Source organism: Electrona antarctica (genome assembly GCF_951216825.1).
Source record: "Electrona antarctica genome assembly, chromosome: 3".
Lineage (NCBI taxonomy): Eukaryota > Metazoa > Chordata > Actinopteri > Myctophiformes > Myctophidae > Electrona > Electrona antarctica.
Genome location: NC_136808.1, coordinates 12,365,598 through 12,509,776, shown reverse-complemented (window position 1 = coordinate 12,509,776; position 144,179 = coordinate 12,365,598). Strand labels below are relative to the sequence as shown.

Sequence of the window (144,179 nt, the reverse complement as noted above, 5' to 3'; positions counted from 1 at the left end):
AAAAAAGCAGGGGTGAGATGTCTTCACGTTTAGGGGTGAGTTGTCTGGACAACTCACCAAAAGTGAGTTTAGGGGTGAGTTGTCTTGTTACCTAGGTAGGTAGGTAGGTAGATAGATATTGATCCAACAGGGGAAATCCAGTTGTCAAGGCAGTACTGCAGTATATGAAACACAGGACAGATACCCTGAAAATGGGATATCTTTCCAGCATGGAGTCAGTTTCCCCCTTTACTTCTTCTTCTTGTTTTGTTGTTGTTGCTCTGCCTGCTGTTGGTTCTGTGTGAGTTGTTTTGTTGTTGTTGCTCTGCCTGCTGTTGGTTCTGTGTGAGTTGTTTTGTTGTTGTTGCTCTGCCTGCTGTTGGTTCTGTGTGAGTTGTTTTGTTGTTGTTGCTCTGCCTGCTGCTGGTTCTGTGTGAGTTGTTTTGTTGTTGTTGCTCTGCCTGCTGTTGGTTCTGTGTGAGTTGTTTTGTTGTTGTTGCTCTGCCTGCTGTTGGTTCTGTGTGAGTTGTTTTGTTGTTGTTGCTCTGCCTGCTGCTGGTTCTGTGTGAGTTGTGTTGTTGTTGTTGCTCTGCCTGCTGCTGGTTCTGTGTGAGTTGTTTTGTTGTTGTTGCTCTGCCTGCTGTTGGTTCTGTGTGAGTTGTGTTGTTGCTCTGCCTGCTGTTGGTTCTGTGTGAGTTGTTGCTCTGCCTGCTGCTGGTTCTGTGTGAGTTGTTTTGTTGTTGTTGCTCTGCCTGCTGTTGGTTCTGTGTGAGTTGTTGCTCTGCCTGCTGTTGGTTCTGTGTGAGTTGTTTTGTTGTTGTTGCTCTGCCTGCTGTTGGTTCTGTGTGAGTTGCGACTCAGTGGTGTGAAAAAGTCCAGGGCCCCGAGTTTCACAGATCTATTAAAGCCTTCATGTTTGGAGAGGGAAGTGATCTGATGGCCTCATGTTGTACGCTCACTTACACAGCCTGTTTGTATGGGGGCCGTCATGTACGCTAGCTTCATCTCTCTCTCTCTCTCTCTCTCCATGCACACACGCCTGTGTGTGTGTGTGTGTGTGTGTGTGTGTGTGTGTGTGTGTGTGTGTGTGTGTGTGTGTGTGTGTGTGTGTTTGTGTTTGTGGAGCATGCATTTAAGCCTTACAATGTATATTATCCATGCATTCCACTGTGGTGTGACACTCGAACTGTATGTATGTATGTATTTGGTTAAAATGGGTAAGGTTTTAAAAAAGGCAAGAGCATGCTCTGTTGCACTGGCCTAAAAGTGGGTCCTTTAAATGTATGTATGTATGTATGTATGTATGTATGTATGTATGTATGTATGTATGTATGTATGTATGTATGTATGTATGTATGTATGTATGTATGTATGTATGTATGTATGTATGTATGTATGTATGTATGTATGTATGTATGTATGTATGTATGTACATACCGCATGCCTCTGTCTATACTTTGAGGTGTGACGGTTTGCCTTTGCTGGATGGGTCAGATTGGATGGGAGAATTTCAGCTCTACTCTCTGCATCAGAAATCAAAGGCTTCAAGTCGGAGTCTCTGATCTCGTCAGAAATAGCCTGATTTTCTTGACAACAGAAAGAGATTCCGTGGAACGTCCTTGCACAGTTGCATGCAGATTCTCAAAGGACGCTGAAAGTTAAACAGCTTCCTTTGATGCGCACCCTTAAAATCACTCTCATATTCAGTAGCCATCGCCTGAGCTTTCCCCGTCTACAAAAAAAAACTCATGCCAAGAGAGGACGGGAGATGTAATGTACAAAGTTATAATTAAATCAGTAAAGTGAATTTTGTGCACCCTTCCAATAGATTGTGTGTGTGTGTGTGTGTGTGTGTGTGTGTGTGTGTGTGTGTGTGTGTGTGTGTGTGTGTGTGTGTGTGTGTGTGTGTGTGTGTGTGTGTGTGTGTGTGTGTGTGTGTGTGTGTGTGTGTGTGTGTGTGTGTGTGTGTGTGTGTGTGTGTGTGTGTGTGTGTGCGCGTGTGCGTGTGCGTGCGTGCGTGCGTGCGCGCGCGCGTGCGTGAGGCTGCATGTGCATGCCATTAGATAGCTTTGGCTTGTAAGGCGTGTGTGTGCGCGTGCGTGCGTGCACTGTGCAGGGAGGTGAAAAGCAGGTTTGCGTGCTCAGATGGGCGAGGAGGAGTAGAGCACAAAAGCATGTGTAGTGGTGAATATTAGAGCAGCCCAGTGTTAGCAAGGTCTCTGTGTACAGAAGTGCTTTCCCTTCTACAACGCTCTCTCTACCTCTCTGTTGTCTCTTCATCGGTCATCGGTCTTCATCGGTCTGCCCTCTCCTTTAATGTCTTCCAAATCCTGACAGTTTTCTGAAAAACCTTTCTGTTTCTATGTCAGTCGTTCTCAAACTATTTCATGTCAAGGAGCCCAAAGAATTGTATGTATTTGGCCGCCGAACCTCCATCTGAAAATATGTAGTTCCGGGGAGGGACCCCCCAGAAGTAAAGATTTGAGTTAGAAACGTTCACTCTGAAAGAATATATATTCAAAAATGTGCGGCACATTTTCAGGATTTTTCAAAAATAGCATTTGAACTAACTTTAGCTATTGAAAAATAGAAGATCTTCTAAGTATAACATAATGCTTAAAACACCAAAAGGGGTTCCCGTCCTGAATGGATTAAAGATGGAGTGCAGTGATTTTTGTACTTTTTTCTGTTTTATGTGTCTATGGAGTTATAATAATAGACCCCCAGGTGTGGTTAGAATATATAATATGTCTTCCCTGTCTATTTTTGGTTCCTTCGTGAAAGCTGAAAGCCTTTGTGTCAAAAGGCCCAATTGAAAATACACCAATTTTGTGACATCATAACCCTAACCCCTCCCCCATTATCATACAACACACAGCTGTGGGCGAGGCTTAAGTTCAGGTGGGTGGTGCTAAGGTGAAAACCAGGTATAGAGGGTATGCGCGTGACATCATCATCATACCAGGAAGTTATGCGGGAATGCCTACTGAGTGGCAAAAAACTACTTTCTGGCCTTGACAGCCCATTCATCCAAACAGAAAAGTCCTATTTCATTGCATGAAATGACTTTAAACAACATTAAATTCACTTTGTCACTCACTTTGCCACTCGATTTTCCACTCGATCTGCCATTCACTATATGCATGAGCATACCCTCTATACTTAATGAACTGGTGGGTTTGGCCACATAAAAACAATATTTTAACACTTTCTGTACACTTACTGACAAAAATCTTCCTGGTATAATCATGATGATCATGTTTTTTTACGGGGGGGGGGGATCACGGCACCCCATCTTTAAGACCATTCTCGATGCTCTTATTCCAACTTTATAGTATTCACATTAAAGGGCCACTTCACCTCTTTTGCAACCAGATCTTATGTTAATGATGTTTGGGAGACAAGAAAAACTTTCCTGGGGTTTTTATGTGGGTAATTTGTGTTTTTAGATATTTGAGTATTTCAAAGTGTCCATGGGCTCCATGATGTCATGTACACTGGGCTCACTTCCTGGACTACATGTTGTCTCAGTAAGACAGCCCTCCACCTATCCACAAGGAGGAGCAGTGCACCAAAGCATTATGGAAATTGTAGTCCAGGAAAGAAGTGAGCCCAGTGTCCATGACATCATGGAGCCCATGCACACTTTGAAACAAACTCGGCCTGGCATTTCATATGCCAGCGCCTGTTGTGTTCTGATTATATGAGATATAGAAAAGCAGTTCCTGCAGAAACTGTGTGGGCAGTGTATATGTATTTGATGTACAGTAGAAAATGTATTACTTACAGCTGAAGAAAAAGTTTAAAAACCAAGGCTATTTGGCCGTGATGATGGCTGGTGACGTATTCACTTTAGAGCTTTGAACACGTTGTTATAGCAACCATAGCACCTCTGTGTGAACCTGGAGAGCTCTGACTCTTCCTCATGCAAAAACCTTTACAAAATAAACAAAAATTTGTAGAAATAAAAATACAAGCATAAATAACTGCATAGAGCTGAACATGTTGACGTTTGAACTATACTATATTTCTAGCATAAAGTATGTGGAAGTATAGTTAGATCAGAGGCCAAATGGCTGTAGAGAACTAGTGTGCTCAGTGGAGCGAGCCCACAATTATGGTCACGGACGTGCAGAGACTGTCAGAGAGGCACGGGCTTAAATCCCGTAAGAGAGCAATAGTGAAAATAGCAGATCTACAAGCTCTCAACGCGTCGCGCTGCGACGCGTTGAGAGCTTGTAGATCTGCTATTTTGGGGCACAACCCAGCACTCTTTATCTACTGGAAAATGTGGTGTACTGTACGACATGGATTCCGAAACAAAATTAGTTCAATGCAAAATGCTGCGTTCCAAGTTCAGGAGACTTAAGAAAAAGGCAATCCTCTTGAATGCTGCCCTAAAAGGGCATTTGCATTTATTTCACGGTATATAGTAAATGCTGCATTCGTGGTCTGACTCTGGAGAGGGCAGTTGTTTTACAGATGGGTAAAATGAGCAGGGCCCTGAAGCCCCCTTCGATGTCTATGTGTGAACGTGCCTGATTATGGTAAAAAAACTCAACAGCTGAACCTCACGTGCCCCCCTACGAAAAGATAAGAGATCTTATTTGGCCAGCAGCTAGACGCTGGCTGGCTGGCTGGCTAAAGGGGAGAAGGGGTTAGGCAGTGCCGTGCCGTGCCGTTGGTTGTGGGAATCAATCTCTGAGGTTAGAATATGTCAGACTCGTGTGCCAAAGGGGGGTGTGTTGTGTTGTGTTGTGTTGCAGCTCCCTTGCCTGGCACCCTCTCTCCCTACCGGCGCCCTGCAGGCTCCAACGCTCAACCGCAGCCACGCCCCGCATATCATCACGCCATGGGCCGGTTCACGGGGCTATAGAGGGCACATACCCTAAACATGCTATAGAGCTCCCCATCGTTGTAAGCATGTCAGTTGTTGTCCCCCTCATCTCCCCCCCACCCCCTCCTACATCTTACTTTTCTGTTGTGCAGCGTGCGAGTAGTGCATGTATGGCCACTTTCAGCTTCTAATGGCAGAACCTACATATCAGCGAGGAGGAGGAGGCCCTGGGCTGCTGTAATCGGACTGTCTTAATTATAGGCAGTATCCAGTAATAGTCTCCCCCCACAGATATCGGCCATTAGAGCTGTGTCGCTGACGGGAGTGGTGGTCCGATTGGCCCGCGAAACGAAGAAGAAGGTGATAAAGAAGCCATGCCTCATTTACCTCCGTCTCTTTGTTCACACATCTCTGTATTAAAGTCAAGCGTGAAGATGGCAAAAGGGACTGTGTTAAACAGATTTATGCGTGCCGCTCTGTTGCGGCGGCTAATCTGCTCCTCCTGACTGCATTGTCAGCAATCTGAATGCCGTACAAGGAACGGATTCAATGAATTGAAGTTGTGTTTTTGGTGAGAGTAAAAGTTTGAATTCTTGAAGTTTTATGTGTGTGTGTGTGGGGGGGGGGGGTGCTCCTTTTTTTTTTCTTTCTCCGAATAGACCATTTTCAGAACTCATTAAAATCATATGCACAATGCGCCATGACTTGTGCTCAGTTTGTCGGGTGCTCTGAACTTGTGTAAAAAGACATGTTGGAGGGCGAGTGGCCTTAGGCTTTTCTCTGCGGTTTCAGAGTTCATTTCCAAACCTCAAACCAGCCACTCTTGTCTGCTAATTTAACTAAACCACAACAGTGTCGTCTTTAAATAGACTTCTGGAGTAGGATAAGGCTTTAAAATGCTTTTACACTTCACTTCATGTCTTCTCACGACAACCATCCACAGAAACATCTCACCTCGCTGTGTTACACCGACGCGATGCTTTCCTAAAAGGACATTTTGGGATGCTACATCACTTGATATCACAGCTTAGTTAGAATGTTTCTGATATATTCGCCGTGATCTCTGCACTTAGTCTTCATTAGTGGCAGAACAGCATGGGATCCGACGACATGATATGTTTGAGTAATACCGTAGACGGCTCTGCCATCCATTTGAAATGCCATAAAAACAAAATCAAACCATTATAGATGATACACCCATTATTAGTATGGAAATTAGGCCCGGGGACGCCACGGAACTGATGAAAGCTTGTCATTGAGTGACAGTCAGAGACACTCGTGGTTCACCGCACTGTATTTAAGATATGTTTGATGTTTTTCAAACTCCATATTTGGCACATTATGCTCGGGTGGCGGCGCACACACCTTGGGTTGGTATTTAACCCATTTTGGGCGGGAACCCCTTTTTGGTGTTTTAAGCATTATGTTATGCTTTAGCTATTGACAAAATAGCAGATCTACAAGTTCATAGCGCGGCACCAAGTGTCGCGCGGCACCGAGTGTCGCGCTATGAACTTGAAGGTCTGCTATTTTTGAAAAATCGTGAAAATGTGCCTGAAAGCATTGAATATATATTCTTTCAGAGCGAGTTTTTAACTAAAATCTTTGCTACTGTGAGGGTCCCTGGAACAACATATTTTCAGATGGGGGTCGGTGGACAACGTCATATATATTTGGGGTCCTTGACCTGAATATGTTTGAGAACGACTGACATAGAAACATGTTTTTCATGTTCAAGACATTTTTTTTAAAATTCCGACGTCAGGTCTAAATGGGTTAAGACAGATTTGGTTGGATATTACCGGATGGCACCGGTTGGTCGGGGCGGCTGGATTGGGGGCGTGCAGCAGCGCTGCCGCCGCCCGTAGAACTGAGGAGGTGTCGTCAGGCTGACGGATCACTGTCTGGATGAGAGAGCACAGCGGCATCCCACCTCATTACCGCCCAAACACCGCTAACCGAGGGACCGGCGCACGGCTCACCGTGATTAATCCATTTAGGACTGAGCAAAGATTTGAGTTAAAAACGTTCGCCCTGAAAGAATATATATTCAAACATTTGCGCCACATTTTCACGATTTTTCAAAAATAGCAGATCTACAAGCTCGTAGCGCGCCACTCGGTGGCGCGCTATGAGCTTGTAGATCTGCTATTTTTCAATAGCTAAAGTATAACAGAATGCTTGAAACACCAAAAGGGGTTCCCGCCCAAAATGGGTTAATCCATTTAGGACTGAGGCCCGTTCTGAAGAAAAAAAATTTTCTTCTGAATCTGAATCCTAAAAGCTTTCTGGAAAAACCTGTTGTTTCTATGTCAATGGTGCTCAACCATTTTCACGTCAAGGATCCCCAGAATTTTCCGGACCCCCCATCTGAAAATATGTTGTTCCAGGGACCTCCCCAAATGCAAAGATTTGAGTTAAAAAAAAAAAAAAAGTTCGCTCAGAAAGAATATATATTCAAAGATTTGCACCACATTTTCAAGATTTTTCCACCGCTAAAGCATAACATAATGCTTAAAACACCAAAAGGGGTCCCCCGTCCTGAATGGGTTAAGATGTAAATTTCCTCTAATTGGAATGTAAATTCATACATTTATATGAAGACGTCAGCTGTCAGATTGCAATATTGTGTCCCTTTTTTCCCCTCACTCCTCCCTAGTTCCCCAGGCAAGGGAATCTGTATCGTTCTCCTGCAGCCCATCCTGGGATTTGCCGTTTGTTTAATGGCGAGCCCATTGTCCTGTGCGGCCCCTCATTGTAATAACCCCCCATTCATGTTTTCTGTGTTTTTGTTGGGCTCTGATTTGCTCCTGGCTACCTGTGTTTGTTCCTCCATGCGTGGCTAAGTTGTCGGGCCTTGGGGATGGTGGGGGGGGGGGGACTCTGAGACGGGGGGCCGGGGTCATTGTTTGGGTGGCCGTATTTTGCGTGTGCATCGATTACTTCTGCCGAATGTTCCTCAATGCAAATAAGTCTGCTTTGAGAGGAAGCACATGTATCCGAAGTAATTAATTTTACCCTTGAATGCCAGCTGTGGTGTTGGAGTGACGTTTTCCAAAATGAGCCTTCTCACCAAAAAGGTGTTAATTTAGGGATTTGGCAGAGGAAGTTACACTGTTTGCCAACATACATGACTGCGTCAGGCTTTGATTTAGGGACCCGAGATCATGCAATAGTGTGGGATCGTTTGTTTATTTAGGATATTCACATTCAGTTGTGATGTGTCCACATACTATTATTTATCTTGGCCAACAGAGCAGCGTCTATTTAATAAGTTGTAAGTGTGTGTGTGCGTGTGCGTGTGCGTGCGTGTGCGCGTGTGCGTGTGTGTGTGCGTTAGCCCGCAACACAAACTGGGTGGCCCAATAGACACACTTGTCACGTTACATTGGCACAGGTTCCCCTTTGCTAATGTAACTGTGTTTGAATCAAGTTGTCTGTTATGGATGTCGTTTTCATTCAAAGTTCTTAAAAGCGGCCTGGGCCATGGCTCAGCGGTCCAGGCACCTTGGCTGGTAATCCAGTCTGGCAGTGTGCCGCGGGTTCGACTCCAGATCCCGACGGCCTTCACTTCATGTCATCCCCCCATCTCTCTCCCCATTTCCTGTAAGCCTACTGTCTATCCCTCCATAAAAAATATAAAATAAAGGCGAAAGACAAAAAAAACATTCAAATAAAAGTTCTTAAAAGCACAAAACACTGTATTGGTGACATGAGTAAGTAGGCCTGGGCCGTGGCTCAGCGGTCCAGGCACCTTGGCTGGTAATCCAGTCTGGCAGTGTGCCGCGGGTTCGACTCCCGATCCCGACAGCCTTTACTGCATTTCACCCCCCCATCTCTCTCCCCATTTCCTGTCAGCCTACTGTCTGTCCCTCCATAAAAAAATATAAAATAAAGGCGAAAGCCAAAAAAAAAAAACATAAAAAAATAAATAAAAAAAAACATTTAAGTAACAGGAACATGCTGAGACCACTATAAACAAGAAACAAAATCCTGGGTAAAAGATTGTGTACCTAATGATGAACAACAGAACTGCAATTTCCATTGTTTATTTCTAGACCACTCTAGCAGGCTTGATAGCTGATTTGATGTACAGTATGCTGCGGTCAAAATGGTGGCAGATAAGGAAGTAGCGATTGTGCAGTGTGTTGTACCTGCTATACCAGATAGTTAACTACGGTTAACTGGTGGCCACAGATGTTCAGCTGTTTGTTTTCAAAGTCATATAACTTCAAAGAATGGTGGGTCAGAGTTGATACCGTAAATCATTCCATCCTACTGGATAAACTGAGGGCGACTGGTTTTGATAGTACATCTTTAGGGTGGATGAAGTCCTACCTTGAGGGAAGAGAACAAATGGTTGACATAAACGGAACCATGTCCTCCTCACCCCTCCCAGTGAGCTGTGGGGTCCCTCAAGGAAGCATACTAGGGCCGTTACTGTTTCTACTATACATTACACGACATGAGTGTCGCCTGTATTTGCAAATTGTCCCTGTTTGCCGACGACTCAGCACTCCTGATACCGGGAGAAGACAAAAAGCAGGTTGAAGAGGCTCTCGGTACAGAACTCACCAAAATCAGAACTTGGCTTACCGGATAACAAACTCTCATTGCATCTTGGTAAAACGGAATCCATTCTTTTCGGGTCCAACCGTTCCCTTAGTAGGATAAATGTACATGATTTTAAGGTCCAAGTTGACAACATAGTAATCTCTAGCAATACATATCTAAGCTGTATCCTTGACAATAAGCTGACAGGTGAAAGCATGGCAACAAGGGCGATCAAAGGACAAGATTCCTGGGCAGAATGTCCTCTTTTGTTAACAAAAGGGCTCTCAGGACATTAGCTGGAGCCCTCATACTGCCCATTTTTTACTATGCTTGCACATCCTGGTTCTCTAACATCTCAATGGCACAGAAAAATAAGCTCCAAATCTCCCAAAACAAACTAATTTGACTTCTTCTAGGCCTGGGACCAATGACCCACCTATATGAGAGCATCTGGATAGCATTGGCTGGCTCCGGGTAGAAGACAGAGTCAAACAATTGAAAATGGGTCTGACATTCAAAATTGTACATGCAGCCATGCCCTCAGTGCCCATTTACTTGACTGATTACTTAAAAAAAGTGAGCGACACCCACAGCCACAAAACTAGAGGTAGCGTAAACAATGATCTGGTGCCTGCACCCACTTACAAAACAAATATGGGTAAATTCACCTTCTGCAGCACTGCTATTCAGGTGTGGAATGCCCTGCCCCCTTCCCTTAAAACAAGCAAATCACTGGCCTCCTTTAAAACTAGCCTACATTTCACCTGCCAGCAGGTCAGAGGGAGAGGAGGTGACTAATTGCTGTTTTAGATTCTTGTTCATGATGTTTTTCAAAAACGTTTACAGAAAGTATTAAAATTATGTTTTTTTTTGTGTGATGGTGATCCACCTGAACTGAAGCCGCACCCACAGCTGTTGTTGTATAATAAAGGGGGAGGGGTTAGGGGAGGGGATGATATTGTGATGTCACTATATCACTGTCATTTCGATGGGGCCTTTTGACCTGGGCCTCGATTGGGCCTTTTGAGAAACCAAAAATGCACAGGGAAGACGTTTATTTTAATATTCTAACCACACCTGGGGATCTATTACGCCGGGGCTCCACCGGACGCGTGCATGCGTCAAAAAACGAACCGGGGCATTTTTAAAGCAGTCACGCAACCCAACGCAGGCAGTGGAGCCACCCTTCATTGATTAAAAAGGGAACATTCCCTGACGGTGACGGAGACGCAACGCGCCCGGTGGAGCCCCGGTGTTAGAGTAATGTTAACTCCATAGACACATACAAAACAGAAAAGGAAAAAAAACACAGCACTCCTAAAGATGGAGTACCGTGACTTTTAATAATAAAATATGTATAAAATATAATTTTGTCCAATCTGTATGATAGTTAATACAACGTCACTTATACAATTTGGTCGTAGTATTTTGTCTCCCTGCTCTTCTATTGAGACATTTAGATTGTGTCAAAGGTCATGTCTCACCTATAGACACAGGATCTGACACGAATTTTGACTATTAGCTCAATGGTAAAAAAAGAAAAATCAGGACTTGTGCAGGAAACCGGGTTCAAATCCGAGTAGAAGAGGAAAGTTACAACAGCTTTAAGATAAATAAAGAAAAGAAAAGTGGGGCCTTTCTGGAGATAAATAGACATATTTTTGCTCTTCACCGGGCAGGGTTCGACAAGAATTCGATTTTCCGACTGACATCAAGGAAGACAACATCCACAGCATATCCCTATTGAGCTTTCCTTTGCCAGACCACCATGTAAGAGTGAAGCTTGATCCATTTTGACCTGAGATCAGATTCTAAAAATGTCTTCTACATCCTGACAGTTTTCTGAAAAAGCTATGTTTCTATGTCAGTCGTTCTTCGATTTAAAAAAAATAGCAGACCTACAAGCTCGTAGCGCACCACTCGGTGGCACGCTATGAGCTTGTAGATCTGCTATTTTTCAATAGCTAAAGCATAACATAATGCTAACACCAAAAGGGGTGGCTTTGCCAGGCTACCCAGGTTCGGTGTGAACACTGATCGACGCCATAGAAGCGGATGTTGAACATTTCTGGGGTTTGTTTGTTTTTGAGGTGCAGCATAGTACAGTTCCAGCTGTGGGGTGTGTGTGCATTTTTTACAAATCACTTGTACATTCCTGTCAGGCTTATAGATCCTCTTTGGAAACATTCTGGGTCACGCAAACCTTTTACCACACAGTAGCTTAAAATGCCAGAGTACATAGTTAACATGTTTAACGGCGCATTTGACATTTCTCATTTTTCACATACTTTATGAATATCTAAACTAATTGTGTATTTGGGGTGTGTGTATGTGTGTGCGCGCGCGTGCGTGCGTGCGTGTGCGACTTCATTGCACGGCACCTCATGTCGAGTGCCTTCCTTGTGTGTACAGGTGAGGATTCCCATGAGGGTTGGGCTGTTCAGCAACCAGGAATTCCGACTATGCTGTCATGGCATGTCAGTGCCTCTCCACCCACCTGTGGCACCAGATCTGCCCAGGGTGCCCTCTCCCAATTAGCCCTCTAACGCAGGAAGGAATTCTAATTAACCTGCTTCCCTTCACGCCCGCTCCATCCATCAACTCAGAGTTGATACCCGTATCTGACAGCGTGGAAAAGGAGAGACGGTTCACAGCCGTTCTGTTTCTGGCTGAAAACAATATGCAGGCTCAGGCAACATGGGCATGTTGATCGTCATGATGTCCTGGTGACTAGAGGGCTGCCTATCAGGAGTGATAACCCCCCCCACACACACACACACACACTCCTTGACCGCCCAGGTGTCGGAAAAGGAAGTGAATCATCCTCCACCCTTGCCGTTGGGTTCCATGGTAGACGCGGTGCCAGCCACTGTACAAGTTGTGCCATGATGATGATTATGATGTAATCAAGGCACTTGATTACATCATAACTTCTTCATTTTTATTTTGTCATTTTTAATGAAAAAAGCCTGCATGAACACCTTTTTTATTATTATGGTGTTATTATGGTACTGAAATGTTGCCGTGTTCCTTTACCTTGGTGCTCAAACAAAGCCTCTGAAACAACCAAACCTGGCTATGATCTAGTCATAACTCCAGCCTTGTCTCTTCACCACTTGAGAAGAAACGGTAGGAGGGATTTGGGCCAACAGAGAGAGAAGAAGGAAAGAATGGGAGAGAGACTGAGTATGTGTGCGCGCGCACGAGAGAGAGAGAGACTCAGTGAGTGAGATAGGTGGTTTGTCCCCAGGTATGACAGAGTTACTCGTGCAGAAAGATCCCACATGGAGGGGGGGTTGGTTGTGAGGCATCAAGGAGGGAGAGACCTGGACCTCTCTTGGCTTCCATTCTGTGTGATACCCTGCTTCCCAGAGCACACATCTGTCTTCCATCCCACCCCACGTTCACTTACTCTCTCTCCCCTTTCAGATGCATCGCTGTTCCATCTCCAATACACGGATGAGGTCTTATTTAGATAACAGTAGATATGCTGTTTGCTTGTTCTCTCATGTTTTATAGATGGTATGCTATTTAGACAGATGCGAGGTCCGATGTGTCCACCCGCTGTCATAGTTACCGTTGTGGCATTTTAATTGTTTTTTTGCCACTATTAACTTGACCACTTAGTCTACCCCGTTTTTTTTGCGACTAGGGTTCATGCCATGATTTACTCTCGATCTTCTTTGGTGCTGATGAATGGGGCTTCTATGATGTATGGGAAGAAAATAACTTCTTCATCACATTTCACGCCAAATGGTCAGATATGGCAGTTCTTCTTGGGATCAAGCTTTTCGCACATGCTAAGTGAGGGTTCATTCTCTGTCTGACAGTGTGGCTTAGCTCATTTAGACCCGAGGACGCACCTGTGTCACCTTTATAGCTTTTAACCACTTTAACCATTATTTTAAACTTTAGCTGTTGAAAAATAGCAGATGTACAAGCTAGTGGCGTGGAAAATCTGCTATTTTTGAATAGTGAAATCGTGTGCAAATTTTTCAATATATATTTTTTATATAACGTTTTTTTAACTCAAATATTTGCTTCTGGGGGGGGTCCCTGGAACAACATATTTTCTGATGCGGGGGGGGTCCATTACATAAAATAGCTTGAGAACCACTGATATAAGAATCATAGGGTTTTAAGAAAACTGTCATTTTGTAGAATCTGGTCTCAGGTCTCAATGGCTTATAGCTGACATTTCGGAGAGTCTTCTTTGGCTCGTGACCACGCTGCTGTTGCCGTCACCCCGAGCGGTCCGTCTTACATGCAAATATGTGTCGGCTCTACAACGATCAGCCCTTTCAGTCCCGCAGCAGAGCCATCTCATGGTTGCATGCATTAACCCCTTTTGGGCGGGAACCCCTTTTGGTGTTAGCATTATGTTATGCTTTAGCTATTGAAAAATAGCAGATCTACAAGCTCATAGCGCGCCACCGAGTGGCGCGCTACGAGCTTGTAGGTCTGCTATTTTTGAAAAATCGAAGAACGACTGACATAGAAACAGCTTTTTCAGAAAACTGTCAGGATGTAAGAAGACATTTTTAGAATCTGATCTCAGGTCAAAATGGGTTAAAACAATTAAGCCCCCCCCCCACCCCACCCGCACAACAACAATCACTTTCGGATGTATCGGGTGAAATTTAGCAAGAAATTATCATTTTCTGAATCACTTCACTCGCCTGGTGTTTGTTTCTTTTTTCTTTTTTTCCCCCTCTCTCACTCTCTCTCCCGTTTTCGTCTTTTGAGTTCTTTCTAAAGCGGACAAGCCCCCCTGCATGTTCTTCCATTCTCTGTCCTCTCTTTTTCATCATCATCGTCCAACCCCGGACTTCTCTGTTGCGTGCAAATGCTCAGTGAACGGCGTCCTTTCTTCCCTTTCAGGCTGGATGTCATTGTTGCTGCCTGTGGGGCTGGGTGTATTTATTTAGGGGTAATTGGTGTGTGGATGAGTGAGGTAATGAGGTGCATCCACACTTGGCTGCTCCCCTCTCCCCGTGAGCTCCGGGACGGAGAGACAGAGACAGACGCAGCCCTAGCTGGGGCTCCGAGGGCTGCATGAAGCCGTAGAGCCACACTGCTGTCTTCCTCTCCTCTCCGCCTGCACCACACAGGCCAGAATGGCTCTTTCATACCCAGGTGGACAAACACAATCACTGCTGCTTGATACCTCAATGAGGCGTCGGCAGTTTGAAGTGTGTGCGCGTGTGTGCGTGTGTGTGTGTGTGTGCGTGTGCGTGTGCGTGTGCGTGTGTGTGTGTGTGTGTGTGTGTGTGTGTGCGCGTGCATGCATGTGCACTGCGTGCGTGCATGCATTGTGTGCATATGTGTTCGAGTTGAGTTTGTGTGCACATTCGCCGCTGTGCATGAATGTGCGCGCGCGTGTGCAACGTTGTGCGTGTGTGTGTGTGTGGGGGGGGGAAGCAGCGTGCAATTGTTTGTGTGCACGTGCACCGCCGAGTCCTTATTTGTCTCGGAGCTTGTTGTGTTTGTGTAAGTGATGTTCTGTGTGTGTGCGTGTGTGTGTGTGCGTGTGTGTGTTTGTAAGTGCATGTATATCAGGCTGAGTGGGTGTTCAATGGAGCTCGAGAAGGACCTTTTGGCTCTGGGAGCTCCCCTGCCAGCCTCAGACTGGCCCTGGAAGCCCTGCAGAGTTACCTAATGATTTCACTTACACCTCCCTTATCTGCCTGGCCCGTGGAGCAGCAGCAGCCGTCCAACGCTGCAGCCTTTACATGCCATTTGCTGCCTCATATCCTGTGAAATTCAATTGCACAGCCCCGACTGTAGCCAGAGTAAGGGATCTCTCTCTCTCTCACACACACACACACACACACACACACACACACACACACACACACACACACCTACCTCGCTCCCGCTAAATACAAACAGATAAACACATACAGTATTACTTCCTGTGTAGTTCACACCCTCTGTTGATACATTTTCTGTGATGTTTTGCAAGAAGTAGTTTTTTTAATATATATAATTTATGCATGAGCATAATATTGCAGCGTTTAGTGTTTCAGTGAGAGATGAGTTGTGTGTGTGAGATGATTAAGTTTCATTCCACAGCGCTTGGACGTAGCGGGCTGCCCACAGGTGTTTGGCCGATAATAATATGCATAGAATGCTTTGTTGTTATCAGGGTAATTGGTGTAGGCCTGCCAGCCTTTGATAGACACACAATTACTGTATGCGATGCATAAGTGGACTCATTTTAGGGCAGGATTTTGAGTTGCTAATGGTGCATTATCCCATTTTGACCTGAGATCAGATTCTAAAAATGTCTTCTACATCCTGACAGTTTTCTGAAAAAGCTATGTTTCTATGTCAGTCGTTCTTCGAGTTTTCAAAAATAGCAGACCTACAAGCTCATAGCGCGCCACTCGGTGGCGCGCTATGAGCTTGTAGATCTGCTATTTTTCAATAGCTAAAGCATAACATAATGCAGACACCAAAAGGGGTTCCCACTTCCCGCCCAAAATGGGTTATTCAGCTTTTGGTCTGTCCCCAAAAGTGCTGGGCCAAATCAAACAAGCCGCTCTGGGGTAATTGAGGCCCACTCTACACCCCCTGCAGAGAGCAAGGCAGAACCGTAATCCCCTGACAACTCTGACTTGGCCCCAATCTGGCAGGCTGCCCATTTCCCAGCAAAATGCCTAACTCGGCATCAGGGAAAATGAAGAAGCTGACAGTCACATTTGGAATGCCTCCCAGTGCTATTCAGCGCCATAATCTCCTGTATTTTGTGTCTGCATTTGTCTTTGATTTTATTTGTCTTTTTTCATGGTGGACTATAATAGTGTAATGTTTTGGTTTTTTTAATGGAATCAATCATAGATTTCGGGGGACATTAATTGTTCTCCAAGTTGTACCGTTTTACCAATATCCTTCTTCGATGCGAGAGTGATACCAACTCGGGACTCCTGGATCGCTGCGCTCCACACTCTCCTCCTATATCTAACATCAGGTTCTTGAGCTCTACGGCCGCAGTGCATCTCTGTAGGTGGTGCATGTGCCTCTTGCCCCTCCCATAGAGTCCATTTACTTGGTGTTGCCTCAAGTTCTGGGTCTTGACACACTGTCCTTCTCTCTCTGACTTTGTCTGTGACCCGTGGTAGGTGCCCATAGACATCCACATTTCTGATGCAGTCCTTCCACCTAGTGCCCTTTGTAGCATTCTTGTGTAGACTCCTTGTGTTTGAGTGAGTCTCTCAGTAGAGGATCATCCTGTTAGCTGTCTTGGCGACTTGTGAGCTCAGGCTCGGCAGTTGTCCGTCTTGGTGAGGTCGCCTGACTTTTGGTACTGGAACGATGATCATTGTGTGCCATAGCTCCGGCCGGCTGCTCTCCAGACAGGTGTGCTTGTTTGATGAAAACACCACCTCGTCACCAATATCCTACTGTACTTAAGCTGATGGCATACGTAGGCTTCACTTACCATGAATCAGTGTTCATTAGTTGATTCTCAGACAATGGCTGCTTTCAATATAGAATACCATATTGGACCTGCAGTATATTCTTTTCTTTTCTTTTTTTTCTTGGCTAGGCGGCACCGGCCAGGACCTACAGTATATTCAAAGGACACATTGCCCGAATCAACTTTTGGCTGATTCGGGCGAAACCAAAAGTTGTCTAACTCAAATCTATATTTCTCCAAAAACTCTAGCACATTGGTCAGCATAATTACAGGAATTCCAGCAAAAATATTGCACAGCTAGTTCTAAGACAGGAAAAGACTTGGCCCCAGGCAAGTCTATAGACTTTTAATGTTTGTGTCTGTGTCTTTAAACAGCACCCCACTTGTGACATCATGTGGCAGCCACAGTGGGCACCCCTCACTTTATTTTACTTCAATAGTTTTGTAGTTACATGCGTACCTTTTGTAAGGATGGTATTATTTGTCTCTTCACTTTTCATGGGATATATCTTTGGAGTTCTGCAAGTTAACACTTTGACTACTATTCATGATTTGACCGAGTTAATTATAGAACACTTTCGCTGCGATTCGCGAGTTGCCCGAGTTATGTTTTCCATTGTTTAATTCACGTTTTAATCAGTTTTAAGTCATACGGGCAATCCACCGGACAGAAAGGGATATGAGACGCGTTTTGATGACGTCATCGCAAAAAGGTCAGTCGCGCCGAAGTGCAAAGGGTTATGGGAAATTGAGTCCCCGTTCTTTAAAATGGGAAAGTCCTGCCCCGTCCTGCCTGTTGTTGTGGTCGGCACTTTGGAATATTTTTCAACACTACAACAAGCGATTACACCGTTTTAAAGTGGATTTTCATGACAAGCAACTCAGCGATCGGTGCACTGGCTGTTCAAAGGTAACTTTAAACATAGCCTGAAAGATGATCGTTTAATCCTGGCATTAAAACTGTTAACACTACTCGCTTTTTCTGACGCATTTTTGCCATATATTCACATAGCTGTCAGCCAACTTTTGGCAATCACGGACAGTTGGGAAAATAATTGTGCGCAAATAACCAGAACAGAGAAGCCAACAGGAACGACTAATGAATCAATTAGAGCTACTGTGGCACACAAGTGGCACAACTTGTGTGCTGTAATTTATACAAATCCTATACAAGCTTCACTTTATTTGTGGAAATGTGTTGTGTATTACTACTAGTGGCAAAATGGATTAAAATTCGTAGTAATGCCTTTCGACTATGTTTAGCTTAGTTATATATTTTTGCCAAACGGGGGGGGGGGGGGGGGGGAACAAAACGTCCTGAATTGTTATATTGTGTACGCACATTGGATTAACCCATTCTGGACGGGTACCCCTTTTGGTGTTTTAACTAAGCATTATGTTATACTTTAGCTATTGAAAAATAGCAGATCTACAAGCTCATAGCGCGCCACCGAGTGGCGCGCTACGAGCTTGTAGGTCTGCTATTTTTGAAAAATCGTGAAAATGCGGCACAAATCTTTGAATATATATTCTTTCAGAAGACTTTTTTTAAATTTCGACGTCAGGCCTGAATGGCTTAAAACGATTAAAACAAGCCTCTGTATTGCCAGCTCTCCTAGGTGTCACTTACAGGGAGGGGAGCACATGTTTTAGTGCTGTCTGTCTGAATTGTATCTTTGGTCAGCATTCCCCCCATGGCTCTGGCTCAGTGTTTTAATAGCCCATACTAATGTTTCACAATTAACACTCAGTGTTGCTTAGCTGTAGGTTAGATAGTGGCTGCTTGTGTTTCAGGCAAAACCACACAAAATGAGAACCAACCACCATGGTATACTTTTAAGTTCCTAGGGGTTATTATGGGGAAACGGGGAAGGTGGGGGATTTTTTGACAGAGCAACCAAGGTGATGTCTCATTGCCTTTGACATCTTAAACACCCTAAAGGTGGCCGTGTCCGCCATCTAACCCAGGATGCACCTCACCTAAGCTGCGGCTAAATTTACACATGAGCACCATGCAGCCCACAGGGACAGTGCTTAGCCAGGGGAGGAGAGATGGAGGAAAGGGGCCGCGTGGTGGCATGCATTGAAATAGAGAGGGTGTGGGTGGTGGGGGTCGCGAGAGTCAAATTATAAGTGTTAATTTTGAACGGGAAACGCACTGTGAAGCGATGGAAATGGACCAGGAAACGGGTATGACCTTACAGCCACTGAAAAACCGACCATTCAGTTATCCCATAGAGATTTACAAAAATATTATTTTGAGCCTACAATCAAGCCATCCAGGAGGCTGGTGATTCATGACCATAACATATTTTATTCTGTGAAAAATATATATTTTTATATACATGTATATGATATACTACATTCAATGAATATCCTTTGTTTAGTCGTTTTTATTTATTTTTTTAAATCACAAAATCATAGGTTTTATCTGCGTGATTCACCAGGATCCTTAATGGCTTGATTCTAGTCTTAAAATAATTGATATAAATATAATTGTAAATCTCTAAGGGGAAAATGAATGGCACATTTTTCAGTGGAACCAGAAAACCGCACCCACTGCAATGCCCTATAATATAGTCAGTTGACTGACTGAGTTGGTTCTCATGTCTGCATCGTTACTACAAAGAGCTTTACTACAACAGAGCGAATACTTACTTTAAAGAGCATTACCCAAAGTGTGAATAAATACTGCTCATTTGTTTTCATCTGTGGTAAATGGCAGTGGAATAAGTGGGATTATCAGCTACGAACCATTCTGTTATCCAAGGATAATGAAAGACGTAAGACTGATCTCTCTTTAGAATCGTTGGTATTCTAAACGGGATGCATGATGAAGTCAGGAATTAGGACAGAACGTCGGCGTTATGATCAGTCTGCGCGGAGGCGGCGTAGATTCAGAGTAAATAAGTGTAATTCAGAGTAAATAAGGAAGTTTGTCGGCCCGTTAACCAGGAAGTGAATGGCTGCGCGCGCAACAAAACGGGTCCGGCAGAGCTGAGCAAGACGTTGCCTATAGCAACGTCGGCTGTCCAAAAGGAGATTTTAGCGCTCCTGTTTTATATTGATGAAAAAGTCCTTAAAGGACCACTTCACCACTTCATATAATTGGTCCTCACTAATGTTCATGATAAAACACCACCATTTTTTTCCTACTCAGTCTGTGTCTCATAGGGCTTTCTCACTGGTGGACGGGTTTCTGAACTGCCCACAGCCTTCCTATGAAACACTGACTGAGTAGGAAAAAATGGTGGTATTTTATCATGAACATCAGTTAGGACCAATTATAGGAAGAGAAGTTGAAAAGTGGTGAAGTGGTCCTTTAACACAATTTTTGCTAAGGATGTCTTTTATATCAAAACCATGGGGTGCTAAGTACGTTTTCATTGATATAAAAAAACGATTCTCCTAATCTAGGGAACTCTCCATGGTTTTGACCGGATGGGAAATGTTCTGTCTTCATTTCTGACTTCAACAAGCCTCTCGTTTGGAATAATAACGCTTCTAGAGAGACTTTAGCGTGATCATCGTGAGGTAAGAACGGAACATTATGCCTCCTGGTTTTGGGGGGGAAACGGAAGGTGGGGCTTTTCAGAATAAAATCTGCCATATCTGCTGGCACTCTAGCGCCTATATTTTGAAATATGCTGACGCATCCGTTGTGTTAAGACGTGTCCACACGTCCTGAGGCACCCAGCGGTTTTATTTGATAGGACGTGTGTGGACGTCCTAGGCATCATAGGTGTTTATTACAAATAGCAGTTGGTTGTTTACTTGTTTGCTTGTTTTTGCCCTGATGGAGAAAGACGCAAGTCAAAACGTTGGAAGTAGTCTTAAATATTGTTTTGCATCGAGTGTTCAGCTATTTTATTTTAATTTGTTTGTGTTTCACTACCTCAACTTTTATACTTATTGGATTGGCCGTTTAGTCTTAGATGATACTGAATCATCTCGCATTATCTTTCATATCGCGTTGCCACATCTCAACATCGTATTCAGATCATATTCAAAGTTTACCCTGTAAAACCGAAGATTCACTTCTCCCCCCCCCCCCATTTTCTTCTTTTCCTAAGAAAGAAGCTGCATAGATTCAAGCTGTCAAGAGACAGACAGTCGAATAGGGACGGTAACAATTCCTGATGCTTCCCCCAGTGGCAGAGTTCAGGCTGTTGGCCTGTGGGCCGACTGGCCCCGTGAATGGCCTTAGAGGCTCTAGGCTGGTCTATGTGTGGCCCGGCTGGTCCAAGTCAGCAGTAATGACTGGCTTTGGCCGGCATGCCTGTTAGTGTGAATGGGGTTACTCCGGGCAACACCTTTTCAGCTGGGGTCCTATGAAGTCCCCAGTATGGTGGTCTTTGTCCGCACAAGGGCTGTCCTCTCAGCAAAAAGGGCTCCTTTTTTGTGAGGACTATCAGCTAGTGATGGATTATACCCAGCCCCTTTTATTCATTTGGGCCATCAAACGGACGCGAACGCATACGCGCCCGCTCGTGCGCGCGCACACACACACACACTTTCACACACACACACACACACACACACACACACACACACACACACACACACACACACACACACACACACTTTCACACACACACACACACACACACACACACACACACACACACACACACACACAGAGACACTTACAAACACACTGGACCTAATGTCATAAACAATTAAGATGCACACACATGCCTCTCTTTGGCAAACACACTAAATATCATCTGCTGTTGGGAAGAAACCACCTAACTCCGAAATGTTCATTCTTCCAGAAAAAATAAAAAATCCCGGAAATGTAGAAAACCTAATATTTTTAAAACAAAGCAATATTGCCTCATCAAAGTTGGTGTTGTGACTTTATATCTTGTCAATTACTTGCATGAGAGGGGCTTAGATAGTATTTTATGTAGACACTCTATAGTGTATATGCATTGACAGCAACGATATTCATTATCACACACTTTTGACCCACGGTCCCACTGTCATCACTCCAACTCGGTGTAGATGGTCTCTGAAGAATCTGTATTGTCCTCCTCTGTTCAACTCCACATCAAACCACCCTCTCTGTCCATCTCTTTTACCTCCCACTTCTCTCCCATTTAGCCTCATCCCTTTTACTCGTCTAGCTCTGAACCCTCATCTTGTCTCCTGCAATAAGGCCTGATTTCCTTTCCTTGGTTGCGTGCTGGTATCGCACACCTAAAACAGCAGAACTACAAACTTAACCTTAACCCATTCTGGGCGGGAACCCCTTTTGGTGTTTTAACCCATTTACCGCTACCATTATTTAATCCCTCCGTCGCGTCTTGCCAGGGTTTTATCGCGCGTGACACTTACTTTGAAGAGCCAAATATCCGTAATCGCATTTTACTATGAAACCATTCCGTGTGTGTTGACGAAGCTGGTGCTTGTTCTCTCGGTCGGTGGTGGAAAAAGTGGACCGCGAGTATCACAGCGCCTGCTACAGGCCGTTGAAAACGCTTGTCTGGGACAAAGCGTCCTCTGCAATGTCGCTTCTGTGAGATAAAGCCGTCTGAAAACAGAGCCGGCAATGTAAGTGGATGCGCGCGCATTTTCAAAATGGCCGCGCCCATTGGGTCAGAAGCATAACAAAGCTAACGGACGGTAGATTTAGATACGATCGTATTAAAACATGCATTAATGAATACATCGCTGTTAAAACGGCTTTTCCGTTTGTGGCAGGTTACAAGATTCTACGTGTTAATATTCCTATGTTCCTGGCGGGCAAACGATTAACTAAGCATTATGTTATACTTTAGCTATTGAAAAATAGCAGATCTACAAGCTCATAGCGCGCCACCGAGTGGCGCGCTACGAGCTTGTAGCTCTGCTATTTTTAAAAAATCCTAAAAATGCGGCACAAATCTTTGAATATATATTCTTTGTGAGCTTGTGGATTGCCCACTGTATTTTAGGTGTGCGACACAATGTGCAAGTAACTACGTTTAAATTAGGCTTACACACAATCTTGGAAAACCACCCAAGAAGTCTAAGCCAGGCTGATATCAGATGTATATCTAAGCCAGGCTGCGCTCACGCTGATCACAGGTCTAATTTGACGTTGTTCTGGCTCTTCCCTCTGATTCCAAGATACATTTTTCACTAATATGCACTGTTTTACTTGTCCCAGGACCAGTACACTGGGCCGTGGCAAAGCGTTTCGCCTTGCATTGGCGTTGAGAAAGGCTGACCCATGCACCCTACCTCTTCTCCTATGCTTTCCTTTCCTCCTCTGCTATTGTGTAAAGAGATTAAATGCCTGCTGCCCTGCTGGGTTCCACCTCGTGGCACTGGGGCGGACAGAAAGACAGACAGCTATACTTTGATCTCTCTTCATCACCGGGGCGAAGCGCGGGAGAGAAAGTCGCACCACAGAGTACATTAGCAGTCAGCAGGTGTGTGTGTGTGTGGGTGGGTGGGGGAGGTGGGGTAATGAGGGGGGGGGGAGTCTGATGTCTGGGTGGTGACAGCACTATGTGATAACATCGTCTAATAAAAGCAACTAAATATTTCAAATGACAGATAATGTCCTTCCCCTCGACCCTCGTTCTCCCATTCTCTCCAGTTATGGGTCTCTTACAATGACAGACAATAACAGATAGCCCCCCCCCCCCTCCATCACCACCACACTCCCAAGGGGTCAGCCCCTTACCCATGGCTGACACAGTAACCTCCAGACGACCTTTTTTTTTTTCGCTTTTGCCGAATGCTTGTGCCTGTAAAAACTGCGTGAACACAGTCAGTCAGAGAAGGAAAAGTGAGGGGGATGAGTGAAATGGAAAGGGTTAAAAGGAAGGGGAGGGCTACACTTTTAGGGAGGCAAGCTTCTGTGTGTGCGCGTGCGTGTGTGTGTGTGTGTGTGCACGTGCGTTTGTGGTGGGCATTTATCAGAGTGAATACAATGGGGGAAAGTGTAATGATAAAATATCATTGCTCTTTTTCTCTATGATGAGTCCTGATGATGACCGATGCTGCACAGTAAGAGTTAAATATCATACTGTGTATGAGGAGACAGTTAGTGGAGAATCCTGTCTTGACATTGTCCAAGGAGCTATACGGTTAAATACTACTTTTTAAAAGTCAAATGTTTGTGTCCGTGTGGCTGTGCTTTTTATTTTGTATTTTAGGCCATAACAAAGTTACGGTTTAACGGAGATTATTCTCACACCAGACTGTCTCTCTGTGATGAGTGCAACAGGGCATCTATGTTGCGCTTAGAAAAATGTGCTCTTACCAGAAGTGTCAGGGGTGTTTTAACCCTGGGAATATTCTATCCCGAGTCATGGTTTGAGGGGTGGAATGTGTGTTGTTGGAGGGGTGGGAGGGCACTGAGAGGTGCCCCAGATAGATACTCTGTCATAACCCATGCAGCCGCGCTGGTTGCAGAGACCCTATCGGTAGTGAAGGCAACACTTATGCATGTTTGTACTCTACCATGCCCTCTACGCCTCCCCCTCTCACTCCCCAGGCACCGTGATGTCACTCCAGGGACTGGACCAGCACTCTCTGGCTGTGCCCGAGTCCACAACACCAACTAACCCCCACCCCCCCCAGCATACACACACACACACACACACATACATACATACTGTGGTCATAATGCTCTCACCCCCCTCACCCAACAATGCCCGTGGTCCAAACCAACACCAACAGTGCCCTCCAAAAAGAAACAAAACCAAAATGAAAAGAGGGCCCTGCACCGTCCCCCCAGCACCCCCCCACCCCTGTCAAAGCTCTTGACAGTGCTGAGCAGAAGCCCTCAGCGGAAGGTTTACTTGAAGATGACGATAATAAGCCCAGCTGTGTACAGTCAGAAGTCCGTTGGTTTAAGCCCGATTTATGCTTTGCCGTACGATGGCGGCGCGCACCGAAAATAGCCGATCTGTAACCTCGCAACACATTGCGGATGCGATGCGTCGTGAGCTTGTAGATCTGCTATGTTGCGCGCGCCCCCCGACACCGTCGTACGTCGAGGCCTAAATTGGGCATCATTCAGAAGCGGAGCTCTGTGATTGAGCTTTATGTTTAGTAACATGACAGATGCTATCAAAGGCTGCTTCACGTCAGTCTCTGGAGCGTGAAGGGTAAGTGAGGCGCTGGCCGTTTAACCCATTTTGGGCGGGAACCCCTTTTGGTGCATTATGTAATGCTTTAGCTATTGAAAAATAGCAGATCTACAAGCTCATAGCGCGGCACCGAGTGCCGCGCTACGAGCTTGTAGGTCTGCTATTTTTGAAGAATCGTGAAAAGTGACATGAAAGTGTTTGATAACGACTGACATAGAAAAACAGCTTTTTCAAGAAAACAGTCAGGATTTAGAAGACATTTGCAGAATCGTTCCCAGGTCAAAATAGGTTAAGAGGAAAAAAATAACAACATTCCATTTGATATTAAAAAACAAAACGGTCGAAATATTGTCAGCTAATCAATTTCCCGTCGGGACATGCTCATTTTAATCAAATCCCGTAGGTTATTAGTCCCTTCCTATTCTTTCAATGTTTGTTGGGGGAATATAATTACTCTTATTAGAATGCTTACTCATCCTTCTCCCGCCTGCCTGCTCTGTCAGATGCATTAGCCGTGAAGCAGAAGAATCCTGGAGCCCCGTGCCTCTTTCTGTCTGTCTGCGTTCACCGGACTGCTTGTCTGCTAGCCTCTGAGATTAGCCTGGTTCAGACGCCAGGTGACGTGGTGAGCAGGTGACCATCACCCCAATTACCAAGGAGAAACATGAGATGAGGCCCAGATTTGCCTATTAGCCTACTTTCTGCAGTTCTCTCTCTCTCTCTCTCTCTCTGACACACGACTCTGTTTCGCACTTACCACACACGCACACAATTTACTCATGCATAATTTTCGTAAAACAACAGAACAGGACAACAATATGAAAGAATACAGCAGAACTGCATCAAGAGAGAAAATGCATATGAGAAAAAGACGCACATACCATTCTGTGTATTCTACAATTTCCTAGAGCAGAGGGGGGATGAAAAGCTCTCCTCGTCTGCAGGTTATTCTGAGGGCAAGGCCGGGGATCGTGTTGCACTCTTCTTTGTAACCACAAAAGAAGAGGAAGGCAGAGCTTCTCGTCAGCCTTTGTTAGGTGCAGGTGGGCTAGAATTACCAAAAGTGATGGGATTTATGCTGTGCCGTTTCTGCATTTTTGTTATAGGCAGGGGAGCGGAAGTATTCTCTGAAATTGCTCGCGTAAAATGTGACGTTAGCTTTGCCCCCTAGAATAGAAAAAGAACATCACCTCATTATGTGGGCTTTTGGGTTTGCTGGAAGTTAAGACTGGAACCTTCAGCAAATTATTTCCCACACAATGCATGGTAACTTTAGAGGTGTGAGGGATTACGGTACTGGGGGAGGTGATTTGGTTTGGTTCTACAGTGACTGGATAGTGCAGCAAGTCTGGGAAATTTCTACCCATTTCAGCCAGGAAATGTTCTCTTACCATTTTGACCCTTGTCCTCCCGTTGGTAGAAATGGGATTGGAAATGGAGGACATTGGACTAGGTGTCATGGCCAGACATTAGTTTCCAGTGGCTGCACTGCAGCGGCTCGGCCGCCAAGGAAAATGGAATCTGTGGGGGATGCCATGCTTCTAATGTGACCACTGTCCATGAATACCGTCATATAATATAGTATCCATCCATCCGTCTGTACTGCGGTGGAGTCAGATATTGTGTATTTCACATAACTCTGGCAACCGTCGAAACTTTTGCGAATTATTTATTCACGCATGATCAGTTGGTTTGCGATTGATCGGTTGTCATTCTGCTTCCGGGTTGTAGCGATAGCGACTAAATTGACACCATGTTGCTTGTCGTATATCCGTGACTTAACCCATTTTGGGCGGGAACCCCTTTTGGTGTTTTAAGCATTACGTTATACTTTAGCTATTGAAAAATAGCAGACCTACAAGCTCGTAGCGCACCACCGAGTGGCGCGCTACGAGCTTGTAGGTCTGCTATTTTTGAAAAATCGTGAAAATGCGGCACAAATCTTTGAAAATTGAACATATATTCTTTCAGAAGACTTTTTTTTTTATTTCGACGTCGACGCCTAAATGGGTTAATGGAGCTTATGTGCTCACAGGAATTCCTCCAATGATTGTGTTAAGTAGGTGTTTATGGTAAACATCGTGTCAGTTCCCTGAGCATGTTCCGACATCGGCTAATCTGATTGGAACAGCCAGACCAATGTGTTCCAACAGGGTGTAATCTGATTGGAACAGCCAGACCAATGTGTTCCAACAGGGTGTAATCTGATTGGAACAGCCAGACCAATGTGTTCCAACAGGGTGTTGGGTTTCCCCAGAGTTCTAAGCTGTACACTACAGTGACACGGGCCTTTTGGAAAGTGTGGCTAAAACTCTATGGAAGAAATGACTCGTTAAATTAGTACCTAATACTCTGGTCATTAGCAAGCCGTTACCACCAGCGGAATGCTTTTGATGGGCGCTGCATTGTGCAACTGGGCTCCCTCTGTGTGCTCCATTTGGGGGAAATTAGGCTGTTTTGTTTCATTTAAAAATATATATTTATTCTTCGTTGTACATCAGGCGATACGTTGCATCACAACATGCTTGTAGATCTGCCGAATGTTAGCCTATTTTCACAAAAGGTTTCCTATTTTCACCAACGTTTGGCCTACACTTTCGCCGAATGTTCACCTATCATTACACGCCCACATTGCCCAGCTGGATTGGGACGATAGGGTACATGTGGTGAAAATGAAGTCACTGTTAAAAAAACAAAACAAAAAGAAAAGAAAAAAACAAACAGTGGAATTAATCAGCGTGTCAAATGAACGCCACAAGTCCATACACGTAACATGTGCCGGCCCGTAAGTGGAGCTTGTGTGAGTGACCGGTTGTCTTGTAGTAGACCGGTGTCGAGCAGCATATCCCATAAGTCTTTATAGAGTTGAGTGGTAAACTGAGGGGTTTTGTCCATTGTGGGGTGATATTACTAACCCTCTTATGCAAAGCTATAGTCTGTGGGCCGGGCCTGAGGGCTCATTTCAAGTGCTTAGCGCTCGTTTGGGGCTTTGTCACCCTCTCCCCTCACCCTGTTTGTTTTCCAGCACGGCCTCTGCAGCCCCTCTAGCTGTGGAGCACAGCTGAACCACAGACCTTTAGCCCTTCCTGCCACAAGGGAGTGAACACCGACCGACATCACAGCTCCGACACCACGTACACACAACTGGCCGCTCTTATATCGTTCTGTTTCTGTCACACGTGGACTCCAATGACACGCGCACGGACGGACTCACACACATTGACTTGCGTTGCCCTCATCGTGGCACATACGCAGACACCCCCCTCCCCATGCACCGACCGTAGCCAATGGTCTGTCTTCCCGCCACCCACTCCTATACCCCATGTCCAGCCCCTTTCTCTTTCCCCCAACCCCCCACAGTAGGTTGCCAGGGAGCAGGGAAAGACTTTATACACGCATGCACCCCGCGATGCCTCCGAGGACTTTCCGGATGTGCTTGTTTACATCATGGCGTGTGCAGGTCATATAAAGGACCCCCACCCCGCCGCACACCCACAGCCTCTCTCTCTACGCTCTCTGCAACCAATTGGTCCTTGAGGGGGTTCCAGGTGGTCCCCATGCTAACTGATGTAGAGTTCGTAACCTTACGGATCCTTATAGATCTCTAACTCTTGAGAGCGTGTAAGTTCACAATTTAGAGAATGTAGAATAATTGTTATTTTTGATCAACTTTTGCTTGTTATCTCTCCTATGGTAGACTACGACATCAATAAAGAATGAAATTGTGGACAAAATCTTATCCAACGACGACAAAATATTCTTTCGTTTTGGTCTTAGTTGGTTTAGTTTTGGTCAGTTAGTCCAAATCTCATCAAATGGACTAAATAATGGACCTCGATATGAAAACGGTTGAAAACCAACTGGCCTGCAAATCATCAGTGTTGATTTAGCTCAGAGAGTGTACAAACGTTACGGGTCCTTTTGGTTATACATTTGTGCACTCTGAGTGAGTTACAAATGGATAAATGAACACAATTTTACTGTGTACCACCTAGTCTGGCACAGTCTTATTCTGGCCTGCGTCCATTGGCCACATCTGTAGTCGGCCTGTCGCTGTCACACCAAAAGTGCATCTCATCATTATAACACATTCATACGTTTACGATCTGGTTGACATGCTCTGAATCCCGAGCTTGCCGTTCTTTATTTATTTATTTACTTACCGCTGAATTGTTGTATGACATCAGTCGTTATGGAGCAGGACTGAAAGCATGCGGTGCACGATTCGGCACAGGAAGCAACAAACCGGCCTGGTCCATGGCTCAATGGTCCAGGCACCTTGGCTGGTAATCCAGTCTGGCAGTGTGCCGCGGGTTCGACTCCCGATCCCGACGGCCTTTACTGCATGTCTTCCCCCCCATCTCTCTCCCCATTTCCTGTCAGCCTACTGTCTGTCCCTCCATAAAAAATATAAAAATAAAGGCGAAAGCCACAAAAAAAAACATTAGGAACCAACAAACCACCTACAGACATTGTTTTCTACCTGCTGTTGCTGAATGTTCATAAGAATGGCTGCTGCTAGCTGTCACCGGGCCCTCTTTTTTTACCCCCCTCTCTGTGTGTCAAACTTATCGACTGGCTCTTTCCGCACCCTCCCCTCAAACTTTGATGTCGGCATTGATTGTTCTGGTCTGCCCCTGAACTCAAAGGTTAGGAGAGTTGAGCTGCACTTCTGGATTGGTTTGACCTTCGCTCTGCACATGCTCAGTGGGCTACCCGGAGCCCAGAGCCAAGCAGGCGCGCGGTTAGCCAGGCCCATGAGTGCGTGACAGCCAGACAACGGGTGTGATGTCTTCTTCACCCACTGAGGCCGATACGTATATGTGATTGATTTTCCTCCCAGCCTCTCTCCACCGTGTTTCCGCTGCAGTGCACTTAGCAGGGCCGAGTCCAGGCTTGATCAATGCATTGTTTTTCTTTCTCAATCACACTCGAATGAGCGGCAGACACGAAAGGTTACGCAGGCGAGTTTAAGCAGGGGCGGAGGCAGACTTTCTGGAGGCCACCTTGGGGCCCAAACACATGAGTTTGTGTGATTATTATTACACCAGTTTCTGTGCGAGCAAAAAAGGAGTCTGTGAAAGAGATGTCTAGAAATATTTAGCACATTATGGTTTCCTTGTGCGAACATTTCTAGTGGTTTCATTAGGCATGGGATTAATTTAACCACATGAACCCTAGTCTCCCAAGTGTCATCAACGCAACGCGCGTGAGCTATTTTCAGCTAATAGATTTGATGTAGAATAATGGAGGAGGGTGCTTAGTGTAGACCGCTGAGGGAATCTGGTCATTTAAATATGTAGAGTTATGCATCTCTGTTGTCTGTCTGTTTGCAGAGGTTTGTGCGCAACTGTTCTTGCCAATCCCGGCCAAACTGGAACGTCTATTAGGGCTCGGACTTTAACTGATTCATTTCAATTAATTCATTACAGACACAATAATAGCGATTAAAAAAAATGTTTTTGCACCTTTCTCACTGGACGAATTTTGGGCGTAGCGATCATACTGGTGCACGCAATGGGAGAATACGCCGCTCAGACCCCATTGCTTGGCCCAGGACATTTATATTTAAGGAACCTCACTCATTGATTCACTCGATTCAAAATCGGTACTAATTGAAATAAAATGCTTCTCAGGTCAAATCTTTATGTGATTAATTTCGATTAATTACTTACAATGCCTCAACTTAAGTAGATTAACATTTATATCACCACTGCTGTCTTGCTAAAGAATTGCTGCTCACCGTCCGTCCACCGCCCCAGCTACCACCTGCCGTTTATGTACGGGAGATTAGGAGTCCCTGTGGTTGGGAGATGCGCTTTATCAGAGTACCTAAAAAGCAGGGGCGCCCGCTGGCCTAGCGGTCCAGGCGCATACCACATGAGAGCGTGTCGCGGGTTCGAGTTCAGATCCCGATGACCGTTGCTGTGTGTCATTCCCTGTCTCTCTCTCTCTCCCTGTTTCCTGTCTCTCTCCATGTGTCCTAAAGGCAGAAAAGCCTAAAAAATATAAACATTTAAAAACGAAAAGAGTACCTAAAACTAAGCAGATCCAATTCATTGCCAAACCATAATAAATATATTGCTCGTTTTATATTCAATACAAATATTGTATCCATTCATTAGTTGTCCTGACTGTAGCAACATGGAGCACAAGAAAAGTGCTTATGCTTGTGTGTCCTGTCGGTTTTGTGCGTCACAGCCCCGGTCACCTTACCTTACCATGTCTGACATTAAATGATAGGTTCTTGACCACTTCGCAAGGCTTCACCTTCCCCCCAAGATAATCTTCAGGGCTGCATAACAGCCACCGTCTTCTTGCCTGTCTCCAAACAAGGAAGGAAGGAAGCGTGTGAGACAGGAGGAGATCACATGAGCACGACTCGCCGCTGATCTGTGAGCCACAGCAGTGGTTCCCAAACTTTTCCACGTCAAGGACCCCCAAATTGACACTAATTAGCCCGCCGACCCCCATTTGAAAAGTTATGCCAGGGACCCCCATAATAAGAGAACATTTTTACGGCTCTAGCAGTGATTCTCAACCATTTTAATTTCAAGCACCCTCAGTTTGATACGCAATAGGCTACGGACCCCCATTTAATGGCATTTCTATCTCTGAGACCCCAATTTGTATCGTAAAATCAATGTTAATTTGACTCTGAGAGTGTACAAATGGTATTTGTACACTCTCAGAGTTACAGACCCATAAGGTTTGTTGGTTCCCAACTATCATTTAGCTGGGGACCCCCTAGAACTGCCTCAAGGACCCCTGGGAGACCCCGGACCCCACTTTGAGAACCACTGAGCTACAGGAGCTACTGTATAGAAGAACATCTCAAACACCAAGACAATGTGTAAACTTTAAGCATGCCTGCAGATGTTTAGACATTGTCTTTACCTAAAAAAAAACAATATGATGCTGAAGTATAGGAAGCAGTCCTGGCTGTCCACCCTGGGGCTGGGGAGGGGGGGGGGGGGGGGGGGGGCTCTGTATAGTCCCTCTGAATTATCTCCTTGTAATGATGCTGTTAACCCCTACACCCCCAGCACCTAGTCATTAGGAGGGTGATAAGTATCTGTCGTAGTAAGGACTCTCTTAAAGCTGTATGGCTGGAGGCCGTACGGTTTGGGGGCCGGCCGGGCGGGCGGGGAAAGGTTTAATGGGGTGGGGTGGGATTGGGTGTGGAGGTTTGTTGGAGGACCTTCAGGTTTCAGATGTCGATCCTATGGTGGTTTCTTTCAGGGTGAAATTACAGGTTTTAACTAACTCATGTACAGCATTTATTCCTCCTACGGGGCGATTCAATTCAAAGGAGCTTTATTGGCCTGAGAAAACACGTTTGCATTGCCAAAGCCATGTGTCAAAACTCAAAATATAATAAAAAACAGTTGGAAAATGGGGAAAGTATATACAGTTGGAGGGGGACAGGGGGTACAGCATTTTGTAAACAGAGCTATGTCACATTGTGTCGCTAAATAGCAACAATTCTTGCAGTCACATTAGGACAAATGGCAGCATTTTTCCTCAAGACTTATTTAAATGTGTTTAAAGGTATGGCAGCTCTGTTTACATGTGCAGTATAGGTCTAGCGGTCTACTTGGTAGACAGACACTCCACCAGCAGGGCTGCTTTCCCGCCATTGTTGTGCACACACTTGACTCTGGAGATCTTCAACCTCCTTTGACGCACTCAACACCTCTTCAGTATACTTTGTTGGTGGAGTGCCATTGGCCGGTCCTTAGAGGGGGAGAGAGAGAGAGAGAGAGAGAGAGAGCTGCATGGGCAGCCCCTCTAAAGCCTTACAGCAGTTAGCGTGTTAGCGTTGTGGGGGCTTTACGTGAGTGGCCCTCATTAACCTTCTAGCCTCTTTGTGCTCCAGAGTTGGCACAGGGCTGCTCCACTGATAAGCTTCACTAAGGAACCAGTTACTCCGCTATAAGCACTTGATTCTAATGACTCTGGTATATAAGCTCAACTCTAATCATCGCTGTTACAAATGCCATTTGTGATCTACACGAATACAAGTGCACAGTTTGCACACGCATGACACACACTTAAATGTACACGTCCACATGTGTACATTCACACACTTTCTAGACACTCTCGCCCTTAATCACATGCCCTACGAAACACATTTTCAATACATCCCTCCACATAGCATGTGCACGTGGGTGGACTGAGCGTGCGCGCGTGCGCACACACACACACACACACTATATTCCCCATGAGCTGTAACAGACCTAAAGCTCTCTGAGGCATTTAGCAGCATGCTAGCAGGTTTCTCCCACACTGCCAGTGCTGAGGAAAGTGCTGAAGCATCTAATGCAATTTCAACTCGACAAGGGCTCTCCACGAAATGAACATCACTGGAGTGTACCGCCTATGTTGATGTTGTATTTGTTGTCTCCCTTCCATTTGCACTAATGCAATGCTCTCTCTCTCCCCTTCCCTGACCCCACACACTACCCCCCCCCCCCCCCCCTTCTCTCTCTCTCTCACCACGGTAGAGGCTGCACTTGCCTCCAGACCTGTCAGAGACAGTGAGTCGTGTCAGCAGAGGGGAGCTAGGAGGAGGAGCAGCCATGGCGGGCTCAGCCTGTGGCTCTGGTACTTCCGGCAACAAGCACCTGGACTTCTAGAAACGCCCCCCCCCGCTCGGTCACTGGGGGGGGGGGGGGGGGGGGGGGCAGCCGACACCTGGAACTGTCCCGAGTATTGTCCTCTTGGACTGACTGACTGCAACCAGGTTGTTTCCTTCACCCGCGTATTGTCGGCCGTAATCACCCTGCCAACGGTTTCCACCTGCCGACGGTTTCCACCTGCCAACTGTCCCATCCAGTGGTTTTTCCCGATTTATACTTGGTCGTACAACGTTGCTGTTCTACGAGCTCGTATAGCGTGCGGCGGTCGGGCGATCACGCCACCTGCTGTGAGCTTGTTGTCCGGCTGCTTGGGACACCGTCGTCGACTCGTCGCACAACAGAGAATAAATTAGGGGCACGAGCAAAATGTCCACGGTACCTCGTGAGGGAAACGCCGCTCTGGATCTCTGCTCCTATTTGTGAAATGAGCTCACAGCCAGCTTCCCCCTTATTGTCAGTTTAGACTGGAGATATAGGGCTCCATTTTCGTCACCGCTAAACCCCTTATCCCTAAACTTCTTTGCCTATTTTTACTATTTGTAAAAACATTTTTGAATAGTTCAACTAGCCAATCTACATGGACACGTTGTGAGCTTGTAGACTGGCCATTTTAACTATTCAAAAATGTTTTACAAAATAGTAAAAAAAAAAAGGCAAAGTTTAGGGATAAGGGTTTTAGCGGTGACGAAAATGGAGCCCATAGAGCTCTATTTTATTATCCCTAAACTACTCGATGTAGATCGGCTAGTTGAATTATTCAAACATTATTTTCAAAATAGAAAAAATGAAGAAAAGGCAAAGTAGTTTAGGGGGTTTAGCATGGACGAAAATAGAGCCCATATAGCCCTAACCTAAAGTATACTGTTCAAGCTTCCTGCTTTACAAAGAAGATGGGGGGGGGGGGGGGGATCATGGTCAGCACTTGTTTTTTCCATATTTATCTTTGTAGCCATCTCTATCGGCTGTCGGGATGATAAATAGTGAGGTAGTGTACTTTTAAGTATACTTACCTCGTCTAAACAATTCACTCCTGAAGTCACTATTTCTGTGCAGAAATCACTTATTCCTCTTCTTACTTTTCAGTGGAATTTCCCATGTATGGCAACAAAGATTTAACCTCACTGAAAGAAGTCGTGGAAGAATTTGCCTTTCTTCTTTTCTTTTTTTTAATAAACAATGTATAATCTGTATAAAAATGTGTTATCCCGGAGTCTGTCTGTTGTGACTCCTGCTCAGACTATTTATTTAACGAGAGACCACATTCTTATGTACAGCACGTTGGCAAAGGGAGGCCTCTTTAAGGAGAACGAGTAGATCGAAAATGAGGGGGGGGGGATCGAATTCAATTTAGAAAATAGGACTCCCCTGAACTCGCACATACAAAGAAATAGTTACTTCTGCCTTAACGCTACATTATTGTATATATTTTTGGTCAATTATTTCTTTGGATAGATGGTCCAACAAAGTGTCTTTTCATTAATTAAACAAAATATGAAAAAAAAATATTTTCTTATTTAGTTGTTTCTTTGTTTACTTGGTTGGGCGGAGGGGGGGGGGGGCTGGCGCAGTGGATCAGGGGTAGAGTGGCCGCTTGGAAACCGACAGGTTCCCAGTTCGATCCCGGGCGTGTACAGTATGTGTGTGTGTCTGTGTCCGTGTGTGTGTGTGTGTGCGTGTGCGTGTGCGTGTGCGCGTGCGCGTGTGTGCGTGTGCGTGTGTGCAATTGGGTGAATGTAATGCACCTTGGATAAAGGTACTATATAAATGCACCATTTACTGCATGTGAAACACTAAAGCAAAGGAAGCACTGCAGAGAGTGTTATGAATCTCTTGATCTCCGGTCTGTCTGTCTTGCCAGTTTTCAGGTTAGAAATGAGATCACTCTATCTGACCCCAAGATGACGTCTATACTTCCAGTGGGAGGTGAGTAGAAACCAGAGGGTAGTCAGTGGGACCTGGACTTGGATGCCGACTTCACACCTCATCAGGCATGTTTGCTGGATGAGCTGCTCTGCCATGACACAACCCACCCCCCCACCCCCAAAAAAAGTACAAATTAGGTCAAACGTCGGTGAAAGAGAAACTAGATAACGTTATGTGAGTAATAATAAAATATTTGAGTTGTGTTTGTTCTTGTGTTTCTCCATTGATGTTGGGGCCCAATGTGTTTGCGCTGCTGCATGCGAGGACTGGCACCGTTGGTAACCATCTGCAACACACGTGTGTGGAAAAGGCAAGTGTATAACCTGACAGCTTCACGCATGGTTGGATTCCTCTTATATGTGGTATATGTCTGTGCAAGAGAGAGAGAGAGAGATGTCACACACGTAACTGTTACAGGTGAAAAGAGCTGCCGCTGTTGAGAGCCAAAATGCAGTTATTCGTGGGTATTGCTGTTGAATAACTGACAGAATATATCTTTTGAGATACATTCTGACACGTGTTTATTATGCCTCCTATCCATTTGTCTGTTTGCACTTGTTGTTATAGAGAAATTCTATCTGACTTCACAGGGAAAGTAGTTTCAGTGTTGCAAACGTAGCAGTCAGTCATGCTTTATGTAATGCCATCGGTGCACAGTGCAGTGTGCACACCGTATATACAGTATCAGTGTTGGTGGATCGTTCACTCTCAGCTCAAGTAAATGGAGGAACTGTTTTTGTTATAATCAAAAGAAATACATTATGAAAGAAATTAGATGCAATTATTCCTATGCTCAGCTCTGTTTCAAAATGGGATTTAATTTAATTGACCAACAGTGCAACATGTATTATTATTATTATTTTGATTATTTTGATTATATGTTATTTGATTTATCACAATATAAAAACAATACAAAAAAGAAATGCGCAGAATACAAAAATAAAGGAGGAGGAGGCAAGAATCCCAAAGGGCTTATATGATGCCTCAAGTGTACAACACAATAAAAACATTTAAAGACATGATTTGTAAACAAGATGCATATTATTTACAAATTACCAGTGTTCATTTTGACAAGTTTTAGTCATAGTCTCTTCTCTCTGGAATAGTTTTAGTGTTTAGTCTAGTTTTGTCGACACAACATGTCGCACTGCGACGTGCAGTGAGCTTGTAGATCTGCTATTTTTTGCATGCAACCAAGTGTAAAATGACTTATACTGGATCTCTTGTCCACTAGTCACATCCTAACATTTGTGTCTAGTTTGACGAAATTGTCAATATATTTAGTCTTCGCTTTAGTCAAGGTAGTGGACGAACATTTTCATAGTAGTCGACAAAATCAACACTGCAAATAACATGATTGCAATCAGTATGCAGTATTATTATCATCATATTTTGTATGACTTTATTATCATCATATTTTGTATGACTTTTCCTCAGCAGGGACATTATCCAACCCAGCTTGGTCTCCTCCAAGCCACAGTATATGGTGTCTCTTGGATCTTGGGATGCAGTTCTTCTCAACAGCAAGCGTATCCATAGACATATAACGGTATGGCGGATGCTGTCAAGAGAGGGCAAGCCTTTCCCGAGATTCCTTGCGAAGCAATTAAGGCGGAAGCTTTCCAAGCTTCCACGTGTGTCACAGAAGGGGAAGTTCGGTAGGCCAAGCAGAGGCGCGACTCCCCCTTTCCCAGTGACACTTGCTTTGGCAATGTATACGTTTGTTTCCTCATGCCAGTAAAGCTCCCTTGGATTGAATTGCTATGTCCCGGAAAAGACGCGCTGTGATTGGCCAGTAGTCCCTTCCGCTTGACTTCCGCCCTTTGCTGCTAGGAAGTGTCTAGCTTGGCTGGAGACACGTCCAATGAACTGCAGCGGCCAATGAGGCATCTATTTTTTTGAGCGTATCCACCTGTTTCGACGGGAATGTACTGGGGCACCATGTGTGTGCTTCACTTCCTTCAGCCAGTGTTGCCATGTCGGCTTATTATAAGCGACCTTTGGCTTATTTTTTCTGTAAAGACGCTTGTAAATATTGGCAGCTGCTGGTTGTGTTTTTTGGGCTTGTTTCTACAGTGTACAGTAGTTGATTATTTGGGCTTGCTTCCTAATGTTGTTGAAACCCTGGGGTTCCCACATGACAACGTCAATTGTCCACGGACATCCATCTGATAATATTTTGTGCCAGGGACCCCCATACAAGATTTGTGTTTTAAAAAATGTTTTAAAAAAATATTCAAAATATTTTAACACAATAACAGATGTACAACCGCACAACGTGTCGCTGTGAGCTTGTATATCTGCTATTTTCATTTGTGCTTGTTAGACCTGGCCGCTTGTTTCTCTTGCAAAATCTGGCAACGCTGGTCACAGCAGCAACAGGAAGAGGAAGTTATGCACACACAACGCAAAGGCTTATGGGGCACTGGAAACCGGTCAAGTGAGATAAAGGGTGTTTTTTGTGTCTGTCTGTTCTAAAATTCAAAAATAACCCATAGCCAGATTGAATGTAGAAATGCTCCTCCTGGGATCTAAGAACATCTTTCAGTCCATCATTAAAACTGTTTTAAGTGCCAGGGACGTTAAGACGAGCTGAATCTAACTATGCACTGATTGCCAGGGACGTTAAGACGAGCTAAAACAAACAAAAAATCTGGTGTGCAGGTGATGACATGCACATGACATGCACAATAGAATTACATTTTCTTTCTTTTATTTATAATGGGAATAGTGGCACCCAGGACCAAAACTGGTGTCCACCCCCTGGCACTTAAAGAAGCTCGATTCATAGCTAGTTGCGCGCTCAAATCAACACTGGACCGAACAAAGCGAGTGCTAAGTTCTCTGGAACTTTCCTTGACTTGACCTCGTTCCAAACAGGATTCTCACTTATCCCGTGGTATCCCCATGCCGTGTATTATTCAGACTTCCACTAATTGATGTCTTTCTTGCATTTTAAATCTCTTTTTCGCCATCTGTGTATTGTTCTCTGTAATTATTAATGTTCCTCCTTCCTCTTAGGAAGCTTGTCTGACGTCCCACCACACACTGCTGTGTTCTCCAAACATTATTTCTCCATTTATGCTGTTGCCGGAATTGTAAAAGCAGCGGCCTATCATACGTCCTCGAAAATGGAATTGAGAAAAGAGGAAAAAAAGGAAGGACATTTCTCGTCAGACACTGATGAGCATCACCTCTGAAGCTGTACTCTTGCTAACTGTCGAGGGGTAGGCAGTGAAGTGCAGGCATTGTACTTTTGAGGGCCTGTATAAAGGTTGAATGTTTGGTTTTAGTTCAACGTTTGTTTTAAAAATGCCATTGACAATGAAGGGAAAATGTATGTTTGTGTTTAGTTCAATGTTGGTTTTAAAAAACGGCATTAACAATAAAGAGAATTTAATTTGTTTTGTCACCGTTTGTTTTACATCACCATTACATCACCTAATCCTAGCAACATGAGTTAGATGTTGTAAGATGATAAGAGCGCCCCTCACTTCACACGGGTGTGATTTTTATAAATCAATTTGAGATATCTGGTGATGTTAACTGTTGAGGCATGCTGCGTGATGTTACCTGACTTCACTCGCCTGCAAACCACCCCTCCTTTTAGACTCACGCACTCAACTTTGTGCCCTTTTCTTTCTCCACCCTTTCTAATTTCTCTCGCTCCCTCTTGCTTTCTCTCTCTCTCTCTGATACACACACCGTCTCAGAATCATACACACATAGGCGTGCGCGCACACCGAGAGAAAAGCCCTCTGCGGCGGCAGCAAGAGAAGCAAAATAACTCACTCTGCCACACAATCGGTCCTGTGCCTCTCTGTCGGCACTGAATGCTTTATTCACCCACTTTTTTCCCACCCCTTTCTTCCCTATAGCTTCCTCCTCCTCTTTGGTACTGTCTCCCCCTAACCTTTTTTTTCTTCCTTCTTCTTCTTCTTCATAGCATCGTAACTCTACCAAAACAAGGCCAGCCAGCGGTGGTGAATTGCCTGACCTTTCCCATTGTGTGGTGGTGGTGTTGTACTGTGTGGTCTGTGTGGAGCTGGTGCAGAGCAGACCATGCATCAAGAGAGAGGTTTGTTATTTTGGACACCTTGGTTTGGTGGGAATTGGAAATCTTGTGTGTACGAGAAGACCTTCCACTGGCTTTTTTTCGCACGATTGTTGTTCATGTCGGATTGATTTCCAACTTTGCACCAGACAGTGACACATCTATTCCATTATTGAGGAAGTGTGTCCGCTCGCTCAACTGGTTGTATTAGATTAGATCGCATTAAACAGGCAAAAGGGAGGGGAGGGGAAAAAACGCTTTTCTTTTAGACACAATTTTACTGTACAAAATGTTTTATAGTTTTCACAAAATACATTTAGAAAGCTCCATTTTAAATAAAATTAAATTGAAATATTTAAGAGACAGCGTGTAGACATTTTTTATCTCAGAAGCATTGCTCAGACGTAAACCCAGTATACGTGTTCATGTTCTACGTACACATTGAAATAAAAACGCTTAACTCAAAAGAGCATGACAGATGATGCTAGAAAAACCCTCCCATGGTCTTTAATTATAAATAATGACTGCAGTCTAACGAACTCGAAGCCAATGTAATAGAACGGAACTTGTTTACAAAATTTTGCAACACAAGACTAATATCCTTAAAAAAAACATTGTGTACTAGATGAAATACAAAGGCTTTGGTCTGTTTTACAATCAACAATGATTAATTCTGATATGTACTTGTAAACAACTGCCAAACACTTATGTTTAAAACTCTTGTCAAGCAATGTTTAATCATAATTATAGGAATTAAATATTTCTAGTTGCACATTTTTTTTTGACCATAGGACACTATAATACAACTATACCTAAGAGACAAATTGTACCTGACCCTAAAGAAATGTATTTTATGATGCATGAGACATTTATAGAATATTCTTGGGGGATATAAATGAAATCAACTTTTATTGGGAGAAATCCTTCTGGAAGATTTCTATAGGGAAGACAAGTACTTTACAATTTGACATAAACAAACTGGGTTATATCGATAAAGCAGTCTACCATTTACAGGCTACAGGCATTTCTCCTGCCAGTTTTCCACGCGTAGTGTTCTCCGTGTTCATCTCTAAAGTCAATCCAGCCACCAAAGCAGGAGTCCAAGCATCGTTGCGCGTCCCACCATGTATGCACACCTCTTGCTCGTTGCCATTGGTCCGTGTCAAATAAGCCTCCTATAGCCCGTGCCTGGTTGGTTGACCTGCCCATGGAGGAGGGAGGGAGTCGGGGCCACAGCCTAAGTGGGTGGATCGAATTTGAACTTCCTCTGCTAATATCCATTATGATGAAGGGTTGAGACCAATAAATAGTTGGGGTTTATTTTGACTGTTTCAGTCTTCCCTCCAGCTTTTCCTCCTCTTAAATGATATGCAACAGCGTCCAAAGACCATGCAACTGTCTGGTAGAAAGTCTCGATATAAGCAGATTAAAACGATAGTCATGGCATCTCTCAGGTTCTTCTCTCAAATATACGCAAGATCAGCGTGGGTTTCTAGCGGTCCGTCTATCAGTACTTGATCTTGATTTGTCATATTAACATACAAATGGCCATTTACAAACACACCAGAGAAAAAAAGGAAACAATGACTGAAGTTTGAAATAGAAAAAAAAATGTAAGTTTTTGTTCCATAAAAATGTAACACCGCGCACTTTACAGAGGTCCTTTTTTTCTGTCTTTCCATTGTTGTTCTCTCTCTCTCTCCCAAGTCCTCATGTTGAATGTGCCTAGAACTACACAGGCAGCTCACAGTCCCATCATCGCAAAAAAACAAAGCCCAGATGATGTCCCCAAGGCTCTGCCAGAGTGTCTCTCCTGTCCCCTTCTCTGCTCTGCTGTCTTGTGTATGTGTGAGGAACACTGTCTGTCTGTCGGGAGGGAGGAGGGCGGTCATGGAGTGGGCAGTTACAGGGTGAAGTAGCTCTTCTCTCTACTGTAGTCTTGACCAGTACTGAGACATGTCAGGCTCGCCCCCTGGGACTTGGACAGGGACAGACACTCCAGGAGATATGAGTCCTGCACACAGATATAGGAAGGAAAGAAACATCAGTAAAACATCCAATCTGAGAGTCAACGAACGTGACGTACATGCTAAATCAAATGCGTCGTGCGCATGCTGTGCACATTTACTGTGACAGCTTTTGCTATAGTTAGCCTTACAGTTAAAAGTGTTGCAAATCAGCAGAGGAGCGTCCAAGGCGTTAATGAGTCACAATGGTCTCCATATGGGTACACAGAAATATGCCAGCGAGCTCAATAAATTGAGGCTTCGGCAATGGCATTTAAACGGATAGAGGACAAGCGCAAATGAATCAAATTAATTAGCAATTTAGCACAGAGGAAATGCAGCTATGCATGATTAACTCTTCATGAGTATAACCAGTATATATGGCCCTCAGTATAACAGCATTCTAATGGGATGGAACTAAACTATGGGCTGGAGTTGTTGGCTTGACATGATGGCATTGAGCAGAAATGAAATTAGCTTCTTTCGTGCAATTTGAGAAAGAAAATGGAATGGATTGTGATATTGACCCTCAGATATTTAACCAGTTTTTCAAATGGAGGGAATGTGAGCATGGTTATGTAGTACCCCCTAATTACGTGAAAGGTGGCAGATATGTATCGATCTGTAAATCAGAGTGTGCTATTTCTTTTTATTATTATCTTTTCATTAATTGTGAAATGTCCAACCAAGTTTGCTTCACAGTTCACGATGGAACTTTCTGCCTACCTGTTGAGGTGGTACCAGAAGTTGTCATTGATTGGCTGTTCATATGTGCCTGCATATGAGGGGGCGTGTATGTGTCGTAGCTCCGCCCATTCACAGGCGGACTGGTAGGCAGCATGCAGGAATAGGAGGAGGTCTGGCTGGGCTATAATGGACGAGGAGAGAACGTTTCATTAGCCAGGAGGGTGGGAAAAAAAGTATCAATACTGCAAAATAGAACTGCTCCGTTACAAGTGAAAGTCCGGAATAAAAAATGTAGCCTACTCGAGTAAAAAATACAAAGATATTGGCATCAAAATGTATTTCAAGTACCGAAAGTAGGCCTACTCATTATGCAGAATGCTTCATTTCAAAAAGTATAAAAGTATTTTGAAAATAGCTGATCAATGCGTTGTACGCATTGTAAGCTTGTAGATCATGGCCGAAATGTATCTAGGGCTGACCAGAGCCATTGAGTAAGACAGAGTTACGACATTGGGGGGCAGAAAACAGCCTGGTACTCGCGCGAGCCCATAGACTCCAATGCATTCCGTAAACTTCCGGTTGTCCAGGGACAAACCAATAGAAGTCTATGTAGAAGAGCCTGGCCCCATGAAGTGAACGGAGTTGTCGTAACTCTGTCTTAGTCTATGGCTCTGGGGCTAACGTGGTTAACACCTTGAGGGCCTGGGGTTATTTAATCACATTTAGCACATTAAGCACATTTAGTGACGGACCGGAAGCTATCCCGGATGTAGCTGAAGTAGCTAGATGTAGCCAAAACACTCCCGAGGCGATCGACAACGGGAGGTATGATTAATTCTAACACGACTAGCGACGGGACCGCTGTGGGCCGTCTAACACATAAACTTTGCTTAGAATTGGACGGAATGATTTAGATCAAGAGTTATTCACGTTTTAAGATTTTCGATCTTGTCGGCTAAAATGGGGGGGAACATTTTCGATGACGTCCCACTGTTGCGCAACATCAAATGTTGCGCAACAGACGCTCCCAGCCTGTGGAGCGATGCGATCGGTTTTGATATCAATAATCCCTGTCATATTAATCAATCTCCGTCCAGGGCATCGCACGTAATTAATTAATAGGACGGAGACCTCCGTCCAGGGCCCTTAAACTGTTAATGTATGTTTCGTAATAATAGTCAAAGTAACTAACGAAAGTTTTCAAATAAATGTAGGCTACAATATTTGCCTCTGAGATGTAGTGGAGTCGAAGTAAAAGTATTGGAAATTGGAAATACTCAATTAAAGTGCAAATACCCTCAAATTTTTACTTAAGTACAGTACTTAAGTAAATGTACTTGGTGAATGGTTTTTCATACATCAATGCAATTGAACACCCTTTACGTCTGTGTGTTGGTTTAAAAACAATATTGAACCAATGGAAAGTATTAAAAGGTGCTTTGGCGATAACCTCCTAACTCCATTGGATTCTCAGCTATGCCTATACATAAAGTACAGCCTATAAGATTTAATTTGAAGATTAGCCTATATGCTCCTTGTAGCCTACTTTGCAGAAAACAATGAAAACATCTCATTTCGTGACTGACTCCCCTTCCTAACATCTTAAAAGGAAATATCCGTATAGGCTACAAAGTCACTTTCCTAAAGCTAATAATGAAGGTCGCAGGTCAGCACTTACTTGCATAGGTATGTTGTTGCCCATCGTGAAGCTGGGCATTGGGGGCAGCGCACTGTAGGTGTTTGTGAGTGCTGTGTCTGGTCTACCCAGCATTGACCCCGAGGAGAAAGACACTAAGGAAGAGGGAGATAGAAACAGTAACCCATTAAAAATCTGCTGAAATCATTGCATTCCACCGGGGCAGGAGACCGTTAGATTATAGCGTTAATTGGTTGCATGCGCAAAGAGACGCCTTTCTTGACAGATTGATAGGCCTGGACAGAAATGTAGCTCTGGTGATTGGCATATATATGGAAGGAGTTTTAGCTCTGCTGGTGTGCCGTGGTGGCGTGATTCGCTAATTAAGCATGAATCAAATGAAAAGGTCTGCTCAATCGACCGTTTGTGTGCATAAGACATCAATAGAGACTTCCATGAAGCGTCTTTATGTAACTTGCTCCCAACATTTGATTATTTTACTAAGAACAAAAAAATAGCAATACCATGTAGAAATATGTAGCCTTAATAGGTAAAAGTCCAGCATTCAACATTTTAATTGAGTTAAAAAAAAAAGAATTGTAATCAAACAGTATATAGGCTACCAAACGTATAAAAGTACTCCTACTCATTGTGCAGAATGGCCCATGTTACTGGTAACATAATGCACAATGTTTTAACATTTGGCTAATGGTTGCAGGTGGGTCTTATTGTAATGGGTGTGCTATACTGTAATAGCCAATATTCAGTTAATGTACGCTTTATATTATAAATATCATCTGTGTCTGCAAAGTAACTATTGCTGCCAAATCATGTATAGGTGCTTTAATGCTTTTATCTTATGCATTATTATAAACCTGGGTGATTAAACCTGCAGGGACAATTATGTTTATGTGATTTGTCGGAGGAGTGTGTATAGCTTCACGATGCTCAGTGACATAGAAGGTAGGTTAGTTTCCCTTTTTTTATTTATTTTTACTGGCAGGTTTTCGGGTGAATTTCATCCGGGTTTAGTGATAGAAAACATCCCAAAACAACAGGATGGACCAATGGAGAAGTTATCAGCTTATTTTTGAGGGGCTGCTAGCCCTCATATACAGGTTTAATGTTTGTCTTTAGTTCAATGTTTGTTTTGTAAACGCCATTGACAATGAAGAGAAAATTTACATCAATGTGCCTCATTATGTCATATTGTCTCTTTATTGTTAATGGTGTTTAATGTTTGTGTTTGCACCATTACAGCACCTAATCAACATGAGTTAGACTTTAATATATTAGCGCCCCTCATTTCACACAGGTGTGATTTTTTCTTTTATTTCTTTCTTTTAAAAATAATACCCACATTTTTCACAGATTTGTTTGTTTGTTTGTTTTATTTCATGTTGAAATATTAAAGAAGAGTACCTCAAATCATGTTGTACTTGCACTTTAATATATTTTATTATGTCGGGTCAAATAGACCCTATATAGGTTTAGTGATGGTGTGACAAAATTAAGGTTTAATGAGTGACTACTTAAATGTTGAGGTTGCATGAGGTGCATGAGGTTTGGACCAATGGACCTATAGAGTGGTGGTACTGTAGGTGAGCTGTGGTTTGTGTGAAGGGAAGGGGCCTACCATAGTCATACATACCCGGCGTGGTGGGCTGTGGAATGGCCTGGTAGACGCTGGTGCTGAAGCTACTGCTGATGGGGATGTGACTGGAGGAGTTGTTGGCCTGACGACGTTGGTTTCGCAGTTTCTCCTCTCGCCTCCATTTCGCTCTTCTGTTTGAGAACCATACCTGCATATACATAGTTTACGATTAGTTTCCTGCACTGAGAGCCTTTTATTTACACGTAGGCTATAAGCTAGGCTAGGCTACACCTGCCTGTTGAAGCGGGAGGGAGCATTGTTTGGTTGTAAAGTTTGCAATCAGTCGCACTCACTTGTATTCTTGCTTCAGGCAGATCTATTTTGGCTGCTAGTCTCTCGCGTGCGAAAACATCAGGATAATGAGTTCTTTCAAATTCTGTAAAAAATACAAAATTATTTGTTAAATCACTAATAGGCCTACATATGATTCGTCTATATATGATACAGGCCTGTATGTATGCGCATATAGAGAGCTAGCCTATGAGCCTTTCTGAGGCTATAGGTTATAAAATGGCCTTAAAACGCATATATTTTTCATAGTCCATTCCCACCTTTTTCCAGCGCTTCAATTTGCTCCTGAGTGAAGGACGTGCGATTTCTCTGTAGTTTTCTTTTCAACTGAAGTCGCATTTGTGTCTCATCCGAATCTTCCCCATTTGAGCTGATGGAGTTTGTGTTTTCGCCTGCACCGCCCTCCGGTTGACAGCCATCTGCAAAATGGGGGGGAAGAGAAACAGCGCCATTAAATTAAAATATCGGATACATTTAATTAGGATAATTAATTGATTGATTAATTAATTGTTCGTGTTCAATTAACCTATCGCAAATTGAATGCACAGCAATGCAACACAATTACTGAGATAAATAACCTATACCATGGTTGGTTTAATTTAAAAAAAATCTAATGTTTCAAGACCATAGAGAATGCCATGCATAATATATTCAGATACAATATTGAAAGGGGGGTATTTTGCAGTTGGACTGTTTATAAAATATTGTGGGAAAAACAGCTTCGCTAAGGCTAAGGAGCAGCAGCAGCGCAAACGTATCACTCCTCCCAACAATAGCGTATGTTCTCTCAAAAGGCGAAATGTGACAAGAAGATGTGGCGAGCCTCCTTTCAGAGGGCCTATGAAATGTATTAAACCCCCAAACGCTCTAGTCTAGCTCCCCCTTTTAAAGCAGAGCAATGCGTCAATGGCCCGGTCCCATATGGGCGTTGGTAGAGCTATTGAGTTGACCACCAAACTTTTTGAATGGAAAAGAAGACGCTTTTCACCATGATACAATACCGTGGAGGAGTATAGGGAAACCATTAAACTGTGGATGGACACAGCGAGGGACGAGGGCAGTGTTGCCATATTGTGTGAGAGAAACAAGCAACCATGGGTCTATGGAAACAAGCCCAAAAGAAGCGACCGGGCTATATAGGGCTATTTGATAATGTAGCAGATCTACAAGCTTGCAACCGTCGCATCATTTTCAATAATTAATTAAAAAATGTAATTCTGGAATATTTTTTTAAAACATTTTAACAACACAAATCGTGTTGCATGGCATAACATTCTCAGATGTGGGTCTGCAGACAAATGGCCTAATTATTTTTGGGGTCCTTGACATGAAAATGGTTGAGAATCAAACAACATTATGAAAAAGCCCAAAATAAGCAACTTCAGGTTAGAAGCAACCCCGCGGCAAGCCTGCAACTATACCAATATTTACAAGCAACTTTACAGAAAACAAGCAGAAAGTCGCTTACAATAAGCGGACATGGCAACACTGGAGCAGAGACCATCAGCGAACCCTCCGTGGGCATAATATATAGGAGGGGTGCGGGGGGGAGGGGGGGCAGTGCACTATTGGAGGAGGAGAGAATGACAAAAGGATTCTCTCTCTCTCTCGGCGCGCAGGGCAGGGCAGGGCTATAGTGCTCTGGTCATTGTGTGCACTACGAGGATCCCCATCCAGTCAACAGAGCGCTTTAGAGTCGCAGTGTGTTAACCTCTTATCCACTAGCATCATTAATCACGTCCCCCGGCCAGCTACACGCCACTCAGGATCCACTGTTCTTCAATTGGAAACAAATGAGTGAGGAGAGGAGAGAGCATGCATACATGCAACCCCCTGAACAAGCGAAAATAAGGCCAATCTATTCACTGCGGCCTCCTGGTTGTGAGGTCCGCGGTGTAGTGCATGCGGGCCGCCTTCAGTTCTGCAGCTAGAGAGAGAGAGAGAGGGCGAGGCTTATCAGACTAATGTCTGTCCTGTTGTTGTGGTTGGACATCATTATCAGCACGGCGAGAAGTTAATGTGAAATTAAGCAGGGGGTGAGCGTTGATAGTCAAATGAATGGTTCATGCGATCATATTTGACTGGTGTTTTAAATGCAGAAGATTTTTGTGTCTTTCTTTCTTTCTTTCTTTCAACATTTGTATTTAAACGTAATTCATTATATAATATTATATTAGATAATTTCTCTCGCAATTTCCAAGATAGCTAAGAAACATTTGATTAAAAATAATATTTGACAATTTCCCCATAGTCCTTTAATGTCGCCAATAATAATATGCAAATTGCTGAGAATACAGCCTGCTAGTGCATTGTCAATGCTAGGTTTTTAAAAAATTCTGTTATTGCATTTAGGGAAACGGGGGGAATAATATACTAGCCTATAAATAATCTGCTGCCAAGTAAAGTTAACCAATGGCATGTATGAACGCTGGTTGCCTGCACGCCATTTCTTTTTTTCTCCACTATGGATAGGCCTATAATCCATAAAAAGGAGAGAATGTGCAGCCTATTATTCGGTCTGCAGACCCACTGACGCTAGGTTGGGATTTGTTTTCTTTATAAAAGCGCTGGGAAATAAACTCATTCTTTAGTATCACGATGTGTCTCAGTCAGTGAGGCGGAAAAGCAGCAAAGAGAGATACCGAACCAATTGCGGCACCTTTCAGCTGCACAGACCGGATCAAAACACTCTTGAGAAACCGCTTAAAACTGAAAGAGAAAGTGAGAGACTAAATCCTATAGACGGGATTTAGTGTGCCATATAGCCGACGAATGCTAGAGAAAGAAAGAGATAAAAGACTCAAATCGGTGGAGTTTTTTATTCTTTCCTTTCTCGATAGAGTTGTCTTCTTTGGGGCCATTTATATATGCTTGCTTACTTAGTTGTTGGCGGATGGAAAACATATTTTCCCTCCCTTGAGACTATAGTGGACTCGACTAAATGCTAATTAAATTACAAATGTTCTAATTTAATTAAAAACAAAACAGGCAAATTGTAACTTAGGCATAATAATAGTCTAATAGGCTAATAATCATTACTTTATGTAATGTAGCTATAGTTCATTTATTTGATCGGTGGTAATAATAATAATAACAACAACAAATCCAAAATGTGTTTACAAATTGTTGTACAAATTAATTGTTTATTATGATTATTATATTTAATTACAAAACGATAGTAATGTTTAATAATTGAAATTGTCTAATGGATATTACACCTATACAAGTGATTGTAAAATTATAGTAAATATTTTATTATCATAATAATAATATTAATATGACCCTGTCCGCTTCACTGCTTGCTAATAACAACAGCTCCACGTGCCATCAAACAAATGCAAAGCCATTATTGTCATGTGAATTGCTCCCCCCCCACACCCTGATAAAAATATGGTCTAATGCTTCCTTCCTTATAATGCTTGTTTAATGAAAGGCTATCAGTGGCACAGCAAAGCCACACATACAGGTGGAGTTCTTAAACCAACTCAGCTTATTTGGTCAGTATACACAGTAAAATCCTCAGTGTCAATTTATCCATCATTAACTCCCGACAGTGTAGCCAAATTGACCTTAAAAGCGCCCATTTGGTTGCCAGATAAGGTGTCTCAGGCATGGTGTATATAGGCCTATACCATAGCAGCTCCGCCATGCATCTCTCCACACTCCTGAATGTTGTCACAATGAGAGACAAAGCTTTCGCTAATGAGCAATTACACATACTGTTCCCATAGCCAATCATGGCGTGTGAAGGGGGGAAAAAAACTTTCCTTTGTACTAATAATCCCGCACACCGTTCGTTCAGCACCATTCCATTCCCCCAGCATGCATGCAGGAGAGCAACAAGGACCATGCGGGCTATAGTTGCATGGACAACCTCTGCCTGAAAGGACAAGCCGTTGTCACGCACATCCCTGTCTGGGACAGTGGAGGTATTCAGAGTGCACTGCATCATCATGGCCTATATATATGGCAGCCATCCTCGAATCGACTATAGTCTTAATTGGGGATTTTGTCCAGCTAGGGCATCAAAGCATGCCAATACAACACATTCCTGTAAAAAAAAAAAAAAAAAAGCAGTGCACCATGTTGCACCAGAAGCTATATTCAACACCCCACCAGCAGCAAATATGGTCAAGTGAAATTAATCCAGCATATCTGTGTTGCTATAGGATAAATACCATGCATGCTGTGATTGTATGTTTTAATTGTTTTTTTTGTTTGTTTGTTTTTTACACACCTGGCTTGATTTGAACTGTCAGAGATCTATACATCATTACATACATATAATAATATTGCAATAATACATAATATAAAATAAATCCTTCAGAATAAAATCACAGGATGTGCATTATATTGTTGCTCCCAGGCAGCTGTATATATACATGCAGCATTGCATTATATATCTCCATATAGTTCTATTATAGCATGTGATAATGAGGCTCACCTGGGTTGGGCTGCCCTGGCACCGATGTTCCGGGGTACCAGCCGGGGCGGGTCCCCCAAGTTCCTGTCTGACCGTTGAGCATTCTCAGCTTGTCATACATGCCATCTGCGCCCATCTGTTGCTTTTCACTAGCCAGGTTGCGGAGGACTCTGTTTATCGATGACACCTGAATGACAAACGAAATGATAAGAATGGAATTAGATTAATTTGTCATGCCGTACAGCACCCACTAAGTGTGTATAGGTATGCAACCTTTCAGTGACACAGACATGTGATGTGTTATGTATGCACAGGTGCATTTGTGCATGCACATGCATGCACACAGACACAAATGCACCGTGAGTGGAGGAGTTGCATGAGAAACACACAAGCTCCCCGACTCCCGAGGCTATATGTTATAACTTGTGTTTGGATGGTGCACATATGCCACAGTGGGTGCATGTAGGCCTACAACTCCACACTATATCCAATGCAGTGGATGTAATAAGAGTGAATGGTTGGTTGCCCCATCATCTTTTCCTCCACCGCATGAGAAAAAGTCATTTCATGTGTAAAATTAAATCATGCACGGCAACTTACGGACAGTGTGGTACAACTTACACTTACACTGGGTATGTTGTCGTTGGTGCAGACCCCCTCCGACAGGAGCCTGTCACGGATCTCCCACGCGAAGATAGACGGGCACTCCCGCTTGTACTGAGCGATTTTCCCGACCACCTCTGGAGTGGCCACCCTCGGCTTGCTGCCGCCTATCGCCCTCGGTCTTATTGAGCCAGTTTCATAGTATCTGCCGAGGATTTTGCTCACGCAGCCATTGGACACCTGGATAGAAAACAAACGACACAATTCACATACATTATTTAGGACTATTTGCGAAAAATGTGAGATAGCTCAAACAATTATAAGCTTACGTTTTCATTGTCCAGCACTTGGACTTTTGCATCATCATGGGTCTATAAACACAGAAAATATGCCTTGAATGGTATATTAGGCCAAAAGTTGTATATCAGATCGATATACTTAAAAAAAAAACGTTTACATAAAAATGGAAAGTGGAATTGTCTGCTATAAATAAATATGTTGGCTTTACAAAGGCGATCAGCATTATCCTTATGGAGCATAAATGCTATTAATAATAAAAAACAATAACATAATTGAATCACATTAGTTTAAATAATTCATCTTTCAAGTGAAACTGTAGTATTGATTAATTAAAACATCCGCGGTAAAATAAATTGGTCTCACCTGCAGAATCCTGGAGATATCACACGGCCGCGCTCCACTGTGAGCCAGCTCCACTATCTTCTGCCTTGTGGAGTCTGGTAATGGTCTACCGTTTACAAACACTCCTCCAAGCTGGTTCACACCACTATGGCCTGGGTGAATGAACACAGAACCACACATTACATTACAGAGTCTACAAACCACTATAGAGCAAATTATGTTTCTTGTAACGGTGAATCAAATGGCATTAAAGCTTTCGACACAAACGAGTTAAAAAAATATGAAGGAATTTAATTAGAGGAATTCATTGTCTACATATAGGTTAAAATGACAAAACATGTAGTGATCCAATTATCTAACATTGTTAGTCTCGTTCGGAGCACCCCAACTCAACATAATAATTGCAGTAATTTAATAACGCATGCAGAACAGCGTCGGCTATTATCGCGTTTCAGCAGCTTCAAATTACCGCATAACTGGACCAAAACATATAGGCTATAATAACTAATGAAATCAACAATTCAAATCGCACAACACTTGTCTTATATACTTCAGTCGCGAGAAAATTCTTCAAACCTCAACAAAACTACAAAGCTTCAGCTTTTAAAACATACCGTTTAGCCCTTCACACATTTGCGCATAATAACCAGGACAGTGTGCATGTAAACTATCCTAAAATAGGAATCACGCGTCATCAAGACAGGTGCACATACAAAAAAAGAAAAAAAACTGACGCTCTATTGTCTTAATAATATAACCTTTTTGAAAGAGTCTGTATAAAGTAAATCGTATTTATAAAGTCGTCTCTGTTCTGTTCTATTATATATAGGCTATATCTCAGCCTGCAAACCTGAATAAGCCAAAAGGGAGAGCCGACTCCCCGCAGAGTGGCCGAGCCGCGCTCCGTGCCTCCGCTATGCCTGCTTCCCCCGCGCTGCCGCCCGGCGCATTGACTGACTCCGGGAGCAGAGGCTCCTTAGCCATAAATAAGCTCCAAATATAGAAGAGGGGGTAAAATATGATGAGCCCTGCCTGACATTTGTCTTTAAAATAAAGCTAGCTGCACGTCAAAGTTTGAGCTTAATTTCTGGAAATAGGCGGAAGTCGCCTCGGATCATGCATGGGAGGCTAATTGAAAAGATCAGTTGGAGCACTTGTGGCAGGCATGTCACTTTATGACACCGCTCCGCTTTTGAAAATCGCATCGTCACGACAAATAGTAGCATGATAAAACGACCCTTTCTGTCCGCATTTGGATATCACTCAGACAAAATTGGACGCTACTCGTTTACCCTTCGAGCGGTAGACTTCGTTTTGAGGTGGCCAGGGGGGCTACGCGCGGTCACAGAAGCGAGGGCGCGCCCGGATTCTTAACATATTAAACCTGACATGCCCGTTTTTTCCCCCCCTCTCTCTCGTTTGTATTTGACAACAATGCTCACAGCCACTATAAGTCCTGTTGTGTGCAATCGCTGTGCTGTCTGTGCCTGGGAATATGTTTTAGACTTATGCTTTATACAGGGGTTATTATAGGCCTATATACTTAATCATGTATTTATAAATAAACAGTTAGGCCTGTCACTGTGCTCGGAAACCGTATAGTTGTTTTGAGCGAAACATAAATCTGTTAAACAGAATTACGCATCTCTTTGGCCACTATGTGTAATAATCCTCCAGCGTGGATCTGATTAATAGCAAATCCATTATCATCCCTTGCTTTCGGTCTTTGGTAATTCCAGGATTAAGTGGAATTAATAGACTTCTTACACCGAAATTGGCCTATACCCGCATTAAGCAGTCATGCTTTGTGGGTTTTTCCATGGCTGCTCCATCACCTCTGATTTATAACTGTCATATAAATCCACTGGATCGATAAAGCCGTCAGATAAGGACGTCACATTAAATAGCAAACTCTCCTAAGGTTAAGTCTTAATCATGGCACACAATTCCCCAAAGTGCCCATGAGTCGATCTCGCCCGCTGGCGCTGATTATGCGCCTTGTATTCTATTGCACGTCGACTAATAGGAAAACATATGGTGTCAATTTGGACGCTCCCCACCATATACACCCAGGAGTTATTAGCACAAAAGCCACCGGGGCCGTGCGCGACCTTTAGACAACCCAAAGGGCCGGGCCGGGCACCAATGATATCTCCTCGACAATTCGCACGCAGACAGACATCACACGCCAAAGCCAGGAGAGCATCCCATTAACATCAATCCGCAGCAAAGCAGGAGCAGAGGGTGTTGTTCGCAGCTTTGATAAGGCCTCATCATCATCTCAATAAAAGACAACTGGGCAGGCAAACGTTCTCTGTGATTGCGTAATCAAAGCATAGTGTGGCTATATGGCCTGGTGAAAGGATGGATGCGCACAATTAAGTCCGCCTGCTGTCCAAAATATTGTTGCGTATTTGTCGGGTGAATAAAATATCCATTATATATATATATATATATATATATATATATATATATATATATATATATATAGTCATAACTTGTCATATATGCAGGTTTTAAACAGTATATAGGCTATATAAATACTCCATTTCGCACATAGGTTACATAGCACAGACACGTCATCAAGGTGAGCAGAATTATATAAGAGGAAATCATTCCACACACCTTCATCACAGATGTCATACACCTCTTGTCCAGCAAAAAGAGAGAAAATGTTTCATGTTTAACTTTTTTGCTTGAATACGCCAACAAGACATTAGAAAACTCAAGGGCTAATACTTTAATTAAACATATGAGGCCTATATATGAAAAAGAAACCGCTTCAACGGTATATGTTTTCTCCCTTAAGGCACCCACGACAATGTGGTTCTTATTCAGTCATATATAGTGTGTAAAGGCCTACTGTGTATGAGTATCTTCCTTTTAGTTCCTGCTATGTCTTCCCACGAAGAATATGGGCTAATCTACATAAGACATTATTGCTATTCCTCATGTTTCATGCAAGGCTCTTCTCTATGCAGCTAATCTTGTATGCAGCCTGGCAGTCAGCTCTAACGCTAATGCATACGGCTGTGCAATTATTTAATACCAACTCAAGCAGAAACAAAAATCTCCCTTTCAACCCAGCCCCCTCTATTCTCTCTCTCTCTCTCTCTCTCTCTCTCTCTCTCTCTCTCTCTCTCTCTCTCTCTCTCTCTCTCTCTCTCTCTCTCTCTCTCTCTCTCTCTCTCTCTCTCTCTCTCTCTCTCTCTCTCTCTCTCTCTCTCTCTCAAACAAGACACATGATTAACTTGTTCAATAATAACTAGCCTACATATCATTACCAAGAATAAATTAACAGCAATGAAATGGCCATCAAACAACTGAGGAAATTTGATATAATCGCCTTCTCAGAGTGATGTAAATACACAAAGTTTTTCAAGAGAAAAGAAAATCTATCGCATAATTAGATTATTAGATTATTGTGCTATACTATTCATAATGTCAGTGGGTGTTGGTTTCATGCAATTTTTAGAATGTGCGGTTGTTATCAAACATTTAAAAGTGAAATATCATGTAAAACAACTTACTGTTCTGCATCATTGAGGCAACGCCAGACTCCCACGCGGCTTGGTTGTGGTATTCTATAAGCGTCACAAGGAAAAAACAAAGTGGTTAGCATAAAATAATAAACCTATAATAGCTACAGTATAACGTTGTTGTTGTTGTTGTTGTTGTTGTTGTTGTTGCTGCTGTTGTTTTTGTTTTGTTCTGTTGTTTTTTTGTATTATTTGCAACAAATAATTCTCATCTCCTTTAATTTAATTTCCGGATAGTCTGGTGTTTATATTGCCTTCACAAAATCAATTTCACACAAGAGTTATATCCTATAGTGTGTATGCATTTTAATATATTAAACTTGCCTGTAAACAGAGTTGACTGTCCACTTAAAACAATTTTGTCAATCATCTGCCGTTTTCACTACTTAATGTCTCCCTAGGACAAAGCAAAACAATATATTAGTACAGCCACAGCTATACTGACGTCTGCGCCCTACATTTAGAATAGTATTACATGTTGCTGCCAAATTAGTAAATTAAAATTGACATGATGGGAGACCTATTTTTATCTTGGTTATAAGGGAGGGCTGCTTCCGGAAACCAAAACAAAACCTATAAGGCCTATTCTATTGCTTTATCGCCATTTCCTACGTTTCTCTCCCCCCCATATCATAAAAAGTCTTCAGCAGCGACAGACCAATTAATATTTCTAGCAGTTCGTCTCAGCAAGAGGTTTATGATTTTCTTTTCTTACCCATTACCCTCCTCTTGTGGGCCCTATCGTCTAAAGTGTACAGTGACACACGCTGTCTAGCTCGCCTCAGTGCTCTGCAAAAGTCCTAAAGCGGGAGGGGGTAGAAAGCTGGTGTACAAAGCCTGCTGGACTCCAACAATACACCCCTTTCTGTCCTCCATCCATACCCCCAAACCCGGGGCGAATACTCGGCCCTCCGCGACTAGCAACACAGCTTCCCACTAAACGAACCAACAAGTTCAGAATACAAAGAGAGCCGAAGGCATGCACCCACCCACCCCAAACCCCCTCCGGGAACATACACACACCTCAGTGTCACCACCACAGACGACCGTGACCTCGGTCGGCGCTACTGTTGTGCGTGTGAATGTGTGGTTTTTTTTGTTTGCCAGTGTTTTTTTTTCCAGGAGAAATGAAAAAGTAATTTCTTCTCGTTATAAATATTTGGTAGTTTATATATTGTGTTTGCTGGTTGCGGGGTTGTTAGGCGGTTTTAAAAGACACAACAGCCCAGTAGGGCGCTCAATTGGAAAAGACAAACGCAATAAAGAAAGCTATTGAATGGGGACAGCTAAAAAGGGGGCCAGGGCCAGGGAAGGAACCACCATGCACCGTCTGAAGTTTCATTTTCTCCCTCTCTACCAAAGTATATAGGCTAGTGTTGTGTGCAGTGCCGGGTAGCGGTGCTGCATGTAGACAGAGCCATTTTGCTATCACATTGCATTTGAAGGCCTTGCTTTACTAATAAAGGCGCTATACGGCGTTCAGTCATTAATCAAAATCAGATTCCTTCACACTGGCCCATGCACCACCAATGGTACGGTAATTTCCCACGTTATAAGTTATTTAGCATTAACTAGTCCTATACGACTATAGTTCATCCTATATGATTCCTAATGAATCCATTTATTTGTGTTTAGCGGCAAATAGGCCAAACACAACACACTTCAACACGACATCCGTTATGTTAGCACCATAGAGTTATATATAGGTTAGCACATCTTCTTTTCAGAAAGGGGAGTCGGCGGTTTACAGCTTTTAGTGTAGGATATTATAGGGCCCTGAAGTTAATCATTTATTTAAAGTCAAAAGCTCAAACGTTGCCTGTTGTTTAGGTCTAATCTGCATCTCTTTTCCTTTAGTAATCCGACAAAACAATGCCTTCTTAATTTGTTTATTGTTTATTCTGATCCCACGTTCATAACATTCAAATGCATAATTGGTTTTCTCATAGTTTTTATACATTTTCGACTTTTTAATATATTACAGACAACTAATTATGCCACGTAGACAAGTATTTAAAACAAACAAACAAACAAACAATAAATAAATAAATGTCATATCATTTGTAGCCTATTATATAATTTGAATTGCATATTTTGTGTATACATAATTGTCTTAACTGTGCGTGCATGCTATATTTACACTTTTTCACAGTTTCACAAAATAAGCCTATTATATTTCTGACAAAATAAGTATAGAAATGCAGCAATAAACTATATGCATAGTATGTATATGTAATAACACTGGAATGTATGAATCATAGTGTCCAATGTTATGTTGCTTTTCTCACTATCTTAGTCTAGCCTATTCTGCACTTTAATAGCCTATATTCGCTTATATAATGACCGTATGAAATATTATTAAAAGAATGCAAGAAACACATAATTCAGTTTTCTTTGACACACATAAAGCTAGAAGGGTCTCCCCCGAGTGGGTCTTTTTTTTTTTTTTTAGAAGGCGCATGGGTGACTCGCCTGCATGAATCAAGCTGACACCTTTCCTCAACGGGTCAGTGCGCCCCATTCTCCACGATGATCACTGTCCCTGGCCTAACGTGACTTTTTACTCTTTGCTGTCATAAATAAAGCGGTAAGCTAGCTATAGCCTATCCGTAGGCCTAAACACAACAACAAAAACCGAGCACATAAAATAGACAGCGAAGTTAAAGGCTATAGCCTATAGTTCGCACGTCCGAGAGAAAATAGCCTGCAAACTCCAACAGTTTTATAGGCTATACACACACAACCTCTACACACCTGTGCTTGAACCGCCCCGAGTCAATGTATAATAATAATAATAATAATAATAATAATAATAATAATAATAATAATAATAATAATAATAATAATAATAATAATAATAATAATAATAATAATACGTAATGTTAAGTGTGTAATTTTATTTTAATAACTATATCCTACATTTATAACTCTGTTTTTAGCAGTAGCTATCCATTTTTTGTTTATGTTAGTTAAAGGATCTCACCTTTTTGGGGCATCCTGCGTCGTTGTCAAAGTCCTTGGCAAATAGCCTATAGTTTTCCACCCCCAGGAAAGACCAAAAAATGTGTATCGGTCTCTTGCAAAACTTTCGTGGAGGAAAAATAGTTTCCAGTGGTGTGGTGTTTCGGTCAGCGGAGACGGAAGGGATATCCCTGCGAAGGAGACAGAGATTGACAGTGAACTCAGATGTCAGGAGCACGGAGTTAGCGAGAATGTGCGCTCGCGTGTGAGTGAGCGAGCGAGCGAGCGAATGAGAGAGGGAGAAAGAAACAGAGGGAGGGAGGGAGGGAGAGAGAGAGAGAGAGAGAGAGAGAGAGAGTGGTAGAACTAGAAGGAGGAGGGTGGGGGTAAAAGAGAATGAACACACCTATGCTGCTGATGGGTGATGGAACAAGTGTATTAATGTATGTGTTCCTGGTCTGTTCTGTGCCTCGCCTCGCCTCCCTCCACCGCTCTTCACTGGCCCATTAGCGCGACCCGACCTCTGTCATCATCCCCCATAGAGAGAGAGAGAGAGAGAGAGAGAGAGAGAGAGAGAGAGAGAGAGAGAGAGAGAGAGAGAGAGAGTGTGTCTTCCCAGCCCACTAATCAGCCCACGCATGCAAATACCCTTCGCTCAGTCGCTGAATATTGTCCTATGCAAAGCAACTGCCTCGGAAATGCCCATTGGATGGAAAAGCTCTATTCTTCCAGGCTGAATTCATTGGGTCCGCGCTGGGAATCTCATGCAGGCATGCTCCAACCTGAGGGAGACCACGAAGCTATAGAAAAATGCGCTATAGTAAACCGTCCTAAATTGTATAGCCTAGTATTATAATAGGCTACCAATAGGCTATTTGTTTGATCAGGGTCTCGGTGGAAGCTTCGGTGGAAGCTCATGCTTCTTACTTCTTGTGTTGTCTGTTTGAAACTTTTAATATTTTCCTTTCCTTTATTTGTATTTTTTTTAACCATGCGCCTGCATGTCTGACTCAGTGCCTGTGGACTGTGGAGATGAGAATAAGTCCTTGTTGTTATACTATCTATTACCGTCTTTTATCAAGTGCACTTGAAATTCGCATGGCTCAAACTCACTAACTCACTAACAGTAATCCAAACGTTTACCACGTGCCTTTGTTGACTCTTTTCGTCCACCACCTTCGCTGAATAGGCTTACCCCTCCTGTCAACAAACAGCAAACACCGGCGGCGTGCGTAAAGAGCGCGCGCGTTTAGACAAGCTCTGGTGCATTTTATGGACACACATTTGCGACGCGCGCGCGGGCAGCGTCACTCCTATGACCTGACAGCAAATAGCACGTGTAAATAAAGGCTAAAGTAAAGCAAATGACTGTGTAGCCATGACCACACGCTCCCAAACTTGAGCTAGTTGAATGGCTGGCTATTAATGCACACCTCAACGCACCCGAAAGCAACCCCTCTGTGTCACCGTGTTTGACCACACACGCACACGCACACGCACGCACACACACACACACACACACACACACGCACGCACGCACGCACGGAGCACGGAGCACGGGCTAGCACCAGTCTTCAGTGTCGTGAATCCCCGCCGCTTATTTCAAAGAAATAGAACCGGTGCAAAGGAATACTGGCTGTATGGTTGTTGTGGAGCCAAACCAAAGCCGAAAAAAGATGCGCGTGAAAGGCCTAGACTTTAGAGAAAGGGAGATACATGGGAAGAAGGAAGGGGGAAGGGGAGGTGAAGAAGGGTCTTATTATTTATTTATTTTCGGGAGTGGGGGGTATGAAATGAAGTCATGGAGGCCTACACTTGACTTCCTTTGACATGTGAAAAAGTAGGAGAAGTCAGGGCTCATCAATAAAGCACTTCGGAGGTGAAAGAGGGCTCCCTAACAACCATCGCATTCCTGACTATGGGTTCAATGAGTAGACAAACGACGCTGCCATGAGAGAGAGAGGGGGGGGGGGGGGACTGCGGAGGCCTGAATGGGGCCCTCGGTGGGCGCGCCAGATAATGAGCCGAGAGGGACCAGCTCAAACTGTCACCCAGGGTCCCGTGGTGAGGAACAACACTCTGGGCCAATACTTTCCATCAAACAACCCGTAAACTAAACGAAGCACATTCATCTGTTTCTCCTTCTATGCGTTGGTTCTACTCATTTAGACTGGTGGTGGCCTTGAGTAGACCCATATAATAATCGTTGCATGCAGTTTATAAACTAGACTGTGCGGCCCAGATGACCATTTAAAACAAAATTAGTTTTATATTGAGGCCACCATGAGTTTTAGGCTTACACAACAGGCGTGCTCTATATTTAGGCCTACCTACCCAACATTATACATAGAACGGTTAGAACCTATAGACTTTATATCCAAATGTCAGATTTGCAGGTTTTGTTTATGGAAAGCTACACGCTGTTTGCTTGAGACCATTGCTACTTACAGAATAGTTATTCGCAGAGGTTCAAAACAGACACGTAGCCCAACTGTATAGAGCAATTATAGGCCTAGCTCAAGTAAAATGTTAAAGATAACAGGATTTTATACTAAAACTCACCAGGGCATACAAAGTTAAACACACGCCCCCCTCCCTGCAGTCCCTGTATACACCAATTACACTAGCCAGCACTTTGTGGTGCAAATGTATTGCCATTAGCTTGCTACAGTGTGCAGCTGACAAAAATGCTCACCACATGCACTGACCCGCTCCACTGAAAGACAGATTCCCGGATGAGTCAAGTCGTTTTCTTTGGAAACAATATACTTCCCATCAGATTATTGATTTCTTTAGTTAAGATGCAAATCCGCTCCGGAGAGCTAATTCTTCGTCTCCATTCTCAAGAGATATATGTTTTTCCTCCAGTTTCTCTTCCATGCCACGTAAACCTGCTCCCTGCAAGTATCAATTTAGACACTTGGTGAAATACACTGACAGTTTATTTATTTGCTTATAAATTAAAGCCCAATTGTACAGTTCAGAATAAGTGTCTGCAAACGGATAGGCTGATGATGCAGAAAAGCAATTAGCCCAATTCGGATTAGCAGCCACTAATGTCCTGGGCCCTGAAAAGGAACCTTAATCTTGTCGCTATTTTCCCCTGAGGCAATGTGGTCTTTGTAGGCTACCCCTCTACAAACTTTTAAACAGAAAGAAAGGGGGGGAAAAATCATAATGGGAGGGAGTTGTGGGCAGAGCGCGATGACGTCATTTTTAGACTGAGAAAGGGAGGTCTATTAGAAAACATAAACAAAGAGTTGGGGGTCCATCATGGATCTATCGTGAAAAGACGAGCCAGTCAACCAATGAGAGAGGAAGTGGAAACGAATGTAATATTGTCTCAATATGTGAGTGCACTATAAAAGCCCGAGTGTAACTCTGAGAGTATAGGATATAGGCCTATACGACGACATGCCATAACCACATTGACTGGAAAGGGACCATTTGGTTATATTAGGATTTAGGAGTTATAGTCCTTAAATTACGAGTTTCAAATGGATGAAAAATAAAACACTCGGATTTGAAAGTGTAGTTCGGGATATACAAGCCATGCATGCACTTGTTGTCACCATAGCTAAGTGGAACGGTTTGTTTTGCAAGAGACACTAGAATAGATCATACGTTGAATAAATGCTGCATTGCAGATACGACTTATGATTTCCCGGACATCACCTGCAGCAGTTGATGCTGGCGCTGCGGATTCAAATGATGACGAGTCTGACCTATATATAAAGTTTATAGGCCTAGTCTAGTTTTGGGAAGATTGTTTTTATCAGAATTAAAATATTACTATACTCTGATACGTTTATTATTATTAACCTTATTATTATTATTATTATTATTATTATTATTATTATTATTATTATTATTATTATTATTATTATTATTATTATTATTATTGCTGTTTGTCAGTACAGTCATATACAGTCGTGTATTATTCATGCTGTATGCCTTTTGAATGGCCAATGGCCTGACCGATGTCATTAGCCAGCCAAGATATTTTAAAAGTGTAACAACAAAAACACATCACATATGCATGCTACAAGCTATATTGCTTGGATCAAACCAGAGGTTATATATAGTGTGGTTCCTACTATTACCACGTTCTTTATATTGTAATTCAATTTCCAATACAAATCGGTATATATATCATTGTGCGGTCATGCAATATAGTGGCCATCATGTCTAAAATGCACAGTTGCAGCAGATTAATAAAATGCACCGTCACGAAAATACTGTATTGTCAATTGTGTCAACAGTGGCTGACTTTTTTTTAAATCAGTAGGCCTACAAATGTGAGCCATGCATGCATGATGCATGTGCTAATGAAAGTATAGCTACAGTAATTCTTCCTGTTAGCTGTTTGTTAGATTGCTCGTTCGTATTTGGGTATTTGTCAGAGCAGAGAGCATGGTGGTCCTTGATTGATGGAAGCATGAACATTAGGGATTGCTATAAGGCCTACGTCCCACCTGCCTTTGCTATGCAGCGTCACTCTGCTCCTGCAAAGACTGCAGGGTCAATAGTTCCATGCAGATAGTATAGGCCTAATCGTGTCACAGGAGAGAAAACATGGACACAACAAACACCTGCCTATATATACCTGGACCTCCCGCAAGAAAATAAGTCCAACTACTCCTGTAATCTCTGAGACAGGACCTTTAAAAAACACTTTTGCATGTTAAACTCGGGATTTAGCCTAAAACCACCAAAAATGCTTATTTTGAGGTTCTTATCTCCATCACGTGACAAACAGTTCTGCTTTTAACTAAGTGTTTTGATCTTTCATGAGGCTTGTATATCTGTTATCATGCATTATGTTATAACAGCTAACAGGATATGTTATAGCCTATACTTTTCATGCAGGTAAAATGATGGCCTATAAAGTCGCAACCTTATTCCATCACCTGTTAAGTCAACATGGCTATTTCCACAATCCATATATTTATGGTTTTGGTCCAATAAAGCAGCTGTATAGGCTAGTCTATAATAGTCCGAATTGGATGCATGCATGCATGCATGTGAATTCAATTTACTGTCCACACGTTTAGATCAGTGTGCGCGTAAAGCTCATAATAGCCACTCTTTAAGAAGCATCATTGCTCAGTGACGATTGCTAATTACACGCTATGTGAGTCTTTGATAGATGACAACATAAAGAAGTCACTTTCTTATACCACCATGTTCGACATGGATATTTAGACATGCACCTATGATAGCGTGGATCCAACTAATTGATATTTTAACCAAAATTTCCTCAAACATTTGGCCTGCCCATTTCCCCACATTAAATGAATGCATTTTAGTACCACAGCTTGTAATTATATGTGATTAGGCTTAGCCTATACCCTTCGAAAGTGAAAAGCAAACCAATTCGGAGCGGTCTCCCGTCAAATGCGCCGTGAAGCTATTCGTGAACGCAATGCATTTACGTTGGCACTATTTTTTAAACAATTTTGAAATAATAAACGTTCAAACTCACCAGAGCAGCAGAGCAGACCGCTGACCGCTATATCCTCTGTGTAAATATTTGGTTTGCTCCTTCACCCTTCACATGAGATATCTTATAGTATATCAAAAAACCACACAAACTTATAATAGGTCCCGCTTTATACCATCCGTTGAGGAGTTGAAGTGTCAATGAGACTGAGTGGAAAAAAGCTGCATCGCTGACCAACTTTCCCTGAGCATCGACAGCCTCAGCTTGGCAGTGATTGGCCAGACTACAGCGACGGTTCCACGTCACCTTCCTTCCTTCAACAGGACAGACAGAGCATGGCGGGTCCATGTGGTCCGCAAGCACACCTCACCGGCCCATATTGGCCACAACATCTTAATCACATGGATGCATGTAGGCAATAACAACCTATTTTTATTGGTTTCATGACATTTTCAGTAATAGCCTATAATTGGCCAATGATAGTATAATCATAATCATCATCATCATCATCATCATCATCATAATAACCATCATAATAATTATTACATTATTAATTTATTAAAAGTTTTGTTTGTAAATATACGGAGCAAGTCTCATTGTGAACAGTGCAGGTTGTAAAGTAGGCCTATAGCTACTATAAATATGAACAGAGGTAGACATTCATATAACAAATCACGAAGGCTATAGTTTTCGTATATAGATTCACAAGCAAGTGCAACCACAACATATTGGGCCTTTAACTTATCAATAGGCCCATATCAATTTAGAAGGGGAATGCATTTTATTTGAGCAGTAAAATGTATGTGTCTGCATATTAATATACGCCAATAGGCTGGCTTGGCCTTTAAGGATACAGCATATTCCCAATAATATTCTAACTACAATATATAGGCCACCAATGACATTCCAAAATCACCTGAAAGAAAAGCTCAAAAGTCTCCTGAGGTCAAACTGAGAAGCAGGATGGGGCATCACAGGACACAAGCGGTGGAATCGACCTTAATACACGAGCAAAATTGCAAAAATAATACGCAGTATTTATTATTTTATCATTTATTCATTTACTTTATTTTTGTATTAATGTTTTTATTTGTTTGTTTGTTTTTGTATTTATTAACAGGAGCGTGCTCATTAATTGTGCAACAGGTGTAGACGGGAACCACCACAATGAAAATAAGACTATCACGGAAAACATATTATGTTGGTGACCTTATCTAATCCCTCTGAATGTCCAATTCATGCACATTTTAGATTGGATTATATAATGCCCCAAAGCCCAAACATGTTATTTGTGTAGTCTCCGATTATTATATGTTTCACCTGTAGGAAAAAGTCCTACACTACAACACCGTTTTTTATTTATGTTGTAGCCCGTATACTATAGCCCTTTAAAGTCATCCGTAACTCGTAATGGGCCTTCGGTTTCCCTTTTACCAAGGCAGGCTAAAAGCCTCGCAAATCCCATTTCACAACCTTTTGATGTTTGTGTCAATTTGAACAAGACATGTGAGCAAATGGACAACCGCTCCGCCGCTGGTCTCCCAGGAAGAGAGTGGGACGGCGCAGGTACGGGGCAGTCAGAACTGGCTTGTGTTTGGGACCATTATTTGGAGTAACAACCATTAAGGGGCCTTGATACTGTGCAACGCAGCAGGGTTCTCGACATCCGCGCTGGAAACGGCACGGCTCGGGTCCGCCGCTTATCAGGCTGTCAATAAAACGAGATGGGATACGGCGGCTGTGACCAGGTGCTCCCTTTCCCCTTCCCACACAGACACGCTCTTCAGAACCCGATCAGGCGGAAACGCAAATCTGTCCAGCCGGTTTTCCCTCTACCGTCACCACGCATCCAACAATCTCTCTCTCTCTCTCTCTCTCTCTCTCTCTACATGTGACAGTGGCTGTCTCTCTAATATACAGTGACAGTGTCACACTGTGTGTGTGTGCGTGTGCGTTCGTGCGTGCGTGTGTGTGTGTGTGTGTACATGTGCGTGCGTGTGTGTGTGTGTGTGTGTGTGTGTGTGTGTGTGTGTGTGTGTGTGTGTGTGTGTGTGTGTGTGTGTGTGTGTCTTTAAGTGTCTTTTAAGTTTTGAAAAACAATCATATGTTAAATGTATGCATGTGTCTGAGCTCAAATTGATCCTTTTATCTTTTTATAGGTGTGCTTTGCTTGTTAAATTACAAGCTGATCCGCCTAGATTAGAATATGCTGTAAATAGGGAACCTATTAGCTATTATAGAGTATTTGTTTTCCAAAACTGAACCCTTAAGCTTTTCGAGGGAATGCCAATCCCTTGCTCACTCAGACTGATCAAATTTAAAACAAATTCTGTAATGATCGACCTCCCCTCTCTAGCCATGCAGAACATTATGCTGCTATAGCCTCATGTCTGCGTCATGGCGGGTTGATTGTTTACTGCCGCTGGAGCACACTGTCTGCGACCCGACCACGGACCACGGTTACTGGACAGCCACAGACACAGCCTGCCTGCCTGCACGCGGGTATGGGCTGGTCCAACGACCACTGGTTTGATCCATTTGGATTAATAGGACGCAAGGAGGTAAGTGAGTCTGAATATCAACAAGCTAACATGGCTATTGTTTCATATATTCTTGAAATAAAACGTTTATTCTCAGTTAAAACTATTTCGCCTAGACATAATTATTTAAAGAAAGGCCTTGATTTGGCAAAAGGTGTGGGACGTGCAGCTGAAATGATTGGGCCCATATAAATCAAATGGGCATATATGAGCTCAACCTTTCGATTGATCAGGCATATATCATCACTTCAGTTTTAGATGGACATAGTTTCCAAACTAAAGAGTATAGCATAATTAACCCCACACCATTATCTCGCTCTCTCGCTCCCTTTCTCATGTCTCTCTCCCCCTGTGTGAAATGTTTTAATAAGCCCTACACGCTCTGACTGTGTGCTGTTTGATTTGTTTTCTCCCCATGCCATGCTGCCCGGCCCTGGATCGAGACATTAGCCGAATTCCCCCGGGGTGATTGGATGCAATTTGTCCGGAGTAGACAGGCACCGTCCTGGATGTTAGGAATTCACTTTGGCTCAACGTGACAAGGCTCACTTCGATCTATTGCATCTGAAAGTGCAGCAAGCGTAAAGATGCCATTAAGTGTCCTTATTCTTTTTTCCCCTTTTTTTTGCAAGATAACGAGATCTTCAATTTGTTCCCAAAAAAATATTCACAACCATTCAATTTGTCACACCTCTAATCTAGAGGCCTCTATAATGATCTGATTGCGCGTGGTCTAACTATACTGCAGTGCACGGGAGAGAACACGAGGGGATAATATGCTCCAAATCTGTGACCCTTAAAATTAGATTAAAGATTGACAGTGGGTTGGATTAAAAAAAATAAAAAAAAATACAAGATTGACACCTGCCAAGCAGACTTTCCTGTGATTGATTCAGATGCCCCGTGCTGGCAACAATAATGCTGCTGTTTGCGCAGGGCTGAGTAGGCGCGCATGCATTTATCACTCACTTGCCAGGAGTCGTGGCTGCTGTAGTCAGTGTCCGTGTCGCGCTGTGAGCTGACAGGGGAAAATAGGAGCTAACGAGCTTGTCAGATATGTACTGACAAGACAAATGAGAGCTCGTCACTCCCCCTGCATGCACGTTTAATAACGTTTTAATGGAAACGTATTGCACCGTTCAAAATAAAGTGTTAATAATAATACCGTGGACTTCTATGCGCGAGCTACATAGCTAGTGGACGCGGCGACGCAGTTAATTGCGCACGGCGAGGTACAATTACGCATCAGTTAAAGTGGCATGTTGTTGGATTCAGCACCACCGAGAGCAACTGGCAGACCACCTCGAACTTGAACTTTCTCAATCTTGTCGTCGTCGTCGTCGTCCCCCTTTTCCAGTGGTATATTCCCAGAAGTTGAACACATTTTGCAGAAGCGTCCCCTTTCATACAAATTGTGCTGAAGAAAGAAAATACTATATAGGCCCATGGTGCCTGACACTGTTAGGCAGTGTCAGGCACTATAGGCTCATATATCTATCATCATATACATTATCTCAATTTTCGTCCATGCACTTTTGTTTTCAATGTTTGTGTTTACGTAATGTTTGTGTTTACACAAACACTCAAAACTGCATGCATGCGGCCATTCATTATCGCCCCTAAAAAAACATACGTGGATATACATTGTTTTTTCTGTTTCACATACCGAGTAGGCTAATGTGTTTGATTTATTTGTGTGTGCGTTCTGCCTTGTGAATTCGGCTGTTGTGCTTTCCAGAAACTTTCTGCTAGAGTCAAGCAGCTGCCTTGAGTCAGCAAATCAGCAGTGATACAGTAACAGGAGAATAGATGGGTCACATCAGAAATCGTCCGTGCATTAAAAGCATCAATGTTTATTTCACTCTGAGAGTGTACAAATAACCATGACCTTTATTGGACCAACTGGTGTAAATGTGATGTATACCTGCAGACAATGTAGGTCACATTTCCGTTATTAAAACCATTTTAGTTTGCATTTTTATGTGGCCTTCAGAACAAAACGTTGAAAATGCTATAATGGAAAAGTTTCCCTCATACATATAGGATAGTATATTGTCTGCAGGATTCTGGAAACCCGTGAACAGATCTGAGGGTGTGCATTCTTCTGTGTAACTGCATGGTGTTATGTGATGCTGCCTTTATAGCTTCGCATATAAAACTAAGTAGGCCTATAATATAGCAGGTGTGTTGCAACTTGCACACTAGCTAATGCACAGTTGCATGGCCCTTTCTCTATTTATAAATATCGTGCTTGTTCCATATTGTTTGCTCCCTATAGTTGACCAAAAAAGGCACCAACTTCGTGTTTGTCTTATTTATTATATTATTTGTAATAAAACGTGTGCTAAAAATCCTACTAAAAGTGTTTATTTGGCTCGTAATCATGTAGGGAACTTATTTTGGCGCAGGCTAGCAACTTTGTCAAATGAAACAAGACCCTATACCACAGGTTCTTTGAGTGATGCTATAGCAGCACCTCCTCAACCACCCCAAAGAACCGTTGCAGAAGTTAGAACCATGCTTTGGTATAGAGGCTATATGTAGCCTATACCACGACGCAACCATTTGAGAATTAAAATGATATATGTCAAAATATTATATGTTATATGATTCTGTGTCCAATATGCCCAATGCAACAGCGCCAGATAATTCAACGTTGTCTCTACATAGGCCTAAACTATTGTTCATGTCAAGGAAGGACCCCCAAATTAATATTATATATTTGGCTGCGCGGACCCCATCTGGAAATATTTTGTGCAGGGGGCCTCTATATCGCCTATACACAGAATATTTGGTGTTAAGATGTGTAAATTATAGTGTTTGGGTGAAATCATGTTTAATTTTAGACATAGGCCTATATACCCGCGTTATTCTCACACTCCTGTTCATTTCTATCCTGGTGTGGACTGAGGGAGGGGGCGGGATGTTCGGGTAAAAAATAGCCATCATTTCACTAATGACATCACCTGCCCTGACGCTGCTCTCCGCCAGGGTGGGTGAGCAGGGAGGACCAAAGCACCTGCTCAGCAGCAACATACACTGAAGGTAATTACAGCCTTCTTCTTCAGAGTTCATTTAAGAATAAAGTGCTTTCTATTCTAACCGTTAATGTGGAGATAGATTTGAAAGAAAGATATATAGTTATGATCAATAAACTAAGTCTTTGAAAGAATGCATGCACAAATAACTGATCTTAAGCTTATAGGCTTAAGAAGCCTGATTGTGCCTTATTTAAGCAATATTCGACGCGTGACAGTGACACCATCGTGTGACGAAGTAGGCTACTATATATAGTCTATAAAGTTTTTATTTTTATTTTATTGTTTTACCGTCGCATATTCTTTTCGGCAAAAGACACCGTGCTGGAGAAACCATAAATGAGGCTCAAGCATGACGTATTCGCATTAAGTTCATATACTAACATAGCCGGGCACCACAGGATGCAACGCCGAATGTGACAAACTCAACATCAGATCTCAGTAAATGGATGCAGCAGCAACTCTGTATATATAAGTGAACTCACAGAGATACATATAACCCGGGCTGTTTGTAAAACAACACACTAAATCAGGCAATAACGACGGCAAACCGTCTGGAAAATGGACACATATAGGCTAGTGCAGCAAGAATTCACTTAGTTTCCTCCCTCCCTCCCTCCATCTCTCTCTGTCTGGAATCTGGATGGATGACAAATTCTATCCTGGAGTAAATATTTTTGAGGATAATTGAACTGATTGTTATTTTGCAAATTCCTCCGTCTTGAATATAAAAGGGACGGTGTTGTGTTGTGCGGTTTCATGCACGCACTGATGATTTTCAGACCAAAGATATATTCATAAATAATGTGACGAATCTTAAAATATGCTAATGTGGCTTAATTCACGATGCATTATTGATATGGTTAGTTAAAAAGAAAGAAAGAAAGAAAGAAAGAAAGAAAGAAAGAAAGAAAGAAAGAAAGAAAGAAAGAAAGAAAGAAAGAAAGAAATCATGTTCTTGAGACATAATATGAGTCGGATGGAGATCCAGGCCTGTCAAACGTCATGAAGGAGCCCTTTCTGACCTCCGGCTGCACTTTCACCTGGCAAAACCCTAGAGGGGAAAGGGAAATATAGGAAACAGTCATGACGATTTCTCAAAAAGTCAACAGACAAGAAAAGAAACCAACGTTAAATTTGATTTGGTTATAGATAATTATATAAGCAGCTGGCGATTTATTTTTGGGAGGAAGAATTGTCTAAAGAATCTCAGAATCTATAAAAGAAGCACATCATGCAGGAAAAGTTCTCTGTGGAATCATTGGATAATTTCAGAAGATGATTTGAGGCAATTCACGCAACCCAATAATCCCTGTTATTATCACCCCTATAATAGTCCACATTTCTGTCGCACAACAAAACAAGTAGCTCACTCAATTTATTAAAATACAAAATGTCAGTCCTATATAGGCTACTGTCTTCTCAGAGATATATGTAAAACATGAAACGTTTCTAAATCTAATCACAAACGACTCGTTATCACAGACATGATGTGTAATTAACAGAGCCATGCATTCCCTCCGCGTGCTGTGCTGCTTTGATATGAGCGGGCATGCAGCATTATGGTAGCCTATACAGAGACAACAGCGGTGAGTGGAGGATAAAGTCTTTATTATTGCTTGAATCCCATCTGGTAAGAGTCTTGCCCAAGATCCCCCCTCCCCCTCCTCCCCTCTCAATCGAGGTTTTAATTAAAGACGGTTGAGGGCCATTGAGAACATGAAGGGCAGTAATTAAGACTAACATTGGACCCTAACAGATGCAAACCCTCCTGCGTTGCTGAAAAAGGCACCTCAAATGAGGCCGCCATGGCGGCCATGCACTAAATCAAGACGCATATTAGGCTATATAGATAGTGTGTCTGTCTACCTCAGGCCTATGGGTTAATCTGTCGCCCTGAGAATAGAGGCACATTCCCATTCAGCGAGGGAAGTCGAGAGAATTTGCTTTCGTGTGTGTGTGTGTGTCATGCTTGTTTTCATATTTCTTTGACATCTATTGATTTGAGGACATCTGTACGATTTTGTCGCAAGAAAGAGCTCCGGTCAACCTGAATTAGCGTGATGCGTGCGCACTAGTCCGACATCTAAGGACTCGGAGAGAGACTTGACAAGGGACACAATTATGCAGACTACACACACGCGCGCGCCCGCGCGAGTTACAATGCGGGGACAATTAATTTTAAATGAACGTTGACACGTTCAAATCATTATAAAGTCGGTATATAGCAAGGATTTTTTGCGCACGTAAAAAGGTATGCCGTCTTGTTCTTTGAATTTATAATTGAAGCATTTATTTGAAAACACTATAGGTTATGTTTAATAGGCCAACTCGTATCAATAAACTTCAATTTCAAAAGAAGCATTTCCGTGAAACAAATCAAGCACATGGCATGATGGCAATAACTCAAAATTGCTTAATAGCTTAGCCTATACTTATTGTATAGACTTATACAGTGTCTAGCTGTTCCAGGTAGGCATTGGCCGAAAGACAAACGAAACGTGTTTATGTTGTCTTGTGTATAGCTAATCATTTTAATTATATAACAAATGACAATAGATTTTAAGTGGCTGGTGGCAGCTATGAATATATAGCCATCAAAATCACTCCGATTCAATCTGTCCCCATTCAGCAATAGCCATGCACTGCGCGCGCGCACACACACACACGCGCGCGCACACACACGCACGCACGCACACACACGTTCTGAAAGTTTTCCGTGGATGTTTGGGGCCCCATCATGCACTTCAGATGCGCAGACAGATGGGCAGGTATAGACCTAGGCCTATATTTGCCAAAATCTCCCGCAAAGTTTCATGCATGCCCGCCTATATGCTACCCCGCGGGAGAGCGCGCGTGCACAACGCCATGTGCCACTTATGGCTTTTCGACCTCGACACCTCGCTTCATTCTTATAACTTTATCTGCACCTAAAACGAACCACTCGTTTCTTTTGAAGATTATCAAACATGGATGGAGAGCTGCATTGGCATGTGATTTGTCTTAATGGTGCATTTGGAGTTGAGGATCCTCTTCGCTGCTTAATTGAAATGAGGACTCCCCACTTACGAGCGCGCGCATGCATGCATGCACGTGACGCACGCACTCATGACACCGGCGTAGCCTACACGTGTTCACGTGAAGGGCATTCTTTCAATTGATAAGCGATCAAGGAGGACCAGCCCAGGTCTGTATAGTATCGATTAGCCTACCGGTATAGTTTATGAATCAAAGCTTAAACACCCAAAAATGTAAGTAGCCATATGAGTAGGCTAAAGTAGGCTAGAGTAAGCTAAAGTTGTTTTGTAAAAGCATATAGGCTATATCGAAATGTGGACTTGGACTAGGCCTATATCGAAATGTGGACTGGATTATGAATATGATTAATAAATGTCCCACAGCCGCTGTTTGGAACAACTAGACCTGTTTGGGCACTGGCCTACTTGGAATGATGTAAGTTGGAAATGCATGTCCCACCCAGTTATTATGTCTGTGTTCCTTTTATGCATATATGTCAGGAATGCCCAAATATTGTCACATACTTGTGATGTAGGCCCTGCCCCTACGTAAAGGCTACAGAGACTTGGTGCATTTATAGATATATACACTGTAGAGCCCGGAGTGATAACTGATAATTGAACTCTGAAATGGTAAAAAATGAACGGGTTAAAGGAACGTTGTGGTCCTGTGTGGATATGTCACTGCACCGTGTATCCTGCATGTCATCGCCACTTGTAGATCTTTTGTGCCCCCTAGCGTCAGATAGAGATAGAAAAGCTTTTGAAAACCATACCATCTCATTCATTAGGCTATATGCCTATTATAGTAGCCTATATATGCTCATGTCACGATGTGCCAAATCCATATCGAAAGATGACCTCTTAAAACAAATGTATGCGTTCATAATTAATGACAAACAGTAGCCTACTGGACAAATGGTAATGTTTATTTATAGTTGTCTCTGCAGACTATAGGCTATACTTATGTCGTCCTATTGATGTTTTAGGCTATTATTATTAGGCCTAAGCTTGATGCTTAACTCAAGTGCTGGGTTAACATCATAAGCTAAAATGACATTCAAAGTGCTATGACATATACAGTAGCCTACTATACTGTCTGTCATGACTCGGCTATAGTTCATTGCTTTGAGAGTGTCAGTATGAAATTATGTAATTATTCAATTACGAAAAGGATAGCCTATACTTCACACAATAATTTCTAAATAGCCTGTAGTCTATAACAACTGTTCCTGATCAGTGATCACAAATGAGTCTTCATTTTGGTAATATTGGAAAATATAGGTCTCATATCTTATATTCTATAAAGAGCATTCCTTAGCCTATACATAAAATAAAAGCCTTGATTAGCCCATAGGGACGGGTGCATGTGTTTCCTAACCTCACAGGAAGCCAGGGGCTAGTTTTAACCTGCCATGGGTTAGTTATAACCTGCCACGCATGTCGGGAGCCACAGGTTAGTTTTAACCTGCCACACATGTCGGGAGCCACAGGTTAGTTTGAACTTGCCACGGGTTAGTTTTAACCTGCCACGCATGTCGGGAGCCACAGGTTAGTTTTAACCTGCCACGGGTTAGTTTTAACCTGCCACGCATGTCGGGAGCCACAGGTTAGTTTGAACCTGCCACGGGTTAGTTGTAACCTGCCACATGTTAGTTTGAACCTGCCACGGGCTAGTTTTAACCTGCCACGCATGTCGGGAGCCACGGGTGAGTTATAACTGGCCACGGGTTAGTCGGGAGAGTTATAACTGGCCACACATGTCGGGAGTGACAATGTTGTCGGACTTTGCCTGTCCGTGTCGGAGTAGTATGTCTAATCAACGTATACACCCCAGCCTAGAGTCCTCCTAGGCTAATAATTAGGCTGCTATAGCAGCGGCCGCGTGGCTGATTAAATACGGTGTGTTGTTTTCTATGCTTGCAACCTGGATATCATTAGTGACATCCTATATTACCTATTACCTAAACCTATTAGGGCCCAGCAGTGATACATCTTATTACATCCACGGCAGACAGTTCCGTGTGTCGGAGTATAGTTCATTATGCAGATCATTCTCGCAGGTCACTGATGTTGGATATATACCGTACACCATGGGCCCTGCAAAACACTGGGGCCTGTTTCAGGTGGAGAAACAGAACATATACATATTCATTGTCATAATGTCCTTCTAATTGATTTCCCATCTGGTTGCATGGAGACATGTTATTTATTTTCCTCACTGAGAATGTGGAAGGTTGACAAAGAGGCATCATCATTGCCTTTGTGTCAAGCTATTTCCTTGACAAGCATGACTATAAAATCATTCATAAATACATGACAATAAAAGATAATAGATTCATTGGATGGGGTTAGGGTTAATTGAAGCATCCACAATAGTTGGCAGCACACATGCATACATTGTGTTATATTGTATCGCAGTATATAGGCCTGTTTGTGTCTTGCAGTATTGCAACTAAATGTTTCTCTATTTCTCTCCATCACTCTCTCTCCGACCACATGGAGGAAATCTAGCATTTACTTGACACTTTCTGCAAAATCTACACCTAAGATAGAGACGGACCAGGACAATTTAACAGGCAATTTAACCGAGCGTGCATGTGTTACTGAAGCTGTCTGAGAGTTACTCCCTGCCAGAATGGCATGGCATGATGGATGCAGGCAGTCTGGGCATGGTGAAAACGCACGCACGCACGCACGCACGCACGCACGCACGCACGCACACACACACGCACGCACGAGGAAGAACCCAATCCTATTCAATACACACTACACAGATCCGCAGCCTGTACCCATGCCATATTTTCCCAATACGAACGCATATGGAGCCGTCGGTGGCCAACCCCCTTCCATTAAGTCAACATCTTGTGCTGGCGGTCGGAACAGTGTGGGGCTGGAGTCAGGTCGTCCAAAAGCGTCAGTAAGAGGAGGCAGAGGCGTTTGTCATCCTCCTCTCTGGGCACCGTCCTCCTGGAAGAGAGAGAGAGACAGAGAGAGAGAGAGAGGGGGGACGGGGGGGACGGGGACGGGACAGAGGGTGGCTGAGCTGCGGAGCATCTGGCTCTGGATGCTCCAGCTGCAGGGATAGGAGGGGACAGGAGCTGCACTGCAGAGCCCAGGGAGGGAGAGACTCGTTCTGCAGCCAAAACCACCACAACACCACCTCTATCTGCATGCAGTGTGGTGGAAGTGGGGTGTCAGTTCACAGCTATAGGCTACATGGAGATGTTGTAGATGTCATGCCGCGGAGAGGTATAGCAGGACACATTGAGATGGCATCCAGAGGAAATGAACAGTTTTAGAAATGAAATGGCATGTATATGCATTAAGTTTACAAACATTTCGTTGAATGCCTTATTTCCCCCCCTACCCCCCCCCCCCCGCGTATCGCTCTCTTTCATCCGATGGGGTTTACATACGCGTGCACGCAATCGGAAAGGTGGTGCGTCGGAATAGCGGGCTTCGGAATGCCGGTGTGTAACCGGGGTGGCTCAGGGGTAGAGTGCCTGGATGGTAACCGCAAGGTTGCCAGTTCGAACCCGGGCTCCCCCAGAGTTACTGTCGAAGTGTCCTTGATAGTAAGAGAAATCTATGAAAATCTGGGAACTAAATCGTTACCAAGAAATTTCTTCACCAATGTGTTTCTAAAGGTGTCTAATAACATGTACTAAAAGTTTGAAATTCAACTCCCGTGGGAAAATTGAGTTATTAGCATAATATGTGACCATACCCATAACATCCTATATAAGGCAAAAAAGTCAAAATTTCATCATTCTTTAAGTAGCATGTGACATATGAAACTAGGGTGTTTGCATGATTCTGAATCCATTCCAAGCATTAGTTTTGCACAAAAAACACTCCTTGGGAGGAAAACAGCCACACAAACGTGATGAGGTCAGCACATTTGATATGATCTGACCCCCCATGCCAAAGCGCCAGCGCTCTCCCAGCAGTCTGCCGTATGGGGCAAGGTCGCTTCTCGCCCTCTGGGCGTCTTACTGGTGTTTAGGAATACCAGATAAAGATCCTAAACACCAGTAAGAGGGCGAGAAGCGACCTTGCCCTATACAACACCCATTGTAGAGCTAGGCCTACCCTATTTCATCATACTTTCAAAGCAAATATAAAGTTGGCATTACAATTTTAAGATTAGAAGATCTTAGAACCAATTGGTTCTAAAACATTTTCATGTCAAACTGATTTGGCTGTGGACCCCCATCTGAAAAGGTTTTGTGCCATGGGACCACCCCATAAGATATTAGGCCTATTTACACATTTTTGTATTGCTCTTTTCAAAATCTTGGTAACTTGTAAACGTATTAAATTGTTTACTTACTAGACATAGCTTTGTGGGCACTGGCAGTTAGGACATTCTAACCAGAAATACCTACCTACAACACGTTTGTTTACAAACGTTCTGGTAATGGCAACAGTTCCGTATGACTCCACTAGGGGTGCAGTTCAGTTCAGTGGTGCATTAGTTTTCAAATTAGATAATTATACCTATCCAATAATGATCTAGGTAGAAGGCGGGTCTAAATCTTAGGTCTTTAAATACATACATCACGTGACATCAGCTCAACTTGCTGCAGTTTGGACAAGAGCTCGTGAAGCTACCAACATCAATAATTATGGTAGGCTAATGTAACTTGTCCTACTTCTTTTTGAATGAATTCAAATTCATGTTGTATTTCTTGTGGACGTTTGAGTGAAATATCTTGGATTGATTCAAATGATGTCCCTTCAGGAGAGTGTTTTTGGAATGAACTCCCCGTTCCTCACCAAAGGGCTGGCTGATGTCTTTGCAGAGGAGTCTGAAACCGATGGAGCATTTTACGGGTTTTCTGACCATGAAAAGGTCGACTTGAACGTGCGTATGCTGTTTGTGTAGAAATGTGTCTTTGACTCAAGTTCGACTGAAATTATAGCAGTTTTTGCTCCATTGAGTGCTTGAATTCTATTATAACAGTAGCCGCAATTTGCAACTCTAGATTTTTTTATAATGGGATGAATCTAGAGTTGCAATACCCTCCATTGACTCCCCACTCATCATTTTGCGTTTGCGATCTGCTTGTCTTAAACGACGTTAAACTCACCAACATTGCAGCTGTAGTCCAAGCTTGAATTATTCTCTTTCAATCTGCAAAGCTTGTTTTTCATGAAAATCCCCCGTAGACATGTTATGAGCTACTTTCTGTCAAGAAATTCTGTGCAAGTGATTCTTTTTCTAAGTGCTGGAGTTTGGAAGCGCTCGTCGTAAGTCACTGAACGTCCCTGCATGCATCTGTTTCGCATTTGCACATAATGCAGGAGGCAGCAGCGCGACCCCTTAATACAAACGAGTGCTTCCAAACTCCAACATTTCTTCTTCTTGACAGAAAGTAGCTCATAACATGTCTACGGGGGATTTTCATGAAAAACAAGCTTTGCAGATTGAAAGAGATTAATTCAAGCTTGGACTACAGCTGCAATGTTGGTGAGTTTAACGTCGTTTAAGACAAGCAGATCGCAAACGCAAAATGATGAGTGGGGAGTCAATGGAGGGTATTGCAACTCTAGATTCATCCCATTATAAAAAAATCTAGAGTTGCAAATTGCGGCTATTATAACAGTAGGCTGCCGCTGTTCGCCCCGAAGCCATTGTGGAACGTGGCTGTCATTCACTCACTCACTCTCTCAACTAGTGTGTGACAAAATCAAATCACCGAAAAAAAATCATTTTCAATCATTTTTATAACTTATATCGGGACATAACTGTAAATTGAGGATCCTGAGGTCACATGATGATAACTGATGAGCCATATGATAGGCCTTATGACTCATCAAGTTGTAGTTTATTTGTAAAATTATTCGCCAGTGGTTCTCAAACGTTTTCATTTCAAGGACCCCCCCCCCCCCCCAAACCCCCCAGAGTGTATGGAACCAAATGGTCCCTGGCCTCAACAAGGAAACCTGAGAGTCCACAGAACCCACTTTGAGAACCACTGTCTAACAAACCAATGGGAAGGCTGAATTAAATTCTGAGGCGCTTTTTAAACTGCACTATTATACTATATACCGTATTCTTATTGTCTATCTACTTGGCCTGCTCTAGCCATGGTTCACAACATGATGTTTCAGGGATAGGTCCTTTATTCCCTGTGTACACCAACCATTGTTTCCCAAAATAGCCAATCTACAAGCTCTCTTGTTGTTGAGCATGTTGTTGGCTATTTTTGCCAAATGTTCGGGTATGTTTGCTGTGTTTGTCTTTCAGAATGCAGATTCTGAAAATGGATTTGAAACCAAGTCAGAGCCATCCAAACACTCCAAAGCTAATCTACAAGTTGAATTAAGAAAGTCAAAAAGGGGAAAACCTGTTAGATTTGAAGAGGAGGAGACTGCAGTGGCCCAACCATCTCCATCCAAACACTCTGAATCTAATCTACAAGATGAATCAAGAAAGTCAAAGAAGGCAAAAAGGGGAAAACCTGTTCAATTTGAAGAGGAGGAGACTGCAGTGGCCCAACCATCTCCATCCAAACACTCCAAAGCTAATCTACAAGTTGAATTAAGAAAGTCAAAAAGGGGAAAACCTGTTAGATTTGAAGAGGAGGAGACTGCAGTGGCCCAACCATCTCCATCCAAACACTCTGAATCTAATCTACAAGATGAATCAAGAAAGTCAAAGAAGGCAAAAAGGGGAAAACCTGTTCAATTTGAAGAGGAGGAGACTGCAGTGGCCCAACCATCTCCATCCAAACACTCCAAAGCTAATCTACAAGTTGAATTAAGAAAGTCAAAAAGGGGAAAACCTGTTAGATTTGAAGAGGAGGAGACTGCAGTGGCCCAACCATCTCCATCCAAACACTCTGAATCTAATCTACAAGATGAATCAAGAAAGTCAAAGAAGGCAAAAAGGGGAAAACCTGTTCAATTTGAAGAGGAGGAGACTGCAGTGGCCCAACCATCTCCATCCAAACACTCCAAAGCTAATCTACAAGTTGAATTAAGAAAGTCAAAAAGGGGAAAACCTGTTAGATTTGAAGAGGAGGAGACTGCAGTGGCCCAACCATCTCCATCCAAACACTCTGAATCTAATCTACAAGATGAATCAAGAAAGTCAAAGAAGGCTAAAAGGGGAAAGCATGTTAAATTTGAAGAGGAGAGAGCAGCTGCCCGTCCATCTCCATCCAAAGACTCTGACTCGAACCCAGAAGATGAATCTTTTCTTGCCAAGAGGGCTCAGAACATCAAGGCAAATAAAGCAATGGTAAGCCTGGCCAAACAAAACACTTATTTTTTTAACAGGAGCTTTTTGTGAAAGCATCATTCATTCTGTTTTCGGTACATTTTGTAATATTGCCTTCAGCAAGGATGGAGTTAGGAAAATGTGTGTGGTATGAGAAATTGCAATGCAGAAATACTGTACTGTTGCCCATCTACACTGCCTCCAACATACAGTATTGTCATGGCAAAGCCTGAGATTCTTTAACAATTTTGAATCATCTGCAACAGTTGGCTCAGCTGATTGCAGACCTGCAGAAGATGCCAGGTGGTGCAGGGTTACTGAAGAAACGGGCAGCCAAACAGCCAAAACAGAAAAGCGTGGTGAGTGTTTTGTGCACTGCAACAAACACACACTTTATACTTGGTTCAGTTGGTTGACCATGGTGTCCCAGGGTTCTAGCATTGACACAGGGCCCTATTTTCACGCGTGCCTTACTCCTTATCCCTAAACTTCTTATTTTGAAAAACATTTTAAAATACTTCCAAAAGCCGATCTACTTCAACACGTTGTGAGCCTGTAGACCGGCTATTTCAACTATTTAAAAATGTTTTTCAAAATGGTAAAAAAGGCAAAGAAGTTCAGGGATGAGGGGTAAGACACTGGCAAATAGGGCCCAAATCTCTTGGTCAAAAAAGCCAATAAACACAATTGTTTTTAAAGGGTTTTAGGGCGTTTCTGCCATTATTTGATAGTACAGTAAACTGGTGGAGAGTCTGGGAGTGACATGTATAACATCTGCCGCTGGGCTCGGGAATCAAACCTGGGACTCTGTGTGGAGCCTATGTGGTACTACGCACCATAAGCATCTACCGCCGGTACCCCCAGATCTACAAGCTTGTAGATCAGCCATTTTTGCAGAATATAGGGAAGCTAGGGTTCAATAATGTATACGGTCAAATCACCCACAGTGTCTTGAATAAATGACAGAAAAGAAAACATGACTTTTGTTGTAAAGCTGATGAAGCCAGTCAGATGGAGGTTTCTCTTGCTTGCAGCGTCCCCCGCGCAGTGCAGGAGAGTCCAGGAAGAACCCTGTGGCTCGGTGTCAGACGCGCTCCATGGGGTTGTGTGACTCCCAAACACCCCAGGAGACAGAGCTGGAGCTCAGCTTGGCTCGGCGTCAGACGCGCTCCATGGGGTTGTGTGACTCCCAAGTCCCAAACACCCCAGGAGACAGAGCTGGAGCTCAGCTTGGAGGAGGAGCTCTGTGAGGTTAGCCGTTTTTTCTATTGATTTCTCATAAGCTGCATGGCCACAGCTGGCTGACGGCTAGCCCATGTGGGAGCATTTCCAGGAAAAGGGGAAACTCAAACTCAAGTCATCATGGGCTTGACTTGAGTCTGTTTTGACAAATCATTTTCAATAGTCTACTTTCCTCACTCATTCAATTACACTTGAGTTGTAAATGGTCAGAAAAAACGTTTTATGATGGTAATATTATGTGGAAGCTTCTAGGGCTGCCTGCAACTATCAGGTAGTTTCTGATTATTCTATCAGTTACTTATCAATTGAAGAGTTATAAACAACTAAATCAATGGTCTGATTAACCACCCTTTTTTATACTTCACCATACAACGTTGTTGTGCACAAATAAGAGATCTACAAGCTGAGCTTATAGCTCTCTGCTGGTAGAGGTGCTATTTCCACTATTTTTGAAAATATTATCCAAGTCCTTTTTTTAAATAACTAGCCGATTTTTTTTTCAATCTGATAGCACCACACACTACAGGATAATCAGGAGCGGGGCAGAGCAAATATCAAACATTCTTGATGTTGATCGGGCCGATCGCGCTTTGAGCGGTCGGGCGTGTCAAAAATCCCCGATTATCGGCTAGTGTAAGGCCACCTTTAGAAATCTAAATGACAACAGTTTGTAGGGTAGCTATTTGGGGGGGGAAAGAAATCTTGAAAATGTGGAAATAAATATCTTGTAACTGAAGAACATAAGATCAAGCCATTATCACTAGCCAGTAATTTTAGGAATATACCGTACAGTAGGTGTAGGACGGAACACCCTATGGACAACAAATCATTTTATGAAATGCATCCCTGTTAGCTGTTTATTTTAGACTAAAGGTTGGAGAAAAACTTGCCTAATTAGAATGAAACGAGTCAACCCCACACTTGGGCTCGGCACTGTCGGCAGTGTATTGATATTATGTCCATATCTTGATATGAAACTAAATATCTGGGATTTTGGATATCATGACATGGCTTTTCCTGATTTCAATCACTTATGACTTATTTTATACATTGAAACATTTTCCAACAATATCTTTTTTTCTTCCAAGGGCTCTACTTGCCACCAGTGCAGACAGAAGACCATTGACACAAAGACGTGCTGCCGCAGTGAGGATTGTCGTGGGATTCAAGGCGTGGGGTTCTGTGGACCGTGCCTGAGGAACAGATACGGAGAGGATGTCAAGACCGCACTTCTTGATCCGGTTGGTTAGCTTCTGTGGTGGACAGTAACAAAAGTACTCACAGCGACGGGTTGTGAGCTTGTAGATCTAAACTAAGCCTTACAAAACTAAACCAGCCAACCCACATTAAAAACCACTTAAAACAGAAATTGAAAACTTGTCAAAATAAAAACTAATGAAAAACTCTAATCATGTACTGCGTTCATGGTCACTGCAGCTGTGCATTCTCTGTAGAGGATGCCAAGACCGCATTTCTTCTTGATACAGTCGCTTATCTTTGTCTCAACTATCTCATTCTGCACCATTATAGCCTCGTTATCGGAGGTACGATGTGCACCACTGTTTCCCAAACATTGGGCCAGGACACATTTTTAAGGGTCATGACACAATCCTTATTGTTTCCTATATATTTTTTTTAAATGTCCCCATTTTATTTAAAATCCAACTTCTTCTGAAATAATTACCTTATGAAGTTTTATATTTAAAGAAACCAGTGATTTTCACTGTTAAATTCTTAAATGTGATGTATTTTTGGGGTCTCGAGCTTGGGAAACACTGCTATAAGACTACATTCTGGTAAGAATGAAAGATGTAAATACTAACTCGTGTTCTGTTCAGTAGCTGAACCTGGCCTGTCTCAAAATCAATCTGTCAAAAAAAACGGGTACCCCTGAACGTTTCCGTACCAAGCACCCCCAAATAGCCATAGCTTCTAGCTGTGCGCATCCTCATTGTGGAAAGTAAAGTGGTACCCAAACTTTTCCGTACCAAGCACCCCCAAATAGCCATAGCTTCTAGCTGTGAAATGGATTAAAGTGTAAAAACAAATGTATTGTCTTTGATCATTATTTCTCTTTCAGGAGTGGCAGTGCCCTCCTTGTCGTGGTATTTGCAACTGCAGTTTCTGCCGGGCGCGTGAGGGACTCTGTCCTACTGGCATTCTGCTTCCTCTGGCACAGTACCACGGTTTTTCTGATGTCCACTCCTACCTCACCAGGTGAGTTCACACGGACTGGTCCACTGTCATATGTACGTACTGTAACCTATAGGTTCTTCTGTTTCTTCCATTAAATCTTTGATCAGTTCACATGCAGGTTGGGTTGGAGTAGATTCAAAACGCACTTAGGGGTTTGTCTTGTTCATTTTACCTAAATATTCTCAGATGGTCCAGTTTAAGAAAATTATATATTTTACAACTAAACTCATTTGTTTTCTTCCTTGTCTAGCCTCCGCAACAAACTGAATGGAGAGGAAGCTGAGGATTCATGAATGCAAGCCACTAGATGGTGCAATTTGTTCATGTTGCTTTTAAGTTCTTTATGCAAGTTCCATTTTTAATATCTGAATCTTTATGCAAGTTCCTAATATCTGAATAAAATTTTAGTCAAATTGTTTTTAACATGAGATGAGACCATGTCATTGTATAACTTTAATCCAGCGGTTGGCATTTGTGGTTGTATACATAAATAAATAAATAAACATAAACAAATGATGACATATGGATATGGCCTAATTTAGCCCAAGGAGTTTTTTTTGTGCAAAACTAATGCTTGGAATGGATTCAGAATCATGAAATCACCCTAGTTTCATATGTCACATGCTACTTAAAGAATGATGACATTTTGACTTTTGCCTTATATAGGATGTTATGGGTATGGTCACATATTATGCTAATAACTCAATTTTCCCACGGGAGTTGAATTTCAAACTTTTAGTACATGTTATTAGACACCTTTAGAAACACATTGGTGAAGAAATTTCTTGGTAACGATTTAGTTCCCAGATTGGTCAAATACCTGATAAAATGCCCTTACTATGAGCAAGACACTGAACCCCTAATTGCTCCCGATGTGCTAGTTGGTGCCTTGCATGGTTTCCGCTGCCATCGGTGTATGAATGGGTGAATGTAATGCACAATCTATGTAAAGCGCCTTGGATAAAGGCTCTATATAAATGCACCATTTTATTATTATAATTTTTTTTTAACCGATATGAGGAGGTTATCTTTGTACCGCTTTCGTTTCTCCCCTGGGTGCGTTTCCCTCCAGAAGTTTGCCACAGAGGGCCTGTTTTGGGGGACACGGTTCTGGAATACAGATTATATACAGTAGCCTGCCCATTGCAGCTGGTGTTGGGACATTGTTGTGGAGATACAGTATAGTATACTCATAGCTTTGAAGTGTCTGTCTGCTGTATGTATAGTCTTGCTTTCAGCACCATGAGCGAGGGCAGAATATACCGCTTGATAGTTTGATGTCCAGATCTTCGAAAACTCTAGGCTTCCACCATGAGATTATTCTGTGTTTCTGCCCTGGTGAACTTGAGCTTGCCAAGATACCGGAGAATTGATCCACATTTTCCAGCCATAGCAGTATCGGAGATGCCTCCAACACAGCCTAAAATGCTGGTATCAGTATCGATACCAGGATTTATGTCTAATAAGTTCTATGTACCAATCTGATGTCCTCTTGCGAATTTTTGACAAATGTTCCCCCCACAATAGGCATGGTGGGATCGGGGTGCATACTTAGTTTAGACTAGTCATGGGTTAGACATGGGTTAAGGTTAGGTTTAGGTGTGCTGCCCCGTGGGAGGTTAGGGTTAGGGTGAGGGTTTGAGATAGATTGTAGTTGTAGGACTAATGACTGGTCTAACCATTGACTAGTCTAAACCAAATACTGTCTAAACTAAGTACTGCACCCGGAGGGATCAAGTTGTTAAGGCCGTCAAGATCTCGGCTCCCACCTGAGCATCTGACCATGAGGACGTGGCTTGGAATGCTCTTCACCCTCAAGCATATATACCGCCATGAGGGGCAGTAGCTACAGACGGCATCGCTCTTGGGTTTCTCTCTACCACAGAAAGTAGGTGATCCCTGGGGAACGCACGCACGCACGCACGCACGCACACACACAGTTAGTTCGGATCTATGGACAAGCCCCTTTCCATCTGATTCTTTCCATCATTCTCGTGGCAAGGACAGAGTCAGCTCCCACAGAACAGACACCCTGAAGCAGTGGCAAATAGGCTGAGCACAGTGTGTGTGTACATTACAACATATGCATGCATTGGTGTGTGTGGTTTGCACAAACATTCCACAGTGCAGGGAAGGTGTAAAGGATGCACTGTAATGCCAGCTGACAAAGATGCAGAGGAAAATGTCACCCAAATGATGACCCACAAATCAGAGGCCACAGTCACACGCAGTCACAGCCTAGAGACAACATTTAGCATCCTGCCTCAACCCACAAATGTTGATTAGGCCAGTGGTGGATATTTAGCACCAGAGCCAGTCGCCTTTGAGGAGCACTTTGTCACAGATTTATTGATGATTCAAGGCCCAGGGATGGCATTTAGCATTAGTACTTAATGGTTTAACTATGTTTGAGGGTTTATTCCTGGGCCAAGTATAGTCAGGCTGATTGAGGAGAAGATTAAATGAAATGTTTTGAGGGGGGGACAAGAGTGAAAATCCTCAGAGGGGGAATATATCCTACCCTTGTGTTAATGCGTGACCTTTGCTGAGGAAAGATCTAGGGGTCTAAGAAGGAGCCCCTTCATCAATCTGAGACGTCCTCAGGGATTAATTAATCTCATTGTCCCATTATGTCTCTGTAATTTGGTCTCCGACTGCATGGGAGAGGTCCTGCAGAGTGCAACAGCGCAAATGCTCTTCTAATCTCGGCCAGCCAGGTGCAAGTGCATTTCCTGTCAAGATTATATTCCTCTTTTCTGTTTGTTTGTTTGTTTGTTTGTTTTCAAGGTCTACTGTGGCATTGTTTTCCAGGAATCTCTATAATAATGTATCCAATATAGTCAAGGGATGGACTATGTGGATATATATACGGTTCATAGTAGACATGGTTCATAACTGTACCCGCTCCACAATCACACCAACATACAATTTACATACTACAAATGTCAGAGTCTGTAAATACAAGCCAAGAACAAACAAATCCTTTTCCACTCTAAGTTATTATGCAATGCAGTCTCTTACAGCAAGACACTGCAGTGGTTAGCTAGCCTGGCGTTGGCCAGACACGTAGCGTGGAATCACTCACTCCTCCGATACGGGGAGGAAGCGTGAGTGAAGTAAAGTGAATCTGCATGTTATCAGTATGGCCAAAGCCAGACAGTAGTTAGCCAGGGAAACCAATTAAATTAGCAGCACAGATCAAGCATCTGTTTGATGTCACTGACGCTGTGTCATGGGTGCTGACATATGCAATTGTGTTGATCAGCTCTGGGTGCGCGTCTCTGTAATGTGATGAATGTCACACTCCCCAAAACACAGAACACAAAATTAACGCTCTTTCCTAAAACCAGACCATTAATGCCAATCATTTTCTCGGGCTGAGAAAGGCTGGAGAGGGCCAGCAGCACATGCAACACAGACCCCACAGTCTCAAGATGGCACTCCAGCCCCCAGACAGTCCGCCGCTAATAACCACAGCTAATCTTCTTTTCATGGTCTTCATTACGAGCTGTCAGGACATAAATTGAGAGTAAATTGCCATGTTTATTAACACAGTACTAAAACAGCAACCTTAACTGTTCTGCCCCTTCATGCAAATGTTAATGGTTAACAATGACCAGGAAAATAAATTAAAAATCTGTGTAAAATGATACTGCAGCACACACGCACGCACGGGGCGCGCACGCACGCACGCACGCACGCACGCACGCACGCACGCACGCACACACGCACGCACGCACGCACGCACGCACGCACGCACACACACACACACACACACACAGCCCCCTTCCTACATACATACACACACACACACACATGCACAGATCTTCACCGGCACCGCCACAATTCCACTGTAATATGCCTCCTCAAACATTATGTCCTCTGTTGATGTCCCCCATTGAGAACCTATTCAGACAGACACTTGCTTGCCACATATTTGCAGCTTGAGTAACGATGGTTTGGGCTATGCTCCACGGAGCACCACATTGACAGGGTTCTGAGTCCGAGACTTTCTGCGGCCTTTGCCATATAACACAGTAATTACTAGATCAAATCTGCTCAAATTGAGGCAACGCTGTTCTGTGATCCCTCCTATACTAATCAGCATGTTGAGGTATGGCTGTGGGACTATAAATTGCTGACTTAATTAAAACCAGGACCTCTCTGTCATCTAATTACAGGGAGAAAAGGTTATTGCTTCAATGCAATTTTCCAAATATGATTCCTTCACAGTTATTAAAGGCCCAGGCGTCCTTTATTGTTTCAGATTTTTCAATATGGAAATGGCCCCGGTGACAGACGTAATGACTCGGGGAAAACGCTTCATCTCGATAGCGGCCTGGCACGGCCATTTGTCTGAGATAAGTGGAGCGGACAGGAACGAGGAAATGTCATGGGAGGCATCCCATGATTGCCTCCACTTTACAGTTGTCATTAAACAGAGCAAAGGTTTCTTTTCTCCTGCGCGGCAGCAATGAGAAGTGTATTAATCTATCTAGAATGGTAGGGGCGGTGAGTTATTATAACTATGAAAATGCACACGGGAGGGAGGGAGGGAAATGTGGAGGGTAATCACAATGTGAGGGACTCCATATTGTCTGTTCAGTCAAACCAGGAGGGAGCCTAAACATCAGCGAGACCAGTCATAGAAAAGAGGACGGCATACACTCTTCTGCCTACACATGTGTCACGCGTGACGTTTCAGTCATTTCAGCCATTTTGAAATGGGGCTAAACGGTCAGTTGAAACCAATGGGAACCGGTGCAGAAGTGGTCAAAAGTCTGGGTTTTTGGTCGTTAGTTTCATTAAACTGTTGTTTTATCCACTTTTCAGATTTTAAATGTCAGCTGACTACTTTGAAGGGCTCGCACCAAGCGTGTTAGCTTGGTATAAACAAAAGTTGGCGCCCTGAAATGCCCGTATGTTCCTTTTCGTGGCTGGGGAACAAGGAAAAAGTCCATTATGTTGCAGTTCTCGACACTACAATACTTGACCATAGTGTTGGTGTAGGATGAAGAAAAAACAATAAAATGTAGGTTCCGTCTATCTGTCAGTGAGATGTAATGAGGCAGTCAAGATAACACTGGGTTTCTTTACCACAAAAACGGAATATTCTAAACCTCCCTATTCTGAGGAGAACCTTTGGTGAAAATAGCAGATCTACAGCATCTACGAGTTCAGGAGGCATTGCAACGTGGTGTGAGCTGGTATAGATCAAATGTACAAATCTATCATCTATATGTCAGCCTGTTATCTGCAGGTTAAATGTTTGACTAATTACGTCAATATGACCAAAGTGATTAGGCTTTGTAAGACACATAATGGCTGAATCGACAAAAGTGGAAAAGGTGATTAAACATATACTGTCGTAAGTCGTTGTAGTCACAATGGGACTATGGAACAAGTATCAGTAAAATGCAGTGCACCCTGCTGGTCCATGGTGAGGTATACATTTCAAAACGAGTAAAAGTTAATTCACGCCGAAAAGACCACAAAATTAATTTCCCACTTACGGTCAATGAATCAGTTCCAGATATCCGATCTAATTCTCATCAACTTCAACTTAATTGTCACATCACAGGTTTACAGGTGTAAAGTGGGTGAAAATCATTGTTGTGCAAGCATCCATTATTTACAGTTCCCAACTTAAGGAAGGGGAATAATTATAGAGATAGAAAGAACGACAATAGGTCAGATATGTAAAATATTTCTAATATGAGCAGAGTGAAATATATATACATATGGTGATTAATGATAAAGGAATTAGGCACTGGAATGGGGCAGGTGAAATAGCAGCAGATATAATAACAGTCAGATACCTGTTACCTATCCACTTTGAGCATTGTGGCACATAAGGCCTTCATCCACTTTTCACGGTCAGCTCAGCTGCTGCAGTCCTCGCTTCAGACCATGATTTCCATCCTGCTTCTTTTCTTTCTTTCTCATGCCTCCAGGTGGTTTTTAAATTGGTCTTCCCTTTCTTCCTTTTCCTTCTGGTGCCCACATGTCATTGCTATGTTGCAGTCGTTGTTGTGCTCCTGCCGTAATGTGTCCAATGATCATCTTCTACGCAGCTTCACTTGCTCACTCAGCGGCTTCATCTCACCTCTTTCTAGCAGCTTTTCAGTACTGATGTGATCTTGCCTTATGGAACAAATCAACTGCCTTGTTGTCTCCTTTGTTCATTGTCTCCACCAGGCCGAAGGCATGGGGAGAGAGTATGTTTTGCACTCCGTCCGTCCGTGTGTCTGTCCGTCTGTGGACAGCTAATCTCCGGCACAGTTGGCTTGATCGCAGCCATACTCTGCACACACACTCCCTGAATGCCAGAGCTGAACAGCTGAACCTCTGCCCCAAGGTGTTCACATTGGCCTCTTGACAACATGCATTAGTGACTGCAGGTCTTATTACTGCAGCCAGGTTGATACTGAGAAAATGGAAGAGCTCTGCTACGCCAGAGATCACAGACTGGACCCAACTTATGACTGAAACTGCATCTTTCGAATACTCAATTGCCAGGAGGAACAATGTCAAAGGAAAGTTCCATGAAATATGGGACTACTTTTATTTGTATATTAAAAGATGGTTGCATTAACAATTTGTAATTGGTAATACATTACAGATGATATAATCACTATTGTCAACAACATAATGTGGAGGGGTGTTGTCCATTGGGGGTTTTTTTTTTGACTGCTAGTTGTGTTTGGTTTTTTGTTTGTTTTTCTTGTCTCTTTCTTTTGTGTAAGTCATGTGTATTTTGTATGCTTTATTGTAAAATCAATAAAAAACTTTGATGACAAAAAAAACACATTTTGGACAGTACACCTACAGATTTTGTTCAAAGATCACGCAAATTGGTACACAGTCTCTATAGAGCCATTCAACGAAACGTGTCTTTCAGATTTTTCAGACTCCATCCTGATTGGCTAAGATTGGCTTCCAAAGTTCGCAGGAGTGCTCAGTTTCAAACAAAATTCCAGCAAATCATGAACGCATTGTGTGATTTCCGTGAAATTGTGCACGCACATTCCCACTATAGGCCGAGGAAGAAATGCCACTTGAACATTTTCAACTCAGCCTCATGGTGGCGCTATAACTGGCTGATTAGTGTTTTTACCTCTAACTGCACGGATCTGTGTAAAACTTTGTATGCACACTCCCTAGAGACCAAGGAAAAACCCCACCACACGGCTAAAATGCACTTTTTGGCCAGAAAGGGAGTTTTCTTCACCGGAAGGAATTCAAATTCTTGTCTATGAGATTTTCTCTTGGCAATATCGGTAGAGGGTGCAGTGGAGTAAAAATCCCTTTCTGGAGAAAAATTAATCATTTTATACGTGTGGTGGGGTGCTCAGAGTGCGTCCACTAAGGAAAGTAGGCGTTCCAATAACAGAAGTATTGGTGAGTAGGTAAAACGTTCTTTATATTTACACTACAGACGAGAGGCTGGTCTGCATTTATGCGAGCACCAGTCAGAAGTCGACAGTCGCATAGCTCTAAGTGCGACGGCATTAGAGCTATGGACCAGAGCTAAGTGTATTACGGGTCTGTAACTCTAACAGTGTATAAATGGACCTATTAAATGCAAATCAAATTGGGGGTCCTTGCAAAGAAAAAGGTTGAGAATCACCGCTTCAACAACAACAAAAAATGCCTGGGATGCATCAGAAGTTACAGTTTTAAATGATGGGCAAATAACAACAGGACATGGCAGTAAGAGGCTACTACAACAGGACTGTACAATCCTGGACACTAATGCCCTGTGTCTCCCAGCATAGGGTTTTCATAATCACATTAACCAAATGCCTTCTGCAGTGTGTGTAATCACATGGTTAACTGAACATCCCTGTAGCTGCGGCCCCCCTCCCTCCCCTCCCCTTCCCCTTCCCTTTCCTCTGTGAAATATTCATGATGAAAGGCCCATCCACAATCCAGTTATTCTCTTAATGCCTAGAGTTGTTCATCCATGCTACTATTGTATGGGATTAATTCTACTATAACGTCCCGAGTACCTTTTCCCAAATATACATGTATACACTTCACAAAGTGGGACTATACTGACCCGAAGCGAACAAAATGTTAAATTCCATACCTGGATTTAAATTTGCCTACTTTACTTATGCTAAAGAAGAAGAAGGAAAAAAGAAAGAAAAAAAAGTGATAATTGACAGATAAAGTATATCAATTTGTGAGCTTGAAATTCAAGTTAATCATGTGATGTGTCTCAAAACTCAAATTAAACAAGCCTGCAATTTTAACATATCTCAAACTTTACCGTCAAACAAAAAATGTACAGTCAGTAATAATAAAGAGATTTGTGTTCCACTGGGAAAACATATTTATATTTCCTCATCTCCGCACAACACACTGATTCAAATTGACTGGGCAGGGCTAATTTAAATACATTAACTATTCATTAATTGAATAAAAAGGCCAGTTAGCCCCAGGGTCATTTTATAATCATAAACTGGGGTGTACAGTTTATGCAAAACAGCAAAGTGCCATGTGCTGGCTTATTATGCTAATGACAAAATGCATGTTTTTTTCCTGGCCATCCAGGGTGATTAGGCATGACAGTGTCAGCAAGTTGTTTCCAGGGTACAGACTCTCCAACGCTACTGCATGTTGAGATGAGGTATATCTGGATAATGGACTCTTATAGTCCCTTCAGTTGAGATATGATTGCTCTTCTCTCACACTGCCTCTCACACAGACACAGCGCTGTTGCAGTTCTCTCTGTCTTTTGGCCTAATTATGTTGCAGTCTTGTCTTGGTCTCAAACAATGGTCTGACATTTCTAAATGTTTGAAACAAAATCACCTTCTATTTAAGCCTGCTTGCATGCATTTAAAAAGTATATGCAATAAACAACAACAAAAATACCATTCTGTTAGCATCAAAATGCTGTGGCTTAAAACATACAGTACATTCTCTGTCCTGGTGTGTTTTGTATTGCCTTTACAAACGTGTAATGCTGCTATACAGCCTACAGTCTAAAGAGAAGATTCATTAGCAGTTTATCCTATACCAGCATGACGCCCTGAGGCCATTTTGAGGGCACGCATCCGCCTGGGTGATGGCAGACTGCTGGGCGAGCGCTGGCACTTTGGCATGGGGGGTCAGATCGACAACATTATGTAATGAATTCTGTACTTGCCATATATGGAGCGTGTCTAGAGTGTACAGGGTACATATGAGGTCATATGGAATGTCAGAACAGGAAGGACGGGTGGGGAAGCTGGTGGCTGACGTGTCACAAGGCGTGATGTCACAAGGCGTGACCATATATGGAGGCGTGATGTCACGAGGCGTGACCACATATGGAGGCGTGATGTCACGAGGCGTGACCACATATGGAGGCGTGATGTCACAAGGCGTGGGTCTTGTTCTTAAAGGGGTGTAAAGGGGTGTAACTGTAAGTAACATGTATACCGATAGTAATCATTGCTGAGTGTTTGTTGGCATCTTTCCAGCTCTTTAGTAAACACTAAACAGAAAAATCACACCTGTGTGAAGTGAGGGGCGCTCTTATCATCATACATCATCTCATTCTGGCCAATCAGAATTTCACCTTCGTCTTCAATGTTTGTGTTACGCAATGTTTGTGTTTACACAAACACTCATAATTGTCCATTTTTGTGTTAGGACAACATTTGGGTTGCACACACACTAAAAGCTGGACATAGGAAAGAAATATATAATTTTAGGGCAGCAGGACTATTGACTTTGTTTTGCCAAGATGAAGAGACAAGACAACGTATTGTCTGAACCAGATTCCGAATTTGTGGATTTCTATAATTTAATGGATTATAAGATTTGGCCTTTATCTCTTGGACAGGAGGTCACTAAAATAGATTTTTCCCTGCATACCTTGGATCATGACACAACTCCCCATAGAGTATAGGCCATGTCATGCCCAATGTCTGCCATTTATCATTTTCTTCAAAACTATGATTTTTCTTTTTTTTTACTTTTTTACTTTTTTTGAGTGGTGTAAACCACTCCTACAACTGGCTTTGTTAGTTTACGTGTCCGTCTGTCCGTACGTCTGTCTGTTCGTACCAAAAAATGAGCATGGTTGCTATGGTCACCCAGTTCACACGGGTGTGATTTCATTACGTCAGACATTACGTCAGACCACAGTTGATCAGTCTATATAAGACCTTACACCACTCAGTTCACACGGGTGTGATTTTTTATGGTTTGCAAAGTTTGCAGGTGTTTAAGGTGTAATAAAATGTTTGCATTGAACAAGTCCCCATACTAATAATTCAAGAGCACTTCTAGGCAATTGGATATTCTAGCTTGACATTTTACTTTTTGATCGACCTTTGAGATAACTTTTAGTGCTAGATAGTTTATTGTCTAATTTGCAGCCTACCGGTATGTAAGTAACTTCTTCCTATAGGCTGTATAACTCTAAAGTCATGTACTACCACTGTGAACCCATGTCTTTAGTTTAGCATTAGATCTAGAGTATTGACTCTGTTTTGCCAAGATGAAAGAAAAAGAAAACGTATTGTCTGATAAGGATGTTTTGTTTTGTAATCTTTCTACCAATATTAATCATGATGAGACGCTAAAGAGCTGAATCATCAGCAAACACATTTTCATCTCTTGAACCACAGGTCATCAAAATAGATTTTTTCATTTTCACAATCTCAGAATATGCAGTCTGGAACTACACCTCCCGAAAGCTGATATAAGAAAGAAACTATCATCTGTTTGTCATTTCTGTTCCTGAAAATATATTTTAAAATATCTTTAAAACATATTTTTGAATTCCATTTTCTGATATGCAGCAAGCCATATCGAAACGGAAGTGAGGAGGAGTCGGGACATCCGCTTGCTTTAGTCCTGTATCGTCTGGTTTGGGAGACTAATTTCCACGCAACTAGATATTCCGCCATTTTACATTTTGTTCAAACTTATTTTGTTCTAATCTTCCTACAGGTTTTGTCCAAACCTCAGGAAGAAGGTAGGAAGTCCGCACACCGTTCTTTAAGCTCCCAGTAGTTTATTAGGATATCAGGAATCAACGTTTTGACCCCTCCGGGTCTTCATCAGGAATGAGTATACAACAAAGTAGGCGTGTTTCGTTGCTGTCGGGAGGAAACCTCATAACTCCATTTTGAGGTTTTTGATTTTTCTTTGGCATAAATCAGTGCTATTGAACACCCTTTACGTCTGTGTGTTGTTTTGAAAATATTGAACCAATGGAAAGTAGTAAAAAGTGCTTTGGACAAAACCTCTTAACTCCATTGGAACCTCAAACTGTCTGTTAAAACAACTAACTCCACCACCTCTCCCCCTCTCATGGAAGTAATTGACAATATATAAAGTTACGACACCAACTTTGATGAGGCAGTATTGCTTTGTTTTAAAAAATATAAAGTTTTCTTAATTTCCTGAAAAATGTATATTTTTCATTTCCTGAAATGAGGTTTCCTCCCGACAGCAGACACATACAGGTTGACAAGCTGTCTTTGCAATGAAGGTAATCAGAGTAGTCAAATGACCCCCCCCCCCCCCCCCCCATCTACTGACATATAAGATAACATACAACGTTTGTAGAGCATAGTCAAGTATCCAGTCCAGGGTGGGCTGAAACAATAGTGCAGGAAAATAAATAATTAACTGCGAACCAATAAATATCAGAATAGCAAAGAAACAACTAAGCCTACAAATGATAACCATAAAAATCAATAACACAGATAAGGTACAGCAATTGCAGTACAGATCAAAGGACATGGCATAAGGACAAAAATGCATAAACCTTTTGTCCAAACCATTTGTCCAAACCTCACACACAATGTTCCACATTAACTCTGGAGTCACATGCATCATACAGATTTGTGATATTCCATATTGCTTGGCTTGTAAAGTTTGTGGGAGGCATCTATTTTGCAATAAATGCCAAAAATCATCAGATTAATCCCAAATTGTAATCACATATATTGAGGTGCTTCTGCACAGCGAAACCGGGCAAAGGAAAACCCTGCAACTAAATTGTGTTATGGAACATAACCTACTGTGAAGCTGTTCACATAAAGTTTACTTATACTACAAGAAAAACATGCACATGTACATATGTTACTATTTTATTTTATTTTATACTCTTTTAAATGCTCTTTCATGAACTCTTATTCTATCCCTTTGTTTACTGTGCTTGCTTGTTTTCTTGTTTTGAATATTATGCTATATATATGCTGCTGCATTGTCTGTAAGGAAGCCAAACAAAAATAAGTTTTACTCTCATGTACCTGTACACAAGATGTAACAATAAAGTACAACTTTGAACAACAGCAATTTCACATAGATATAGAGGGCACCAAACATGTGCTACAGAATTCACCATATTAGTGTAGGCTCGGCCGGGAGGCGAACCCAGGACCTATAAATGGCGCGTACATTACCAATCGGCTAAAGAGCCAGGCCCGATAAGCAAGCATGCATGCAACGCAGCAGCGCATAGCCTACAGTCACCCCCCGCACCTGCAACAGCCAGGAGCTATAGGCTCGACTGACTGGAGGGACCTCCACAACCAGGCAGGTAACGTGCTGTCGACTACCCGGAATAGGTCTGTAGGAACGACAGAGGAACCTACTCCCACCGCTGCCACCAATGTAGCCTCGGCCCGGGAGGCGAACCCGGGACCTACGTATGTATCCCGAAAGGCACATGCGTTACCAGTCGGCTAAAGAGCCAGGATCGATAGGCAAGCAGTAATGTAGCGCCTACATTAGTTTACAATGTAGGCCATGCGATGCTACGTTGCTACACTGCAAACTAATGTAGGCCATACGAGGCTACGTTGCTGCTGCACCCTGTAGACTCTACAGGGTGTAGACTGAGACTCATGTGACAATGAGTGTCTAACAGCTTTTTGATACATGAAGTTTGCCTGTAATTGGATTCCCAAATTTAGGAGCGGGGGAGGGGGTATTTTTGTATATCAGTTTACAAAAAGCCTTATGATGAAAGCAAATTGGAATCACATGCTGAGGGAGGGGCCTCTATGTGCACCTCCAAAAGTACGTTCACTTCTGACCATAGGGGGCACCACAAATGTGAAAAGTTGTGTGTCATATAGACGATGAGATGAGATATTCAGCCCTGGCCTGGGTATAGGCCACCCTGCCTGGTGAAGATATTCAGCCCTGGGTATAGGCCACCCTGCCTGGTGGAGATATTCAGCCCTGGGTATAGGCCACCCTGCCTGGTGGATATATTAATTCCCTGGGTATAGGCCACCCTGCCTGGTGGAGATATTCAGCCCTGAGTATAGGCCACCCTGCCTGGTGGATATATTAATTCCCTGGGTATAGGCCACCCCGCCTGGTGGAGATATTCATTCCCTGGGTATAGGCCACCCTGCCTGGTGGAGATATTCAGCCCTGGGTATAGGCCACCCTGCCTGGTGGATATATTAATTCCCTGGGTATAGGCCACCCTGCCTGGTGGATATATTAATTCCCTGGGTATAGGCCACCCTGCCTGGTGGATATATTAATTCCCTGGGTATAGGCCACCCTGCCTGGTGGAGATATTCAGCCCTGGGTATAGGCCACCCTGCCTGGTGGATATATTAATTCCCTGGGTATAGGCCACCCTGCCTGGTGGAGATATTCATTCCCTGGGTATAGGCCACCCCGCCTGGTGGAGATATTCATTCCTCAGCACACCACTAATTTGTCCTGTCGCCTATAATACGAAGTTTTTGTTAGGTGCTAATAAGAGCTATTTCTGACATTCATAAGTTGCACTCTCTGATGGAAATTATTAATAAACCAGTTTAAGCACTAACTAGTCTAGATGCTGTCAATTGTACAGTATAGGCTACTGTCTGTAGGTGCATTTAATTACATTCACATACATGTAATACATATACGTACGTATACATACATTTAGAATATTCAATGTATGACATACAAACATTGCATACATTATTGCACCGTAGTTGCGACCATAGGTCGCATTTACTATGAAAACCTGCATTTCCGTGTGTCACGTCACACCTCCATATATGGTCACTCCTTGTGACATCACGTCTCCACATATGGTCACGAATCGTGACATCACGTCTCCATCTCCATATATGGAGCTGACCTGTTCTGACATTCCATATGTTGATCCTTCCCCATCCGTCCTTCCTCTTCGATGTCTCCCTTTTGACTGATACCTGTCTATTCATACTCTAGAGACGGGCCTGCCCCAGTTATTAGTGCAGCCACGCCGGCAGCCGGCGAAAACTAGAGTTCACAACAGGCCCAGCCCTACCTGGGCCCTCATCAAACCCTGTACACTCAAGACACTGCCACCCTTAGATCTCCATATATGGAGCTGACCTGTTCTGACATTCCTTATGTTGATCTGACCTCATCAAACCAAAGACATGCTTCATATAAGGCCAGTACAGAATTCATTCCATATGTTGATCTGACCCCCCATGCCAAAGCGCCAGCGCTCACCCAGCAGTCTGCCGTCACTCAGGCCGGCAGGCAGATGCGTGCCCTCAGGGCGTCTTACTGGTATTAGTGTGAAATGGCCTGGGCATAGTTGAAATTAAACATCCAGTGCATAATTGATTTCAGCTCTTGAATGAGCATAATTTCATTCAGATGTGTAGTGTTTTATGATAGATATAGATTATGCAGAGGCCTTCTGTGTTGGTTATGGACAACCGTGGGTCCGACCGACTCGACACCGGGCACTGCACTCCCTGTGGTGGTGGTGTGGTCAAATTTGAAGAGACTAGATAGATTATTATTATTCTGACATGTCAGAATCGATAAAATACATCTACGAGAGTAAATCTTACTCTCGTAGAGTAAGAGCACAGTCACAGTGTGTGCAGTGTCAGTGTGCATTTTGTGCACAGTCACAGTATTTCATTTTTGCAGGCATCATCTCCCTGACTGGCACTGCTCCAGCCTGCAGCATGCACTGTCTGCAACCATAGTCTGCAACTCATCTTGCAACGTGGCGCCGGAGGTCCTCTCGTGTGTTACCGACAGCGGATGGACCAATGGCATAGGTACTCTCAACAAAAGAGGCGGGGGGTTGTCTGAAATAAGAAATGTGATTGGCTCTGCGTGAGGGGGCAGGCGGGCAGCGTGAAAACAAAGTTTGGTTGCGTAATATTCTCAGCAAACCACACAATATTGCCGAAAACCGGCTGCAGTGTAGTTGACAAGTTGTTCTTAGGAGTGTTGTAGGCTAACTACCGTAAATGCTCACAGACAGTGCTGAGATTTTGCTGCTGGATGCTCTGCCGGTGTTGCACTCCGTTGGTAAAGGCAGAGATAGACAGTGTTGTGTGGAGGAGGGACCCACGGTCGAACTACCTGCACTTTAGCAGTTTACATATTCTGTGTGTTCCATAGTAGTAGTGCCATCGTCAAGCTCAGAAACAGCTGACTTGACCTCAGGAAAACCCAACCTTTATTTCCACTCTGATGATGATGGATGTGTGTAGTAGGTACGTGGTGTGCGCTCTGCTTCTGTGTGCCGTTATTGCCGTGACACTGGTGCACGGTAAGCCAACGTTAAGAAAGGAAAGGGTCCACCATATCCCCGATCCAGAAGTGAGCAAGCAGCAGCAGCAAGTACCCCACGAAGACAATAGGAGCTACCAGTACGACCATGAGGCCTTTCTGGGCAAAGATGAGGCCAAGACATTCGATCAGCTCACCCCCGAGGAGAGCAAGGACAGGCTTGGGTAAGGAAGGCTCAGATTATGAAGCTCTCATCTGGATCAGATAATTCTCCATGCTGTTGTATGATCGATTTGGACCAGAGCATCTTCTCTCTGTCTGCATGCAAGGAATTATAAATGCCAGGCATTTAAAAGTCAAGACATTCAAAGCCAATTAGGGCTATATCGGGCCGAGGACATGTGTGTAGTTAATGTTTCTTTCTGTAAAACTGCTGCGTGTAGTTATCTAGATTAGGTCCATTAACATTTCAACAAGTGGTACTAACTTGAGAAACATTGCGTGTTAGAAAATCTTAATGAAATAACGGAGCATTATCTATCATGCCTAAAGGAAGTAACAGTCGTCGTGATATTCGCACACATTCCAATGGTTATAATTGCCTAATGCCTAGCTTTTTAATTATAGATGGCACATTAACATTTTGAATGGTGTCAAAGTTGCAGTCAAGTCAAAGCATATATACAGCTGCAGTGGTAGCTATCATCACATAGTGTAATCTATTGTACGGGCCCACTGTCTGTCTGTACATGGAAACTTGTGAAGTAGCTCAGCTACTATAGCTCTGGTCCATAGCCTTACTGCTTTGATTCTGCCATGCAGGGCAGAATCAAAGCGGTAAGGCTATGGACCAGAGCTACTCAGCTACTATGTTGGCTACTACAACTCTGAGAACACAGTTTGGCATCATGCAACACACGAGTTCAGTTGGCTGAATGGGCGTAGTCCGTGTTGTGTTGGCGCTTTACTTGCCACAGAATTCCCTTTCCTGTCATGATCCATAAGAGGGAGGATCTATTCTATGTATGCAACATCACAACGTGGCAACTGAGAGAGAACATGTACACTTGTCTGCCTTTTGTAGAATGAATGGCCTGAGACTTTCCAAGTGTAGCGTTTTCAGACAACTCAGACCTCTTTACAGCCAAACTTGGCCCATGAAAAACGTATTTTTACAGTACTTATCCTGTCACTTGATTGAGTTATGGTTGAGTGCCTGTATTGCCCAGTGCCCACTTCACAATTACAGGTGCTCTCTCACTGCTGGCTGGGTGTCAGAATATATTATAGGCCATGACATCAGTATTTGGATTATATCTATCTGTATTTAAATAAATGATAATTTAATGTTGCTGCATGTGCATTCTCTTTACCTCACACAGTAAGATCGTGGACCGGATAGACGGTGATGCCGACGGTCACATCACCGCCATTGAACTGAAGGCTTGGATAAAAAGGGTTCAGAAGCGTTATGTATATGAGAATGTAGCCAAGGTGTGGACCGATTATGACCTGAACAAAGACAACCACATCTCGTGGGACGAGTACAAGCAAGCCACTTATGGCTACTACCTTTGTAAGTATCAAGTTCTCTATTCAGATTTGGGCAACACATTTTGAGTTTACTATTAGTGTTCTGGGATCACTGATTTTTCTTTCCATCTTGGCAGCCAATCCAGATGAGTTTGACGATGCGACCGACCAGTTCAGCTTCAAGAAGATGCTCCCTCGCGACGAGCGGCGTTTCAAGACGGCAGATCTGAACAGGGATCTGTTTGCCGACAGAGAGGAGTTCACAGCATTCCTCCACCCCGAGGAGTTTGACCACATGAAAGACATCGTGATTTTGGTACGTCCTCTCCACACTGCCATAGGAACATGATGTGTGATTAGACAGATTTAAACCAGAGGGTGCATATCAGGCTGGAATACAAAACAACTCGCCCCTTTACCAACTCGCCCCGGGCGTACAGCCGGCGGAACAGCGCGGACTGGTATTCCTAAAGTAATCTAAGTAAATTATGCTTAAACGGTTAACCTAACCTTATTCCTAAACTTAACCCCAGTAAAACTATGCCTAAACCTAACCCTATTCCTAAACTTAACCCCAGTAAAACTATGCCTAACCCTAAACTTATTTCTAACCTTATTCTCAGTAAAACAAAATAAAGAATACAAGAACTGCCGCACAGAGCTGTCGGCGTGAGGTCGGCGGAAAAAAGCTGGGGCGCGATGGAATTGGGGCATAAGTTACTAGAGAGCATAACAATTTACACATTTTGATTTAGAAATCAAATCACCCTGGCAGATACTCTACATGACAGTCCTGGACCTTTGGGGGAACTGCAAGTGGGAACACACGCCCTCTTGGTAGTCAGAACACTCCCTCTTGGCAGTCAGAACTGCACACTCACTCCTCATTTTCCAGCGCAGTCTGAAAACTCACCTCTTCAGACTCCTCCTCACTCCCCGTGTCTCTTCTTGTCCCCTTGCTTTAGATTAATGCTAGTTATACTAATTGCTCATAGTACATTTTGATGTGTTATCTGCATGTAGTTTAGATGCTTGATGTTTACCTGTATGCTAGTTCTTTGAGGCACTATTCAATTCAAAGGGCTTTATTGGCATGAGAAAACATACGTTTACATTGCCAAAGCAAAAGGCACAATACAGCAATACAACCAAAACAAAATGTATGTACATTTGAAAGTCGGAGTCTTCAATAAATCACTTTCTATGTACCAAGATCACTTGATGCAGATAGTGCAGGAATACACACAATTTTTGTACTTATGTACAGATATGGGAGTTTTTTGTCATTAGTCATGTTTTCAAAATCTCTGTGGGTGATCGTAATCTGGGGGAAGTATGTGAAGTATGTGTCTCTGATGGCACTACATGGTTGTCTTTGCACCTACTTATGTGGCTATTTACACTGTCGTTTGTTTAGCAGGGTTCTAAATTGTAAAATGTAGAAGTATGATCCAATCAGTTCGTTTGCCTTTTCTGTTCAATTTGTTCAGGTTGAGGGCTCCTCAACCATTTGGATACATTTGCTACATTTGGATATAACTTCATATTGAAGAATCTTTAATTCTGCCTGCAAATTACTATCTAGTGGGATAGTCTGACTATTCCACTTAAGACTTCTTTAAATATACATTTCGGTACAAGTGTTGCAAGTAATGCACTGTCTCGGTGTCCATAAAACAATGATGACCCATTTGAGTTAATTATTAATAGTTCATTTTTAAAATATTATGAGTGTTACCAAAGTCATGCTCAAGTAGTGGCATCTTCAGTGATTAATTGCGATGTCTCAGTCTGACTAAAACAAAGGTAGCCTTTACCAATATAATAGACAAAATGTCTAAAATGTTCCAAGACAGTTTGTTCGGCTGCTATTGTTTTTTAACACAGTTTGATGGTTAACCACATGAGCAATCCTTTAAGCTAGAAATCAATTACATTCCACCTAATCTGATGGCTCAAAAGTCCAGAGGTATGAAGACTCGTAGCTTTGCTTGTACTGCCTGGAGGCTCCTGGAGCCCAGAGTTTCTATTTAATTACTGTCATTGAAGGTTACACTGCTATTGACCCTTGCATCCACATTTTATGATATCAATACGTCCTATTTGTGTGCAGGAAACCCTGGAGGATATTGATAAGAATGGTGATGGACATGTGGACGAGGATGAGTATATTGGTAAGTCGTTCATCTGTAAGGCTCATCTACATTTAATAACTATACAACAAAATCCAGAGTGCAGCGACGGCTCCAGAAAATTGTGACTGGGGGTGCTATGGGGGGGCTGGCTATTTAGAGGGGGGGCTAATGAATCTTGGTTTACATATAAGTCAGTCAATTGGGCTTGTTTTTAGGGGGGGATAAGCCTCCACCCTTGCCCCCCCCCCCTGGAGCCGTCCCTGCCAGAGTGTTCATTTGATTTTGAGGGCTCTAGTTTGCGGGAGGTATACCAGGCACAATAGGCCTTTCGGTAAGCGCCACCCTCCTCCCGCCCCTCCCCTGTTACTGTTGCTAAGTAGGACACTCTTGCTGCTCCTACACTGAGGACTGTGTTATGTCGCCGTTTTTCCGAAGAGGAATAGAAGTATTAACATCAAGAACATCCATACTATAATAACGCCATGGTGAAACGTTGCTGTTGGCAAAGCAGGAAAGGGCGCACTCCAGTGTTGGTGAGGTGCTGGCCTAAGGTAGTAAATAAGTAAAAATGAGAAAAGGCCGCACACACGTAGCCACGATGCTGTATATTTATTGACAAGAATCCAAAGTTTCGACCTTTTGGCCTTCTTTAGGGAAAAGAAACGTTGCTGTTGAGCATCATGCAACAGTGCTTCATATGTACCCAGAACGTTTGGGGCATTTTCTTTCGAACGGCTCAAAAATAATAATTATCTTGATACAATACTGTGACGGTCACTGTCTTATCCGATGCTAATGCTAACAGAGACAGACTGTTTCACTCATTCACCCTCCCTGCTACTAAATCATACTATTACCGTCAACTTTGACTAAACGATGGTTAAATCAGTCGTCCAACAAACAACTTACCTTGGCGCAAATGTAGGTGTGCTTTGTAGCAGAAAATCATCAATAATTTTGTTTGGCACATCTTTCAGCTGTAAACTAGTGACGGCCGCCTCCTCCACCTCCACATTGTTAATTGTAATTGTAAACACTGACATGTGCGCACCCACGGGAAAACTAATAAAAGAAAATGCCCCAAACGTTTCTGGGTACCTATGAAGCACTGTTACAGGACGCCCAACAGCAACGTTTCACCATGGCGTTATTATAGTATGGATGTTCTTGATGTTAATACTTCTATTCCTCTTCAGAAAAACGGTGACATAACACAGTCCTCAGTGTAGGAGCAGCAAGAGTGTCCTACTTAGCAACAGTAAAGGGAGGGGGGTGGCGCTTACCAAAAGGTCCATTGGCCTATCTATAACAACAGTGCAGTGTTAAGTTCCATACAGCAGAGGGAGTTACACAAGCCACATTCAAGCCAGATTCAGCTCAAACAAGGGGTTAAATTAATTTCGCTCCTATGTCACTAAAATGTGGAACGCCCTACGAACAGCCATTATGAAATGCGAATCCCTAAGACTCCTTCAAAACCGCTCTCAACAAGAACTTGCAGGTGTCTGCAATTCGAAACTGGCCCCTGTAAAAAAAAAAAAAGCCCCCCCCACCTCTTTATTTTTATACCGTACAGTGTATATTTGTATGTATTTTAATAAAATGTTTTGATGAATTGAAAATGCATGACCTTTATAAGTCTTAAGGCTTTTTCTGGTTTTATTTTATTTTTTTATAGCGGATTTTGTATTGACCTGTACTTTCCTTGAACTGTACCCATTCTACAAACTGTTAAACTGTATGGAAAATTTAAATTAATCAAACAGGACAGGTGCTTAAAGATGAATAACTGAGGCCGCACCCACAGCTGTATGATAAAGGGGGAGGGGTTAGGGGAGGAGATGATATTGTGATGTCACTATATCACTGTTTTTTTCATTGGCACGTTTGACTGTCAAGGTTTCAGGAAGAAACCCTAAATACAAAAGGAAGACATTATTGCACATATAACAACCACACCAAGGGGTCTAATGAAGTACTGTCACCTCATAAACGCGTGAAACTGGAAAAAATACAAAAATCACGGCCATTCTCCCTTCAGATTATTCAAGATTCTGAAGTATTGTGAGGCAAAACGTACAACAACCCTCACTGTAGTTCCCTGGTTTTTCAGCACTTTCCCCCCCACATCCCAGAGGAATAGATTCTGCCCCGTATTCTTTCGTGTCCTAATTACAGAATCAAAGCCGTGCTTGTTGGAAGCTCTGGGAAACTTCTGTGAGCCTGCACGTGACATAAACCCTCTCACTCCACTCCCCAGTCCAGATAGAGTGGTGCTGCATGGTTGTGTCTTTTCAGACCCACAGAACTTTGTTTAATCTCTTTCTGGTGCGTCTGGTCATCTCTACTCTGCATCCCCTGATTACAAGACATAAGCAGTGATCATCACGGCTGTATACGCATGCCTGGCATTTTGTGTGCCACATGCTGAATAGTTATGTCTATTTCTATTGGGTCTCTTCCAAGGTTATAGCTTAGAATTTTTTATAAAGTTATTATAATTTTTTTCATTCTTTTTTTTGGTAATGTTTTAATGCAGGTTTTCAAGTTTTTTTTATTTTTTGAAAAGGTTTAGTTTTTGTTTTGTTTATTAGTTTTAGCCGATCTTTTTGCATTTATTTTTTTATTTTTTTAAAATGTCACAATGTAACCCTGCTTCCTCCAATGTTATATTCCTCTGTGGTTTCAGCTGACATGTTCTCCCACGAGGACGGCGGTCCAGAGCCAGATTGGGTCAAGACTGAGAGGGACCAGTTCTCAGACTTCCGGGACTTGAACAAGGACGGGAAGATGGATCAAGAGGAGATCCGCCAGTGGATTCTGCCTCAGGACTACGACCATGCCCAGGCCGAGGCCAGACATCTAGTGTACGAGTCGGACCAGGACAAGGTACAAATATGTCTGTTTTTATTGACTTATGGCATCTTTTTATATAAAAATAATACTGTAACTGTGTCCTGTATGTCCCGAACACGTTTTTAAGATTCCGATCATTTTATTTTGAGTATCTGCCGATTTTCTTTCCCGATCCGATATTATATTTTTATAGAACACTCTTATGCCATATCACAATAGTACAGTATCCAAAATCACAGACCAAGTCTAATATCATGATATTGATACTAGGGATGTCCTGATCATGTTTTTTAGCTCTGAATCCGATCGTTGAAAATGACGTGATTACGACAACCCTAGCATTAACCCATTAATACAATCAGATAGGACTTTTCTGTTTGGATGAATGGGCTGTCAATGGGAAGTTGCACCTAGTTGGCACCTTGCTGCCAAGATGGCCGTGGTCTGAATATCGTCAATAGAGAGCCATTTAACCCTTCACCCATTTTGGGCAGTAACCCCTTTTGGTGTTGGCATTATGTTATGCTTTAGCTATTGAAAAATAGCAGATCTACAAGCTCATAGCGACCTACAAGCTCAGAGCTTGAAGAAACATAGCTTTTTCAGAGAACTGTCAGGATGTAGAAGACATTTTTAGAATCTGATCTCAGGTCAAAATGGGTTAACCCTTAAAAAAATGTAACTAATATTCTCTGTCTTCTCAAGTTTACTGATCCAGTGGCGTGTGTGTCTGTCTGTCTTTTCAGGATCAGATGCTTAGCAAGCAAGAGATCTTAGAGAACTGGAACATGTTTGTGGGAAGTCAGGCTACCAACTATGGAGAGGACCTCACCAGGAACCACGATGAGCTCTGAGCTCGCAACGAGTGTGCGTGGTGTGTATGCGTGAGAGACGACGAGGGTTATTCAAAAAAAAGCTGCGTCTCCAAAGACAAAATCCCAGACTCTTCCTGGCCCCCTGCCACCACTGCAAAACACCTCTTAATCCATTCCGTCCTTTCCTCAATGTAGTTGGACAGAGAAGCTTGGAGAAAAAAAGATACCTTGTAACTGACACCAGGAGGGAGGAGGACTGGTCTTACCACTGACACTAAGGTTCCATCTTAGGATATATACTGTATATTGGCCTGGTTCTGTTTCTGACATTCAGGAATAAAACCAGACTCAGATGAGTTGTTTTAAAGACCATCGATGGTGCCTTCCAGCCATTATTGCTGGGCTTAGCTGCCTCATAGATATGTGTAGAAGATAGTTGAACCTTATATAATATGTTATTACAAGCAAGAATGTAAGGTTGATGGGCAGCAGGAACATGTCTTTTTTTATGGTGAAGCTAAATGTGAAAGCACAGCTCGGAACACTTTGTGATTGATTTATTTATTTAGTGAGTCTGGGAGTGATACAGTGGTCAAATGAAGACTGGTAAAATGCAAACATTAAAAATGCAAACATTAGAAATGCTGCCTTTCATCTAATATATTGTTTTCATTAAATGTTTGTACTGCAGACACAAATTGTGTTTTTTCTTATTTTCTTTTTTACACAATCCTGCCAAATCATTTCATTGCTTTTCTTGTTGAGATACTCCTGGTTAAATGTTTTAAGAACTGTTACAAATGTGTCTGGTTCTGCACGTATTGCTCCTTCACTATAGCCTGTGAAAGATTATCGCCTTGATTTTTTGGTTTAGGTTTTTGTGTATTTATTGGTAGACTTGCGTTAATTTGTTGTTGAGCCTTTTATTGGGTTTTGCCCTCCTGTACCCATCTAAATGATCAAAGGGATGAATGAGCTTTGGAAGTGGCATATTGGCTTAAATTACAACAAACTTGTACTTGTCATTGTATTTACAGTATTGGTTTACATTTTTGAATATTGAAACACAATTTTGAAATTACACTTGTGTGTGTGTGTCTTTAATTTAAATTTCATTTTAAATGCCTTGCATTTTTACTTTGCTCTTAAAAACTATCATCTCTGTGAAATTACAGAGAATTTTAGAGATATTTTCCAACTGTACTCAAGCAATGAACTTCTATATATCTTTGACAATTGCCACACTACTAAGCAGCTGCCTATTTTGCATGAATTAACATGCATTATATGCAGTATTTCCTTAGTTTTGCAAACATGTATTGCAAATCCTGCATTTATTTCTTACTTCTTACTTCTCTTTCAGAGATGTGTTCCACATATGCTCTCCCTCTGTCTATACAGTACATGGGAACTAGACTAGTCTTCATTCACGGGGACAGAATCCCAGTGATTCAATTTCAAACTAAGAGTTTGCACTACTTTTGCACTTTTATGCCCCTTCAAATTTAGCCAGTATCTCTCTGTTCCTTACTCTTCCAAATTCTCACACTGCTTTTTCCTCACTCTCATGACCTCACTTGCCATTTGGTTCCATTTTGAATCATGAGCTTACCTGAACAAGTCCTAACTTGTGCTGTGTCTGCGTGTGTGTACTGTACACACACACGCTGTGCTGTGTCTGCGTGTGTGTACTGTACATATGTGCTTCCATAAAACTCCTGCGCATCATGCAGACAAGGGCATAGAAAAGCCAACTGCCAGACAGTGTTGATTGTCTGTTTTTTGTAGATTTGTCTATTTAAGATTTTGACTCGATGAGCATTAACAACTACGGAATATGGGGACACTGTTAACACTGTTTAGTGACTAATTGTGGCGCGGACACATACACACAATAGAGATGGGGTTTAGCTGACTTGCTGTTGCTCCTGGCTGTTGCAGTAAAACACTCATGTAACTGAGAAAGCGTCCTAGCCAGTCATCCTGTCCCCTCTGCCTGCTCAAGTGGAACATGTGGATATATGTGTGCCAGTTAGCAAGACAAGTCAAGCGGGACCAACACGATAAAGCTCATTAGGAACAAGGGACAGTGGATGTGTGTGTGTGTATCTGTGTGTGTGTGTGGGCTGTGATGATGTTTGTAATGTAGGACCTTCTTCAAGCAGTTCAACATGGCCAGTAGGTCACATCTACTCTCAGTCAAGGACTATGGAAGGCAGAAATGTCCATAGGGCTGTTCACTGAATATGTTTGGTGCTGAATAGGAATTCTTGCTATTTCGTTTCATAATGAGCAAGGCTGGCTGACACGCAATCCATACAGAATTACAGAAACTAGTAAACAATGTGCGGGCCCCACTTGCATGGTGTCGTACATGAATAGATTTTCCCTTACACATTCATCTTTGCATGTCTGATAAAAAAAAAGCCCCGATGCTGAGGAAATGTCAAAGTAGAGGTGTTGTCTGCAGATGTATTTGAAGTTCTGGTTCCTCTTGGGTCCTGACAAAAGCTATTAGTCTTCCTAATGCTCCATTGCTTTGTGTAATCATTGGGGTCAATCCAGACTTATACATTTGACTAATTTGGATTTATAAAATACAAAAGTAGCTCAATATGCTTTCCCACACAACATTAATTGTGTCATGTGTCAGGGTGCATCTGTGTGTACAGCTGTGGGCGTAGGTGGATGTGTATTAGAAGTGTACAAAAAATCTGAAAGGAAACCAAATGTATCCATTTGCATGATGTACAGCACAGACACACACACACACCACTCCTTTCTGTGGCCTGCCTTGCGGTCATGTTTAACAGTGCTGCCCCTCCTGTTCATGAGAAGTTCCTTATCACTCACAATGGGGGAGTGTGACTGTGTGTGTGTGTGTGTGTACAGTAATGCCTTCAGACGGCTTTCATATGAGTGTCTATGCACATCAACCAATCTCCACTGATAATAATGAGCCCGCTGGGTGAGAATGGGGGGGGGGGGGGGGGGGGGTGGTCATCAAATCTAGCATATTAATGTCCAAGACCATCAGTTCCCCATACAGTACATTACTCACTTAGTCTTGTCCACTTAAGCAGTGGTGGTGAGCAACTGAACATCTCCATTTCTTTTAATGAAATAAAATATTCAGAAGGAAGTAGTAAGTACCATGCTAGTAATTAACAGACACGACTAGGCTAGGGCCTAGTAATAAATAAATATAGGCCTATGCTGCAGAGGCTTATTTGTCTTTGTGATTAACAATGTAATATTGTTTACATTTTTTTTTATCTTACTTGTGTGGGTCCAAATACCGGTAACTATAGTATATGGGAATTGCTATAGTAGATGGGAATTTAAGAATGGATTAGCCATCTGTCCAAGAGTTTGGTCCAGAACACGACAGGATACTACTGGTCGGATTGCCATGGAATTGGCTGTGCACCTAGCCTGGCTCCAGCCCTGAATCGCTAGCAACCTCCATTAAGAAAATATGTTCTGGCGATTCATGAATAGTGTGAGATTTATAGATTTTGGGGCATAAATGATATATTAGAAGCTTTTTTATCAAGAATTGATCAATGTCACCATGGCCCACATACTGTGTACAGTGTATGGCCTATTATAATAAAAATGGGGTTTTCTTTTTTTCAAAAGGGCACATTGCTGTCCAGAGGGCAAAGGGCAGGTGCTCTAGCACCACCTAGTGTCTACCTGTGCAATGGTCTCCTAATTAAGTAGCCAAAGGTCGCTTATAAGCAGACATGGCAACACTGGCTGAACTTATAAGGAAGTGAATCACACACACAAGGAGCCCCAGCACCTTCCCACTGAAACAGGTCATTATAGGCCGGGTGACCTATCTCCCTCAATCTCCGGGGGGGGGGGGGACGGATAGGGTGACCTATCCCTATGGGGGGATTATTATTGAGTGGTGCAACCCTAGAACCAGCAATGTCCGTCGTCCGTGTATATGTTTAGGGTACCAACAGGGGGCGCTGTTGTACCACTCAGTTCAGACAAGGTCTGATTTTTGTTTTGGTTGTTTTGATATATACACAAATATATCTCTTAGGCCTACAGCAATAATGTAGGCCTATTTAGCGTTGGAGAATAAAATAGATGTTAAAAAGGGTGTTTGCTTTGAGTAATGTTGGTGTTTTTGATTGATTGAAATATTTATTAACAGTTTGCAGAATTACAGTACATTTCAAGCACAACTCTCTCGTCATGTCCGTTGCTTATTACTAGGAACCTTTGTAACAGGTACTGCGTGATACAGGAACCTTAATGGTTGCACCACTATTCACATTTGAGCCTGATTTGAGCTGGAGAGCGTGTTGGCAGTTGCAAACCATACTCTAAGTTGCAAACTCATTTAATAAGCTATTGGCCCGGTTCGATAAATTCACGGGGAAATGAGGGAAGACACTTTCTCCCAAATATAGGTAAGAAGACATACATTATCGTTTATTGCTGCTGCTTCTGCCGCCGTGCAGAAATGGGGTGTTAAAATGTGTGCGTCAATGTGTGTCGTCGAAAAAGTAGGTCTTGAGCTGTACATGATTGAAAAATCACACACGTGTGAACTGAGTGGTGCAACTCCCCTCTCCCCCTGCCTCTCTCTCTCTGTAATTAGCAGGCAACAGTGCAACACTAACAAGGTGGACCCTCTTGTAAACAAGTGTAATGCTTAATTGGGTCGTCCACTCACAGTTAACAGTCTTTGTATTGAGTTTGTGCTTGAAATGTACTATAATTCTGCAAACTGTTAATAAATATTTCAATCAATCAATCAAAACTATCTCTCTCTCTCTGTTTCTGGCACAACAGCGCCACTTTTGCCCCTACTGGTACTCTAAACATCGGGACATAGTCCCATAGGGACATTACTGTTCCTTGGAGTGGTTGCACCACTAAAAAATGTCTACAGAGTGCCAGTCTAAGGTGTAGTGTGAGTTTAGGCTATTCCAGGCCTGTTGGCCTGTAGAAGCAGAAAGCGCTGCTTCATATTTCTAAGATGCCATTTTTGAGTGGTGCAGCCACTCCAAGGAACAGCAATGTCCGGGTTCCCCATGTATGTATGTGTATGTATATGTATGTTTAGGGTACCAACAGGTGCCAAAGGGGCGCTGTTGAGCTAGAAACAGAGAGAGAGAGAGAGAGTGTTGCACTGTTGCCTGCTAATTACAATGTGGAGTGTGCGTGCATGGGAGGGAGAATACCACACTCTTACTTGTGAGAGAGAGAGTGTTGTCTGCTAATTCCCCCACACAACTCTGTCATTTCTCGACAATTTCGGATGTGGGGCGGCTCGCCGGAACCGGGCCGGCAACCTGCATGGGCGCACTCCTGTGGGTCTGGGGACCCCCCGGGGACCCCAGACCCCCACACAGAGTTGCACCGCTCAATTCACAGATTTTTTTTTTTGGCACAGAGCAGGCCAGCAGTGGCGGTCGGACTTAAGTTGGCGGAATGAATGGAACACTGTCTATGCGCTGTCTAAGCGCTATGTGCTAAATACCCAATTTTTACGCCATTGTGTGAAAAAAATACCCCCTCCCCAACTCAGCCCCCTTGCTAAGTTGCTATAAATGCCTTCGACAATTTGACCCCTCAGTCTGAATTCACTTCCCACTTTTCCACATTCAGAAATAAACTGAACTGAACATTCAGTGCACACACTTACAGTTACTGAGAAATTGTCCTTATAAATGTCAAGTAGCCTATATGATCATCCTGTGTTCAGTGTACGCTTGTACCGGTAGGCTATGTGCGTGTCATGTGGATTGCATGTTTGTATTTTTTTGACGACAAAGCTTGAAGTAAGCCATCAATCTTTCATATGTCATCTGGTTACTGTACACAGAGTAGTGAAGCTGATCTCTCTCTCTCTCTCTCTCTCCCTCCTCCTCATATAGGATAGGACTGTACTCCCCCTAGTGGTGCACATTCAGAACAATAGGCCACCTTTCAACAACTGCACTTCTGCTCATCCGTCATGGTGAGTTTTTATGTGCCCATCAAGGCAGTGTAGATAGGATATCGGCCATTAATGACTACACAATTAGAGAAGAGGTTTTAAAGAGCAATACGTTTCAATTTAGAAGCCATAAACCTAGTGAGTTGATAATTAATTCTAACTGCCTCTGGGGAAATGGAGGTCCTTTGGACTGTCTGGGGGTCAGAAAGACTCAAATCAGTCTCAAACAGCTTTTACATGGCTGAGTCTCCGCTTTAGCCTCCCACTCATTCTGTCAGACGTTGCCTTATCTTATACGATATATGCACAAAGAAAACTTCCAAGTTTTAATTAAAAGACCGGATGCCGAAGACAGAGTGACCCAGACTAAGTTGTTTTGTAGTTGATGCAAGTAAAATGACAGAGACACTGCTGTCCCAGGGAGACAGATGTCCCTTGGAACACAACGTTTGATCTCGCTCCATTCGTCCATGCTTCCCTCACTCTCTTCTTGCTCCCATCTTTTCTCCCCCATCCATCCATGCCCGAGCATCTGGATGCCTTTGGGATCGAGGGGAGGGGAGAGGAGGTCTTGTTCCATGATCCCCTCCTCATCTCCCTAGCTGTACACCCATCCCTCCCTCCACCCCCCCCTCCATCCATCCCCCGGAGAGGCCTTTGGTCCTGTGATCCCAAATCTCACATGATGGAGACGCATCTAATCCTGTTAGAACACGGCATCTTCCATTGCAGTCGAGAGTGGAGAGGAAACAGCAGGAGGCAGAAAGGAGATGGAGGTGACAGGATGGATGGATGGACGGACAGACAGACAGACAGAAAGATGAATGGCTGGATAATAAGAAGGGAACATTTCAAAAGCAAGGAAAAGGTGTGTGTGTGTGTGTGTGTGTGTGTGTGTGTGTGTGTGTGTGTGTGTGTGTGTGTGTGTGTGTGTGTGTGTGTGTGTGTGTGTGTGTGTGTGTGTGTGTGTGTGTGTGTGTGTGTGTGTGTGTGTGTGTGTGTGTGTGTGTGTGTGTGTGTGTGTTTTTTGATTGATTGATTTATTAACAGTTTGCAGAATTACAGTACATTTCAACTCAATACAACAACTGTTAACTGTGAGTGGACGACACCATAAAGCATTACACTTGTTTACAATAGGGCCCACCATTTTCAATTCATCAAAACAATTGGAAACGTACAAATATACACAACTATATAGTCAAAACAGGAAATCATCAAAGAGGAGGTAAAAATGGAAAAGAAACATATACAGTGAGGGGGAAAAGGGGTGGGTGGGGGATTCAGATTTTATGGGGGCCAGTTTCTAATTGCAGCCGTCCGTAGGTGCCCTTTGAGGGCGGTTTTGAAGGAGTCAAGGGATTTGCATGTCTTAATGACTGTTGGTAGGGCGTTCCACATTTTGGTGGCATAGGAGCGAAATTAATTTAGTCCCTTGTTTGTGCCGAATCTGGGTTGCACATGGTTAGTTGAACTCCCTCTGGTGTTGTGGGTGTGGACTTCGTTGACATTAAGGAAGTATTTAGACAGGTACATGGGTATCTTGGTGGTGTATCGAATCTTGTGGACCAGACCCATTGCAAGATGCTGTACTCTGTCGTCAACCCTAAGCCATTCCAGCCTGTCAAAGTGGGCAGGGGTGAGGTGATGTTCGGGGAGTGAGGCCAAGTAGTAGCCTGTCAGTCAGACCAGTTTGTTTTGGGAAGTCTGGAGCCTAGTTAAACACAGGTGCTTCCTTATGTTGCATGTCTGTATTATAGTCGCCAATCAGGATTTTCTCTACACATTCCTCCCCAGCTAAGCACCCCTCAAGTATATCATAGAACCCATGTTGGTCAGGCGGTCTATAGACGGTGCCCACTGATTTAGCATTTTTGAAAATTAATTCAACCCACACAGTTTCAATTTCATCATGCTGTAAGTCAGAACATATTCAGTGTCTTTGTGAATATACATGCACACACAACCACCATGCCTGTTTCTGTCGTTTCTGATCATAGAATAGTTTTTTAATAGTGTGTGTGTGTGCGAGTGTGCGTGTGCGCACGCGCGCGTGTGCGTGTGTGTTACCGCGTTCGTGCGTGTGCATGTGCATGTTTTTCTCTTGACTGTGTATCCTCGTGGGACCTTCCCGGCTGCTGCTCCCTCTCTGACAGTCTCTTCCTCTCAAGGTGTTCTCCCTCTCTACTCACCGTGCATGTCTTTCCGTGTCTGCTCCGTGTGTGTGTGTATGTATAAAGTTTACCCTCCAGCCAGGCCCCATCTGAGCTCCAGGCCCCTCAAGGGCTCTGCTCTCCCAAAGCTCCCTCCCTCCCGTACACCGGAGCCCCTCCAGCTCCCACCCTGCGATACCACGGGGGAATACCCCCCCAAGAACCCCCAGGCGCCTCAGACGGACGGGGAGCAGCAGCTCTGCACAAGAGAGAGAGTGAGCCTGGGGGTTATCTGTGAACACATACAACATACAAGAATAGTTAGAATGCTTCGCTAAACACTGGGACAATCCTTAATATAGCGCCTCCTGTTGGCGTGGCATTGTTTTTACGCACGCACGCACGCACGCACGCACGCACGCACGCACGCACGCACACACACACACACACACACACACACACACCTACACACATGCAGGCCTCCTCCTTGTGAGCCTTGGGGTTTCCTCTCTGGGGCCCTAACCTTGTTAACAATCCCTTGGGGCTCATGGAAGCCCCTGTGATTGTGCTCTGTATACGTGTTTATTGACCCCGCCAGCTCTGAGAGGCTAAATTGGGGTAATATTTGTTGCAAAGAATCACAGCGAGAGCCGTATAATTATGCTGATGTTGAATGCACCTGGGACCACGCGGGGATGATTGGCATGTTGAAAAGCTTGGATTGTTCCTGTCAGAGACACAATGGAACATCGAGTGAACAAAAGCTCACTGAGGTCTCCGATAGGGAGTCCAACGTCCCGTTAGTCCGACCTATACACGTGTGGCCTGGCTATGTGTCTACGTGGCCGGTTAAGACCGAGGTTAGGGTTAGCGACCTACGTGGCTGGTTAAGACTGAGGTTAGGGTTAGCGACCTACGTGGCTGGTTAAGACTGAGGTTAGGGTTAGCGACCTACGTGGCCGGTTAAGACTGAGGTTAGGGTTAGCGACCTACGTGGCCGGTTAAGACTGAGTTTAGGGTTAGCGACCTACGTGGCCGGTTAAGACTGAGGTTAGGGTTAGCGACCTACGTGGCCGGTTAAGGCTGAGGTTAGGGTTAGCGACCTACGTGGCCGGTTAAGACTGAGGTTAGGGTTAGCGACCTACGTGGCCGGTTAGGGTCGGAGTAACGGGAGGTCGGAACAATGACATGTTACCGTCTCCGATATAGTGTGCGTGGTTCCACATGCGCTCTCAAGAGGGGAAGTGGAGGTGGGGTAGGCCTGCTGTCTTACAGATGTCTTGGGCTGTGAGTTACCAGGTGTATGTCACCTGAGATTACCCACGCCTAAACCCCTCATGGCGAACAGCCATGCATTACAGCTGAGGGGGCATCTGGTGTGTGTGTGTGTGTGTGTGTGTGTGTGTGTGTGTGTGTGTGTGTGTGTGTGTGTGTGTGTGTGTGTGTGTGTGTGTGTGCTGTGTGTGCTGTGTGTGCTGTGTGTGTGTGTGTGTGTGTGTGTGTGTGTGTGTGTGTGTGTGTGTGTGTCGCGCGCGTGTGGGCGTGCATCTAATGTATTTGGTGAGAGCATGCGCCATGCAGGTGAATTTGTGTTTTTGTGTGTTTCGGCTGCCGAGCCAGAAGAGGCAGAATCAGAGATTTGACTTGCTTTGGCCATTCTCCTGAATATATATCTAAGTCCTCTATAATATTTGAATCTCGGCCCGGACGGTTAGCTCGACCGTCTGGGCACCTAGGCTGCTGAGCCAGCTCGACCGTCTGGGCACCTAGGCTGCTGAGCCAGCCTGACGGTTAGCTTGACCGTCTGGGCACCTAGGCTGCTGAGCCAGCTCGACCGTCTGGGCACCTAGGCTGCTGAGCCAGCTCGACCGTCTGGGCACCTAGGCTGCTGAGCCAGCCTGACGGTTAGCTTGACCGTCTGGGCACCTAGGCTGCTGAGCCAGCCTGACGGTTAGCTTGACCGTCTGGGCACCTAGGCTGCTGAGCCAGCCTGACGGTTAGCTTGACCGTCTGGGCACCTAGGCTGCTGAGCCAGCTCGACCGTCTGGGCACCTAGGCTGCTGAGCCAGCCTGACGGCGTGCCGCGGGTTCGACTCCAGATTCCGACGGCCTTTGTCGCGTGTCTTCGCCCCATCTCCCCATCCTATATCGATAAAGGCAGAAAAAGCCAAAACAATATCTTTAAAAATATATATATACTGTATATTTGAATCTCATGCTAAATAATTGGCACATTCAAGTGAAGCACTCAAACGTGAGTTTGTGTTCGTGTTCACGTAAAATGATTCCTGTGAATTCGGGGTGGTTCGTGAGGCCGGATTCTCATCCTTTTTAAATGTACAGCATATTGGATCACCAGGGCCTAGCCTCAATCAAACTACCAAAGCAAGGAATCTAGATTAGGTGGATCAATGCAAGGTTGAGGTCAACGTCTCTTTGAGTGCGTGTGATAATGATAACGATAATGAATGAGGACATTTAAGGCACGGGGCTGCTCACGCTCTTGCGGTCTCTAGTTAAGAGTGTACTGAAGTGAGCAAAATGTTCAACTCCAACGGTCCCTCTGATCTCTCTCCACTTCCCCGGTGCCCCCGCAGAGATAGACCAAAGAGAAGCACTCCTTAATCAAAGTGCATTGGATTAGCGAGGAGCGGCCGGGAAAACAGAACATCACAGAGATATCTCCTCGCACCCATCAGACGGATTGGAAAACAAGTCGAATCACAGGAACCACCACTTCAAATGATTGATCCGTGACCCCGAAATAAAAGGATGGCATTTTAATCTTTCTGTTCTTCTTGTTTGGCATGTATCAAGGTCTGCTGTGTGTGTGTGTGTGTGTGTGTGTGTGTGTGTGTGTGTGTGTGTGGATGTGGATGTGAATCAAGCGTTGCAGGTGTGCATGCGCTATGTCTGAATGTATGTCAGGCAGCGTGGGTGCATGTGTACAGTATGTATGCGTCGCAGAGGTGCACTCTGGTTTCCATGCAAGACCATATATGCGGCCTCTAAATATACTGTGCCTGTGCGTGCTTGTTTAGATTGCTTTTCTGGATATATGGCGTCATTAGCCCACGGAGCCATGTGTGCAACGTCCCCCGGAGAGCCAAAGCAAAGTCATATTTTATTAATACACCTGCTGTGTGGCTGTATCACTCTCTTATAGACCTGCACACAAGCTGACACACAACTCTGTCCACATCATGCATATTTAATAACCTGGGTGTACTCAGCAGCAACTTTTGCTGTTTTCTGTGTGTGTGTGTTTTCAAACATTAGTGTGTTTAAGATGGGGCAGGAGCGGCTCAGGAGGTAGAGCCTCTGCCTGGGGAAATGAAAGGTTCCTGCAGGTTCCATCGCCCACTTTGTGTCAAAGTGCCCTTGAGCAAGACACTGACTGCATGGACCCCTACGTATAACTGCTCCCAATTAGCAGGGTGCATGCGTTTGCTGTCAGTATGTGTGAATGGGTGAATGTAATTTGCAATGTAAAGTGCTTATATAAATGCAGTACAAAGGCATTATTAATGCAGCCCATGTACTACTACGGCCACTCTGTATAGGCTTGTTTAAAATGACAATTATTCATCGGATCAGATTCAGGAGTTTCCGTCCGCCGTGGTCCGAAAACCCACCTTTTCAGAATCCATTTTAGCCCGTAGCACTTGCCCTATAGCCTCGATGACCTTACAGACAGGCGGGTGTGCAATGGCTCGACTTATGTAAATTGGATAGCAATTTATCTAGACATAGCACTATAGACTATAGTGTATACGCATAGTTTCATTTAGATATCCCACTGTTAGGTTCTTATAGCTTACGTATGGTTCTATTTTTTTAAGAGCATGTTCTAAATGCCTAAATTGTACGAGTTTATTCTAACAACAATCGGTGATGCTATAGGAATTTGTTTTGGTGCCTATAGCCTATATACTCAGAGAGGAATGGCAACACATAACACCAACAAAATAGAAATATTTGTAGGCTATACGTCGTATTTTGTCAGGTTAGAACAACAGTAGTGTAGGTCTACGGACATCGTTAAAAGTGATTGTCTTGCAGTGAACATATGACATAAATATACAAATATCCTAAAGGTAAAAAAAAAAACACATTATGTGGTGGGTCAGAAATAGGCTCTATAGCTCATATTAAGGGGCATATATATAGGCTACTGTGCATCTTATGTAAGAGCTTATTGTCTGAAATTATATGTTTTTCATCCAGTGCCTATCGCCCTCAACAAGGTTAATACTGCCATCATGTGGCTCGGGGAAGTAAACATTCAGTATCTAAATCAAGTTGCCTTTATTCATTGTGTGCGCATGCGAGTGTGTGCGTGCAAGCATGCACGTGCATGTCATGTGTGTGTGTATTGGGGGCCCAGGCTATGCACTAAAGGGGGGCTGATAGTGAAGTATAGTGCCAGTGCTGACACTAAAGTATGTGTCTTTTCTAATGAGATGTATTGGCCTCCAGATGTTCCTAGTTATGGAGATGTGTGTCGGAGATTTAGGAGTGTGAGACCTCAGACCTGCACCCTGTCAGAGTCACAGAGGGGTGCTGTTTTACTGTCTGACCCCATCCCAGAGGTGGCCTCTTAACCTGTAGGTATAACACCAATAGCTCCATTCACTCACACACACACGCACGCACGCACGCACTCACGCATGCACGCACACACACACACACACCAATTTCACATGACTCATAGCGTACCTCGTGACAATTTTGTGTATTAACATTTAATGCACATGTAAAATGTAACAAGTTTAAAAACAGGTGGGTTGCACACATCCAGTCCCTCGCTGGTGCTGCTGGACAATAGGTAGATACAGTTTAAAAGTTATAGGGCTCCATTTTCGTCACCGCTAAACCCCTTATCCCTAAACTTCTTTGCCTTTTCTCTTTTTACTATTTTGCATATATAACATTTTTGAATAGTTAAAATAGCCAGTCTACAAGCTCACAATGTGTCAATGTAGATTGCCTAGTTGAACTATTCAAAATTCAAAATAGTAAAAAACAAAAGTAAAAAAAAAAGAAGGCAAAGACGTTTAGGGATAAGGGGTTTAGCGGTGACGAAAATGGAGCCCATTGTCTGCACACAGCTCAGCTCCACAGTGTACTGTATGTGTGTATATGCATGGTTGGCCTTCTTCAGGTGAATTCCCCTTGAAACTGCCAGTGTTCTTTTTTTTCTTTTCTTTTTATAAATGAAAGGACAACCAAGGGTTCAGGTAAAAGATGAGTGTTAAACATTTCTCATTTGCTGCATTCTTTTGTTTTAACGATTTTCGCCTGGGGTCTAGTAGGACTACAGTAAATAATAATAAAGAAATTGCCGTAATTTCTTTTACAAAAATGACATATTTAGCCACTTGTTCGAATGCCCCCACCGCCCTGTCAAAATTAGCTAAAATGTTAAAACGAGGGGAAAAAAGCAGCAAATGAAAAAAAAATTACGCTCATCTTTTACTTTCTCTAATAACAACCTAAAACATGAACCTTGGTTGAATAAACAAAAACAAAGTTGTCCTTTAAGTACTGTGCAGCAGAGCTGTGTGTGTGTGCGGACTTCTATCTTTTAAACAATGTAATACATACGTATACAAAAATACAAATGGAATGTTTAAAAAGGCAAGCAAATATATCACATATATACAAAGCAATAATGTGAATACGATATGCATCATCCTGCAGGAATGAATACATTACATTCCCCACAGCAATAATTCTTTGTGTTCCACTTATTGAAGAATAGGTGGCAACGCCGTCCACCCATTTCCTAAATCCAGTTTATATGGTCCAGCACATTTTCATAGTGACGTCACACAGAATCCCACGAAAATACAATACGCCAGTGCAAGTGTGTTCAAATATCACAAATACCGTATTAATTAACCACATGAACCCTATCGTACCTATTCCGGGCATGTCATCATCACAGGCGAACATTTCGGCAAAAATACAAATAGGTGAACATTTGGTGAAAATGGCACATCTACAAGCTCACAACACATCCGCAATCCGAACTTGTGGATCGGTAATTTTCATTTTACATACAACAAAGTATAGAGTTTACATGGTTAACAATTTGCTCGTCTCACAGCAAGATTGTTTAACTTAATTGGCTCAGAGTGACTGCGGGACTTTACATATTAAAAGGGAAATGGTCTCCATCTTTTATCTAAATCCAAACAACAGAAAGTGCTAATTGAGCTGTGTCTTGAAGACCCGGGAACCAGTGCTGTTGTCTGGTAGCCAGTGGTGGAAAGTAACTAAGTACATTTACTCAAGTACTGGCATTTGTATATTTTACTTGAGTATTTTCTATTTCCAATACTTTTACTTCTTTGTTTTTTTTCACTTCTACTCCAGTACATCACAGAGGCAAATATTGTAGCCTACTTTTACTCCACTATTTATTTGAAAACCTTAATTACTAGTTACTTTATTAGGTACTTTGATTATTATTACAAAACATAGCCTATATTAACCACTCAGCCCTATACATTTCGGCCATTTGAAAATAGCTGATCTACAAGCTCACAATGCACATCTGCTATTTTCAAAACATTTGTATAGATTTGAAAACTTGAAATGGGACATTCTGCACAACGAGTACTTTTAAATTAAGGTACATTTTGATGCCAATGTAAGTATACATTTTGAATTCCAGACTTTTACTATATGGTGACGCGAGGTTGGGTCCCCCTGCCTGCAGCTCAGATGGCGGACTGTATCTTGGTCAGGTTCCTCTGGTGCATGGTGTGGTGGTGCATCAGCTCAGATGGCGGACTGTATCTTGGTCAGGTTCCTCTGGTGCATGGTGTGGTGGTGCATCAGCTCAGATGGCGGACTGTATCTTGGTCAGGTTCCTCTGGTGCATGCTGTGGTGGCGCATCAGCTCAGATGGCGGACTGTATCTTGGTCAGGTTCCTCTGGTGCATGCTGTGGTGGCGCATCAGCTCGTCGGAACGAGCAAACTTCTTCAGACAGTTGGACCAGCGGCAGGTGAAGGGCCTCTCGCCTGACCAGGAGGTAGATAGACAAGAGAAATAGCATTAAGTCATTGCTTTTGAGCGTTCAGCATCTGGGTGGGTGGGTGGGTGGGCGATATGGTGATAAATATGTCTCCACGATATGCTTTTTCCAGAGATATCGTATATATTGCGATAAAATGAATTCACATTCTATGATTTGCCGTTCTGTACCTTAATTTATACTTCTGTGGAATGATGGTTTTGTTTGACAAAAATAATGTGCGTTTTGGTCTAAATGGTCGGTTACACCTTTATATTTTAGTTTATCTTGTAGGTGTTTGTGCTGTTAACACTTTTTATGTCCCGGCGAGGTATAATGTTCCATTACTACCTCGCGCTAATAAGTCTGATCTCTCTTTAGAAGTGTTAGGATTTAGACACAATAGCCAGTTTTGTCGGCCCGTAAACAAAGAAGTGAATGGCTGCGCGCATGCGCAAAACATGCCCGGGAGAGCTGAGCAAGGTGTTGCCGATAGCAACGGCCGCTGTGAAAAAATGGAATTTAGCGTTTTATACCATTAAAAAAATGACCTAAAGACGTCTCCAGACGTCCTGGGTCTCCTACGGGTGTAATTATAGAGATGTGTGGGGACGTCCTGGGCACAATAAGTGTAAAAAATAACCATAAAAACCATGAAAAAGAATCATAATATTGTGTATCGTGATTCTGCTTTAAAAAACATCTTGATATAATTTTTTTCCCATATCGCCCACCCCTACCTAGTTCAGCATCTTGAACTCTCAATAACAGAAAACTGTATACTTAGATAGCCTAATGGTGGTGACAAAACAACTGTCTCAAACAAACTTAAAGCTATTCAGTTCATGTTGACGATACGAAACAAAATAGTGAGAAGTAGAAAATGAAGGTAAACTCACTTGTTTTACCTGTATGAGTCCGAGTGTGAGTCTTAAGGTGGTCTGACCGTGAAAACTTTCTCTGACACGTCTCACACTGAAAAGGCTTCACTCCTGTACACACACACACACACACACACGCACACACACACACACACACACGCACACGCACACGCGCACACAGGCAGAGGTGTTTGTGGAGGACACAGAGTTGAGTCAGAGTTGAGAAACAACACGAGGGTGGAGTAAAGGGTCAGAAGTTTAAATAACGAGATCGCGTGATGACACACTCGGCATGTATCATTTCAAACACGTCTGAGTGACTAATATAATTATGAGACAGCAGCACACGTGACACAACTCATTTGCACAAATGTAGGGCTGATTACTTTTTGGATTAATCGATAATCATTTTATAATAGTTTTTATTTTTTATCAACGAATCGATTCTAATTATTCTAATTCTAATTAATTGTTTATCATCAACTAAATCGATTAGTCTGATTAACCACTATTTCTTTGTTGTGTACATGTTCAATGGTGCTCACAACCCAACGCCTTGTGAACTTATATATATATTTTATAAATAATAGATTAAATCGATTAGTTCAATATAACTGTTGCACCCGTACACAAATGTAGCTCAAAGTCTATCTAAAGGTGACATGGTGAGAGTAGGTTAGGTAGGTTGGTTGATCACAGCATAACAGTATACCTGTGTGTCTGCGCTGGTGTCTCTTCAACTGGTCTGATCTGGAGAATCTGCGTCCACAGTCCGTGAAGTCACACTGGTAGGGTTTCTCTCCTGAAACAACATCATCATCAGCACAGACAGTGGTGGATAAAGTACTCGATTGTTTTACTTAGTAAAAGTATCAATACTGCAATATAAAACTACTCCAATACAAGTAAAAGTCCGGAATTCAAAAGGTACTTGAGTAAAAGTACAAAAGTGTTGGTATCAAAATGTACTTAAAAGTACCAAAATAGAAAGTAATCATTGTGCAGTATTGTGTATTTTCAAATGGCTGAAATGTATATAGGACTGAAGTGGTTAATGTAGAGTGTAATAATACATGTGCAAGTAAATGAGCGTCACTCCTGTCACAGACATGCACAAAGCAAGTTCAGTCAGGAAACTCAGTGCAGTTGCTGCCGGCCGTTCATTGGGCCGCCTCTGCGCCTCAGCATCACATTCTCATTCATGTGATTCACTTCATCCAATTACAGCTTCATACCGGCTATTTAAACTGGAAGTTTGCACTGCTCATCCTGCTTGCTTGCTGCTGCACACTGATACTGCTGCGCTGCTGTCTGCTTAAACCTTTGCTGCTCACCCTCCTCCACCCCAGCTACCACCTGTCGTTTTGGATCTGCTGATTAGGTACGAGGGATTCGGAGTCCCTATGGTTGGGACTGATGCCTAAAAACCTAAAAAGCAGATCCAATCACCTAACAACGCCATGAAATAAAAAGTGTTAGTAGTAGAATAAGATATTACGTAAATGTCACCTGTGTGTTTGCGACCGTGCATCTGTAGATGGGACAGTTTGAAGTATCTCTTGCTGCAGCCGGGATAGGCGCACACAAAAGGACGCTTCTCGTTGGTCTCTGATGATGACCTCATCACTGGGGGAGGAGCAATGCCAGGTACACGACGAACATCCTGGAAGAAAGCAACACGTCATGAGGGCTGGGAAAGTGTGTGTGTGTGTGTGTGTGTGTGTGTGTGTGTGTGTGTGTGTGTGTGTGTGTGTGTGTGTGTGTGTGTGTGTGTGTGTGTGTGTGTGTGTGTGTGTGTGTGTGTGTGTGACTCAAACCTGAAGTCCTCTGAAGACACCATGTGTGTGTATGTGGTACTGGGCGCTGCAGCTCAGAACCATGGGGGCGGTGGGGTCAGTGTCATAGGCTGTCCCATGACTGCTGTATGGGGGGAAAGAAAAGACGGTTCAATTCAAAGTCTTTATATGGTGGGACGGACCAAGGGGCCAGTGAGGCTATTCAACGTTGAAGCACTGGGCCCTAGTGGTAGGAGGAGGGACTACAGGCGGACCCGTGCAGCTGGGCTTTAACATTGAGCGCTCGGTTGCACTTCCGCATTTGACCACCAAAGTTTGGTGGTCAAATGCGGAAGTAGACGTTCTGAGACGGTACTTCCGGCAGTCTTCCGGGTGCTTCAAAACGCCACTGAGCAACTTCCACTGACATGAATATCTGGGGGGGGCGGAGCTTCGTGCCAGTTCAGTCTCTATCCTTTTATATACTCTATGGGTGGGACGGATGGACGGACGGACGGACGGACGGACACTATTTGTGCTCTTATCCTCTTCCTCACGGCCCTTATGAACCTCTCCAGAGTCCATACACTACAGCAGGGGTTCTCAGCGTTTTGGCCGGGGAATGGCCATGTCTCGCGACCCCCGCCCTGCCCCCCGGCCCCTCCCCACCCCCAATACAAATTGACCACTACAATAACCTTAATAATAATAATAGAGAAAATACATGCTTGCTTCTAATAATTAGGGTGGGACTCATTTGCAAAGGACAATTTCATGTACTGTAGGCTTATTTGACTCTGAGAGTACTATAATGGAACCAAATTAATCTGTTGGTCCATTTGGTTCCATTTGTACACTCTGGGCAGATTCACACTGAGTCAGTTTGATTCAAACTTTTCCTGAATATGATTGCCTGGTCCTCGCTGCATGGCCATGATTCACATTGGCCTCGATTCTTCCACGCAAGTACACTTCATTCAACTGTATTCAATGCTTGCACATTGCAGCTATCCGTATCCGAGTAAACTTCATTCAACTTCATTCAACTGTATTCAATGCTTGCACATGGCAGCGATCCGTATCCGAGTACACTTCATTCAACTGTATTCAATGCTTGCACATGGCAGCGATCCGTATCCGAGTACACTTCATTCAACTGTATTCAATGCTTGCACATGGCAGCGATCCGTATCCGAGTACACTTCATTCAACTGTATTCAATGCTTGCACATTGCAGCGATCCGTATCTGAGTACACTTCAATCGGTCCCGGGTCTACCTCCATGCGGTTGGGTGATCCGCTCCCGGGAACGGTGCGCAGCATTCACACTAACCACAACATCTGCCAAGTGGTCCCGAGTGCACATCCGGGACCATAGTGTGAATCTGCCCTCTGAGTTACAGACCCTGATAAGGGTCCAATTGGTTCCCGACTATCTATCATTTAGCTGCAGGGGACCCCATGGAACTCCCTAAAGGGTGTGTGTGTGTGTATGTAGGTGTGGGGAAAAGAAGACCTCGGTCATTATACGTGGATGGATGGGGCACTGCTGCTCGGGCAGATACAGCAGTGTAGCAGAGTAGGGGAAAGTTCTAGCCTGATTATCAGACTGTAGCTTTCTTGAAGCTCAGTCCACTCAGAGAGTGGGTGGGGTCTTTGGGCTGGATCCAGGCTAGGAAAGTTCAGTGACAAATATTATACCCCGGTCCCCGACAACTATTTTCTGATTCCACTCCCAAATGTGTCCAACCAGAACATCACTTCACTTGATCAATATATACACACACCACACACTTTGAACAGTCACAGACTTCGTTCCGGAGAGGTCCTTCGGTCTAAAGGCCTGGTCTACGGTACATTGATTGGTGTGTGTGAGACAGAACTCACCTTTTCATGGAAGATGCAAGCGGGTTCACTGGATTCCATGCTACACACTCCAGCTGAGATGCCATTTGGTACAGGCTGTCACTACAACATACAAACATAATGGTGCTGTGAGCTATATCGTTATCGGGATTGATACACCAGAAGTGTCTTAGTATGGTGTTGAACCACCTTGAACACTTTTTATTACCATGAACCGTTTCAGTGAGTCTTGGCATATAGTGCGCAACCCTTTGGAACTACTGGAGGGATGGAACACATTCTAACAATATCATTCATTTTGTGTTTTGACACCCACATAGGTGTTGAATTGGCCTGAAATCTGGTGACTTCGAAACAGACGATTCACAACATGTTCATACTATCTGCAAATCATTCCGTGAACCCTTGTGCCACGAGGCAAGGATTCACAAGGCGTTGTCATCCTGCAAGTTCCCCCCCTCCCGTTAGTAATGCAGGAGCATCTAGACCGTGTGCGGGAGAGCTGGCGAAAACTCCTGGGAACTCAGATTATCGTGGAAGAGGGCCACTCCCATCGGGATAGAAATGCTGTAGGAGGCTAAAGTTCAGGTCACTCAGAATAACTTTGGGGACAAGTTGACCCCAAAACCATGCCAGGAAAATACCCCTCACAGCATAACAACATAACATCAACAGCATGACTGGACCCCCTCACTGTCAGGGTCAAGCATTCAGGCATGTACCATTCTATTGGTGGACTACGCCACTCAAAAACCCCCAAAAAACAGCTTGACATATATTGGATATAATGTGTGTGTGTGTTTGTTTGATTGATTGAGCTTGCATGGCCAATGAGGAGATGGCATTGAGGGGAAATCCAAATGGTTGTCCTATTAACACTGTGTCTGCCCACCCCACTCCTCTGCACAGAAAAGTGGACTGTGTGCCATTCTTCAACGTGGTGGATCACCCCCCCCCCCCACCACACACACACACACACACACAATGTGTTGAATGTACAGCAGACAGGGTTGAGTGGATCCGTGCCTAGCACACCACGGCCCAGTGTGTATGACATCACTCTGTCCTCAGTATCATTAGGAGTAGGAGGGAACCAACCCGCTTCGGGGGAATTCTGGAACGCTTTTTTCCTCCAGAAGTCCTTGACGGGGAGCGCTCTAATCAGCCATGACCTATGTCCTATCCTATGAAACTATGGTAAACTCACTGAGAGACTTACTGACATCTCATACTGTGTGTGCGTGTGCGTGTGTGTGTGTGTGTGTGCACGCGCATGTGTGTGTGTGTGTGTGTGCTTGAGGGTTTCCAGTACATGCATGACTTCTAATAGCAGAACAGTCTTATCCCATACGTTGCACACCCTCCTCTTATCAACTGCTGTTCCGGTATTTTGGTTTCAAAAGGTTCCCCCTCTCCGGAAAAATAAAAAAATAAAAAAGCTGTGGCATTCGGGGAATGTAGTCCCGATTTCATGATGTTTTGATGATTAAACAAAAAATAAGTTCAGAGAGAGTCACCCCCCTTGTCTGGTTTCTGGTTAACCTAGGCTACCTTATTTCCGTTATATGTCATTTGTAACAATTACTTCCCCCCCCCCACCCCCAGCTATTTCTTCTCCTTTGCTTTATTCTCTCTCCTTCTCCTCTGGGTGGAGTCATCCAGATCGGCAGTAGATCACCCTGTGTTTGTTTTGGCCTGCTGAGCACCAGTGGGCAGCACTTAACCTCGGAACAGATCAGACTTCACGATCCAGACTGTGCAGCAGAGCCAGAGCCAGACGCAAGGCTTAACGCAGGATCACCAGAGCGTGTTTACGGCTTTAAAATAACCTACACAGAGGAACCGAGTGAATACGTTGCATGTGGTGTTTGTGGAAAGAATCTTAAGAGTATTGATTTGATTGACGAGAAGGGGGAAAAAAGTTGGATAATGGAAGTGGGATACGTATGCTGGCTAATAGCACTGGAATATGAAAAGAGTGATGTTAGCAACAGCCAACAAACAAGTGTTGTTGGGCTCACAGACACAAACTGCCATGCAGACAACTTGGCAGTGTCGATTTCGTCGACTACCTTTTTTCACTGACGAAAACTAAATGAAAACTAAGCTATGGTGACTAAAACTAAGACTACATTTATTGACAATTTCGTCAACAAATAAAAACTAGACTAAAATGTTAGGAAGGGACTAGTGGACAAGAGATCCAGTAAGTCATTTTACACTTGGTTGCATGCTGAAAATAGATGATCTACATTCTACAAGCTCAAGCGCGACGCGTTGTGAGATGGTAGATTGGCTATTTTCAGCAAGTGCAGTCATTACGATGGCATCAATGCCGGCCCTACAAAACACATTTTAGTCGACTAAATCAACTGTAGATTTAGTTGACTAAAACTAGACTCATTCATAGTCTGGATTTTCTTTTTTTTGTTTTGGTGAGGCCGAGAGGGGTTTGGCTAAAGGAACCTGGTTTGGAACAGGAATAAAAAAAATGGCCGCTGGTTCCGTGAAAGTACCGCGGTTCCAAGAATCTAGAACGGAACCAGTTCTAGAACCAAAGTTATTTGGGTGGCTTCAGAATAGTTTACAGACCTGTAAAAGAGTCCATTTGGAGCCCCCTCAAGGAACCCTTGAGGACCACATCCACATTATGTATAAATGGGTTTACAATTCCCCACATTCAGACACACATTTTGAATGTTATGGGTGTTTTTGAAATACCCTTAGATTTGTGGTTCCCAAAGTGGGGTCCGGGAACCCCCAGGGGTCCTTGAGGGAGTTCCAGGGGGTCCCCAGCTAAATGATAGTTTGGAACCAAATGGACCCTTATGGGTCTGTAACTCAGAGTGTACAAATGAAAGGGTCCATTTGGTTCCATTTGTACACTCTCAGAGTTAAATTAACTTATATTTGACAATATAAATAGGGGTCTCAGAGATAGAATGCCATTAAATGGGGGTCCGTAGTCCGTAGCCTATAATGCATGTCAAACTGGGGGCCCTTGAAATTAAACAGGTTGAGAATCACTGCTAGAGCCGTAAAGAATCTTCTCTTATCTTCTCCCTGGCATAATTATCTTTTCATATGGGGGTCCGCGGGCAAATTAGTGTCAATTTTGGGGGTCCTTGGCATGAAAAAGTTTGGGAACCACTGCCTTAGATGACACAATGTTATATAGCGGCTTGCAGCATTTTGATTGATTGAAGTATTTATTAACAGTTTGCAGAATTACAGTACATTTTAAGCACAACTCCGATACAAAAACTGTTAAAGGTATATTCAGTGATTTGACTTGATAATTCAAATATCACTTTTTTCTTTTTTTCTGGATAATCCTCCCTACTATAGAGTGTGCTGACCATATAAGGAGTTCCTCCCTGTCCCCAGTGAGCCCCTGGGGTCAAAAAACCCTAGTTTCAGTTTTGGTGGCGGGTGGCAAAGCCTTCATCCAATCAGGATGAGAGGGGCCTTCCTCCAATCATGATCGAGTGGGGGCGGGCCTTGGTGCACATGCTGTTGGCCTGTTGCACTTCCCCCCCACTGTAGAGCGTGCATGTGCACATTTTGTTACCGGGGCGGACTGGGTGGTTTTCCAAATCACCCAAATCACTGAATGCTCCTTTAACTTTGAGTGGACGACACCATAAAGCATTACACTTGTTTACAAGAGGGCCCATCGTTTTCAATTCATCATAACATTTACATGCACTTCTACAGTATAGCCAAAAACAGGAAATCGTCATAAAGGAGGTAAAAAGGGGGAAAAACATATACAGTGAGGGGAAAAAGGGGTGGGTGGGGGATTCAGGTTTTACGGGGGCCAGTTTTGAATTGCAGCCGTCCGTAGGTGCCCTTTGAGAGCGGTTTTCAAAGAGTCAAGGGATTTGCATGTCTTAACTCATTTTGGGCGGGAACCCCTTTTGGTGTTTTAAGCAGTATGTTATACTTTAGCTATTGAAAAATAGCAGATCTACAAGCTCAATGTAGGTCTGCTATTTTTGAAAAATAGTGAAAATGTAGTGCAAATCTTTGAATATATATTCTTTCAGAGCCAACGTTTTTAACTATTTGCTTCTGGGGTGTCCCTGGAACAACATATTTTCAGATGGGGGTCGGCAGCCAAATACATATAATCTTGGGGGTCCTTGACATGAAAATGTTTGAGAACGACTGACAGAAAATTGTCAGGATTTAGAAGACATTTGTAGAATTGTTCCCAGGTCTAATGACAGTTGGTAGGGCGTTCCACATTTTTGTGGCATAGGAGCGACATTGATTTTAATTTAGTCCCTTGTTTGTGCCGAATGGGGGTTGCACACGGTTTGTTGAACTCCCTAAAGCAGCGTATACAGTATATACCTGTTGTAGTTCCTTAGAAGCAGAGCTTGGCTGCTCGGACAGGACTCTGGAGGGTTGTGGCAGCCGAACATAGGAGGGGGGGCTGGATACTGTTGGTCAGCTGAGGAGAAAAGTGTCACAGTTCAATCAAATAAACAATGTCAAGCCCCAAACAATATCTGACATATAAGGAAAGGAGGAAGTCTGCACACCGTTTTGAATGCTCCCAAAATCATTTATTATACCAAAGCGGTAAAGAACGCACGCACGCACGCACGCACGCACGCACGCACGCACGCACGCACGCACGCACGCACGCACGCACACACACACAATTAAGCATGCAAAACAGTATGCAGACTTCTCTTTAGTTTATCTCTTTTGTTCGAGCACTATTTTCTTGGATGTACCTCCTGACCACCAAATATCTGACATACGCACGCACGCACGCACGCACGCTCAGAGTAAAAAAAAACACATTTCCTCCACACTTATAGACACTCTCTCAGGCCGAGCACTGTGCAAACGGACACGTGCACGTGGACGTTTCAGAGAAGAGCACAAGGCAATCAGAAACGGTGCTCCTTTTCAGGTTCAAGTATTCTATCGGTCCCCAGACAATATGTTGACATTTCAAACAGTCTCGCATAAAGCTGCTTCCTCCAGTTATCACTCACAAAGCCGTTAGCCATATGGGGAGGGAGAGAGAGAGAGAGATGGGGAGGGAGGGGAGAGAGAGAGAGAGAGAGAGAGAGAGAGATGGGGAGAGAGAGAGAGAGAGAGAGTATATAGCAATATAGCAATTTCAATATTGTTCTGATATGATAAATGATGAGTTTCATAATAACTTGGTTGATGCGTCATCAGGGAGGGTTATTTTATCTTATCATGAGTCAATGTGGTGACCAGCACTTCCACAGAATACTATATGATACACCCAGCAGTGGTTCTCAACCAGTGGTCCGGGACCACTGGCTGATTTGTAGAATCTGGTGTCACACGTCTAAATGGGTTAAGGACAACAAAATATTCAAAGTCTTGGATCTGAGAGTCTAAATCTCATCAAATGGTGGTCCGTGGCTTTCATGCAGAATAAATAATGGACCTTTGATGTGAAAAGGGTTGAAAAGCGTGTAGTGGCATAGACAGCAAAGCGTACAGTAGATACTTACCCATGTTGCTCTGCGGTGGTGACATGGTGTCCTCATGTTTGACATACAGTATTCACATACAGTAGGTACTTACCCATGTTGCTCTGCGGTGGTGACATGGTGTCCTCATGTTTGACATACAGTAGTATTGACATACAGTAGATACTTGACATACAGTAGGTCCTTACCCATGTTGCTCTGCGGTGGTGACATGGTGTCCTCATGTTTGACATACAGTAGTATTGACATACAGTAGATACTTGACATACAGTAGGTCCTTACCCATGTTGCTCTGCGGTGGTGACATGGTGTCCTCATGTTTGAAGGACAGGGTGCTCAGCTGTGGGCTGTGGTGAGACGGAGTGTGGCCATAACTGGGGGTGGTATCCAAACCCACAGCTCCATAGCCTGGGGAATGAATGAATGAATGAATGTATTAGTGAATTAATTTCATTGCGTTTTAGTCATATTTTAGCCATCTCAAATGCTTTAGTGTTAGTCTAGTTTTAGTCGACTAAATGTCATAAGATTTTGTCGACTAAAATGTGTTTTGGCGGGCCTTCATGGCGTCGTATAATGCCTGATTTTACACTTGGTTGCACTCTGACAATAAGCAGATCTACACGCTCACAATGCGTCGCGCTGCGATGCGTTGTGAGCTTGTGGATCGGCTATTGTCAGAGTGCAGCCAAACATAAAAGGACTTCTCTTTTAGTTTTCCTGTCCACTATAGAGTCCCTCCCTAACATTTTAATAACATTATTTGTTGAGTCATAGTTTTAGTCATCATAGCTTCGTTTTTTTATTTGGTTTTTATTCCGTTTTCCCCAGTGAAAAAAGGTTAGTCGACGAACATTTTTCGTCATAGTTTCAGATCGCCAAAATCAACACTTTAACCCATTTTGGATGGGAACCCCTTTTGGTGTTAGCATTATGTTATGCTTTAGCTATTGAAAAATAGCAGATCTACAAGCTCATAGCTACGGGCTTGTAGGTCTGCTATTTTTGAAAAATCGAAGAACAGTCAGGATGTAGAAGACATTTTCAGAATCTGATCTCAGATCAAAATGGGTGAATGAATGAATGAATGAATGAATGAATACGAGTGCAGGCAATTATAGGCCTATTATATTGTGAAGAAAGCCTGTGTGATTTAATGCCCCATACATTTGTGAGGCAGACTAAAGCTTCCTCTCCTTCTATCTAGGCCCGGTAGGGCCTCCTCGTCCTTGGCAGGGCTGCAACTCTGAGCAGTTTATCAATCCACTAAATCCTCTTTCACTGGAACAAATTGTTGCTTTCTTCTCTCTTTGGCCACGGGGGATTTCATATTTATGATATAGTGGAAAATAAAATGTGGCTACGCTGCAATAGAAATATTTGTTTAAAATGGGTGCTCAGCACTGCATGCGAAACCAATTTAAGGACTAACAAATGTGATAAAATGAAAACTATTGGGAGTACAAATGTACTCCCAATAGTTTTATTATGTAAAAAAGTGTTATTATTGCAATTACAGTATTATAACAATGTGCAATGATGATTACGATGTAACACAATGTAGTTACTATAAAATTAAACCTATTACTACACTGAATACAAGACCATTTTAAGAATATCATGGTATTACTATGTTTTATTATAGTAATACCAGTTCAGTGGGTCAGTGTGTCCGCCCTGAGACCGGGAGGTCGGGGTTCAATCCTCAGACAAGAAAATATTATAAAAAGAAGATGGTATACACTGTCTGCCTTCCTGCTTGGCACTCAGCATCACGGGTTGGACTGAGGGTATACGCCCCTAAATCCAACCAAATACTAGCGGCATGTCCAGGGGGTCAGTGTAAGTAAGTAAGTAAGTAAGCCGAGCCTTGAGCCATGAGGCCCATATGGCCTATGTCCTGTTTCTGTAGTGTGAGGCAGCTTGATGTACAAGTACACCCCCTGGACATGACGCTATGTCGCAGGGACAGTTACCCCCAATCCAACCCTTGATGCTGAGCTGAGTGCCAAGCAGGGCAGGGAGGCACTGGGTCCCATTTTTCAGAGTCTTTGGTATATGACCCGGCCGGGGATCGAACCCCCGACCTCCCAGTCTCAGGGCGGACACTGAGCTGGTCAGTGTACTTGTACATCATGTCCAGGGGGTCAGTGTACTAGTACACTGACCGCACAGAATACAAAACTCTGATGCTGGCATTCAAAGCAACCAAAGGCATGGCCCCCCCATATCTCACAAGTATGATCGTACCCTACAAACCCTCCCGCGCACTCAGATCAGCCAACGCAGGGAAGCTGGAGGTACCTTCACTAAAAACGCCGGGACAACGCTCCACACGTCCCAAACTCTTCTCCCTTCTGGCTCCAAAACTATGGAATGCACTTCCCATCGCAGTCAGAACTGCAGCCTCACTCCCAATCTTCCGCCGTAGTCTGAAAACCCACCTCTTCAGACTCCACCATGGCCCGTAGCACTTGCCCTAGCCTAGCCCCTTAGATAGCACATTATGTAGACTTAGATAGTATTTTAAACAGACTTATAGCTTGTTACGTAGACAGCTCTAGAAGTGCACCTTATGTAGTCATAGCACTTTATAGTACACATTCACTTTTAGTCAGTCTTTTGCATACAATTGGATTTAGTTTTGTTAGCCATCTGAAATGTTTTAGTGTTAGTCTAGTTTTAGTCTAGTAAATATCGTACGATTTTGGTCGACTAAATCTACAGTTGATTTAGTCGACTAAAATATATTTTGGCAGGCCTTGATGGCGTCGCAATGGCTGATTTTAAACTTGGTTGCGTGCTGAAAATAGCTGATTTACAAGCTCACAAGAGCTTGTAGATCTGCTATTTTTAGCGTGCAACCAAGCATAAAATCACATCACGTCTTTTAGTTCTGCTGGATCTCTTTTCCACCACTGAAACGTTGCATTTAACAGTTGAAACAGTTTACACACAAACACTAACCTCGCCTCACCAGGCTTTCCACCTCGGAGGAAAGCCTGGTCTCCGTTACAAAAGTGCCGTGTTAACCGGTCTGGAGCGGATGATATCGCTACGTCATGTTGTAGTATTGTTTTGTAGTCATCAGGCAGGAACAATCATCCGGAACTTCCTTTTCCCTCAAACCGGAAGAATAACAATAAAAGCACTCGTAGCCTTCGGCTTTTATTGAGAAAAATCGGTTTGAAGGGAAAAGGAAGTTCCGTATGATTGTTGACTACAAAACAATACTACAACATGACGTAGCGATATCATCCTGTTGACTACAAAACAATACTACAACATGACGTAGCGATATCATCCTGTTGACTACAAAACAATACTACAACATGACGTAGCGATATCATCCTGTTGACTACAAAACAATACTACAACATGACGTAGTGATATCATCCTGATGACTACAAAACAATACTACAACATGACATGGTGATATCATCCTGATGACTACAAAACAATACTACAACATGACGCAGCGATATCATCCGCTCCCGACCGGATCATGAACCTGAAATTGAATGCTGCCCAGGCTACATAAACACTAGTCATCCATTATAATGTGTTGTCATGGGAACCCCAAAACTTCAAGCAGGCACCTCAGTCTGGCAATAAATACTGACACAGTGACACCACACATAATCTATACAGACAACCCCTCAGCCGGGAAGGGTGTGTGTGTGTGTGTGTGTGTGTGTGTGTGTGTGTGTGTGTGTGTGTGTGTGTGTGTGTGTGTGTGTGTGTGTGTGTGTGTGTGTGTGTGTGTGTGTGTGTGTGTGTGTGTGTGTGTGTGTGTGTGTGTGTGTGTGTGTGTGTGTGTGTGGTAGAATTAGAGAAATATACATTTATTGTGAGGAAAACTTTCCCTATTTTATACTAGCTGATGTACAAGCTCACAACGCATCGCAGAATAACGCGGTTTTGAGTTTGTAGATCTGCCATTTCTCTGCTATATTTTCATTTCAATGACGTCCCAAAGTCACAAGTGTGACTGCATACATATAGCACTACTGCATGATGGTGTGCGTGTGTGTGTGCGTCTGCGCGCGTGTTCGGAAGCCTAGCTGGGTGTGAGCTGTTTCTTGTCTTCCTTAAATCCCCGGCGCAGCCTGCACAACACAACATTGCTACCACTTCGTCAAAATCTACTCTCCACTGCGTGGGTAAACAAGACTCCTCTGAAAGTCTTACATGTCAGCAGTCACTTCCTAGACCCGGCCCTCTGAGTAATACACACACGACACAACCAAATCCTCAGTGTTCGTTTAACCCATTTTGACCTGAGATCAGATTCTAAAAATGTCTTCTACATCCTGACAGTTTTCTGAAAAAGCTATGTTTCTATGTCAGTCATTCTTCGATTTAAAAAAAATAGCAGACCTACAAGCTCGTAGCGCGCCACTCGGTGGCGCGCTATGAGCTTGTAGATCTGCTATTTTTCAATAGCTAAAGCATAACATAATGCTAACACCAAAAGGGGTTCCCGTCCAAAATTAACCCATTTAAGACTGAGACCAGATTCTACAAAATGTCTTCTAAATCATGACAGTTTTCTGAAAAACCTGTTTCTATATCAGTGGTTCTCAAACTATTTCATATCAAGGACCCCGAAAATGATATTATGTATTTGGCCGCCGACCCCCATCTGATGTGAGTGCGCAAATGGACCCTTTTACTGGTCCGTTTTGTTACATTTTGTAAACTCGATCTCGGAGATCATGCATGGATAAATAATGAACGCAGGATTTGACTGTGTAAAGGCAAACACACATTGAGCTACATCAGCTTTATAATATTTGTTTTAGTTTTTCCCCTATTATATGTCACAGAAGATACAATCATATCAATGACACAGGAAACGGAGAAATTAAATTTGAATTAAGATTAATAACGTCTTATTTCCTCTGGGTCGTTTTTGTGAGGTCAAGACTAGACGCCTCTTGGGTAAAGAATAAAAAATCCCCAAATACTAATGGGAGTAATAAAGCAAACTCATGACTTCAACTTATCATTTTAACAACAACAAAATATGGCATTATCCGAGACCTATGTTATAGTACATTCTCAATTTCTGTCCTGAAGATTTAAAGGCCATTATCTGGGGTTTTAATCATTTGTGTGTGCGTGCGTGTATGTGTGTGTGCGTGTGTTTGTGTGTGTATATGCGTTCATGTGTCCATTGTGTATTTATGGTTGAGAGTTAATTTGTTTAAGGAATGGGACACTTTCCAACCAGTACCAACCTAAATATACTATATGGCACGCACGCACGCACGCACGCACGCACGCACGCACGCACGCACGCACGCACGCACGCACGCACGCACGCACGCACGCACGCACGCACACACACACACATTTGCATTCACAAATTAGACACCATCAAGGACAATTCTTCATAAGCAACCATTGTTGTTCCTTCATCGTATTTTATGGCTCTCACGAATACAGATTATCAGCCAAATTGAAATCAGTGGGCAGGTTTTTCCCACGCCCTGTATAGCTGCCATGCCAAATCCATAACCTTGACTGTTCTGTCCTATAGTCAACATCGTCCTCTACACAAACACACAATATACGCAGTAGTACAGTATGTATTATACAGTCAGTCGTAATGGAAGTTTGATTCTACAAAAAACTCTATATATATATATATATTAGACTTAAAATCTGAAACCTGAGGAGTTAATCGTGAGGGTAATCAAAATTGCTAACACTCTATAGATATATACATGTATGTCTTGAAATATTGAATTTCAATATTCCCTTTCAATAATCACGTACACTATACAGTACAAAGGTGGGATACAAAAAATAAAGGCCAAATTAACACTCACTGCCAGATTATCAGTTTGGAAAAATGCTAAATGATCACTTCAACATGTACAGTGTTTGATATTTAATGATGCTTCAGTCGTAATGTTTCTGTGCCTTTTTGCCCGACAGTTTTCTCCATACTAGCATAACGACGTTTATTTTCATTTAGTTGAATAGAAGGCCAAAGGAAAAGAAGCACTTTGGGGTCAAGCTGAGTAGCAGCAGTGGATGCAACGCTGACTGGTCCATTTCTGACCCAATACACTGTGGCACATAACATGTAATAAACTCAAATGGGCATACATAATACATAATAGATACAGTACATTACAGCACATACATTTAAAGATGTACACTGCTTAACCCATTTTGGGCGGGAACCCCTTTTGGTGTTTTAAGCATTATGTTATACTTTAGCTATTGAAAAATAGCAGATCTACAAGCTCATGAGCTTTCTAGATCTTGTAGGTCTGCTATTTTTTTTTAATCGTGAAAATGTGCCTTAAATCTTTGAATATATATTCTTTTCAGAGTTTCAGTTTTTAACTCAAATCAACAAATTTTCAGATGGGGGGGTCGGCGGCCAATTACATATACTTTTTGGGGTCCTTGACATGAAATATTGAGAACCACTGATATAGAAACAAAAAAATACATTTTAAAAAGACATTTTTTAAATTTCAACGTCAGGCCTAAATGGGTTAAAGTCAGATAAAGGGCCCTTGGTAATACGTAGATTTAATTTGCATGATAGCATGACATAAGATCATTGAAATCCAAAAGAAGCGTTGAATGAGCAGTGAGCATGCAGAGACGAGCGGATGCTTACCTTGGTTCCTGGCCGCCGGTGGACTAGTGTCCACACAGCCGGGGAGGTAGGTTCCGTTAGGGAACACCCGGGGTCCACCGGGGGCACTGCAGGGGCCCGTGCCCGTGAACTGACCGGAGAAGTGCACCGTGAAAGCCCCCAGACCGCAGTGCGGGTCCTCCAGGGGGTCTGGGCTGCCGCCCCAGCCCGGCTCCTGCTTGATGAGAGAGTGATGATGATGATGATGATGCGACGGCAGAGAGCCGTAGGGAGAGCCGGCGGGGTGCAGGTCCAGGAGTTGGGTCCACTGTGAGCCCGCTGCGCTGCAGCCACCGCCGCCGCCGCCACCGCTCCCTGGCAAGGAGGGCACCGGAGGAGGCATCGGAGGTAAGAGGGTTAGGTCCCGAACGTCCGGCGACCCCATGGAGCCCAGGGCCCCGCCGCACGCCTCGGTCAGCATCTGAGAGAACGGACGGCCCGCAGTGGAAAGAGCTGCAGAGATCCTCCTAACACACTGAACCAACCAACCAACCAACCAACAAGGAGGCTCAAAACTAAAAAAATAAATAAAAAATAAACTATAAAAAAAAGAATCACACCCCTTTCAAAGCTTTGATTTAACAAGGCGTCTCCACAAAAGCGCAAAAAAAGGATGGAAAAGCCTGTGTTCTCCTCAGCACTCTGCAGTCTTCACAACAACACCACAACAAGAACAAACACCAGTGTCCATTAAGGAGCCATGTTTCTCTCTGTCCACTGGCGGTCCTTGTTGAGCGGTCAGTCGGTCTGCAGTGGTGACTATAGTGGTTGACTCTGGAGGCCAAATTCTGCATGGACAATGTAAAGCTCAAGTGCAATGGGTGTGCTGTGTGTTGCTGCACCAAGTGGGATAGTGTGGGGTAACAGTGCCTTGTCTCTGCCCTGAAGGCTCAAATACTGAGCCTTACTCACGGGGAGGTACGTGGGAGGAGCAAGGAGGACGTCTGGAAAAAAAGATGACTCCCTTTTCTTGTCCCCCAGCAGACATACTGTAAGACTGCAGCGCTCAGTAACTTCTGACTAATCACGGCCACGCATAGTTTTTATACATACTATATGTGTAGTGTTCCTATTGTCTGTGTGTACAAGTGTGCTTGTTTGCGTGCACTTGAGCGTGTGTGTGTGTGTGTGTGTGTGTGTGTGTGTGTGTGTGTGTGTGTGTGTGTGTGTGTGTGTGTGTGTGTGTGTGTGTGTGTGTGTGTGTGTGTGTGTGTGTGTGTGTGTGTGTGTGTGTGTGTGTGTGTGTTTTAGAGGGACTTTTTTAATTTAATTGAAATTAACCAGTTTGTAACCCAAATGTAAACGATAGCCCTGCCGTAAATGTCCAGATGGTTGGATACATTTTTCCACTTTTTCTTATCTGACGGACTGAGCTGATACAAAAAAAAGATGTGAGACTTCTGCCCATGTTTCTGTAAGAGAATGAACATATTCAACGTTCAAAAATGAGACCTGCAACATCAAATACATTGGGCTCTGCATTGGGCCTTATAAATATTAAATATTAAATATTTAGCATGAATTAATTCAAATGTATACAGCCCACTGTAGTTAAGTGTGGGAACCTTGTATTGCCTCAACGTGAATTCATTTCATCACCCTTTCTTTCTCATCATGACGTCCCTGAAATAATCACTCTCAGACTCTGCAATCATTATTCCAGTATGTTATAACACTTTGGTAATATAAAATAATTGTTTTTATTTATTCTATAATTAAAGCTATACTGTTAATAAAGGCTAATTAGTATTGTAGGCTGACAGAGGCTGCATGATGTTTAGTAATTTAGCCTGGGAGTAGTGCCATATCACATTAACTTATTTGTTGCAGTGAGGAGGGGCAGCTGAAATGAAATCTGACTGTGTGCGTGCGTGCGTGCGTGCGTGCGTGCGTGCGTGCGTGCGTGCGTGCGTGCGCATATGTGTGTTTAAGAAATAGAGGTTCTGACCTTAACTTAAACCTAGTGTGGAACTTCAGAGGAATGCAGTATCACAGAGAAGGTTTCAGCACAGCTGTTATGGCTCTTTGTATACCTATTGGGGGTTGAGTCATACTCCTCTCTTAAATGCAACGATAGCAACAACAGTATACTATTATATCATCTGTCGGGAGGAAACCACCTAACTCCATTTTTGAGGTTTTTGATTTTTTTTTCTTTTTTCATAAAATCGGTGCTATTGAACACCATTTACATCTGTGTGTTGGTTAAAATATTGAATCAATGGAATGTATTAAAAAAAAGCACTTGGACCCTCAAATTGTCTGATTGCACCAAACTCCACCCCCTCTCCCCCTCTTATGCAAGTAATTGACAATATGTAAAGTCACAATACCAACTTTGATGAGACAGTATTGCATTTTCTTAAAATAAATATATGGTTTTCTTAATTTCCTGAAAAACGAACATTTTTGAGTTTCTCCCCGACAGCAGGGATATGTAATATACTATTAAATGTTTTGTTTTGCATTTCATCTATACTATAATCGTCTCAAACCTATATATGATAATTGTACACATATATGCACGACACGCACGCACAGACACACGGACTGTGACACACGCACTGTGACACACACACACACACACACATGCACACACACACACACACACACACACACACACACACACACACACACACACACACACACACACACACACACACACACACACACGACACACACATTTTTTGTAACCCTACAAGCCTTGTAGCCTCGGAAACCCAGACGTTTTTATATAAGCCTTGTAACTGAGCTCATGCTTCCTTCAATGTATGAGGATAGAGCAGGCCGACTCTTTTCACCTGATAGTGAAGTTTCCCCAGTTGGACGTAGCGTGTGGAAGGAACACGTTATTCCAACCAGTTCCTTTCCCCTCCAACAGGCACCCCGGCTGGCCAGGGGGATGCCGTTTAGAGACCGGAACCGGATTACTGCATATTATTTGTGAGGGTACACGGGGAGAACATGCAATAGAGTATTGGATAGGCGCTGATGAGAGAGGAGGCCCCTGCAGGCCTGCAGTCCCCTCACTGGAATCGAACCTGGGACCTTCCAGCTGTGAGGCAAGGTTTTTTTCGTGTCCCTTTGGCACAGCGATTATACACCAGCGATTACACGTCTTTCAGCAGGAGAGGAGAGTCCAGCTGAAAACATCCTGATGTGGACTACGTGGTCACAATAACCTTGCAACACATCCTCAAATGTAAAGCCGCAGTCCGTAACTTTGTCTTACTTATCCAGGATTTGAACCCAGATGTTCACACGGGAGAGACCAACTGCTAGCCCAAGATGGTAAATGGTAAATGGTGCATTTATATAGCGCCTTTATCCAAGGCGCTTTACATAGGTTGTGCATTACATTCACCCATTCACACACACATTCATACACCGATGGCGGAAGAAACCATGCAAGGTACCAACCAGCACATCAGGAACAATTAGGGGTTCAGTGTCTTGCTCAAGGACACTTAGACACTAACTCTGGGGGAGCCCGCGTTTGAACTGGCGACCTTGCGGTTACCATCCGGAAACTCTACCCCTGAGCCACCGCCGCCCCATGCCAGCCACATGCAGTCCCTGCTTGGCTGGGGAGACCGGACCTGGATCTTTAGCCCAGAGGTTCTGCTTGGCTGGGGGAGACCGGGCCTGGCTCTTTAGCCACCGTGGTTCTGCTTGGCTGGGGGAGACCGGGCCTGGCTCTGTAGCTCAGTGGTTCTGCTTGGCTGGGGGAGACCGGGCCTGGCTCTGTAGCTCAGTGGTTCTGCGTGGCTGGGGGAGACCGGGCCTGGCTCTGTAGCTCAGTGGTTCTGCTTGGCTGGGGGAGACCGGGCCTGGCTCTGTAGCTCAGTGGTTCTGCTTGGCTGGGGGAGACGGGCCTGGCTCTGTAGCTCAGTGGTTCCCAAACTTTTTCACGTCAAGGACCCCCAAATTGATACTAATTAGCCCACAGACCCCCATTTGAAAAGATATGACAGGGACCCCCATAAGAGAAGATATTTTTACGGCTCTAGCAGTGATTCTCAACCCGTTTAATTTCAAGGATCCCCAGTTTGATATGCATTAGGCTACGGGCCCCCATTTAATGGCATTTCTATCTCTGGGACCCCCAATTTATATTGTAAAATCTAAGTTAATTTAACTCTATAACGGGCCCTTGGTTCCATTTGTACACTCTAAGTTACCCATTTGGTTCCTATAACTATCATTTAGCTGGGGACCCCCTGGAACTCCCTCAAGGACCCCTAGGGGTCCCCGGACCCCACTTTGGGAACCACTGCTTTAGCCGACCGGTAACGTATGTACTACACTAGTTGCTATAAGTTATACTGAATTAACATACTCTATTTACAGATTGGTTATATTGGATAAAATACGTTCCGGATTGCAGCTTTATGACCCAATTCAGATGGGGAGTCTGTGGTCATGAAGGGGACACGGTGATCTCTGACTCACTCCATTCTAGGACAAAAATGAGTGCAAAGGCAGATCCTATCCCCAAAGGAACACCCAGGCATTCTGGAGATGTCCATGAAGCCCATTTGAAAATAGTAGCCGAGAAAATTAATTGTTCCCAAAACTATTAGAAAGTCCTGAGTCGTCCACCCACTACAAACACTTCTGAAAAGTAAAATAACACACAAAGGTTTGTCCCTATACATAAAAATCTCAATGAGAATGAATAGAGGGAAAAAATAATGCAATTACCTCTGACCCGAGGAGGCAGACGCTGGCTCTGCCTTCCCCAGTGGAGTCTTCATCAGCAGGGATTCATCAAAGGTGACGAGGGCCAGGCCGGAGAAAACAACCCTTTCACTTCCTATGACGGATGGTAGACCCCAAATACACTCTCATTCTTCACATCAATCTAGCTGTGGGTTTAAAACAACACCGCTGTGGAGAGGAAGGGAAAACGGTCAATACTGCCTCTGACCCTTAACAACACAATGAAGGTCCATGGTGTTCATTTAACTCGGAGGAGGGTGTACAAAATGGAACGACGTCCATCCGTGAACGCAGAGGATTTTAAGGGTATCAACCATACACTGGCATTAAGAGTACAAAGACACCATACATAATGTCCATGCATACGTATTCTGTTGTTGTTGTTGTTGCTTGTGTTTGTTTTTTCTGTTTTCTGTTTTCTGTATTTGTAAAAAATGCAAATAAAGTACTGATCATAAAAAATAAAAAAAGAGTACAAAGACACATGCAAAGGGGGATTTGAGAAGAGACCTACAGTATAAGTATATGAACCTAGAAGTATATATGAGCACGCGCGTGTGTTTATTATGAACTATAATTGGTGAGCTAAATGTGCTACAGACAGCATTCAGTCAGTCACTAGATGTCACACTACACTCCAAACAACACCTCTGTGGCAAACTTATTTCCCTGTCACATCTACAAAGCAGTTATAGCTTACAGATGTGGTCTCAGCTAAATTATTAAAATGATTTATACTTTGTTTTAATTTTGATTTATATATATATATATATATATATATATATATATATATATATAGGCGAGAGTAAGTGACGAGTGGAGACCGACAGGAAAGAGGAGAGAAAGACATACAGCAAAGTTGGGACAGGATCGGGACTTGAACCCACAATGTGCTGTCAGGGTGCATTTAGGAGCCTATAGGTGTCACTATCAAAGGGCCTTGAAGAGAGTTTAGCAACAACAACAAAAGCTGCAGATGTTATTTTGATGTGCTGATGGCATCAGAAAGAACACTGGTTCTTTTTCTTCTCTGTGTAAGCATGATAACAAGCTGACAACAGACAAACCCACAAATCCGCAGCAATGTGAAGTAACATATAGTCGGTTCCTCTTTATCTCGTCTTTTATGAAATGCATACATTTAAACACAGCTCAGAGCATTAGTAGTCCTCCATGTCCTCACCACCTTCTCTTACATGTAAACAGATTGATGTTTGTCACACTACCAGGCGCCAACTCGGCATATGAGTAGCACAGCTTATGTTACTTGTTATGTTACCGTCAGGCGTCTAGCTTCTAGCGCAGTGGTTCTCAAACTGTGGTGCGTGCACCCCTTGTGGTGCGCGGGCGCCTTCTAGGGGGTGTGTGACATGAAAAGGCTAATGGTGGTGCTATGGTTTTATTTTATACATATTAACATATGTCAATATATGGCAAGTACAGAATATAGCCTATGCTGCATATGGATAAATAGGAAATGTATGCCTCTATATAGCTTATGCAATTTATATCTGCACTAAAAACCCACCTGTTCACAATCGCATTTCCAAGCTGATGTGTTTTTAAAACTTGTTATATGCACTGTTTTATTGGTTTTATTCTTATAATTGTTTTTTTTATAATAAAGTTTTCCTTTTTCTTGTTCCCCCCCTGGCCCCAACACATGTAAAGCGTCTTTGAGTGTCATGAAAAGCGCTATATAAATCCCAGATATTATTATTATTATTATTATTATAATATTTCCATGTGGGAGGGGGGTGCATCAGCTAGGTCAGGAGGTAACGGGGTGCATCAGCTAGGTCAGGAGGTAACAGGGGGTGCATCAGCTAGGTCAGGAGGTAACAGGGGTGCATCAGCTAGGTCAGGAGGTAACAGGGTGCATCAGCTAGGTCAGGAGGTAACAGGGGGTGCATCAGCTAGGCCAGGAGGTAACGGGGTGCATCAGCTAGGTCAGGAGGTAACAGGGGGTGCATCAGCTAGGTCAGGAGGTAACAGGGGTGCATCAGCTAGGTCAGGAGGTAACAGGGGGTGCATCAGCTAGGCCAGGAGGTAACAGGAGGTGCATCAGCTAGGTCAGGAGGTAACAGGGGGTGCATCAGCTAGGCCAGGAGGTAACAGGAGGTGCATCAGCTAGGTCAGGAGGTAAC

General features: G+C 43.3%; 5 protein-coding genes across 9 annotated transcripts in view; 3 read left to right on the top strand and 2 right to left on the bottom strand.

Annotated features, from left to right (window-relative positions):
• Nucleotides 1-35,028, top strand: part of elp4 (elongator acetyltransferase complex subunit 4) — a 107,907-nt gene extending 72,879 nt beyond the window's left edge. Inside the window, exon 10 of the mRNA XM_079496204.1 lies at nucleotides 33,391-35,028. Coding sequence (XP_079352330.1) covers nucleotides 33,391-33,522 — 132 coding nt within the window. The 3' untranslated portion in view covers nucleotides 33,523-35,028. The remainder of the gene's footprint in view (nucleotides 1-33,390) is intronic.
• Nucleotides 35,029-40,392: 5,364 nt separating this feature from the next.
• pax6b (paired box 6b) lies at nucleotides 40,393-58,040 on the bottom strand. 3 transcript variants are annotated; one of them, XM_079497107.1, is made up of 13 exons: nucleotides 57,967-58,040; nucleotides 54,975-55,028; nucleotides 54,070-54,093; nucleotides 51,466-51,596; nucleotides 51,132-51,173; nucleotides 50,827-51,042; nucleotides 50,221-50,386; nucleotides 46,037-46,195; nucleotides 45,779-45,861; nucleotides 45,483-45,633; nucleotides 43,874-43,986; nucleotides 42,235-42,376; nucleotides 40,393-41,516 (listed from the first exon to the last, which is right to left on the bottom strand). In XM_079497107.1, exons 1-13 carry the CDS (start codon nucleotides 57,977-57,979, stop codon nucleotides 41,431-41,433), a joined length of 1,380 nt encoding a protein of 459 aa, XP_079353233.1. In that variant the 5' UTR covers nucleotides 57,980-58,040; the 3' UTR covers nucleotides 40,393-41,430. The 3 variants fall into 3 exon arrangements, with proteins under 3 accessions (XP_079353233.1, XP_079353234.1, XP_079353235.1); XM_079497108.1 differs by lacking the exon at nucleotides 54,070-54,093 and having other exon boundaries at nucleotides 57,967-58,039; XM_079497109.1 differs by lacking the exons at nucleotides 51,132-51,173; nucleotides 54,070-54,093 and having other exon boundaries at nucleotides 57,967-58,039.
• Nucleotides 58,041-65,891: 7,851 nt separating this feature from the next.
• On the top strand, nucleotides 65,892-83,125 carry LOC306919646 (uncharacterized protein; the record flags this gene model as incomplete). The annotated part of the gene is made up of 6 exons (XM_079496202.1): nucleotides 65,892-65,948; nucleotides 79,480-79,572; nucleotides 80,267-80,464; nucleotides 81,544-81,696; nucleotides 82,536-82,672; nucleotides 82,902-83,125. The coding sequence occupies 6 exons, from the start codon at nucleotides 65,892-65,894 to the stop codon at nucleotides 82,942-82,944; spliced, it is 681 nt and encodes a 226-aa protein (XP_079352328.1). The 3' UTR covers nucleotides 82,945-83,125.
• Nucleotides 83,126-97,778: 14,653 nt separating this feature from the next.
• On the top strand, nucleotides 97,779-106,569 carry rcn1 (reticulocalbin 1, EF-hand calcium binding domain). Its single transcript, XM_079497756.1, has 6 exons — nucleotides 97,779-98,373; nucleotides 99,532-99,725; nucleotides 99,820-99,998; nucleotides 101,796-101,856; nucleotides 104,507-104,706; nucleotides 105,420-106,569. The coding sequence occupies exons 1-6, from the start codon at nucleotides 98,111-98,113 to the stop codon at nucleotides 105,525-105,527; spliced, it is 1,005 nt and encodes a 334-aa protein (XP_079353882.1). The 5' UTR covers nucleotides 97,779-98,110; the 3' UTR covers nucleotides 105,528-106,569.
• An 11,795-nt stretch (nucleotides 106,570-118,364) lies between these two features.
• Nucleotides 118,365-138,152, bottom strand: wt1b (WT1 transcription factor b). 3 transcript variants are annotated; one of them, XM_079496912.1, is made up of 9 exons: nucleotides 137,293-138,152; nucleotides 130,929-131,054; nucleotides 129,517-129,616; nucleotides 125,179-125,259; nucleotides 123,334-123,436; nucleotides 123,026-123,179; nucleotides 122,229-122,318; nucleotides 121,535-121,627; nucleotides 118,365-120,642 (listed from the first exon to the last, which is right to left on the bottom strand). In XM_079496912.1, exons 1-9 carry the CDS (start codon nucleotides 137,729-137,731, stop codon nucleotides 120,521-120,523), a joined length of 1,308 nt encoding a protein of 435 aa, XP_079353038.1. In that variant the 5' UTR covers nucleotides 137,732-138,152; the 3' UTR covers nucleotides 118,365-120,520. The 3 variants fall into 3 exon arrangements, with proteins under 3 accessions (XP_079353038.1, XP_079353039.1, XP_079353040.1); XM_079496913.1 differs by having other exon boundaries at nucleotides 121,544-121,627; XM_079496914.1 differs by lacking the exons at nucleotides 130,929-131,054; nucleotides 137,293-138,152 and adding an exon at nucleotides 130,668-130,702.
• Nucleotides 138,153-144,179: the final 6,027 nt, after the last annotated feature.

Excerpts from the sequence above, each read along its gene's own strand:
- pax6b (XM_079497107.1), bottom strand. Across the intron at positions 46,196-50,220 it reads GCCAGGGCAGCCCAACCCAG|ATGGCTGTCAACCGGAGGGC; the intron begins GTGAGCCTCATT and ends CCCATTTTGCAG. Across the intron at positions 43,987-45,482 it reads TCCACAGCCCACCACGCCGG|TGTCTTTCTCCTCGGGGTCA; the intron begins GTATGTATGACT and ends CCTCTTCCTTAG.
- rcn1 (XM_079497756.1), top strand. The coding sequence starts at position 98,111 with ATGATGATGGATGTGTGTAGTAGGTACGTGGTGTGCGCTCTGCTTCTG. Across the intron at positions 99,999-101,795 it reads TGAAAGACATCGTGATTTTG|GAAACCCTGGAGGATATTGA; the intron begins GTACGTCCTCTC and ends ATTTGTGTGCAG. Across the intron at positions 104,707-105,419 it reads ACGAGTCGGACCAGGACAAG|GATCAGATGCTTAGCAAGCA; the intron begins GTACAAATATGT and ends CTGTCTTTTCAG.
- wt1b (XM_079496912.1), bottom strand. The coding sequence starts at position 137,731 with ATGCTGACCGAGGCGTGCGGCGGGGCCCTGGGCTCCATGGGGTCGCCG. Across the intron at positions 123,180-123,333 it reads GTGTCTTCAGAGGACTTCAG|GATGTTCGTCGTGTACCTGG; the intron begins GTTTGAGTCACA and ends GCTTTCTTCCAG. Across the intron at positions 121,628-122,228 it reads ACACCAGCGCAGACACACAG|GAGTGAAGCCTTTTCAGTGT; the intron begins GTATACTGTTAT and ends GTGTGTGTACAG.